This window comes from Ziziphus jujuba, chromosome 3 (assembly GCF_031755915.1).
Source record: "Ziziphus jujuba cultivar Dongzao chromosome 3, ASM3175591v1".
NCBI classification, from domain to species: Eukaryota; Viridiplantae; Streptophyta; class Magnoliopsida; order Rosales; family Rhamnaceae; genus Ziziphus; species Ziziphus jujuba.
Genome location: NC_083381.1, coordinates 1,783,369 through 1,927,547, shown reverse-complemented (window position 1 = coordinate 1,927,547; position 144,179 = coordinate 1,783,369). Strand labels below are relative to the sequence as shown.

The following is a 144,179-nucleotide window of genomic DNA, read 5'->3' as shown; positions in this document are numbered from 1 at the left end:
CTTCATTCGTCGGAAGAAATTTAATCACTTGGAGAAGGAAAAAACAGAAGATTGCAGCAAAATCCAGCGCATAAGTAGAATTTCAAGGTATGGCTCATGTTGTATGTAAGTTACTTTGGTAAAGAATATTTTGAAAGATTTGGAATTTAAGTATCGAAAGCCTATGGATTTGCATTGTGATAATAAAGCAATAATCGAAATTGCACACAATCCGGTACAACATGATAGTACTAAACATGTGCAAGTTGATCGTAACTTCATCTGGAAAATCTAGATCGGAAAATCATTCAATTTCCATTTTTAAAGTTAGAAGACCTGTTACCATATGTACTTAAAAAGGTTGTATTTGGAAAAATGTTTAATGTTTCAACTAACAAGATGGGTTTGATAGATATCTATGCTCCAACTTGAAGGGAAGTGTCAGCATAAGGCGTCAATACCTAATTAATGTAAATAATTATTCTTTTTAGATTTGATTAGTCAATTATAAATTGATTTTAGGAATAATTGTAACTAAGTATAATTGATGATGTTTTCTTATTTTGTATAAATGTGTATCTTTATATACCTTCTTATGGAGAAGAATAAAATAGCATAGAAATATTATTCGAAATTCATCTTAGTTTCTACAGCAACAATGCTGAACTATCATAACCATGGCAAGATGGCTGTGAAGAACTAGAATCAGCAGCCACAAACTCCAAAAAACAAAGTAGGTTTCAAAAACATAAACACCACAACTAAGCACAATGATTACTCCATTAGGCTCAATCTTTGATGTTTGATTTTTAGTGATTTTGGCTCATTGATTAAGCATGGAAACGCAAGTGTCTTGCAAATAGACAAGACCCCCACAATTTATTTTAATTATTGCAATAATGTTTTACTTGGTTTTTTTTTTTTTGGTCGCTAAATATGATTGTTTTTTTGGTAATAGCTTGGTATATTAAATCTTTGACAAACGTAATTTGATATGAACAATTTGTATAAACACTCTATTATATGTATTTATTTGCTTATTTTATTTTATTAAATTGACCTGTGAATGCTTCACCATTTTTCCATAGAAATAAATTTGCAAATAGAAAAAGGAAAAAAAGATATAAGATATTGAATTATTTTTAGTGTATTTTTTTCCTATCACCCCACCGGCCACAAATTTTATGAATTCAAATTTCGTATTTAGAAGGTGTCCATAAAAATAAATTTGTACATAGAAAAAGGAAACAAGATATAATGATATTGAATTAGTTTTAGTGTAATTTTAACTTAAAGATGATTCGAGTCCCCTTCCTTTGTATCCGCCAGCATCTAGAAGACAATTTGGACTATAATGGTCTATTGGGAGTTTTTAGTCCAAAGACTTAATCTGGCCTAATAATGGATTTGATACTAGGGTTTTTTTTTTAAAAATAGCCACTTCATAAATCGTTTCTTAAACAATAGCCAAAAAAAAAAAATTTATTTTTTTAAAAAACTAACCGACTTTTAAGACATTCGGACTAAAATACCCTTTATTACTACTTTTTTTTTTTAATCTTTTTTCTCTACCAAAACACTTATTTTTTTGTTTTTGGTTTTTTTCTCTACTTTCCCTTTCCCTTTCCTTTTTAAAATGCAGCAAGGGCCTTCAAACACACTAGGGCTTTCCCTTTCCATTTTGAAACATACCATTCAAACATAGCTAGGGCTTTCCCTTTCCCTTTCGAAATAGACCATTCAACCTTACTCACAGTTCCTTTCCTCTGATTCATTATTGAGATTGAAGAAGCAACCTCTGCTTTCACAAGTCCAAACTACGAAGCTGAGGACCCAGAAATCTTCCTCCTTTCTCGTTGTTCATGCTGTACAGTCCAACTTCTTCAAAGGTTAGTTTCGCTCCCTTTGTCTTTTATCCTTTCCCTTTCGAAACGAACTGTGCACAAACCATTCAACCCTACTCACAGTTCATTTCCTCCGATTCGTTATTGAGGTTGAAGAAGCAACTTCTACTTTCACAAGTCCAAACTAGGAAGCTCAGGACCCAGAAATCTTCCTCCTTTCCCATTGTTTATGCTGCACAGTCCAACTTCTTCAAAGGTTAGTTTCACTCCCTTTTTCTTTTACGTCTTTGTAATGGGTTTGACATGCCCGGTTAATGTTGTTTCTTATTTGGGTTTTTTTTTTAGTTTATTTATTTTTCCTTTTACTATGTTGATAATTATTATTTTTTATTTTAATTGAATGTGGATAATTTAGGTTGATTTGCAATGCATGAAGCAAAAGAATGCTAGTTTTCCATTTGAGTTATGACATTTTTATCATATTACACTGTCTCAATTAAGTTAACTGCTGAGGCAAAGCATAAAACTGATGGCTGTAGAAATTACTATTGAGCTTTTTTTGTTCATGAACAACCAGGCAATGGCTTTCTATGTCAAGAGCTAACATTTTGCTAGGTCCAATATTTAACTGATTCCATTAAGTAATTCTTTATTAGGTGTTTCATTTGGCTAGTTGTCATCAAGGTCTTTTACTTCTAACCTGTTCTTTCAAGAGCAAATAGTTGCAATTTAGCTATAAGTTTTGGTATTTGCTAACATTGTGAATTATGTGAAATAGTTCTTCAAACAGCATTGAGGATTGGAAGGGATGGGATTGAGGCAGGAGCCAATCTGGTCCCTACTGATTTGCATTGTTAATAGCCCTCTTAACAATTTATATTAGTTAAGTGTGAGGTAACTATGGTGTTAAGCATTATACCAATCATCAAGGAAGTAATTGTATAAGCTAGTGCCCACTTACTCTAATGCAGTCTATATTCTTCTACCTCCATATCAGATTTGAGGCCGATTTTCAATTTAAGTAACATTTTTATGTATCCATATGTACAGGTGTTGCTTTATCTCGACAGTATATAATTAGCCAACGTCAAGAAATATTTGTTTTATCCTTTGCAAGTTTTTTGATTTGTCAATTACATGGAATTTTAGAGAATTTAGTTCAAAATGAGTTGGTCTAGCATAGGTTATTGTTTACTTTTCAAGATTGACAAGCATCGAGAAATAGAAGATTGGCAGTTAGCTGATGTGAAATTAATGTATTGATAGTAATTAACACTAAGCACCTTATGTTCTCATGTTGATTTTAAATCAGGTAGATGGGTTCTATCTTACTGAAGTCCATTTCAATTATATGTCTTGAGAGTATTGATTAACTATTGTCGGGGGTCAGATTCCCAAATCCTCTAATTCTTTTAGTCGATACATTGTAATGATTTCCATTGAAGATTATTCTATGCGTGGATTGTAATTTGAAAAGTTGATGGATTATTTACTGTAGCTCTTCAAGGTTAGTGAGGAAGTAGTAATTGATGCTACCAATAAAGGGAATATGGTACGTTTGCTACCAATACTAAATTCAGAATTATCATATATTTTGTTTTTTTGTTTTTTTTTTTTTGGCAAGTTCTTTTTTAAGATTTGATGCATTAATGTTTGTGCATAAAGTATATATTTTTTTTATGAGCTGCGTGATAAACAAGGGAATGGAGATGAATATGTCTTTTGTGTTTTATTTGAGATTAGATAATATAGATCTGAATGCAAAACAGTTGCTTCAGTGTGCTTAACTTGGTTGATTACTGGATGCTCTGTTGGTGGTAGAAAATGCAATTTTTTTTCTTTTGTGGTTGGTTTGTTTCAATTATGTTTCTACCATTTGGTTGTGTAGTTGCTTGAGACCGAGATTTTGACATAAGTTATATTGATGGCTTTTGCCCTATGATAGATAATTTTTTTTCTGGAAAGTAGTAATGTGAATTTTTACATTTGGTATGCTCTATAGAATGGTTGCTAGATATACTAATAGAATAGGTGAGTTACATTATTAAGCCTAGCCATTGTACATGCATAAAATTTATTCATTTAGTTTACTAAATAAGTATATAAATATTTAAGTTCTGTTACTAATATTGATTTTTTATTTTTTTCAGCATTGGACGAGCAAGTGATGGACCGAGTCGAAAACTGAAGCAGACAATTTGAGATCGTATAGTTACAAGTGAATGTTGAAAAAATTACAAAAAACAAGGATTTAAAGCTTTCACAAACACACACACACTCAGAGAGAGAGAGAGAGAGAGAGAGAGAGAGAGAGAAGCATTAGTGGTGGTTTGTCCCCCATTAATATAAGTTGTTTATAGATGCATTTTTGTTTTTATATTAGCCTTTTAAATTTAAAGATAATGATGGCTTATGATGTTCATTTAATGAAGATAATAATGTGTTTCGATGTAAGGACAACTAATTTACCTTCTAGCAAATGTGGCATGTTTATTAGAATTCTATTGTGCACAAACTCCTTAGATCCAGCTCAATTGTAGCTTTTGGAAAATTTTCCACTTGTCGGAAAAATTTTCCTCTAAGAGGAAACATTGTCATCATGTCGGAAAACATTTCTTCCTGTCGAAAAATGTTGGAAAAATATTTACTCCTGTCGGAAATCAATTTCCAATAAATGAGTAAATTAATATTGAAGTAAAAAAAATGAGAATGGAGACAAAATACGTCATGAACCTAATGAATGGAAGTCTAATGAATTTATTACCTATAAAATGTTTTAGTCCCATACATTGGAATAAGTATTATTGACATTTCTTTAAAATAGGGTATGATATAATACATATATATATATATATATATATATATATACATATTAAATTCAATTAACCCTATATATATCTTAATGATAATTAATATATAAGATAAAAATGTATTTAACAAATAATGTATTAACTTTCAAAATCAATAACCAATTAAAAAGAAGAAAAAAATTGCTAATCATTTCCTGATTGCCTCTTTCATTTAGGAAAATTGCTAATCATTTCTAGATTGCCTCTTTCATTTAGGATTAAACTCTTATAATAAAATTGCTAGATATATACTATACAATTATCACAACATAAAAAAATATTAACAGGTGGGATAGCAAATATATCCATGATACAAAATAATTATCAAAAGATATTAAAGCATAACATTAAATTAAAATTTCCTAATTCGAAGCATAAGACAATGAATTCATACATTTCTGCTTATAATATCCGACACCACCGCATCAGCTGCATATACATCCAATAACGTCTTCACCTTGTGATGGTATGCGTTGCATCCTTGGCCTACCGGCTCGTCTACGCGTCCATCTTGGTAGAAGAATAATACGACTTGACACATCATTCGAAGCATGCCACTTTTTTCATTTTAGCTTTAACAAGTATTCCGTTTGGTCTATCTCAATAGAATTGAAAATCTTATCTTCTAACTCTGATTTTATGCATTTTTTGCTGATGAAAATCATTATATTTTTGTCGTTTTAATACTCCCAATGACCACTATCATTTTGTACCAATATTCTATCATATAAAACCACAATTACAATATCATTATCTTCCATTTTACTATAAAATTAAATGAATAATATTAAACTAAATTAATAAATACATGAAAATCTGATTAAAACTAAACAAACATATTAACTGTTTCAAAAAAATCGATTCTATTTTTTTTTTTTTGGGCCAAATATAATACTTTTCCTACTGGTAGAAAATTAGTGGAAAACTTGTGAAAATTTAGCGGAAAACTAAAAAACTGGTAGAAAATAGTGGAAGTTCATCTTTTTCACTGATTTTCTTCCGCTTTTACAGGATTTCACAATTTTTCAATTCTATATAATTTTTCCACCATTTTCACACCATATATCACTTAAGTATCTTTAAACTTAAATATAACAACTTCTAAACTAATTTATTACATACCCATGTCAAAAAAATCTTAAAAGAAAGTGAAAAAAGTATAAGAGATGCCAAGGAGAACAAATACAAGACATGCAAAGGAGAAAATACATATTCATATCTAAATTTTTACTTTATTTTAGCTTCGAATGTGAGATAATATAAGAAAAAGACAGTGAAAGCAAATGAAATGCCAAAGGAATCGGTGTCACAAGTGAAAATATTTTTTTTTTAAAAAAAAATTGATGCTTATTTGAGAAGGGAAAAAAAGAAAAGGATAAGAGAACAACATTTTATAATTTCCAATTCAATCAAGGACATTTTTATCCATAATTGACTATTTTTTTAAAATATATATATATATATATATATATTTATTATTTTTTAAATTTCCATTTGTAGGGTGGTTATTTTTCTGAAATACCCTTTGATACTAAGTGTAATGATCCACCAATCTAGACCTGACAATTTGTGTTCGTGGGTCGTGTTCGTGTCAACCCGTTTAATAAGCGTGTCAAAAATACCTAACCCGAACACGATCCATTTATTAATCGTGTCAGGTACCTAAAACACTAACCCGACCTGTTTATAAACAGGTCAACACGACACGATCCGTTTAACACGATTATTTTAACGGGTCGTGTTGACCTATTAACCCGAAAACTAACCTATTAACCCGTTAATCCGAAAATTAACCTATTAATCCGAAAAAAAATTTTATTTTTTATTTTTTTATTTTTATGTTTTTGTTTTATTAAAGATGTATTTTTTTTTTTAAAAAAATTAGTAATAGAAAATTATTTTTATAAAATTTTTAATTTATAATATTTTTTAGTTAATAAATATTATATTAGTGATAAAATATTAATTTAAAATTAAATTTAAATAGGTTGTAATAGGTGTATAATCGTGTCGGATTAAAACTGACACGTTTAATAAATGGATCGTAACGGGTCAATTTCGAGTTAAACAGGTCAACTCGAAAATGACACGATTAATATTCGTGTTAAACGGGTTGATCCGATTATGATCCGAACCCATTTATAATAAACTCAAACCCATTTATTCCGTGTCGTTTTCGAATCGTGTCGCTGTATCATGACCCAAATTACCGTCTACACCAATCTGTTGAGTCTTTTACCAAATTGTTTGGTTCTATGTCCATATATGTGTGTAATCCTAAGACGCAATAAGTGATGTAGAATATAATTACAAGTTTCGTTACTCTTCTACCTATTGCAATTTCGATTTTCGTTTTGATTTTTCATAAATTTTGTCATGTGGATTCAATTTTAAGCTATCACATGCATGTTCACTTTACAAGTCTTCCCGAAAAATTAATTGTTGTAGGAGAAGAGCTTCACATGGACTTCCTCAAATGGTTGGCGAGTCTAGACAAAGCAAATCTAGAAACCTTCTCACATGCAAAGTGTAGCAAACCGTTATTAAATTTTGAATAACTATGGAAGAATGCATATAGATAAAACCCTCATTTTATGAATTTTAAAAAATCATGCTCGAATATATATTTGCAAAATGCAAAAAGATCTTGTTAGCCTCCATATCATGTTTATTTCTAAAAAAACAAAAAAAAAAAAACCTAGTAAATATTTTTTTTTTTGCTTTTTTACAAAAAGTTATTATTTCTCCAATCCACGCACTAAAAAAACAATAGTACTGGCGCCGCCCTAGATAATTCCTGTCCCGCCTAAGAACTATAAAATTAAAAAAACCACTACCATACACAACCAACACGAAAGACCCAATAAAAACAAAAAACAAATAAATAGATTTATTTATTTTCTTTTTTACAATATTTCCTTTAAGTCCATAATTTAATTCCCATTAAGCCCCTTTCCAAGCCTGTCGCAGTCCACCAAGTAAGCGAACCCATACGCCAGATTCTTCAAAGTCCCCTCGTGAAGCTCCTTATCCGCCGTTGCCGTCGCGTCGGCCGAGAAGAAAACCCTAAACCCCTTAATAAACGCATCACGCGCCGTCGTTTCGCAGCACAGGTTCGTCATCACCCCGGTCACGATCACCTCCTCCACGCGCCTCTCCTTCAACAGCTCCTCCAGGCGCGTACCCTGAAACCCACTGTACGTGCTCTTCTCCACGACCTGATCCTCCGGCCTCCGATCGAGCTCCCGCATGAGCTCGGCCTCGACGGTGCCGTCGAAGAGGAGGTCGCCGTCGCACCACTCACCGAGCATGCCGTAGTCGGCGGGGGACTTGTGGCAGTGGCGCGTGAAGATGACGGGGATGGAAGCGCGTCGGCAGAGTTCGATGGTGGTGAGGAGGTTTTGGAGGATGGGCTTGACCATGGAGGAGAAGTAGTTCTGGACATCGATAACCAGAAGGGCTGAGCTTTTGGGGTTAGGGTTTCGCCTCCTGGTCTCGTACTTGTTGTATGAGAAGCTTTTCAGTGGGGAAGAGGAAGACATTGGAGGTTCTGGGGGATGGAGGAGTCTGTTTGGCTGGTGAGATTTTGGGTGAGAAAGTTGGTGTTTGCTCGTGGCTTCTGGGGTCTTCTTTATTTCTATTCGAAAGGAGAATTTATTTTGATCCTGATTCAGTAGACTTTTTTTTTTTTTTTTTAATAGATTAGACTTTTTTTTTTTTTAATAATTACAGTATAATTGAGAATTTGTTATTACGAAAAAACAAAAAAAAAAAAAGTATGATTGAGAATTTGTCCTTTCATCAATAAACAAAACTATATGGTAGCGTTTGGTACGAAAAATAAGATTTGGTAGGCAAGATAAGATCGGATTAGATAAGATAGATAAGGCAGAATAAAATAGTATAATATTATATTTAGCATATTTTTGGATTGAATAATAGATTAATTATTCTATATTTAATGTAAATTTGGATTAAATTGAATTATTTTATAATTTTAAGTTTAATTTTTTAAAAATAAAAAATTTTAAAATTATATTCATATTTTTAAAAAAATATTATATTTAATTAAAATTATAAATTTATAAATTTATATTTATATGCAAATTTTAATTTTTTTTAACATCCACAAATTAAATTGATATATAATTTTAGAAATAAATTAAAATAAAATTATAACATTTTACAGATCTAAGTTTCAGTTTAGAACCCAAAAAAACTAAAGCAGAAAACTTTTGTCCATATAAATGAGGTATATGATTAACGACTTTGCAATCATGAAAGCTCAAAATATAATTTATTCTTTCTGTCTTTTCACCAAGATAAATGAACATCCACCAAGCAGCCACATTACAAAATTTTCATAATTTGAAATTTTAGATTTTCCTAACACCATAAAATCAGCTACAACAAAACCAGGGATATAAAACCATTGCAAAAAATTTTTACTCCATAATTGCAACTCCCTCAGCAGCCTTTCTCTTCTCTATCATGTCATTTGCTTCTTCCTTGGTAGCTCCTTGCTTAAGCGAAACAGGTGCCTTCTCAACCAGCTCTTTAGCTTCCTTCAGTCCTAGATTGGTAAAGGTCCTTCTTTAATCACCTTGATTTTTGCATCAGTGTCAAACTTCTCCAAATTCACATCAAAAGCTGTCTTCTCTGCCTTCTTCTCTTCAGCCTTTGAACCATCAATGCAATAATCCTCATCATTTTGTGCATTAGTGAAGATATAGACTGCTAGAAATGTTGTTATTTGCCTTTAAACAAACCACTTGGGGCATGTGGCTATTATTTACTACAACTCGAACTGCATGGACTATGCACTTTGTTATTTGGAAAATTTAAAACAAATATATCAAATGTGTAATTAAAATATGTCACTTCAAAGAGGCTACAATGATTGCAAAGTGTGCCATAATATATAGAAGAATTATCTCAATCAAAAGAGAGTGATAAAACATAGATCAGAAGCATATAATTGTGACCGATGGGTCCCACATCTACCTTGCAGCTTCAATATAGCATTTGATAAATCCTAGCACAGATGCAAAACTAGTTTGAATCCAGTTATCCTCTACATCTTAATTGCCAACATCACATCCCCAAAAGAACTCATTATCAACAGCATCAGTTCTTGGTCATCAAGCTTGGCATTTTGGAATCTCGAATACAAAATGCACTAATACAGATGAAAATCTCACATGTTAAAAACATTTTGTTCCAAAATTTCTCCATTTTAAACACAGCATGGCATTGGTTTTTCAACAGAGCATTCTCACCAACAGTTTGTGAGACAATCATCGATCAACAAATTTAACTAGAAGCAAAAATAATTCCTAAGAAATGTAAACAAACAAAAAAATGAACCATGGCTATGGGAAATTTGAACGAAGATGCTCATAACTTTAGGTGGAAGGAGAATCAATAAAAAAATTAAAGGGTTAAGATTTACTTGATCAGAGATCTTAATCTTTGCACAACTAAAAAAACTAATTCACACATTATTAATATACCCATAACTCTTAATGAGTATCCATTTTATCAAATCCCATTATTCGTTTTAGAAGAAAATGATTAAAAAGAACATAGCTTAAACTAGTTTTAGTAATTTGATTATTAAAAACGTAGTGACAAAGAAATTTTTTTTATATATTTTCATACATTAACATAATCAAAATTAACTCCGACTCGAAAGATTATATTATTAACAATCCTGCTAATCACCAAAAATACTTCATCCCCAAGAAGGAAGCCTATTTAGGCGCCCATTTAACACTCTACGCAATTCATTATTGAAAATTATAAATCCCATATAAAAGAAAACATATAAAGGTGTTAAGGCCAACAGAGATGAAACTCAATTCCAAACCTATTGGCATACAAGCCAAAGTAGTGAATTTTTTTTCCTGCCCAGAAATGATATGATAAAAAATGAATTTCTATTAGGCATCTGTATTCTAATTCGAAGGTCCAATTCTACCCATCATATGCAGTTAAGAATTTCCAAGCTGACAAAGAACTAAATAATCAACCATCGTTATGGTGAGCCACAACATTGAACAATCGAGTGCAAGCCCCCTCTGACAAGATTTAACTTCAAATTCAAAACTTTGACAATTTACAATATCAAAAAAAAAAAAAAAAGCATATATATATATATATATATCGAAATTTAACAAACCCAAGTTACATTCATTGGAATCCCTTTCAAAAATGCACAACCAAATTCACAATCTTTCAATGTATTCCACCCATCACCCACCACAAAAGTAAACACATTCATACATGCGTGTTGCACAACACAGTAGAACAACAACTATCAAATATCATAGTATTTATTTTTTTCCCCACAACACAAAAATCAAAGCTAAAAAAAACCTCCTTTCTTTCTGAATCAAAATTTCTTCCCAAAAAAAAAAAAAAAAGGAGAATCATCAAATACACCAAAACAACCCAGCAATTATCAAAACCAAAAGAGAAAAAGGAAAACCCAGATTAACCCATTAAACATAAAAATCAAAGAAACCCAATAAAAGAACAAAGAGAGATTTTTAGCCTTCCTGAGAAAAATGCTTAAAAGCCTCAAGAGAGGAGAATAGGAATAACCCCAGCTTCCCACTATATGCTCCTCTCTCTCTCTCTCTCTCTCTCTCTCTCTCTCTCTCTCTATCTATCTATCTATTTCTCTCTTTTATGTTGTAATCCAAGGTACATATATAAAGAGGGTGTGAGAGTCACTGCAATTTGCGTGAGAGTGGTCTTTCGTGTTGTGTGTGTCAGTCTGTGGCAATTCAAGGACAAGGAGGACACAGATGAAGGGAAAAGAGGAGGGAATTGTGGGCATCTTCATACATGGTGCAGGTGATTGAATACAAGCCCTAATTTTGGTAAATCAAAATACAGACATTGGAGAGAACACAAAGAAGAAGAAATCATACTAATCGGCCGTGTTTCTTCCTCGGAGAGATGCAGAGGTCTGGCGAGGCCACAACCGTTCACCGTGGAAGTGCTGCTTCGATTGTTGAGACGATCTGGTGGACCTGCTTCGACGAGAGATACCAGCGAGAGACACCAGCGACAGAGAGGACAAGGGGACGATGAGTTCGGGACAAAACTGACCCAGGTGGAAAACGGGTCAGTTTGATCCTACTGAAGTGGAACTCTTTCACTGTATAGGTCAAGTTGTCCCATTGTCTAAATGTTGCTACCAAACACCAGATTGGGACACAATTCTGTCCTGACCTGCCAATCCGCTAAAACAAACACGACATATTGACATTTTGCAGTGCAACTGCGCTCCTTTTCTCGTGGAAACAATTGAAATGGGACAAAACAATTTTCATATTAAAAAAAAAAAGAACAATAATATTATTAATATTCTTAATATTAATGTTAATATCTTGGAGGTGGCCGAAAACATATACATATATATATATATATTGTCATTACATTAGTCCCCTGAGACTTCTATGAATAATTTATTATTTTTTTATTTAATTGCACTTAATTGTTTAGTTTAAATATTTGCTAATGTTAATTTTTGCTAATGGAAATTTATTAAATAACTTAACTGACTATAAAGTTAAGTGGAAAAAGAAAAAAATTAAATACCAAAACTCAACAAATTTGTTTTTAATTCAGTATTTATGTAATTTTTTTTTTTTTGCATTTTATATTTAATTGATGTGTCTGACAATATGGTTGGAATTTTGCTCGTTGTTTTTATTTCTTTTTATCTAATTGAGTTTAAATGGATTATAGTATATTATACATCTAAATTAACTATAAAACCTAGAGAAAAGATAAGCATAAACACCAAATTGAGCATACTTTTAACTTGTGTTGATTTTTTTTTTCTTTTTATTATTTCTTATAAGTCTAAAGTTGTTTAAATAATTATAGTTAACATTAACTAATATTCGAGATAAATGAATTATACATAATTATACATTAAAAAATAAATATAAAAATTAAAAACCAATAATGTTATCAAAAGATATCTTATAAATAATTTATATATATGTATATATATAAATTCTCTAATCATGAAATTCATGATTTTATTAAATTATAGATTATTATATGGCAAGTGCTAAAAGTTGCTATATTCAATTTTAGATTTTGAAAATTTAAATTTAAATTAAAAGTAACCAACTAATAAGCATTTATTTTATATACATATATATATATATATATGTAAGCATTTTTTATTTCACTAAATTATGGATTTCCTAACATGAGGCATTTTTTATTTCACTAAATTATGGATTTCCTAACATGAGGCTTAATATATATATATATATATATATATGCCATGTATGAGTTAGTTTAATTCATATAAATAATTGGCTGATTTAATAAAATATTTAAATATTCAAATTAGCAAAGAGACGCATTCCTTTTGAATTGTTATATCTTAATGAAAATTACATTTTCAAGCTTATAAAAAGTCCAACCATCTTTCCGATACCAACAAAGAATAAGCTATACATATTAGCAAAAGGCACATCAAACTAAAGGGGTCATGAAAGAAAAATTATTTATTTCTTTCTAAATAGCTTTTAATTTTCACACTTAAGTTCCCTGGAAAATTGTTATAGATTAAATATATTTTTTAATTTTTGGACTTTTAGCACCTATGCATCTTTAATTATTAAGTTTTTTAAGTTTGTTCTTTTAACTTTGCTAACATCCTTTGATGATTGCTGACCAAAGGAATCTACCAGGATCCTACTTGTATCACTTGTATCTCATCAAAAGTAGGTGCATAGGCTAGATAATATATTTCTACTTTATCAGCTGAAATATATTATCAGCTATTGTGCCTAATTTGTTACTTTTTGCTCATAGGTTGCTAGTTTTTAGAGCTCACTTTGCATATTAGAACTATCCCAAGATGAAAGAGAATCTTTTTTTTTGGGTAATTCAATCTGCATTAACGCACAAAAAAACCCTCACCATATTGGCTACACCATATAGTCCTCCTTACTTCCATAAATTCATCCACCATGTTTTCATACCTCCTCACCATATTGGCTACACAACTATCTCCTAAGAATAACATTTCAATCCTTGAAACCCAAATCATGTAAAGTAAGCAACAAAAGACTAAGGAATAGTCAATGCCATTCATGTCCAAAATAGGGGGTTTCAGGCAACAATTAACCAATTCCTCAATATTATTACAGCTAATATCCTCGAGCCGTATTCCTCATTTGCTTCCAAAAGCCAAGGCTTTCAAAACTGGGCATTCTTTGAGAAGGTCAAAGCTCATTTTCTCCTTTTCTCCACACAACGAACAAGAGACATATCACAAATCAATCTAACACCCAATGGCTTGCTTGGTGGGCAACACCTTCGCCATAACCCTCCAAAGGAATATCTTAAATTGTTCATGCAAATTGGCTTTCCAAATAGCTTGCCAAAGTCCTACTTGGGCTGAATTCAAGTCTTCTTGCAATAGGTTACTGCATCCCTTAACCGTGAATCTGCCTTTATCACTTCCTCTCCACAAAAGGCTATCCTCACAGTGTCTCCTTGGTCTTTCTAGCTGAAGAATAGCTTCGGTAGATTGTAAGTCAAATATGTCCCAAATAAGATTTTCCTTTGACATCCCTGCTCATGATCTGACAACTCCACCACCTTACAAATAACAATGCCATTAGCACCATTCCTTTACTTGGGCACCTTGCTTTCCAAGTTAGGGACGCAGGGATCCTTTTATACATCAATGCTCTATCCATTCCCAGATTTGAAGAAAAACCCTCTCACCAACAACTGCTTTGAACTAAGAATGCCCCTCCACAACATCGAATCTCCATTCTTGGTAGAACAACCAAAAAAAAAGAAAAAACTTGCATTTCAAACACTTAGCCTCCAAAAGCTTTACCCAAAAATAGTCTCGATCCTTCATAACAAATCAGCTCAGCTTCGCAATCAATGCTTTATTACTATCTTCAAACCTTTTGAAACGAAGACCCCCTACAATTTTGGGCTTACAAATAGAAGACCATAACTTTAAAGCCAAATGCCTTTTAGCTCCAGGTTTGGTGCTTCTTCCATAACCTCTTGAAATAGAATCCATCTGCTTACACACATCCTTTGGCACCATAAAAGTTGACATGCTATAAATGGGGATAGCTTCAGTCATTGACCTAATCTAGGTGGCTTTGCCAGCTCTAAAGAGCAGCTGACTTTGCCACTCGTCGTGCCTAGCTTGCAATCTTTCTTTTATCGCCATGAACGCTTTGGATCTATTTTTGCCTACCACCAAAGCATTGCCCAGATAAAAGGCACCATCTTTCAACTCTTTCAAATTCAACAGCTACTTCACTTTCCTCTTCATATCCGAGCTTATATTCTGAGAGAACAATATGTGAGATTTTTCCTAATTAATCTGCTGCCCAGACTAATTGCAATAAGTCCCAAGGCATTTAATAATCACCTCTGCATTTTCTTTATTTACTCTATAGGTAATTAAAAGATCATCCGCATAGAGTAAATGGGAAACTATTGGGGCATTCCTATAGATTTTAATGCCTTGAATCCCCCTCTCCTTATCCATCATTTTTGAAAAAAACCTCTGAACAAAAGATGAAAAGATATGGAACACAGAGGGTTCCCTTGCCTCAATGCTCTCGCTAGATGAATATTGTCAAAAATACTCCTATTAGTTAACAACTTATAACATATCATAGGCTTTCTTTAGGTCAAGCTTAACAATCATAAGTCCACATTTGCCTTTATGCTTCTTAACCTTATGACCAATCTTCTGAGCTATGATTGTGTTCTCCACAATCTACCGTCCTTCAATGAAGAGATGATTCTTGAAAGAAGAGGTTTAAGCTTACTTGTAATGATCTTTGAAGCCACCTTATAGCAAAAGTTACAAAAGCTTATAGGTCAAAAGTAGTTGAAGATAGAAGGCTATTTCACTATAAGAATCAAGACTATGAAGGTTTTGTTAATGCCCCTAGATATAGACGTGTGCCAAAGCTTTCTTAAACAGAACTAATCACTTAATGCTGCACTATCCCAATACTTACAGAAGAAAACACCAGGAAAATCATCGGGCTAGGGGCTTTTAGAGGGTGGAGAGACCAAATAATATCTTGGATTTCCTCAATAGTAGGGATCCATATCAATTCCTAATTTTCTATTTCTGTTAAAATACAATCATCTAGCTTTTCAAGCCCCACAGCGACAGAATCTTTTGGAAAATAACTGAAGACATCCTTGCTAAGATTCAGCCATTGATTGCCATCGAAAATAGAATGAATCTTATTACTTCTTCTCCACATAATGACACTAGAATGGAAAACTTTAATATTCATATCCCTTTCAGCTGACCAAAGTTTAGGGGATTTCTATCTATTAATGCATTCCAACTTCATTCTCTATTCCCTTAGAGCATCTTTAATGCTCTTCTTTCAAGCATTGACAACCCCTTTTACTGAATTTAACATATTCTAACTCACTTACTAGCTTCTTGATTTACTCATGTGCTAAGCCAAAATGCCTCATATTCCATCTTTGAAGGGTTATTGAAGTATTGTTCAACCTTCTCATGACACGATGAGCCTCCATACCATCTCGAACAGGAGCCTTCCAAGCTTGATGCATAACTACATGGCTAAAAACATCTCGGGTCCATGCTTTTAAGAATTGAAAGGGTTTTAAAGTGAAACCCTCCACCCCATGAGTATATAACAATATTGGCACATGATCAGAGGACTTAGAGGCTAAATGGACAACTCTTGCTTCATTAAAATGATCAATCCAGCTCCTACTAAAGATAAAATGGTCAAGCATTTCCCGATCTTCTACATGTAGATTCTTCTAGGTGAACTTCTTTCTTGAAAAATCCAAGTCAACCGTACCAACATTACACACAAATTTGATAGAAAGAATTTTAATCTCCAGCAATATCTGCCACCAAACTTTTCTAAACTATCCATAATTTTGTTAAAATCCCCCATAGCGAGCCACAGCAACAGTCTTCCATCAACTCTTCAAAATTAAACCAAAATTCCTCCTTTCTTAAGTATGGGGTGTGATAATACCCCGCCAGTGTCCATCTTCCTTCTGGGTCCATAACATCATAGCAAATTAAAGGATCTGTTTTTGACACACAAACCATCTACAAGTCATCATTCCACATCAGCACTAAACCTCCTGTTCTATTTTACCCTCCACCATCTCACAATTTGTAAAGCCAAGTCATTTGCTAGTGTTAGCACCTTGTCTTTTTTCGCTTTAGTTTTAACCAAAAAAAAAAAAAAACAACTTGAACAATAGGCCTTAACTAAACCCTTTACAGAGTTGATAAAATCATCATTATCGATTTCCCTTCAGTTCCACACCAACAATTTTAGTGGCCAGGGGGGCATGATTTGGCCTGCCTCTTTGACCACATAAAAATTCTGACCCGCCTTTTCCCCCACATCCTTCCTCCTGGCATTCTGCTTCCATCTCCTAAACCGACCAAGAAGCCTACTTTCCTCTAATCTTCTCCCTAATCAGAAACCTAGAGTTGGAGAAGAGGCTAGTCTTCCCTCACCCTCTGGCCCTCCACCTGCGACAGGAGCATTTAAAGCTTCAAAAGCAAGCCCCCCACCAAAAACCCACTAGTAAACTCTAACCCAATTCCATCACCACCAACATGTTTGCTTGGGCCCATCAAAAGAGGAAAAGCAACCTGTTTCGTGGATCCAATTGAGTTTATCTTTCCGCTGAAAGACTTTTTGGAGCTTTAAGCCTTAGAAATAAAAGCTTGACCTAACCCCACTTTAATAAATGAGCTAAGATCGAGCCTATTAAAACTTTCCCTTTCTTGCTCATTGTACAACACAATGTTATTGATGATGTTAATGGCCCACCTACCTAGGTATGAAAGGTTACCATTTGAGGCCCTGACATGATTCAAAACTAAGGCATGCATGTTATCCACATCATCCAAAACTAGCATTTCTAGAGTAATTAAAAGTGCATCGAGCTCCAAACAAAGTTCTCTAGCTCTCTAAAATTCTTCATCTGGCTTAGTCTGACCAAGTGACTCTTGCTCCAAGGCTTGACTGGAAGAATCATCAATTAGGAAATTGTTTCCTTGGCTTTTGACCATCAGTTCAAACTTATCTCTGTTTTCCTCATGCTGTTGATGCTTCTCTTTACTGACTGAAGCATTGATAAACAATAGACTACCAGCCACCTTAGCCCTTAACCATTTCCCATAAACCTTCGCCAAGATGTCATTGCCAATGGTAATGGTAGTCAAATCCTCAAATTGATATTTTCCGGTGGTGTGATCTAATCTTCCGTACTGATAGCAGAAATCTGCTAACCTTTCATATATAAACTGGATCCAATGATCATCTCCATCTCCTCTCCCTTACTAAAATCGTAGCGGTAATGGTTTCCAGATATTTAGATCCAATCTGACACATAGATATCTATGAGCAACCGTGCATCCTTTGTTAAGCGATTCCCAATGGACTCGCCCAACCATATTGCCAATCCTTTTATCAAAATCCTCATGCAGATACAGTGGGGGAAGTCCATGGATCTGTAAAAAGAAGGTAGTAAAGGTGAAATCTATCTCATCAATGGATTTGTCAGAAGGCCACTCTTTTAGCATCAAATGAGCACCTAAGACCACAGTGTTCCTCGAAAGACCTCCTCCTTATCCTATCTTGAACCAAAAACGAACTTGAAAACATTATCTTTCAACTTTTCTAAATAGACTCTAGATTTCACCTTCCAGATCTTTAGAATAATATCAAGTATTGTATGTTTACTAAAGTTTCTAGTAGCCAGCACCTTTCTAAATAAGACCCTTTCCTCAAAAACCCCTAACATCCCAGACTCGGGTCGCAAGGATAGGGAGCTCAAAAAACCTTGTAAACTTTTCAAACCAACCTTATTGAACTCCATTTCCAACAGAGAAGAAACCCTTATTTCTACTAGAAAAATAATAGATTTTGGATGAAACTAATTCAACGTACTACTTATATTGTCATTTGTTGAAATTAGATTTGGTAGATCCGATAAATCTACTGGAAAAATGGAAGATCTAGTTGATCTGGATGAGTCTAAATCGCTATACTGTTTGCTATTATGTTCCAAGTCGTCTAGTTTGCCAAGATGAAAGTGAACTTATTTAGATGAAAGTTGTGTCCTGTTATTCACAAGAAAAAACTACATTAGCAGTAAGGGTGGAATTTGACATAATCAAGTCTAAGAAAATTGAGGAGGCATTGGAGAAAAGGTATTGCATGAATTTTATCCTCCTTTCCTGTTACTAGTGAAGCACATTCTATATATATATATATTTTTTTTTTGGGAAAATTGTTGCATATCCATTTATATTTTATCAAATTGAGGGCTGACTTAATTTACAACAAATTGAAAAAACATAAAAGTTTAAATTACTATTTTGAAGAGTTAAATGTTTAAATTGTAAAATTTTAAAAATTGAATATATCAAATTGCAATTAACCTTTTTATTTTTTATTTTTTTAAGAAATCATAACTAATTTAGTTTATTGGTTAATAATAGTTAAAATTTGATTTCTTAATTTAGTTTATTAGTTGATAATAATTAAAATAAAAAATTTCAACTAATTTTTTAATATAATAATTTAATTTATTAAGTAAATCATAACTAATGAACTCTTAAAAAATCAAACTAAACACATTATTATTATTATTATATTTTTATTGTTATATGTATTTTTTATGTTACTATATAAAACTAGTTATACAAAATTATATATAAAAAATAAAAAATAATAATATTTAACCAAATATTTTATTTTAGAATTTTAGTACTAACAATATTTATAACATAAATTATTTTAGAACTTCAGTAAAATATTAAAAAGAATACTTCATCCATGATACAATGGAAATAATATGTGACTGATCCCTCTTACAATAAAAACAAAATTCTTAAATAATTTAGAGAAGAATCAATTTCTACAAATAAAGTTGGAAAAGAATGTAATAAAAACAATAACAGCATAATAAGCCAGCCAAAAAAAAAAAAAAAGGAAAAAAAAATCAAAGAACTAAACAATATTTCTTTAGGTCAAAAAGAGAAAGTGAGAAGCAAAATAAAAAAGTAAAAAAAGTGAAAAACTACTACTGCTTTACAAAAAATGACAAAATTGGAGTTAATAATAATAAAGCTACTTAAAGTTTTTTCCTTTTATTTATTCCTCATCTATAGAAATTTACTCTCTTAAACCTTTAATTACAACATATAATGCTAAGGTGTCAATGGATTTAATGACAGAGAAAATGACCATAGAGAACTGTCAAAAAGTTAAGCCATTAGTTGGCTAATATAGATCAGTTGGCTCTCAATCTCATACAATTTGGGTAGGGTTCGACCTATGCACATAAAAATTAAGAACCAATCACTTTCATCTTTTCACTTATATACCCTCTTCAGGGATTATAGCTCTTACTCTCTCTTACTCATTTTTCACCTGATAAAATACTTGTTTATTTAAAAAAAAAATTTGATTATTTATCTTATTTGGTTTTTTAGATATTTTGATAATTATTCTAAGGTAAATTAGTTTTTTCATATACCTTTTTTCTTATCCTAAGGTCCAACTAGGAATTGCATTGGTCAAAATAGTCAAACTTATTTTGAGTTAAAGATTTATAATAGATATACAGTCTAAGAAAGAAACAAGAATGAAAATAATAGATCAAATCTCAAAAGCATCTGAGATCACATTATACATATGATGGTTAGTTTACATTTTCATTACTTCTTTATTGATTTAATCTTTAAATTTGGAAGCTTTTTTTCAAAATATAGTATATAGTATAATCTAATTTTCTATGTAGGCCATTATTTTGTATTTTAAATGTCCATCATTATTATTATTTATTATGTTATGTAAATGATTAGTCAAAAAAGTGAGAATACAATATAGTGAAAAAAGGGAAAAAAATGCTTGGAATGTGGCTTTAGGTTTGAACACATCCCAAAATTTTTATGTTAATATTTTTATAAAGAGGAGCAAAAACTTTGTAAATTTTTTTTTTTAGGGAGCCCTTGCTATACAAGTACCAAAAAAAAAAAATTATGATGTTGTATACAATGATTTGCGATTTCGCTTTGTAACATGCTCACAATAAATATATTTGAACAACCTATAAAAATTGCACCATCTCAAACAAGAGCATAAGACGGTTGTTTTATTTCATCAAACAAATAGATTATTTGTCAAAGTTAAGATTGTTTAAACAGTTCACAAAGTTGCTCAAGAACTCCATTAAGTGATGTCACATATGGTATGATTGTTTATTTATTAAGTTAATTTATATTTTATAAAAATTCATACACATCAAATTATGTTCTAAAAGTTCCAAAATGTAAATATGTGCTATAAAAAAAATTCAATTTTGTGCTAGTTTTGTAAAGAGAAGGAAGAGGTTGCACATTTGTCAGTAATAGATCTTAAGTTACATATAGAAAAGAACTGAAGATATTAATTTGAGATAAAAATAGAGAACCAACCAATTCAATAACTAATGTGGTCTTCAAAAAAGTTTTTCAAAATTTAAATTAGTTATATTGAATTGAAAGTTTTAGTTTAGTGTTATTTTTATGATACTTGGTGTTTGATTTTACTATAATTGTTTTTCGTAACTTATTATTAAAATAATATATTATAATTATGAATGTTGTGCATCACAAGAGTGTATAACTAGTCATTTATGAATGATATATAGTTTGAGGTTCTCGAATTTTTTCTTAGTATCTTGGTGATATTCGATGCAAGTAAACAAGAATTTAATCATTGTTCTTTTTAGAGTTATTTGTTCTATGTCATAACTTTCGCCTATCCACACAATAATAGTAAAAGTAATTCAATTAATTTTTTTTCTTCATTAGTACCACACTTTTATACCAATTAATGATTCAATGACCAAAAAAATAAATTAAATTAAATAAAAAATAAAAAGCCCAGTAATTGAAAATAAATAAATAAATAAAACTAAAAATAAACAATGGTAATAGAAGTAAAGACTCAAATATCGTCAAATTGATGTATAACCTTATTCGATTTCTAATACTCCATTTGGAAACACCTCAACAATCCATCTCATTCTCCTCATGATAACAAGGTCACCAAGAGCCACTCCAACAATTAGTAAACACTTATATATCCCATATTAACTTCTTCAAAATCAAATTTAAGTGAAGAACTTATATCATTCTTCTTCAAAATTTGAAGGTGATGAGGATTGTGAATTTCTACAATTCTTTAGCAAAAGATCACCTCACAATCCAGGGTTACCCTCAAATGAATCACTCTCAAATTACTACAACAACAATAGGTCAAATACGAGGGGCTCCTTTTTATATAGTACAACAGGTTTCCAAGGCAATGTTGTAGTAACAATTTATATAATGGTGTGACCTGGGATGAAGAATTGGAAACATTTTTTATGACAATTCCCAACAAGACTTTCGTATTTAAGAACACTTTAATACGATGTTTTTAAAAGCCCGTCGTATCTTGTGGTGGATTGCCAAATGTCACCGTCTTATCAATGGTTAAATACAACAGGCTTTGCCATTGTCCATCGTACTTGGTTTGAAATTATAATATGTAGAATATTAATATAAAATAAAACCAATGTATATGAAAATCTGTCCCTCCGACCTCTCCCTCTCGTCTGATCTCACTCTTTCTCAATCTCTCATGCCATGTCACCATCACTACAAGCCACCACCACCAAGCTAAGCCACCATCTGAAAGCTTCCATATAAAATCAAAGCCACCTCTCTCATTGGAGAACCACTGTCCATATTTGATGAAATTGCATGAAGAAAAAGGAGCCCTTGCTGGAAAAAATATGTGAACATATATATGTAAATACATGTGGAAAAATTAATATAAAATAAATAAAATTACATAAAAATAATTAAAATAGATTAGAACCTATAGGTCCCTGTATTGATCTGCTTTCTGGAAGTTTGATTAAGGCCTGTGTCATACTACAGTGTTCTTAAGACGTTTTCGCCCACCAGTGCAGGAGTTTTTGTGGTGAACATCTCCTAGGATAGAATGGCTACAAAAGCTTTTAGATCTAGTACCTCCGAAGCTTTCCTCTTCAAACTATCAGCTTACCTTTACTTTACCACCGTCTCTCTGTATTTCACGTATTTCTCAAAACCCAATTTTCTTTGTTTTGTTTTTTAAAAAAATTGTAAAACTGAAAGGAACGTTGAAAAACAACATGTGTGCTTAAACCTCTCAACTCAGAGTTTTTTGTTTCCTTGAAATTCTTAACACACCTTTTTCAAAAATAATATTTATTTATTTTGTTTTAAACAAATCCCACGATATACAACTGTTAGGAAAATACATCACAGGCCCAAAACTTTTAGGGCCCAAAAATCATTCACAAATGGTTTTGGCCCAAAACTATAATAATCCCCCACATGAATGATTTGAGTACTAAAACAAAGCATGACTCTGGTGGTAAAACTTTGCAGTTGGAACCTGCATAGGATAGATAAATGTTACTATTTGAATCTTCCTTTGTAAGACTACATCTACTTTACTGACTTATGGTAGATGTAATATCTTTGAACCATTTTGTCCTTTGTGTAAATGACAACATAGCCCACACATGATTCCTTCCTGGTACACCTCAGTTCTCACCGTTGTGTTCATTTTGGCCCTGAACACCTCCTGGTTCTGCGAGTGTTGCTAAAGAATTTTGCCTTTTACAATTCTCCTTTAAAGCAACCACTCTTCTCTCTCACATAAGTGATTCCTATTCCCAATGTAATCAGCATAACTATGCATAGATTACTATACACACTTATAGAAATCATTAAAAGTATACTTTATGCTTAAACTCTTTCTATTACTGTTTATCATAGGAATGGACGGAGGATTAATCCCCTACAGTGATCCATACCAGTCTTTACAATTATGTTATCCCATTGAACCTAGATCTTAGGATCTCCAGTCAATTAAGTTGAATTTCCATCGTATCGACTTTATTCACAAGCTTCATTCTCATTCCTCTCGATGACTTCTCAACTAATTCTTTATTTAATCCTTTGATTAGCGGATCTACAATGTTATCTTTTAACTTTACATAGTCTATTGAGATAACTTCAGGTGAGATTAACTGTGTAATGGAATTTTGTCTATGACAAATATGTCTAGACTTTCCATTATACATAATATTTTATGCTTTGCCAATCGTAGATTGACTATCATAATGTAAACTTATTGCTGGCACAGGTTTAGGCAACCTTGGAATGTCCTCTAAAAATTGATGTAGTCATTCTACCTTTTTACCACATTTATCTAATGTAATGAAGTCAGATTTCATCATGGATTGAGCTATTACTGTTTTGTTTGTTTTGAGGACTTCCACGTTGCGGTTGCACCCGCTAATGTGAACACATAGCCACTAGTAGATTTTGAATCCTTTATATCTGATATCCAATTTCCATCATTGTATCCATGTAATACAGCAAAATATCTTGTATAATGCAGTCTGTATTCATGAATATATCGTAAGTACCTTAGTGCTCTAACAATTTATTTCCAATAATCATCATTTGGATTGCTCGTGTATCTACTCAGTCTACTTATAACATAGGTAGTCTAGTCTGGTACAACTCATCAAGTACATCAGACTTCCAATCACCCTTGAATATTCTACTTGAGATATACTTTCTCCTTTATTTTTGGATAAGTGTAAACTCATATATATGGGTGTTCTGGCTATACTAGTATCATCATTACTAAACTTAGCCAGTATTTTATCCACATAATGCGTTTGACTAAGAATGATTCCATTCGAAGTCCTTGTGATTATCATACTTAAAATCACATCTGCAAGCCCTACATCTTTCATGTCAAATTTGAAATTTAACATGGCTTTTGTAGTTCGGACCATATTGTCATCACTACCTACTATGAGTATGTCATCTACATACAAACATATAATGACATATCAATTTTCTGTATCTTTTACATAGATACATTTTTCACATTCATTTATCTTAAACCCATCTTTTAACATGGCATTATTAAATTTTTGATGCGACTGCTTTGAAGTTTGTTTAAGTCCGTATAAGGACTTTACCAATCTCTACAGACTTTATTTTCTTGTCCTGGAGCAGAGAAATCCTCAGGTTGCTCCATATATATCTCTTCATCTAGATTTCCATTAAGAAAGGTTATTTTTATATCCATTTGATGTACTGTAAGATCATGCAATACAGCGATCGCCAATACCATCCTTATGGAATTTATCCTTATTACTGGAGAATAAGTGTCAAAATAATCAAGGCCTTCTTTTTGCTTGTATCCTTTAATTACAAGCCTCACCTTGTATTTATCTATTGAGCTATCTGCTTTCATCCTCCTTTTAAAACTCCATTTGTAACCCAAAGGTTTACGACCTGAAGAAAGATCTACTAACTCCCAAGTGTGATTCTACAAAATGGAATCAATTTCACTTTTTACGGCCTCTTTCCATAAATTTCCTTCAAGAGAATTTATAGCTTTTTGGAAGATTTGAGATTCACTTTCCAGCATATAAGTTAGAAAATCCAGACCATAGGATTTTTCGGTTCTTACTCTTTTACTACGTCTAATCTCAACCTCAGTCTCATCTTCATTCTCTTGTTCTCGATCACTATCGTTATCATCATCACTGATAGCGTCGTATACTCATTTAGACGAACTCGGTCCTTCTTCCATTTTATACGGAAAAATATGTTCGAAAAATGATGCATTTCTTGATTCCTTTATCGTGTTCTTGTGAATATCAGAAATTTCTTACCTATACACAAGAAATCGATATGCACTACTATTCTGTGCATATCCTACGAAGATGCAATCTATAGTTTTAGGATCTATCTTCACCTTCTTAGGTGTAGGTACCACTACTTTCGCTAAACACCCCCACACTCGTAAATATTTGTAGGAAGGTTGTTTTCCCTTCCATTACTCATAGGGTGTCTTTGCCTGATATTTTCGGGGCACCTTATTTAAAAGGTTGTTTGCCGATAAAATAGCTTCCCTCCACAAGTTTTGAGGTACTCCAGAACTTATCAGTATTGCATTTATCATTTCTTTCAAAGTTCTATTTTTTCGTTCACCCACACCATTTGATTGTGGCGAATATGGTTGAGTAACTTCATATATTATGCCATATTAAGCACAATATTTTCCAAATGGAGTTACATACTCTTCACCACGATCACTTTAATATTTTGGATAAGTTGATTCTCAACTTCCGTTTTATAGCAAATAAATTTCTCTATAGCCTTATCCTTGCTCTTAAGCAAGTATACATGGCAATATTTCGTGCTATCATCAATAAAGGTGATAAAATACTTATTACCACCTCTAGTCAATGTGAATTTTAAATTACATATATCACTATGTATTAAATCCAAAGGTTCATTATTTCTATCAATTGCTTGATATGCTGACCTCGTTGATTTTGCTTCCACACAAGTTTTACACTTATGGTTAGAATCAATTTCAAATGTGAGAATATGATTTAAGTTAATTAACCTCCACAGAGAATTAAAATTAACATGTCCTAGTCTACCATGCTACAAATGAAAGACTCAAGTAAGTAAACAGAAGAACTACTAGCTTTATTCATTTTTTTTAAGCTTTAAAGTCATTACATTGAGTTTAAATAAAACATTGACTACATATTTCTTTCTCACGAACATCCCAAATTTAGATAAAATAACCTTATCTGACTCAAACACTAAGCAAAAACCATGTTTGCTCAACAGTGATCTGGATATCAGATTCTTGCGAATGTATAGAACATACCGTACATTATTCAGAATCAGCTCTTTTTCTGAGGTCATCTTCATGATTATTTTGCTTTCACCTTGGATTTCTGAGGTAGCAGAGTTACCCATGAACAACTTCTCCCATTCTTCTTTGGTTCAAAGGAAGTGAACATGCTCCTATCCGAACACACGTGGCAAGTCGCACCAGTATCTACCCACCACTCTCTAGGATTAGATCCCACCAAGTTCATCTCAGATATCACAGCACTAAGGTTAATTTCATTAACCTCTCGAGTGGTATCCTCCATCACCTGTGCCTGATTCCTCTTTCTCTTTGATAGCCTGCATTCTGTAGCTCTGTGACCCATCTTGTCACAATTAAAGCACTTGCCTTGAAACTTGGCCTTCTTGAAGATTCCTCCTTTAGGCCCCATTTTAGAAGCTTTTCCAGTTTTCTTCTTATTTCTGGAGCTCTGACCATGCTTTACAACATTAGCTTTCAACACGGCCTTCGAAGCTCTTTTACGAGGCTTATGATTGTCATCTTCAATGCAAAGCTTGCTAATAAGAGCCTCCATATCCATGTCCTTTCTTTTATGCTTCAAATAGTTCCTGAAGTCACTCTAGCTTGGAGGTAGCTTCTCAATCAGACAAGCTACTTGTAAGGCTTTATTCATGATCATCCCTTCAGCAACCATGTCTTGAATCAGCACTTGCAACTCATGTATTTGATTCATTAATGGCTTCGTATCTTCCATCATGTAGTCCAAGAATAGGCCTGTAATAAACTTTCTGGATCCAGTATTTTCAGTCTTGTACTTCTAGTTGAGTGTTTCCCATAACTCCTTAGCTAATTTCATTCCAAAGTATACACCGTACAGGCATCACACATGTCACTCAGGACATAATTTCAACATAAGTAATCAGAATTATTCCATACATCCACTGCCATGAGTGTCTACTTATCCCTCTCTTTACTACTAGGTAGCGCATCTTCAATCAAGTACCGCATAATTCCTATCATGGTTAAGTAAAACAACATCTTTTGCTACCATCTCTTGAAGTTTGCTCCATTGAACTTCTCAGGTTTCTCCGTGTGACTAGCAAAAGGAGGCATCTGAATCCTAAAAGTCTAAGTGAGTACAGTCTTATTGTCTCCACTTGCCATTTCTCTAAAATCACAAAAATAGAAATCAACTAGTTGTTATTTTCTATCTCAACAAACTAATTATGAGCAATTTCCAGCAGGAAAACATAAAAAATTTCAATTTCTAGGTTTTCTGTATATACTACAAAAATTAATGTATACACCCACAAAAATTACTGTATACATCCACAAAATTGCTTTATACACCCACCAGGACTGACATCATCAATTACACCATGATGACATCATCATTGATGTCACTACCACATGTCACTGTGCTGATGTGGCACATTACCATGTCATCACTATGCTGATGAGGCAAGATACCACATCATCGACCCCTAACTTGGCAGCATGCCACATCATCATAATGCTGATGTGGCACCATGCCACGTCATTGGCCTTTAATGTGTCTTCACCATGTGGTGCTCATCTTATGGACACGTGTCATCATCGAGTGCAACACGTGTCACCTATATCAGGTCGATACGTGGCATATCCAGAAAATGACACATGGATGTCATCATAGGATGACACATGTCACATGTAAAAGGTCAACATATGTCTCCACTCATAGCTTGACACGTAGCTTTTACATCTGGGCAACATGTGGCCTCACCATTGTGTCGACATATGTCGTCGCCACGGTGCACCACGTCGCCTTGTTACTGTACGCCACTTGTCAACATTTCGTCTCGCCATGTGGGACTCTCTCATCACGACACATGGCGAGCCCATTCTCAATCGGGTCATTTCTCTTGGGCCTGGATCCTAGGTCGAATAGTAGCATGTTCTAACCACGGGCTGAGCTTTTAAAACTAGGTCAAATCCAACAGAATTTTAAATTCAGACCCACTGATTCGGAATCCTACACAAACCTGTTTTTCCAATCCGTTAACCCCATTTTCGACCCGTCTTCAACCTCCAACTGGATTTTCTTGATCCGTTTGACTGGTAAACAGGTTTTTCCGATGCGGTTCAAATTTTTCACCTCCTTTTCACTATTTTGACAATGAAAATTACTGGAAAAATGCCAAAATGTTTAGAAAATCATGAGCAATACAATTTTTGGAAAAATTTTTTATTTCAAACAAAATTTAATAGTTACCCAAAAGTTTTTAAACCTCACCGATTTGAAGCAAAATGTGTTTTTTCTTCCTTTCTTTTCTTATTAATCGAAACAACAATTATATGTAAAGTACACACATAGAACACACATTCAAGTAAAATTCATACAACCATGGCATGAAAAAATAATTAACAAAATACATAAAACCCAACCAATTCAACATACACAGGTTCTTAAAAAAAAAAATTTTCCTTTTTTTTTTTCAAAATCGAAGCACACAGAAATGCTCATATCAAATATATATATATATATATAAACATATATATGCATTATATATACACCAACCAATTAACATAATAAATAAATCAACATCTCCACATATATATACATATATAAAAATAAGAAAATGTCTTAAGATTGTTGGAAAAAAATATATGAATATATATATGTAAATACATGTGGAAAAATTAACACAAAATAAATAAAATTACATAAAAATAATTAAAATAAATTAGAACCTGTAGGTCCTTGTATTGATCTGCTTTCTAGAAATTTGATCGAAGCCTGTGTGATACCATAGTATCTTTAATTTTCACCCACCGGTGCAGAAGTTTTATGACGAACGTCTCACAAGATACAACGACTGCAAAAGCTTTCAGATCCAACACCTCCGAAGCTTTCCTCTTCAAACCATCAGTGTACCTTTCCTTTACCACCGTCACTATTTTTCTCTTTATATTTCACGTATTTCTCAAAACCCAATTTTCTCTATATTTTCTAAAAAATTGTAAAACTGAAAGGAATGTTGAAAAACAATGTGTGTGCTTAAACCTCTCAACTCAGAGTTTTTTGTTTCCTTGAAACTCTTAACACTCCTTTTTCAAAAATAATATTTATTTATTTTATTTTAAACAAATCCCACAAATACAACTATTAGGAAAATACATCACAGGCCCAAAACTTTCAAGGCCCAAAAATCATTCACAAATGGTTTTGGCCCAAAACTATAACAACCCTAACCAGAGCCACCCAGCAATGGCCTTGCAACACCACACCTTTAGACGGCTTCCCTCTTATTAGCTTCAGATCTATTTCCAAACACCAAGCCTCAACATGCCCTCCTGATATCGTCAAATGAGCTCTATCAAACAAGCTTTTTACCTTAATGTCATCGAACGAGCAAGCCTTATTGCTCCTCACATAGCTTGCCTTAGCACACACCACTAAAGAGAAGGACAAAGAGAAAGAGATTGATAGTCATCAAGAAATGGCTGGAAAAGCTAGAGCAAATCCAACCATGTACTCTCTATCTCCAATGACCCAAAAAACCAAATCCGATAATGTCGATTGGATTAGACCCTATAGATGCGGCTTCCACCAATGTGGACCTGCTTGTAAGCATTTCTATACATCCAATTTCCATTATTTCTTTTTTTCAATTTGAATATTTTTCACTTTTTCAATTTAAACCTACAATGAGGGTATGTTTTTGTCGGTTCATTCTTATAGGATGGATTTGGGAGTCATTTTATATGTAATATTGTTTCTACACATTCCATATTTTCTACATATGGGATTTGGCTTTTTCCTTTTCTTTTTTTATATATAATTTGTTTAGTATTGGAAACTTGTTGTTGATGGCATTCTTTTTTGGGTTAAAAAAACTGTGCATTGCATTATTTATTTAGGTTCTATTTACTAAAAGGCATGCATTATATGTGACTTAAATAATGAAATTCTATTTGTTTATAACTTGAAGTTTTAAGGACTGGTGCTGTAAACTTTGCTTTCAGAATTTGCTTATGTGGAGTTTGAAAATACCAAGGTCATTATGTCCAGGTGAGTATTTATTTTAAGGAGCAATTTTTTGCCCAATATCCAATTTTCTTATACTTGGTTTTGCTTGATCACTCACTAGCACCATTTGTTTGATCACTTACGGACACCATTTTTAGCATATTGTTTTTGATAGTCGGTAGTGTTCTGTTGTTTGGTGACAATTCTCATTTGTATATATTTATTATTGAGAAATTAGCATTGTTGCTCCCTAAATTTTATCATTGTTGGTACTTTGCATCCTAAAAAAAATTTTTTAGCATTTTGTAAAGAAGTTTGTTAATTTTGTAAAATTGTTGTGTTTTTTCATCAACCGAAAATACATACTTATACAACAATAAGACGGCTTAGAAGGCAAGTATAAATTGTACAATAGGGCTGTTAAAATGTTGAAAGCTTGATTTATACATGAAAAATATCTGGCCTAGTGAAAATAAGATATTGAAGTGCCCCAGCGAGTCTATGATAAACTGAAGCTTTAATTGGTTCATGATCACTACTATTGAACTCCTCCTTAACTACCATAGGGTAGCAATTTTTGAACATGTCTCCATTCCAGCACATTAAAGTAAATTTTTATCATACTTAGATTGAGACAAAAATGCTCCTCCCTTAAAACATTTAATCAATATACCCTAAACATAATGCAAAGCTCCGAGATCCTTGGCAATGAATTCAAAGTTGAGTTTCTGTATAAGTGAGTGAACAAGACTCTCATTGATACCTGGAACATTCATATCATCAACATAGATAAAAAGCAAAATAGTAACTAAACCATGATGATGAATAAATAATGAAGAGTTGGCCTTGCTGCAAAAAAGCCAATGTGTAAGCAAGACTGTGATAATCTATCAAACCAGGCTTATAAAGACTGTTTAAGGTCATAAAGGGACTTGTAAAATACCAAACATAAAGTAGAAACTGGTTATCTATAAATCTATCAAACCAGGCTCCTTAATGTTTCCATGAAGAAATGCATTTATATAAGATTGCAAGAGAGATAATAAGCAAAATGGTTATATCCAAATTACAGAAGATTTTAATAGATTTTTAATAGAGAATTTGTGAAGTCCCACATCGATTGGAAAGGGAAACGAAGCATGCCTTATAAGGTGGTGTGGATATCTTTCCATTGCGACAGGTTTTGACAAAATTGTGTGGGCTGGGCACAAAGCGGACAATATCGCATGCAGGTGGTCTGGGCTATTACAGTTAGTATCAGAGCTTGGGAAAGGCCTTCCTGACAGGAAACATAAAACCGTGAGGGGTAGGATTGGGCTCACCACCTAGCTTCCAAAGCGGACAATATCTTGGTTGGGTCTGGGAGGCCCGAGCCAGTGGGACTGGCAAGTGAAAGGGTGGAACCCCTAACCACTGAGAGGCCTTCCTGACAGGGAACGTAAAACTATGAGGGGTAGGATTGGGCTCACCACCTAGGTTCTAAAGCGGACAATATCTCATGCGGATAGTCTGGGTTGTTACAGTTGGTATCAGAATTGGTTACCCAGGCCAATGGGACTGGCAGGTGAAAGGGTGGGACCCGTAACCTTTGCGAAGCTTTTTGACAAAACCGTGCGGGCTAGACCCAAAGCGGACAATATCACATGCGGATGGTCTGGGCTATTATAGTTGGTGTCAGAGCCAGTACCCTGATCGGTATGCCAGCAAGGATGCTGGCCCCAAGGGGGAAGGATTGTGAAGTCCCACATTTGTTGGAAAGGAGAACGAAGCATGCCTTATAAGGTGGTGTGGATACCTTTCCCTTGCGACGCGTTGTGACAAAACCATGCAGGCTGTGCCCAAAACGGACAATATCACATGCGGGGTGGTCTGGGTTGTTATAGAATTTGATAGAGCTTTCCTAAGCAGAACCACTTTAGATGTTTGGGAAGTACTCCGGGGGTGATCCCATCAACAAACGACAAACAAAAGAGTACTAAAGAAAAAATATGAACCTAACCTCAAAATCAAGACTATGTATCCAATTAACCATGTTTTGAATCATAGATTGTCTTGATTGTATGTATTTATTATTAATTGTTTATCTTTTGTGCCAATTCCTAAAAGTGTGGAGATGCATTGGCATAATTGGAATGAAAAATGTAATGAATAAAGAAATAGAAGCTCTCCAAAAGAATGCAAATTGGAAACTTGTGCCATTAACCAGAGGAAAAAAGACAATTGAATATAGAGGATGTTCACCATAATGCTTAAAGCAGATGGTAACATTGACGGATATAAAGTAAGGTTAGTTGCAAAATGATATATGCAAAAATATGGGATAGATTATCAAAAGAAATTTGCTCTAATAGCCAAGATGAATACAATCCGGATTCTTATATCTATAACAGTTAACCAAGATTGGCCATTGAAATAGATTGGTGTTAAAAATACTTTTCTTGATGGGAATTTAGAAGAGGAAGTATATATGGATATGCCATCTGGAATTAAATGTGGACCTTCAGGTGATGGTAAAATCTGTCAGTTGAAGAAGTCTTCATATAGGTTGAAATAGACACCAAAAGCTTGTCTTGGGAGATTCTAAAAAATGATGAAGACATTAGATTATATATAGAATAATATGGATCATACTTTGTTTATAAAACATAAAGCCAGAAGTAATAGTTGTTTATAAAACATAAAGCCAGAAAGGTAACAGTGTTAATTGTATATGTGGATGATATGGTTTTAATAGGTGATGATCCAGATAAAATGAATGCATTGCAAGAGTATTTGGCAACTAAATTCAAAATGAAGGATCTTGGTGAAATAAAGTACTTCTTAGGGATTAAAGTTTAAAGATCAAAACACGAAATTTCCTTGTCACAAAGAAAATATGTACTAGATCTTTTGACTGAAACTAAAATGCTGGATTGCAAGCTAGTAGAGACACCCATAAAGATGAATCATAGATTAGAGAATATCATGATCATCTTCATATGGATAAGGGTCATTATCAGCAATTAGTTGGAAGACTATTCTACTTATCAAACACAAGGTCAGATATAGCTTATGCGGTAAGCATAGTAAGCTAACTCATGCATGCAGCAAGTGAAGATTATATGAATGCTATGTTTCGAACCCTAAGGTATTGAAGAATGGTCGACGAAAAGATTTGCTATTTTCTAAGAATGACATTTTGGATATTGTAGGATACATGGACCTTGAATGGGCAGCAGATCAAACTAATAGAAGGTCCACATCATTATACTTCATTCGTCGGAATAAATTTAATCACTTGAAGAAGCAAAAAGCAGAAGATTGCAGCAAGATCCAGCGCATAAGCAGAATTTCAAGGTATGGCTCATGGTGTATGTAAGTTAATTTGGTAAAGAATATTTTAAAAGATTTGGAATTTAAGTATCAAAAGCCTATGATTTGCATTGTGATAATAAAGCAACTGTTGAAATTGCACACAATCCGGTACAACATGATAGTACTAAACATGTGGAAGTTGATCGTAACTTCTAAGAAAATCTAGATCGGAAAATCATTCAATTTCCATTTTTTAAGTCAAAAGACCAATTACCAAATGTAATTATAAAGGTTGTACTTGGCAAAATGTTTAATGTTTCAACTAACGAGATGGCTATGATAGATATCTATGCTCCAACTTGAAGGGGAGTGTCAGCATAAGGTGTCAATACCTAATTAATGTAAATAATTATTCTTTTTAGATTTGATTAGTGATTGGTGAGTCAATTATAATTGATTTTAAGAATAATTGTAATTAAGTATAATTGAGAAGAATAAAATAACATAGAAATATTATTTGAAATTCATCTTAGTTTCTACAGCAACAATGCTAAACTGTCATAACCATGGCAAGATGGCTGCGAAGAACTAGAATCAGCAACCACAAAGTCCAAAAAACAAAGTAGGTTTCAAAAAACATAAACACCACAACTAAGCACAATGATTACTCCATTAGGCTCAATCTTTGATGTTTGATTTTTACTGACCTTGGCTAACTGATTAAGCATGGAAACGCAAGTGTCTTGCAAATAGACAGGACCCCCACAATTTATTTTAATTATTGCAATAATGTTTTACTTGTTTGGCTTTTTTTTTTTCTTTTTTTTTTGTTTTTTTTGGGCTGAATATGATTGCTTTTTTGGTAATAGTAAGGTATATTAAATCTTCGACAAACGTAATTTAATATGAACAATTTGTATAAACTCTCTATTATATGTATTTATTTGCTTATTTTATTTTACTAAATTGACCTTTGAATGCTTCACCATTTGTCCATAGAAATAAATTTGCAAATAGAAAAAGGAAAAAAAGATGATGTTGAATTATTTTTAGTGTATTTTTTTCCTGTCACCCCGCCAGCCACAAATTTTATGAATTCAAAATTTTGTATTTAGAAGGTGTGCATAAAAATAAATTTGTACATAGAAAAAGGAAACAAGATATAAAGATATTGGATTAGTTTTAGTGCATATTTAACTTAAAGATGATTCGAGTCCCCTTCCCTTGTATCCGCCGGCATCTAGAAGACGATCTGGACTATAATGGTCTATTGGGAGTTTCCGGTCCAGAGACTTAATGTGGCCTAATAATGGATTTGATACTAAATGTAATGATCCACCAGTCCGTTGAGTCTTTCACAAAATTGTTTGGTTCTAAGTCCATATATGTGTATAATTCTAAGACGCAATAAGTCATGCACAACTTTATAATTACAAGTTTCGTTACTCTTCTACCTATTGCAATTTTGATTTTCGTTTTGATTTTTCATAAACTTTGGAAAGAGAATGACTTAATACCTTATTGTTCTACAGGTTTTATTATATATATATATATATATATATACATATATATTTGTGAATCTTGCATTTTGTCATGTGGATTCAATTTTAGGCTATCACATGCATGTTCACCTTACAAGTCTTCCCGAAACATTAATTGTTGTGGGAGAAGGGCTTCACATGGACTTCCTCAAATGATTGGCTAGAGTCTAGACAAAGCAAATCTAGAAACCTTCTCACATGCAAAGAGTGTAGCAAACTCCGTGATTAAATGTTGAATAACTATAGAAGAATACTGATAGATAAAACACCAACATTTTTATGAATTTTAAAGAATCATGCTTTAATATATATATATATATATATTTGCAAAATGCAAAAAGATCTTGTTAGCCTCCATCTCATATTTATTTCTTAAAAAAGAAAAAAAAAAGTCTAGTAAATATATATACATTCTTTTTGTTTTTTTTGGGTGAATTGTCTAGTAAATACCTAAATATAATAATTAGTTAGACTTTAATAATTTTCTCCAAACCACGCACTAAAACAATAATAGTAATGGCGCCCTGGAAAATTCGTGTTCCGCCACATAACCATAAAATTAAAGAACCACTAATATACACAGCCAACACGAAAGATCCAATAAAAACAAAAAACAAATAAATACATTTATTTATTTTCTTTTTTACAATATTATCTTTAAGTCCATAATTTAATTCCCATTAAGCCCGTTCCCAAGCCTCTCGCAGTCCACCAAGTAAGCGAACCCATACGCCAGATTCTTCAAAGTCGCCTCGTGAAGCTCCTTATCCGCCGTTGCCGTCGCGTCAGCCGAGAAAAAAACCCTAAACCCCTTAGTAAACGCATCACGCGCCGTCGTTTCGCAGCACAGGTTCGTCATCACCCCGGTCACGATCACCTCCTCCACGCGTCTCTCCTTCAACAGCTCCTCCAGGCGCGTACCCTGAAACCCACTGTACGTGCTCTTCTCCACGACCTGATCCTCCGGCCTCCGATCGAGCTCCGGCATGAGCTCCGCCTCGACGGTGCCGTCGTAGACGAGGTCGCCGTCCCACCACTCGCCGAGCATGCCGTAGTCGGCGGGGGACTTGTGGCGGTGGCGGGTGAAGATGACGGGGATGGAAGCGCGTCGGCAGAGTTCGATGGTGGTGAGGAGGTTTTGGAGGATGGGCTTGACCATGGAGGAGAAGTAGTTCTGGACATCGATAACCAGAAGGGCTGAGATTTTGGGGTTAGGGTTTCGCCTCCTGGTCTCGTACTTGTTGTATGAGAAGCTTTTCAGTGGGGAAGAGGAAGACATTGGAGGTTCTGGGGGATGGAGGGGTCTGTTTGGCTGGTGAGATTTTGAGTGAGAAAGTTGGTGTTTGCTCGGGGCTTCTGGGGTCTTCTTTAATTGTATTCGAAAGGAGAATTTATTTTGATTCTGATTCACTAGACCCTTTTTTTTTTAAAAAAAAAAAATAAATACTAGACTTTTTTTTTTTTAATTAGAGTATAATTGAGAATTTGTTATTATCAAAAAAAAAATATATATATATATATATATAATTGAGAATTTGTCCTTTCATCAATAAATAAAACTCTATGGACATTTTCCAGTCCAAGCGCTCTTCTCGTGGGTGGTTTAAAATATTTAATATTTTTTTTAAATTTTTATTTTAAAAAAAATGAAAATAAAATATATTTTTATTATTTTTTATAATTTTATATTAATATTTATTATTTTTATAAAAATTTATATATTTTAAATTTTTAATATTTCTGTTAATATCGATTTTTTAAATTTTAAAAATAATTTAAAAAATAAAATAATTTTCATATTAAAAAATAATAATAATATTATTAATATTTTCAATATTAATGTTACTACCTTGGAGGTGGCCGAAAGTATATACATATTTTTTGCTACGAGAAAATATATACCTATATGTATATATACATATTGCCATTCCATTGGTCCCTCGAGACTTCTATGAACAATTTATTATTTTTTTAATTAATTGCACTTAATTTGTTTAGTTTAAATATTTGCTGATGTTAATTTTTGTTAATGGAAGTTTATTAAATAACTTAACTGACTATAAAATTAAGTGGAAAAAGAAAAAAAAATCAAAACTCAACAAATTTGTTTTTAATTCAGAATTTATATATATTTTTTTATGCATTTTATATTTAATTGATGGGTCTGACAATATGATTGGAATTTTGCTCCTTGTTTTTATTTCTTTTTATCTAATTGAGTTTAAATGGATTATAGTTTATTATACATCTAAATTAACTATAAAATCTAGAAAAAAGATAAGCATAAACACCAAATTGAACATACTTTTAACTTGTGTTGATTTTTTGTTTTTTTGTTTTTGTTTTTATTATTTCTTATAAGTCTAAAGTTGTTTAAATAATTATAGTTAACATTAACTAATATTCGAGATAAATGAATTATATATAATTACACATTAAAAAATAAATATAAAAATTAAAAACCAACAATGTTATCAAAAGATATCTTATAAATAGTTTATATATATAAATTCTCTAATCATGAAATTCATGATTTTATTAAATTATAGGTTATTATATGGCAAATGCTAAAAGTTGCTATATTCAATTTTAGATTTTGTAAATTTAAATTTAAATAAAAAATAACCAACTAATAAGCATTTATTATATATATATATATATATAAGCATTTTTTATTTCAATAAATTATGGATTTCCTAACATGAGGCTTAATATATATATATATATATATATGCACCATGTATGAGTTAGTTTAATTCATATAAATAATTGGCTGATTTAATAAAATATTTAAATATTCAAATTAGTAAAGAGACGCATTCATTATGAATTGTTATATCTTAATGAAAATTACATTTCAAGCTTATAAAGAGTCCAACCATCTCTCCGAATACCAACAAAGAATAAGCTATACTATACCTAGCAATTCGAGTTGGTGGGTCGTGTTCGTGTCAACCCGTTTAATAATCGTGTCAAAAATGCCTAACCCGAACACGACCCATTTATTAATCGTGTCAGATACCTAAAACACTAACCCGACCTGTTTATAAACAGGTCAACACGACACGACCCGTTTAACACGATTATTTTAACGGGTCGTGTTGACCTATTAACCCGTTAACCTGAAATTGACCTATTAACCCGAAAACTAACCTATTAACCCGTTAACCCGAAAATTAACCTATTAACCCAAAATTATTTTTATTTTTTTTATTTTTATGTTTTTGTTTTATTAAAGATGTATTTTTTGTTTTTAAAAAATTAGTAATAGAAAATTATTTTTATAAAATTTTTAATTTATAATATTTTTTAGTTATTAAATATTATATTAGTGATAAAATATTAATTTAAAATTAAATTTAAATAGGTTGTAATAGGTATATAATCGTGTCGAGTTGAAACTGACACATTTAATAAATGGGTCGTAACGGGTCAATTTCGAGTTAAACAGGTCAACCCGAAAATGACACGATTAATAATCGTGTTAAACGGGTTGACCCGATTATGACCCGAACTCATTTATAATAAACCCAAACTCATTTATTCCATGTCGTTTTCGAATCGTGTCGCCGTGTCATGATCCAAATTGCCAGGTCTAAGCTATACACATTCGCAAAAGGCACATCAAGCTAAAGGGGTCATGAAAGAAAAATTATATATTTCTTTCTAAATAGCTTTTAATTTTCATACTTAAGCTCCCTAGAAAATTGTTATAGATTAAATATATTTTTTAATTTTAGGACTTTTAGCACCTATGCATCTTTAATCATTAAGTTTTTTAAGTTTGTTCTTTTGACTTTACTAACATGCTTTGATAATTGCTGACCAAAGGAAGATGCACCAGGATCCTACTTGTATCTCATCAAAAGTAGGTGCATAGGCTAGATAATATATTTCTACTTTATCAGCTATTTTGCCTAATTTGTTACTTTTTGCTCATAGGTTGCTAGTTTTTAGAGCTCATTTTGCATGTTAGAATTTTCGCAAGATGAAAAAGAACCTTTATTTTTTGGATAATTCAATATGCATTAACGCACAAAAAAAACCCTGCCATGAGGGCTTATGACACATAGGAGGGGAATCTTCCTTTGAAAAATAAAGTTAAAAAACCTAGGAAATTTAGGACAATGTAGGACCCTCTCATATGCCAGTAATGGAACATTTAATCCATTTCCCAATGATATCAGCAAATTGATGTTCTACTTTAGGAGAGGAGTTTAGAGACCAACTTTTAGCAGCAAAAAGCTCACTTAAAAGATAATGTCAAAACGAGACTCCCATATACAAGGTATCATCCTTTCCTATTATCTAATTCACCACACCCTGGGCATCACTCTACCAATCTATTATTTGTTATCCTCTCCCTAGCACCACCTTTATAGCCTAAGATAAAGCCTTGATTTCTACCAACTCCACAGATTCAGCATTCAAGCTCTTAGCGGTAGCTAGCAAAACACTCCCAGAAGCATCTCTCACAACCATACCAACAACACTTTTGCCCCCTTGACTGTAGCATCCACATTGACTGTCAATCTACTTGACAAAGGGCAAGTACAACGTTTGAGGCAGTCCACCTTGAAACCTTTCAACTTTATAGTCCTCCTTACTTTCATAAATTCATCCACCATGTTTTCATACCTCCTCACCATATTGGCTATACAACTATCTACTAAGAATAACTTCTCAATCCTTGAAACCCAAATCATATAAAGTAAGCAACAAAAGACTAAGAAAGAGTCAATGCCATTCTTGTCTAAAATAGGAGGTTTTAGGCAACAATTAACCAATTCCTCAATATTATTACAGCTAATATCCTCGAACCGTATTCCTCATTTGCTTCCAAAAGCCAAGGCTATCGAAACTAGGCATTCTTGGAGAAGGTCAAAGCTTGTTTCCTCCTTTTCTCCACACAACAAACAAGAGACATATCACAAATCAATCTAACACCCAATGGCTTGCTTGGTGGGCAACACCTTCGCCATAACCCTCCAAAGGAACATTTTTAACCGTTCATGCAAATTGTCTTTCCAAATAGCTTGCCAAAGTCCTACTTGGGCTGAATTCGAGTCTTCTTACAATAGCTCACTGCATCCCTTAACTGTAAATCTGCCATTATCACTTCCTATCCACAAAAGGCTATCCTCACAGTGCCTCCTTGGTCTTTCTAGCTGAAGGATAGCTTCAGTAGATTGTAAGTCAAATATGTCCCAAATAAAATTTTCTTTTGACGTCCTTGCTCCTGATCTAGCAACTCTGCCACCTTACAAACGACAACGCCATTAGCACTATCCTTTTTTCTTAGGCACCTTGCTTTCCAAGTTAGGGACGCAGGGATCCTTCTCTATATCAATGCTCAATCCATTCACAATTTTGAAGCAAAACCCTCTCACCAACAACTGCTTTGAACTAAAAATGCCCTTCCACAACATCGAATCTCCATTCTTGGCAGAAAAACCCAAAAAAAAAAAAAAACTTGCCTCTCAAATACTTGGCCTTCAAAAGCTTTACTCAAAAATAGTCTCGATCCTTTGTAACAAACTAGCTCAGCTTCGCAATCAGTGCCTTATTAATATTTTCAAACCTTTTGAAATCAAGACCCTCTACAATTTTGGACTTACAAATAGAAGACCATGACTTTAAAGCCAAGTACCTTTTAGCTCCAGGTTTGGTGCTTCTTCCAGAACCTCTTAACAATAGAATCCATCTGCTTACACACATCTTTTGGCACCATAAAAGTTAACATACTATAAATGGGGATGACTTGAGTCGTTGACCTAATCTAGGAGGCTTTGCCAGCTCTAGAGAGCAGCTAAGTTTGCCACTCGTCGTGCCTAGCTTGCAATCTTTCCTTTATCACCATGAACGCTTTGGATCTATTTTTACCTACCACCAAAACATTGCCTATATAAAAGGCACCATCTTTCAACTTTTTCAAATTCACCAGCTCCTTTACTTTCCTCTTCATATCTGAGCTCATATTCTGAGAGAACAATATATGAGATTTTTCCTAATTAATTTGTTGCCCAGACCAATTGCAATAAGTCCCAAGGCATTTAATAATCACCTTTGCATTTTCTTTATTTACTCTATAGGTAATTAAAAGAGCATCCACATAGAGTAAATGGGAAACTATTGGGGCATTCCTATATATCTTAATGCTTTGGATCCCCCTTTCCTTATCCATCATTTTTGAAAAAACCTCTTAACAGAGGAAGAAAATATAGAGAATACAAAGGGTCCTTCTGCCTCAATACTCTTGCTCGATGAATATTGTCGAAAATACTTCTCTTAGTTAATAACTTATAGCATATCAAGGCTTTCTTTAGATTAAGCTTAGCAACCATAAGTCCACGCTTGCCTTTATGCTTCCTAACCTTATGAACAATCTCCTAAACTATGATTGTGTTCTCCACAATCTATAGTCCTTCGACGAAAGCTCCCTAATTTGGAGAGATGATTCTCGAAAGAAGAGGTTTTAGCGTACTTATAATGATCTTTGAAGCCACCTTATAGCAAAAGTCACAAAGGCTTATAGGTCGAAAGTAGTTGAAGATAGAAGGTTGTTTCACTTTAAGAATCAAGACTATGAAGGTTTTGTTAATGCCCCAAGATATGGTACATGTGTCAAATCTCTCTTGAACAGAACTAATCACTTAATGCTGCACTATATTCCAATACTTACAGAATAAAACACCAGAAAAATCGTCGGTCTAGGGGCTTTTAAAGGATGGAGAGACCAAACAATATCTTGGATTTCCTCAATAGTAGGGATTCGTATCAATTCCTAATTTTTTGTTTCTGTTAAAATACAATCTTCCAGCCCTTCAAACCCCACAACGATAGAATCTCTTGGAAAATAACTGAAGACATCCTTGCTAAGATTCAACCATTGCTTACCATCGAAAATGGAATAAATCCTATTGCTTCTTCTCCACATAATGACACTAGAATGGAAAACTTTAATATTCTTATCCCCTTTAGCCGACCAAAGTTTAGGGGATTTCTATCTATTAATGCATTCCAACTTCATTCTCTATTCCCTTAGAGCATCTTTAATGCACTTTTGTCAAGCATTGACACCCTCCTTACTGAATTTAACATATTCTAACTCTTTTACTAACTTCTTGATTTACTCATGTGTTAAGACAAAATGCCTCATATTTCATCTTTGAAAGGCTATTGAAGTATTGTTCAACCTTCTCATGACACGATGAACCTCCATACCATCCTGAACAAGAACTGTCCAATGCATAACTGCATGGCTAAAAACATCTCAGGTCCATGCTTTTAAGAATCGAAAGGGTCTTAGCGTAAAACCCTTCACCTCATGAGTATATAACAATATTAGCACATGATTAGAGGTCTCAGAGGCCAAATGGACAACTCTTGCTTCATTAAAATGATCAATCCAACTCTTGCTAGAGATAAAATGGTCAAGCATTTCCCAAATATAACATGTCGATTCTTCTAGGTGAACTTCTTCTTGAAAAATCCAAGTCAACCGCACTAACATTATGCATAAAATCTGATAGAAAGAATTTCTGTCCCCAGCAATGTCTACTACCAAACTTCTCTAAACTATCCATAATTTTGTTAAAATCCCCCATATTGAGCCACATCAACAGTCTCTCATCAACTCTTCAAAATTAAACCAAAATTCCTCCTCCTTTCTTAAGTATGGGGTGTCATAACACCCCACCAATGTCCATCTCCCTTTTGAGTCCATAACATCATAGCAAATTAAACGATTTGTCTTTGACACACAAACCATCTCCAAGTCATCATTCCACATCAGTACTAAACCTCCTGCTCTATCTTACCCTCCAGCATCTCACAATTTGTAGAGCCAAGCCATTTGCTAGTGTTAGCACCTTATCTTTTTTCACTTTAGTTTTAATCAGAAATAAACAACTTGGACAACGGGCCTTGACTAAATGTTTTATAGAGTTGATAAAATCATCATTGTCGATTTCCCTTCAGTTCCACACCAAGAATTTCAGTGGCCAGAGGGACATGATTTGGCCTGCCTCCTTGACTACATGAAAATCCTGACCCGCCTCTTCCCCCACATCCCTCCTCCCGGCATCCTGCTTCCATCTCCTAGACTGACCAAGAAGCCTACCTTCCTCTAATCTTCTCCTTAATCGGAAACCTAGAGTTGGAGAAGAAGCTTGTCTTCCCTCACCCTCTGGCCTCCCATTTGCAACAACAACATTTAAAGCTGCAAAAGCAAGCCCCCCCCACCAAAAACCCACTAGTAAACTCTAATCCAAATCCATCACTAGCAACACGTTTGCTCAGGCCTGTCAAAAGAGGAAAAAAAGCCTATTTCTTGGATCCAATTGAGTTTAACCTTCTACTGAAAGACTTTTTGGAGCTTTGGGCCTTAGAAATAAAACTTAGCCCAATCCGATTTTAATAAATGAGCTAGGGTCGAGCCTATTAAAATTTTCCCTTTCTTGCTCATTATACAATGCAATGTTATTGATGATGTTAGTGGCCCACCTACCTAGGAATGAAAGGTCACCATTTGAGCCTTTGACATGATTCAAAACTAAGGCATGCATGTTATCCACATCATCCAAAGCTTGCCTTTCTAGAGTAATTAAAAGCACATCGAGCTCCAGACAAAGTTCTCTAGCTCTTTAAAATTCTTTATCCGGCTTAGTCTGACCAAGTGACTATTGCTTCAAGGCTTGACTGGAAGAACCATCAATTAGGAAATTGTTTCCTTGGCTCTTGGCCATCAGTTCAAACGTATCTCTGTTCTCCTCATGCTGCTGATGCTTCTTCTCACTAGCTGAAGCATTGATAAACAATAGACTACCAGCCACCTCAACCCTTAACCATTTCCCATAAACATTCACCAAGATTTCATTGCCAATGGTAATGGTAGTCAGATCCTCAAATTGATATTTTCTGGTGGTGTGATCTAATCGTCCGCACTGATAACAGAAATCTGCTAACCTTTCATATATAAACTGGATCCAACGATCATGTCCATCTCCTCTCCCTTGCTAAAATCCCAGCGGTAATGGTTTCCAGATATCAAGATCCAATCTGACACATAGATATCTATGAGCAACCATGCATCCTTTGTTAAGCGATTCCCAATGGACTTGCCCAACCATATTGCCAATCCTTTTAACAAAATCCTCATGCAGATACAATGGGGGAAGTCCATGGATCTATAAAAAGAAGGTAGTAAAGGTGAAATCTATCCCATCAATGGATTTGTCAGAGGGCCACTCCTTTAGCATCAGGTGAGCACATTATCTTTCAACTTTTCTAAATGGACTCTGGATTTCACCTTCCAGATCTTTAGAATAATATCAAGTATTGTATGTTTGCTAAAGTTTCTAGCAGCCAGCACCTTTCTAAACAAGATCCTTTCCGCAAAACCCCCTAACATCCCGGACTTGGGTTGCAAGGATAGGGAGCTCGGAGAACGTTGTAAACTTTTCAAACCAACCTTATTGAACTCCATTTCCAATGGAGAAGAAACCCCTGTTTCTACTAGAAAAATTATAGATTTTGGATGAAACTAATTCACCATACTGCTTACATTGTGATTTGTTGAAACTAGATTTGGTAGATCGGGTAAATCTACTGGAAACATGGTAAATCTAGTTTATCTGGATGAGTTTAGATTGCTATACTGTTTGCTATTATGTTCCAAGTCGTCTAGTCTGCCAAGATGAAAGTGAACTTATTTAGATGAAAGTTGTGTCCATGTTATTCCCAAGAAAAACCTACATTAGCAGTGAGGGTGGAATTTGACATCAATCGAGTCCAAGAAAATTGAGGAGGCATTGGGGAAAAGGTATTGCATTAATTTATCCTCCTTTCCTGGTACTAGTGAAGCACATTCTAGATTTCTTTTTTTTTTTTTTTGGGGTAAAATTGTTGCCTATCCATTTATAATTTATCAAATTGAGGGCTGACTTAATTTACAACAAATTGAAAAAAAACTAAAAGTTTAATTACTATTTTTAAGAGTTAAATGTTTAAATTGTAAATTTTTAAAAATTGAATATATCAAATTGCAATTAAGCTTCTTTTTTTTTTAAAGAAATCATAACTAATTTAGTTTATTGGTTAATAATAGTTAAAATTTGATTTCTTAATTTAGTTTATTAGTTGATAATAATTAAAATAAAAAATTTCAACTAATTTTTTAATATAATAATTTAATTTATTAAGAAAATCGTAACTAATGAACTCTTAAAAAATCAAACTAAACACATTATTATTATTATTATTATTATTATTATTATTATTATATCTATTTTTTATGTTACTATATAAAATAAGTTATGCAAAATTATATATAAAAAATAAAAAATAATAATATTTAACAAAATATTTTATTTTAGAATTTTAGTACTAACAATATTTATAACATAAATTATTTTAGAACTTCAGTAAAATATTAAAAAGAAGACCTCATCCATGATACAGTGGAAATAATATGTGATTGATCCCTGTTATAATAAAAACAAAATTCTTAAATAATTTAGAGAAGAATCAATTTCTACAAATAAAGTTGGAAAAGAATGTAATAAAAACAAATAACAGCATAATAAGTCAGCAAAAAAAAAAAAAAAAGCAAGGAAAAAAAATCAAAGAACTAAACAGTGTTTCTTTAGGTCAAAAAGAGAAAGTGAGAAGCAAAATAAAAAATGAAAGAAAAAAAAAATAAAAGTTTTTTTTTTTTTTCCCTGAAAAAAAGTGAAACTCGTGGATGACGAAAACTCACTCAAAAAATAAAAATAAATAAAAAGGGTTGGAACGAAATAGTTGTGGACCCAATTGTTGTTAAGGAAACTTTCTTGTACAGTTTAAACTCACACCTCCCTTGGATTTAAATAGAACAGGGTAGCAGGCATTAAATATGGGCCCCACGTTAATTTTTGTGCAACTCAAAATTTACCACATATTGGTTTTCATTATTTATTGCTGTGTAGAATATTTTATGCAGTTTTATACAGCGCCAAACATAGCCAAAATGATTTAAAAAATAAAATATCCCAAAATATTTACTAACTCATGTCTACCATATTTTTTTTTTCATTTGTCTACCAATTTGTATGAGAAATAATACGATAATGTTATATCATTTTATATCGATAATTTTACTTATCAATTTGTTCATTTATCAATATTTAATTTTTATTAAATTATAATCGATAAAATAAAACCATATAAGTTGATAAATAAATTTGTACATTACCCTTGTAAAAAAATAAAAATTCCATTTTTTGGCTTAGGGATTTACTGAATAATATTATTCTACACATGTCATCAAAACAAAAATATAAAATATTATTTTTTCTGCAAACACTATTTTTCTGTTTTCTCAAGTTCCTAATTAGTTTTTCTAAGAGCAATATTTTATGCATTATTTTTATATTATAACATATAATCTTTCTTTCAATTTCTGTTTTACTTAATATAAAAAAACAATTAAAATTTAAAGTGCGTGTATATTTATATATATTATTTTCTTTTTTTAATAAATTGAAAAGTAGAGATCGAGACACGTGGCTGGTGGAGGGACCTTCTTCATAGTTCAAGCATGTTCTGGAGAGTTCGATGAATGGGTTTATCCAAATATTGTTTTAGAAGGCGGTAGACTTGCAAGGCAAAGAAGAAATTTGGCAAGAAAGAAAGAAAGAGTAGAGTGGAGCAATGTCGTACTTGTTACCGCACCTCCACTCAGGTTGGGCCGTCGATCAGTCCATCCTGGCCGAGGAAGAACGCGTTGTCATCATCAGATTCGGCCATGACTGGGATGACACCTGCATGCAGGTACACCCTATCATCTCTCTCTCTCTCTCTCTCTATTCGTCGTCTTCTTCGTCTTCTTCTTCTTCTTCTGCTCTGTACCCATCTTTTTGCATCAGCTTGAATTTTATTTTTCCATTTTTTTTTTTAACGTGAAATTCTTGGATTACTGGATGACCTTTATGTATTTTAATTGACTAAATAAACAACCAATTTTGGTTAAAATATATAATGAAATGGTATTTTCCATTTGATAGACAAAAGTAACAAACTTTTGCTATATGTCTGTTTACTTCTTGTTTCTCTTCCAATAATGGAACCAAAAGAAGAAGGTTATGGGCTGATTATATATATATATATATATTAACCGCACTTTTGATTATTTAGTTGTATATAATTGCACTTTGAATCCTCGCACCTGAAAATATATATATATATATATATATATGTATATTACAATGTTAGGTTTTAAATTTCAGATTGTTACATTTCTGTCTGATTGAATACTTTAAGTTAATGGTTATTAATTTTTTTTTCATTCCACTTCAGGATATTGAAATAAAATTTAATCCAGTTTGTTGCAAACATTTTAGTTTCAAAATATTTACATTTTAATATCCTATAGTTTAGATACATGTTAACTAGCGTTTGGCAAAAGAATTTAATTAAACCAAATTCAACAATTTAAGATTAAGGATTTGAAGTACATGTTAACTAGCATTTGGCAAAAGAATTTAATTACACCAAATTCAACAATTTAAGATTAAGGATTTGAAGTACAATTACCTTAAATTAGAAGAAACTAAATTGTAATTAATCAAATAATAATAATAATAAGCAAAAGGAGTATAGATGTAATTTTGAGTAAAATATAAGGACCAATATGCAATTTACAGAGAGAGAAAAAAGATGTAGACCCAAAACCCAAACAAAGAGAATTGCCAGTGTCATACTGTGTTGAGAAGAGAGAGTTTGAAAACGATGTCGTATTTTGCAGCTACACCTGCAATGAGGACCAGCCTATCCACCTGGCTGAAGGCGTCTCGTCGTCATCCAATTTGGCCCATGACTGGGATGAGACCTGAATTCAGGTATCCCAAAATTTTCAATTCAAGCTGAAACCCTAAATTCGAATTGGGGCTTCACCCCCTCCTCCTTTTTTCTGCTACGGGTTTTGGTTGGTCCGGCCGAGGAAAATGATTACCTACTTCAAACCTTTTGGGTTTAATTCAGAAGTTTATTGTGAAATACATATACATATGTGTGTATATATATATATATATGTTATATTTTTTGGTTAATATATATTTTCTAATTCTTAAATAGAAAGCTTTTGCAGAAATATTCTTGTTTTCATGCATTTAAATTATATGAATTTTGATTTTGGGGGGGCTTTGTGGAGTTTTTCATGTTTTATATTCACTTTAAGCTTCACCAACATTGAATACCCATATTGTCCTTTTTTAGTGAATTGAACCTTGTATGCTGTTTTCAGATAAATTTCTGTTTTCCAGTGTATTTCCCATTTCTTGCAAAGCTTTAATTGGATACAAAAACTACCTTTTTTACTGCAAATACCAGTTATTGGTATTTGAAAGTGCAATTTTTTATGGTATTGATTTTCACCATGATTTGGAAGATGGATTTTTTCTGGATTATTATCTGATGAATTGAAGTTGTTGCTTTGTTTTAGATTTTAGATGAATAGATTAATTGAAGATTTTATTAGGAAAATACTTCCAATTCTCATGTAAGGGCTTCTGCATAAAAATTTCTCTTTTCTTCCATTTAGATGGTCAATTTATAGGTTGATTGTGTTTAATAGAGTTGCTTTTGTTCTGATTGTATCCTTCTATATTCAACACAGAGCACAAAACAGTTCCCTTTTTTTTTTTTCTTTTTTTCTTTTTTTTAATATGTTTTAATCAATGTGTGTGTGTGTATTTTTTTATTGGTACCATTTTTTTATGTGGATATCTTTTTTTATTACATGGACCACTGTATTTTTTTCCACAGCAAACCTATCATGGGTGCTTGGATGTGCAACGCTTTTACTCATTGAGTTTGCACATGATTTTCAGTGTTTCTGGATTCTTTCTAATGATTTGAAATTTGTGCTCTGTTTTTGGACTGTAGATGGATGAAGTGCTGGCCTCAGTTGCTGAGACAATTAAGAACTTTGCTGTAATATACCTGGTTGACATAACAGAGGTCCCTGATTTTAACACAATGTATGAGTTGTATGATCCATCAACCGTCATGTTTTTCTTCAGAAACAAACATATCATGATTGATCTTGGCACTGGTAACAACAATAAGATCAACTGGGCTCTCACGGACAAGCAGGAGTTCATCGACATTGTTGAGACGGTCTACCGTGGGGCAAGGAAGGGTCGTGGTCTGGTCATAGCCCCCAAGGATTACTCGACCAAGTACCGCTACTGAGTCATTTTGAATCCTTTTAAGATAAAACCCCAAAACTAATTGTATGAAGATTAAATTCTTTGGAAGTCTATTTCTTGAAATTCGTTGAGCTTCCTTGGACCGTACTTATAGTTGTCTAAAACATATTATATAAAAGGGAGGAACACACTGTACAACGTGGATGTTAGTTTAAAGCAGAATGGGGCAGCATTAGAACCCCAAAAAATTTCCGTTGTTTGAGACAACATTAGGAAAATTATAAACAACGTTAAAAGATAGCACAAAGAAATGCTACTGGGTAGTATTGAAAGAAAATTGAGGTGTATTTGGTTTGTGGCAGCATTTCCATGGATTTGATTTTATATAGATTTTTTTATGAAAAATGATGAAACAATAGCATATTGTCTTGTCTAACCAATTTTCATTAACATATGATTACATTTCAATACTTAATTTGCATTTACGTTATAGTTTGTTTACTCTGTCAAAGCACAATTGGGTTTTTCACCGAGTTACGAGCTTAAACAAACTAGATATAAGATTAAAAATCATAATAATAATAATAATAATAATAATAATAATATTAATGACAACGGAAACACTGAATGGATTGGAATGATTAGAATGATAACGAAAAGCATTTTCATTTTTGTCCTTATAAATAATTACCTTATTTATTATTCGTACATAATCAATCTCTTATAAAATAACAATTAAGAAAAAGGAAAACGGAAAACTAGAAAGCCAATGGCATAAATGTTACCAAATGAGCTTTTAGCAAGTCGTACATTTTATTTTTCTGTTAGATAGTGTTGATCTCCGCCTTGCCCTCTCAAACAATCTTATTCTGTTGATTTTGATGGTTGCTATGGCTCTCTAATTGTTATCTTTATGTCTTTATCCTCTTCAAAAATACAAAGTTAATTTTAATTTCCCATTAATAGATTTATTAATTATGAAATGTTTAATATTAGTAGAAGGGAAGGACTTGGTAAAGCTACGATTACCAAGTCAAAAAGAACTTCGCCCCGTAGGTGTAGTTGGGATGGCAAATGCGGTTCCCATTTAGTGCCTTAACCCAGGTTCGATGCTGGCTGTGGGCATGCTTATAAAAAATGGAAGAAACTTTGGGGTTTTTCCTCTAATTTTAGATGCTGCTTCACCATTTTCTTCAGTAATTTTCTCGTTATCCGTATTCTTCTCTAACCTTTGCAATCTTCTTGTCCAAACGACGAGGCCTCGACTTGGGCAGTTCTCCGCTTTTGGCATGTTCAAGATAATGAGAATTTGGAAGTCAAGTCAATATTTCGATTGAAATGATTAGGTGATTATAGCTTGAGTTATTTCATACATATGTATGTTTATAGACAATTAAGCTCGCATCATATTGACCCAACTTATCATGTCATAAATATGTACATGTGTGTGTAGGATTTTGATCTATCCTTACCAACATTGCTGTGGCACAATATTAAACAGGCGCAAAAGAGGAAATGCAGGAAAAATAAAATCTTTTATCCCATTTTTTGATTGACTCACTGATTTGCCTATTCAATCCTTATGTTGCTCATAATAAACTAGCACTGCTCAGTAGATCATTTTTATGTGTATATATGTATGTTGACTATATATGCAAGGGACAAAGAACTAATAATTAATCTTTAATGTATGAAGAGGTTGGACAAAGAATATGAACATACCTGGGAGAGCACAAACTAACATGAGCATTGAAACTTGAAATTACATTATTCACAACCATAAGCGCCCAAATTAGCATCGTTTCTCTCTTCACAAATATTTCAGAAATAATCATCCGAAGGATCTTTTTTGGTTGAACCCAAAAGTTTGAGGTTGGGATGGAAATGGTCATAATAATAAGCAATGCTTTGTAACATAACAGACATTGAGAATGAACATGATAGTTGCAGGTGAAATACCGAGATATGTCACCAGAGCAGAGAGTATCACAACCTGTGCGAAAAACATCATTGAATATTTTCTCGAAACGTGCAAGAAGGTTCTTGTGGAAATCGTTGTTTCTCGCGGGCTTAACGACAGCACATACAAGGTCAAAGTTGAAGTTGTGACACTCTTTACATTGAGGACAAATGCATTGTTGATCCTTTTGCCACATGCAATGTGTCACGGTCCTACATTTTATGCAGCGGAAATAGACCGTGCGACGCCAAGACTATCTAGTCACGGCTAGCCTTCTCACTATCCGAGTTCATATATCGACCCATCTGATACCAATTGTACGCCCCTGAGGTTCACCGACGAGAACTACTCTCGCGAGTCTCACGTATAGGCGACTATGATTGCTTCCTGGCATCACGGCTAATAGCCTAGATGCTCCCCCCATCTATTGGTTCTCATAATTATCATGGCTCATTCCGCCCAGCAAGTTAGTCTGATGGTCTCATGCCCACTCGGTAGCTTGTTACTCAATCTTGTGCCAAGATCTAGCCAGCAACCTAGCTCTCCACTTTGGCATTGGTCCATGCACATCCCGAATAGCACCCGACCTTGGAGCATGCACACCAGCATCGTACCAACATGCCACCCAAGGTAGCAACACAAGAACGGAAGCCCATATACGAATGTCTTCCAATGGCATGGTGTTGTCCCGTCCGTACCTATTTAGCTTCCGACCCTTTTGAGCGAGGCAGAATCCGAGCCCTCGCTCACTGGTATATTTGCCACAACCTTGTAACAAAGGCCTACGTGTGTTCTTGGCATAGCCGATAGAAAACGGCATAGCGAATGCTACACTCAGCCTCTAGCATAGGAGTGATGCGCAATACCAGCTCGAAGCGCCTATCGGTACTGTCCTCAGGACTCCCTGTCCCTCGAAGACATAAGCCCACCTCCGTGGCACTTTATGTCTGCCCCATGGCTTGCCGTCACCCATGGGAGGCTCGCTTAGCCCAAGCTCAAAGCCGAAGCCGGGGGCCGTGGAGAGCCAGACACAGACCACCCCCCTAAAGAGCTTATTGAGTCATTTCCTTTCTGGCAGCAACAGATATCACATTGTGCGAGGAATCATAATGGGATTTTCTCTAGCAAACCTTCAAATCTTGGCCTGCCATTCGACATGCACCATCCTAGTGACATTCTTAAAGATTCCCACGGCCTGGGATGGAAGATCCCGACCTTCAAATATTTATAAAAATGCCACTAGGCCATTCCAAAGGTGCAGACCGTCACATCCTCCCCCACTTCATTATGTCGATGTCTCCATTCAACGTGCCTACTGGCTATCCTCAAGACTCCTACACTCCGCACAACACCTTTCATCCACATAAGCTCTTCAGGCTCAAACTCGAGATCCTGCATACTTCTTCCCTCTACCTCTGTAGAATCACCTCTATGACGACCTTCGTGCGCCCACTCTTGGACTTGGCCAAGGACGTCTTGCCTACGTTCATCCAAACTCAAGCTTTCCTCAAAACGTGCACCTCCTTGTGCATAAATTAGTGTTTCGCCCCGCACTTTCAGCTCTGTAAGCAGATAGTGTTCCCCTCGAACGAATTCTGCCTCTTGTATATCTTGATGGCACCCTAGCCAGACTCATGTCCCCCTTGGACAAATGCTCTCTTCACTTGTTGGCATCACTCTATCCAACTTCATGTCCCTTCTTGGATGATGTTCTCTTTCGTCGTTGGCACACAAGCCAACGCTTATTGTCCCTCTTAGATGAATGCTCTCTTCACTTGTTGGCATCACTCTAGCCAACTTTGTGTCCCTTCTTGGATGATGTTCTCTTTAGACGGTCTTTGGCATCCAAGCCAACGCTTATTGTCCCTCTTGGACGAATAGATTCCCGAGCTCCAAAGTAAGGCACCCTCTTGCCTTCAAGGTCCTCGCATGGACCGAACTCTGTCAAATAATCCGATGGTGACCTTGACCCTCTCATCAAGCACACTGTCTCCTCTCAGGTGTTGCCCCTACGTCAATTGTCCCAAAGGTACCCAAACTCGAGAGTTCTTCATGTGGTAGTTCTTCTCTCCTTTGAACTCCACTTCATGCTTCCTCAGCACTCTGTTGCCGTGACGAGCTAAGTTTCCCTTCTCAGCTCTTGTTCCCACGCTCAAATTTCCATCCCCACGATGGTGATGTGCTAGGAAATCTCAAGCTAGCTTGCCTTCTCCAATAGCAAATTGATGCACAACATCCCTTAAGTGTGCATTTATTCTTGTGGCTTCCAACGCCAATCCCCTACGCAAGTGGCATCGTCTACTCGACGAGTTACCACATCTTGAATGGAGGTCCTCTCTTCTAAGACCCCCTTATTTCGACTGTTGACACCTAGAGTCACCTTGAACTAAGTCCCTTCCTTAGTTCTTTGCCTCAATCTTGCTCACTTTTGTATCTCGGCTCCTCCTTTGAGCTAGTTTTGCCCTCTGGCAAAATTGCAATGCTCCACGCATCCAAGGTTCCTTGTTGAACCCAAATCTTGCCCTCCGGCAATATACCACACTCTAATTTGACCCTCTTGGTCATATAAGGACATTTTGTTGGTCTTCGCTGCGACTTTCCTTCATAGTCCTTTCCCTTTCCATGCTTAGATACGTCTTTTAGCACTTCGCTTTTGTGAGGTTCTGGGTTTCCCTGGACTCATCGTTGTCTGGCTTTATCCCTCCACAAATGGCTTTCAAACTCCACAAGGCTACTTGATCATGGGCCTACTTTGGTTCCATCCAACTCTAGCCAAAAGATTTAAGGATAAGGTATCGTCCCTTATGAACTTTTTCAACCAGACTTCTGCTTCAATGCACGCTACCTAACTCAGATTTAGGCTTCCAAAACCCCCACTTCTTTATGCCCAAGGTGTAGGGTGTCAACGCAATGAACACTCCCCCACTTATGCCTTCGACACCTAACTCCAGTGCTCGTCCGAATTCCACCCAAGCAAACGTTTACTCTCTCACCGAACCGGCTCACTTATGGCTTCCTTATGGACTCGCACCAGAGTCTCATGCCCTCATGGCACTAACCACCATGCCCTCAAGGCTGTTGCTTCTATTGAAGTCCTTTGCCTCCACATCCGACATTTTGTGCCCATGTGCACCAATACTTCTGAGGCTACCCAAGCTCTGTGGTCTAGTTGTGCTTCCTCTGAAGCTTGTGCCTCCACGACATCTCAACAATCGGTCTTCATGCCTTGTTGTCATCGTCGCTTGCTCTCTGCCTTTTCTTTGGTAGTCCCTTGGCCCTCTCGGCCTTGTCTACTATGTTGTTCGCATTGGTGCCTCTGTGGCAACTATAATGTTAACCCTGCTGGCCTGATCTCTTGAGTTCTCGCCCACCATCATGCCTTCATGGCATGCACGATTCTTGGCCCTGTTGGTCTAATCTCCAATTCTTGCATGTACTTGTGCCTTAATGGCATCTAAACTTTGGCCCTGATGGCCTCATTATTCAATGATGCTTAACGGGAGTTTTCCTTAGAACATACACTCTTGCGCCCACTCGTCTTGACTTCTCATTCGCTTCGACAAGGTTGTCCTTTCTCTTGGACAAACGTGGCCTCTGCCACCCAGCTGCATTGGCTTGTTCTTTCTTCCCCAGTCTTTGTGGCCGTCAAGAATCTTGGTCAAAATGGATCTATTTTTGGTATTTTCTGTAATTCTTGAGACCAATACTCCAAAAGAAACACACAGCTAACAAGCCCTCGACTACCTAAGAGAACTGCACTACTCACGGCTTGTACTCCTATAAGAGCATTGTGGCTGGCAATCTCTTGTGGCTCCTCATTTAACAATTCATGAATTCCTTTCTGAGCACCAATCACTTATTCCAAATGCTTGTCCCATTCAAGAACTTCGCATTTGCCTCACTGCTCGAACATCCCAGTTAAAGTGTATTTGTATCGCATACTGATACTCGTTCGGTGAACATCCCCACATCATATTCAAGTTGAGCATGCCGCCACAACTACCCACACACCATGCAAGAATGCCCCCTTCACAGTAGCATCAGGGTTCTACTGATCCAAGCATCACCAACCAATATCATCCGTTCCTCGGTTCGCCTATTGCAGGACAAACTGAGCTCTGATACCAACTGTCACGATCCTACATTTATGCAGAGGAAATAGACCATGCTGTGCCAAGACTCTCTAGTCATGGCTAGCCTTCTCACTATCCGAGTTCATATATCAACCCATCTGATACCAATTGTACGCCCCTAAGGTTCACTGACGAAAAATACTCTCGCGAGTCTCGCGTATAGGCGACTATGATTGCTTCCCGGTATCACGGCTAATAGCCTAGATGCTTCCCCCATCTATTGGTTCTCATAATCATCATGGTTCATTCCGCCCACCAAGCTAGCCCGATGGCCTCACGCCCACTCGGTAGCTTGTTACTCAATCTTGTGCCAAGATTTGGCCAGCAACCTAGCTCTCCATTCGAGCCTTGGTCCATGCACATCCCGAATAGCACCCGACCCTGGAGCATGCACGCCAGCATCGTGCCAACATGCCACCCAAGGTAGCAACACAAGAACGGAAGCCCATATATGAATGTCACCCAATGGCACGGTGTCGCCCCGTCCGTGCCTATTTAGCTTCCGACCCTTTTGAGCGAGGCAAAACCCAAGCCCCCGCTCACTGGTACATTTTCCACAACCTTGTAACAAAGGCCTACGTGTGTTCTTGGCATAGCCGATAGGAAACGGCATAGCGAATGCTACACTCAGCCTCTAGCACAGGAGTGACGCTCAATACCAGCTCGAAGCGCCTACCGGTACTGTTCTCGGGACTTCCTGTCCCTCAGAGACATAAGCCCACCTTTATGGCACTTTATGTCTGCCCCATGGCTTGCCATCGCCCATGGGAAGCTCGCTTGGCCCAAGCTCGAAGCCAGAGCCAGGGGCCGTGGAGAGCCAGACACGGATCACCCCCCTAAAGAGCTTATTGAACCATTTCCTTTCTGGCAGCAACAGATATCACATTGTGCGAGGAATCATAATGGGATTTTCTCTAGCAAACCTTCAAATCTTGGCCTGCCATTCGACATGCACCATACATTCTTAAAAGATTCCCACGGCCCGCGATTGAAGATCCTGACCTTCAAATATTTACGAAAATGCCACTAGGCCATTTCAAAGGTGCGGACTATCACACAATGCATCGGATATCTTCATTGTCATTTAGTGGCGGTTTCTTAAGAAGGTGTTTTGGATCTTGAAAGGGAAGATGCATAAGTTTTGGGAGTTGAGAATGTTGCACATGGAAAGAACATTTTCTGCATTTGAAGATCAGCATTTCCCACATCCATTATAGATATATGGTTGATCGAACGATGAATTAAACACCTTTTTTCTCACCATAGAAGGACTCAAGTAATGATATTCATCATCATCATGAAGGAAATGCCGAAATATCTAGTTTCTTTTATTGCTCAAGAAAAGATCAATAAATATTAAGGAAGAAGTCGTTTTCTCTATCTGCAGCATGTGAAGTCGCTGCCAATATTATCTGGAAGTTTAAAGAAGACGGCAAAAGGATGTGCTTGGTGGAAAGGATGATGAATATTCGACACATCTTTCAATTTTACACATCATATGTCAAGTTGATATTTGCATCTAATTTCTGGCCATAGAAGCAATCCTTAACACCTCGCTATGTAGTGCAAGCATCCACTACATTCACAGTTGGCGAACCGCCCATCAACTATTGTCAATAACAATGGATGGTCATAATCTGGATGTACTATATTTTTCTCCTTCATTTCTCCACTTAGAGATCCATATTGCCAATTAACCAAGCTCCTCTCAGTAGGTGAAGGTACATTTTTAGCAGATTCTGTCACACAAGTTAATATATATATAATCACGCTAAGGACCTGATGGTACATCAAGATTTTGTTAATTTACTTTGGTCAAATATAGTTTTATTATTTCATTAAGTCCATATTAGACCATTAATGCATTTTTAAAGCAAATCCAAAAACTCCATAAAAATGAGGAATGTAGTCATCTTTATGCTTATCATATCACTCTTTTTTTTTTTCTTTTTTCTTTTTTTCCTTTTTTTGTTTGTTGTTGTTGTTGTTGTTGTTGTTGTTTATTGTTATCTGTGTGTGAAAAGCACCATGTTTCTTATTGCTAGTTGAGACATAATTATTGAATCTGATCTGATTTGAAAGGCAAATTTCGGTGCTGTTGTAAAGCTCTAACACCAGATAGAAATTAGTTTAGATTTTATTTCTTTACTTTCTGCAACACCTTTTGTTGTTGAATTTGGATGTGATTTGAAATTTCCTAGATTCTTGTCTAGTTTGTCATAGTCCCCTTTTTTTGGTTCTGGATGGATGAAGTTCTGGCCTCAGTTGCTAAGAAAATTTTTTAAGAACTTCAACACAATGTGTGAGTTGTATGACCCGTCAACTTTCATATTTTCCTTGAGAAAAAAGCACCATAAACAACAGCAAGATCAACTGGGCTCTCAAGAACGAATAGGACTTCATGGGGCGAGGAAGGTTCGTGGTCTGGTGATAGTCCCCAAGGATTTGTATCTCGGTTTTTAGTCCTTGTAAGATAATGCTCCCAAAATTTGTCCAATGAAAGATAATCTCTGGAAGGTTTTTCCTTGAAAATCTTTTAATTTTTATTTAGCTTCCTTAAACACTCTCTAGTTGTCTGGTAACCTGTTATAAAAAGAGAGAAAACATTGTCCTACTTGGCTGTCACTTTCAAGCAGAATGCCACCGAATATTTGTCCATGGACCATCACATGCACAGTGCAATAAAGAAATGCTACTGGCATATTTGGTTCTGTGGTAGCATTTTGATGGAATTAATTTTTTATATAAATTTTGATGGAAAAAAAACAAAACGAAGCTATAACACATTGTATTGTACAACAAACTTTCATATATATATGATTACATTTCAGTATTATCTGTCTGTCTTCCCAATCTTTCCAACTTGGAATGGCTTTTGCAAATATTACCGTTGTCAATACGATGATACATAATTCCAAGATAATTGGTATTCAAGAATTGTTGACCATCTGCAATGCAAAAGAAACCCACTTTAACCAACAGCTGTTCTTTCTATTTGCAATGGACTATTAACTGCAGCAGTAACCATTGCCATTAGCAATAGGATCCACCCTATGTGGTTTCCTTCATGGTTTTCACTACTTGATTTTTGCAATTAGTATTCTTCACTTCTTTTTTTTTTTTTCATAGGCATGGATTCTGAGACAAGTATGAGTTTTTATTGGTTGAGGAAGGAAGAAAATGAGTAAAATGGAATACAATACAGGGGTGCTTGTGAGATATGTAATGTTCTGATGTTGTTACATGGATGAGTCTTGGACTCTCTTTTGCTTGTTTCCTAAAAGCAGCAGTGTTTTAAATTTTCTAATGTAACCAGTTTAGGATTGATCTGATTACTAGACTTGCTGGTAGTCTTGATTCTCTGTTTACATCTATCTGCTGGAAGAACCTTAATGGTTAGGTTTAGTTACACATTGGAAAATTAGTAGTTCCAGGAATATAATAGACCCTGCATGAAACTAAAATTATATGCAGACCTAAAATGTTCAAGAACACAGGAACCGGCTGCATTCCCCTGCCCACTCATAGATCACCACATGGTTACTGCAACATTAGAAATTCCAAAGCTGCTATGTGGAATCTCTCAACTACCTTATATTTAGTTCAGCCAATGAGAGTTGAAACTGAAGGGAGAGTAGTTAAATAAAAGTAAAAAAGTGCATTAAATTGCTACTTGTAATATTTTGCTGCATATTTTCTAAGATTCTGGCATTGCAACAGATATCCTACTCATCTTCTGCTTTTAACTTACTTTGTTATTTCCTTTGTCTTGGCATGTTTAACTCTCTTTTTTGTCATTGAATTTCTCCATGATTTTCAGTTTTCTAGATTCTTGTCTAATAAGTTAAAATTGTGCTCTGTTTTTTTATTGTAAATGGACCAAGTTTTGGCCCCGGCTGCTAAAATTATTAAGAACTTGCTATGATATATATGGTGGACAGTTTCTGATTTCAATACAATGCATATATTTTCTTCAGAAAAAAAAAAAAAAAAAAAAAAAAAAAAAACATATCATGATTGATCTTGGCACGGGAAACAACAACAGGATCAACTGGGGTCTCAAGGACAAGCAAAAAAAGCGTCGGGGTCTAGTTAATATCTCCCAAAGCAAAGATTAGTCCACCAAGTACTCCGACTGAATCACTGTGCCAAATCAATGTAGCTCATTTTGAGTCATTTGCAAGATGGAATCTCAAAAATACATTCGACAAAGGTTAAATTATTTGGAAGTCTTTCTTGAAAGTCTTTGTTTTCATTTAACTTTCTTAAACACTCTTGACGTTGTTACATAAAAGGAGGGGAACAAAGAAACTCTGCACCATAATATTGCAAGAGAATCAAGGCCTATTTGGTTTGAAGCAGAATTTTGATTGAGTCAATTTTCTATAGAAATTTAGATGAAAAATGATAAATACAATAGCATATCGTAATGTATATAATGTATAACAAATTTTCATTTACATATATGATTAAAATTTCACTGCTTAATTTGTATCTACTTAATAATTAGATTTCTGATGTGTTTAGTCTTCCTAATCTTCCCTGTTGGTAATGGCTTCTGCCAATCTTACTGACATCATACCAATGACACACCAAGTAATCCCAGCCAATACAACTGGTATCCAAGAACTGTTTACTATCTGCAATGCTAAAGACCCACCCATATGTTCTTTTACCCCACCTTCTGCTCCTTGTATTTGCAAATGAACTATAAATGCAGCAGCCATTGCCATTCCCATTGGGATCCAATTTCCTATGGGGTTTTTTTCATTGTTCTCCCTCAGTGTTTGAAGTTCGTCATCATGATTACGCTTCCATGTTTTTGTAGGCGACGGTTCTGACATGGTTGTTGATGAGTTGGAGTTTTCATGAGTACTTGAGGGTGGAAGAAAATGAGTAGATGGGACCCAGTAGTCCTCATGAGGCATCAAATTTTTCGATTGGGTTCGATGGATTGGTTTTGAGCTTTCTCTTGCTTGTTTCCTTGAAGCAGCAGCATCTCGGAGTTTTTCCACGCTTGGGTCATAGCATTTACCTGTAATCTGCTTTAGATTTTGAACAGTTACTGCTGTTGTGGATCCATCTACTTTGGGTGCTTTCCAATATAACCAGTTTGAGATTGATCTGATTGCTTGAAATGCTGATAGTCTTGATGCTCTTTGTAGGTCTGTTTCCTGGAAAGAACAACCTTATATGGTTATTAGTTTTTATGTTGACATATTGGAAAATTAGTGGGTTCCAAAACAACAGAATAGACTCTGCAGCAGAACTAACACTGGAATTTTGTGTAGAATTTTTCTTCACTGCATCCTGGAATCTGATCTGGAATTTCTTCACATCTGTGAAAATGTTCGAGACACGTGCACCGGCTGCATTCCCCACCCCAACTCTTACGTTGCCACGAGGCTGCTTTGACATTAAAAATTCGAGAGCTGCTAGGTTGGACCTCTCAACAACCCTGTGTGTGGTTCAGCCAAATAGAGTTTAGAGCATAAGATAGAGTAGATAAAATGAAAGTCTAAGATCCTGTTTGTGATATTATGCTTCTTCTTCTATGAAGCTACACTTACACTAGCTTTACTTTTAAGCTCCAAATTTTTACATTATTTTTTAGCCTCTTCCAAACTGAGCCTAAGTGTATTATTTTCCTGTTTGTAAAAATTTGCTGAATCATTTTCTAAGTTTCTAGGATTACAACAGGAATTCTACTGTATCTACTGCTGTCTAACTTCCTTTGTGTTGATGATGAGCTTTTGAAATAAGTCATTTTGTAAAATATAAAAACCCCACCAAAATCAGCGGATTTAGTACACAAAAAGATAAGTGTATAGGTTTCAATTTTTGTTTCATTTTTTTTTTTTTTTTTTTTTGGGTGCTTCCCAAGTGAAAATCCAAATTCCAAATTTTATAATAAGGGGGGGGAAAAAAAAAAAACCGCTTAATTTTGTTGGAAATTTTGGTTGTGAAAAAGAAATTATACCCAAAAAAAAATAAAATCCAAAAGGGTAAGAGAGAGAAAGAAAACTGACGAGATGCAATCAACAGGGCAAGCTTCAATGGCTTCATTGATTTTGTGTTCCGGGTCTGCCCACTGAGCAACAACTCTGGCTCTTCCATAAACAGATTCAATAGCAAATGTGTTCCCAGCAAACAGAGCACATTTCAAGCAACCAACACATTTTACTTCATCAACAAAAACCGCTCGTTCTTCGCTTTCTGATCCCATCCATACTGAGTATATAGGTTTCCCTGTGTACCCTCTAAGCCCTGCAATTTTTGCTTGCTCCTGCATTTATTTTATCATCATCTTCTTCATGCAGTATTTGTATCATCAATATCTAAGTTAAATTTTATTGATTGAGAATTCCTCATAATCATGCATTGTATTAATTCTGGACACATTATATACGTCACTCAATGAAATTATGCTCTCTATGTTCATATAAATTGTTGTTTAGAGACAATTAGGTGGTGAAATCTATCATCTTCCATATAAAAAGACTATCTTATTCATAAATTGAAAAAAAAAATAAAAAATTTGCCATATAATCTGTCTCAATTTGAACTTTTATTTATTTTATTTTTATTTTTTCCAAATTGGACTTATAATATAAATTTAGGGTACTTTCATCAAAGAATGACAACGGAACAAGGGGCATTTTTCTTCTATTTAATTTTAACATTTTTTTTTAAATCTATATTTTTATTTTTGTATTCAATAAACATATCACTATAAAAATTTAGATTTTAATTCTAATATTAAAAATATTAATAAAATATACTTTTATATATAAATAATTGTAAAATCAAATATAAATTTATCATTATATTCTCAGGAAATTAAATTAACCTCGCAGTGAAATTTTCCTTCCAATTAATTTAAAACAACTCTATGTTTAGGAGCTAATAATTAATACATGTAAATTCAATTAAAAAAGATGGCTTATAAAAACCTTATCATAAGCAATACGTGAAGAAGGGTCAGAGAGAACAGCATAAGCTTCATTAAGAATGATAGCCATGTCATGTCCTGCAGGACCAGCAATATCAGGATGACACCGCTTCTGCAAAGATCTGTAAGCTGTTTTGATTTGGGAGTAATCCGAAGAGCTTTCAATCCCCAGAAGATCGTAAAGATCGAACTCTATCATCGAAGAAGATGATGATGATGTTCCTGATGAAGAAGCCCTGCATGACATATTGGAGTAGTGTTTGCCATGGCTTCTTCTCCTTCTACTTCTTGTTCTGGCTGGGTTGGAGGATTTGCTGAATCCTAATGAAGACTTTGAGGTGGTTGTTGATGATGATGACGATGATGAGGTTTTCGCTGTGAATATCAAAGCTGTGGGTGTGTAAAGGGGAAGCCCTGCAGTGCTTGGCATTTTTGGTTAGGAAGAGAGTATGAGAGAGAAAAACAGAAGAAAAAGTGGGAGGATATTATGTTGTGTTTTTGTAGTAGAACAAAAATAACATGGCTAGATATTTTTGCATGAAAAATATCTTTTGGTGGCCTTTTTATTGGTGAGTTTGGATAAGCGGGTCGGAGCAGATTTATCCGGGTTCATGAAGACCCGCCTTGTCTCACCTCCATTCCATCCCCATCAAAGTTTTCAATATCTATATTCGATCCATATGTATTACCCAAATCCAAAATCAGATCCGACGATCCAACCCAACCCCTTTTTTTTTTTTCCTTTTTAAATTCTTCACACATTATGAATAGTGCACTAAAGGGACCCAAAAAAAAAAAAAAAAAAAATTATATCGTAAATTACATTTTTTTCTAGATTTTCTATCCATCGTGATTATTAAAAGTAAAATGTCCATTTATTTTCCTGTTTTTAATATTATACAAAAGTTTTTCAATGATACTTTTGCATAAATGAAGGAACAATTCCCAAAGAGAAACATCGGTACAACAATTCATTCTATATCTTAACCCAAAGCTCATACTATACTTGATAAACTCTGTTGCAGAACCTGCGGACCAGAAATAATCATTTATTGATTATGAATATATACATATATATATGATTATTAATATTGCATAATGAAATTTCAACTTCTCACCATTTTATGTACTTCAAGCTGTATATGAAACAAAGGCAGGGTACAACCACAGCTCAGCCCTTCCCCAAAAAAAAAAATAAATAAATAAGCAAAGAAAATGGCAGATGTTGCACTAAGACTCGTCAAGCATAAAACCTGCAAGCCATATCTTCTAAATTGCCCATCCGAGGATATATTAGCTGACTTTGGGGAGAAAAAAACTAAAAAACAAAAAAAACAAAATTGTACCTATTTTTTGGAACTAAAGTTCCACAGAAGGGCTCCTGATTAGAAACCAACAAAAAACGAAAAACCTGGATGTCTACAGAGTCTTCAGTTGCTTCACTAATTCAATATACCCCATGTCTGTCATTTCGAAGCTGTCAGTGCATTAATGTTTCCCACCCTGGTCAGACAAACCGACAACTTTATTTGGTGTATTTTACAGGGAAAAACAATTCCATGGAACCAAACAACGTGCCATTTTATTTGAGCAGCACATCAGAAAGAAGTTCAACACAAGTTGAATAGAGTTTCCCGCAAGAAAGAATTGCAGAAATTGAAAGTTCTGGGCCCTGTAGAGGTTAAAACATGCAATAAGTAAGCATTGACAATTGCACCATTACCAGCAAAACTGAATGCAGAAACTAATGCATTCAAATTAAGTATTGCAAGTCAAAAACATGTGAAAAAAAATTCACTGCAATATCAGAAGCATAACAAAAGAACTGATAGGCTAATAATCCAGAAACAGCACCTCCATGTCTCAAAGTCGTGCATTTATGCCAGTATGGGTTGATGGGTCTATAGTCTGAGCGTAAGCAACATTCTCCTCACTTTTCTGCTTCCGGGATGTCACACCTTGAAAACAAAGGTAAGATAATGACTGTACCCATGAAACTAATGTTGGTTTTCGTGTAACATCATCAGATTCTGCCACTTGTGAATACAACTCATTTAGAACCATATTCTGGCCATCTTGTGGTAGCTCGACAACCAGTTGTGCAAACAACTTCATCAAGTCCGGTAATACCTACAAATAAATCAGTGAACAGCGCTGAGTCAGTTTAAAACCAACGTCAACAGATAAAAATGCATAATGGTTAGACGTTTCCTAATCCTCAATGTAATATGGTAATTTGCAAATATCTACAATGAAAATATTATGAATGTAAGTGCAAACAAAACAAGGAAATCAGGCAAGTTTTCACATGGATAACCAAAAAGAAGAGGATATGCAGCTAAAAAGGTTTCCAGAAACCCATTCACATGGAAGTCAAATAAAACACCTTCAACTTGCCTGTATATCAACTATAGAAATAAGCCGTAAAAGCAAATCTAAAATTTTCTTGCAAGGCTCTGACTCTCCTTGCCAGTTCTTCCACATATCAGCCTGCTGAGTGAGGTCTTTTTTGACAAGCCTATTAGCTTTTGCGGCAAGGGAGTGGATGCAATAAAATATGGCTGGGCTTCCAGCAGGAAGATGTCGCACCAAAGCTGAAACACCAGAAGCCATACCCTCAAAAGGAGTGATGCCAGGGTATCCCTGATTTACATTAAAAAAATAAATAAATAAAATAAAATAAAAAATCAGAAAAGATTAACACACACACACACACACACACATATATATATGTATGGATGATACAGCTCAAGTTTGAAAATTTCAGTATACCAATAATGATCTTTCCATATAGTAGAACACAAGCTGCCCCTTTAAGGACACTTGCTCATCCTCATTAGCATCCTTCCCTGAAGATATGAACGATACAAACATAGAATGTGACGCCCGAGCTACCTTTCCATTTGGATGTCCGAGATATCTAATTGCATTATTATAAGGAAGCAAAAAATACACAAATGACACATATATATAGTTTTCGCAAAACCTAGTTGTTTATATAGGATACAAGAACATAGTTGGAGCCACCACCTTCCTGAATACAGGGGTAGGTAAACGTTCAATGCAAGTTGGAATGACTCGTAAATAAAATAGAATTCGAGCAGTTTGAACCTCATCTTTCGACCATATGTATTCCATTTTCCGCAAGAAAGCAAAGTCTGCAAGACCACATTAGTATCCCATTAAAAATACAATGTCATAATAAAAAAATAAAAAAATGAAAAGAGGGGCCATAACATGGATTAAAACAAGATGAAGTCCACAATTAAAATGGAAAACACACCTGGTCCATTTGTCAAATCAATATAAGCAGGCATGGATTCTACAAAAGAAACACAGGCAGAATTATTATCCTGAACCCTTGCAACAACCCCACGAATTGTATCCATATATTCTGGCAGTCGAATACGCCGGAAATACTCCAAACAAGAAAACGAAACTAGTATTCGAACTGATACATCTACTTGAGTTTCTTGGTTGAATTTCGAGTTCAACTTGTGTTTTGTGACTGCCAATGCAAAAACTACCACCATAAGGAAAGCAGATTCAGCAATTTTCTCCATATCTACGAGTAACTCTTCTTCTTTACCTCGAAGCACTAAAGCCACCTGTCGGTGCTCCAAGTAGATATAATTACAGTAATCCCATATAAGATTCTCCACCACAACTTGACTCTCTTCATCAACTGAAACATACTGACTGCAGAAAACAGCAGTTATAGCACCTGCTTCCTTGAAAAGAACACCATCCAGATGTTCTTTGACCTCACTAAGCCTCAGTCCAGCAGAACCACCATGCAAGGGTTCAATTAGCTTTGCATATAAAGCTCTTAAAGGAAAATTTCCAGTCAACAATGCAAAAGCAAGACACATAAAGAAAGGGGCACGAGAAGACACTGGACCACTTCTAGCCAATGCTAATGCAACGCATTCTAGGCAAAGATTGTCTGTGAGATTATTTCCTGATTCTGTAAAGCCTCTTTGTATGGAAATCAAATCTCTTGCCACAAACTCGATTCTATCCTCTAAAGAGATCCTTAGTCTGGAAACAATATCCAACCCAGCGCCATTGACTGCGGATTTATTCAAGGTCCTCAGTACTCCAGCTGCAGCCATGACAACAGCAAATGGAACAGAGCTTGCCTTCAAGGTCTCTAAAGTATCATGAGAAAAAACATTAAGTTTCTCCACAGAACGGGAATTGATTGAACTTGAAGTTACCCATTCCATTAAATGCAAAATCATGAGCCCATGAGAAAGGCTACCTGGAGGCCCACCTTCCTTGCCCCAAATCCCCAACAATGAATTCAAAATTCTAGAATAATGAACACTCACTGAAGAAGATAAAGCATACCCAATTCCGGCAAGCACATTTGGAATAATGTCTTGAAATGAACCAATTAGACGGTATCTTTTTTCCAATAACCTAGAAATCAACCCTAAGGAGACTGTTTTGGAGCTTTCAGATGATAAAGGTGCAGAAGAAAGGAAACCCAGAAGCAGTAAACCTTCAGAAAAGAGGATAGGGCTCTTGCTATGATCAAATTGGGTCAAGAAAAAGTGAGCGATAACCTCCACAGCTGAATCAATCAGAACTGAAGAGGGTCTGGTGGATTTCTTCACCCATATGTACAGAAGCCTGAGAAATAGAGGATATGATTCATGAGGAAGAGAGAGTTTTGGTGAGGATAAGATTGAAAGGACAAGTTTTGCTTGCGGGTCTGCAACATGTAGAGAAGTTTGAGAGTTAATGAGTGTTTTCAGCGACTGGAGATGTTGGGAATGGAAAGACTGGTGCTGGAGGGAGTCCCTAAGCTCAGCCCATGCTTGAATAATGGCTCTTGCTGATGAGGGAGAAGAATTTGCAGAATTGAAGGCACTACTACAGCCACTGATACTCTTCAACCAATCTTCAAGGAAAAGGGTTGTCACTTGTTTTGCCATCTTACAATGCCCAGCTATAAAACAAGTGAAAAGGCATGTTATGAATCCTCCACAACTTCCAGTTTATAAGTCTGAAATCCAAATTGCATGGAAGCCATTAATAAGAAAGTCCCATGCCAGAACTTTCATAATCTAACCATCAATCAGCAAATTGAGCAAATCGACACATAAAATCGTCCCTTAAATTGGAGCTCACCTGAAATGGAGAGCATAAGATCTATGAAATATAACAAATATAGCACAATAAAATAAAAGACAGAAGTAAAACAACAATTCACATTCATTAAAAAATTGCCTAAAAATTCATCTTCGTTTCATTTGTCATTTCAATAACAAAAGGTCCATCCTAAGAATTCACAATAAGTAGGTAAAAGAAATCGCAGACAAATAATAATAAAATAAAAGTCACACAAAAAGTAGGATAAGGCAACTAATAGGGCAACTAACGATTGAAGCATTTATTTGATAAAACACCCTGTGATTTTATTGGAATTCGTGCAGAAGAACTACTTCCAGCCTTTGGAATATGTGGATAGCTTAAGTTGCCTTCTCAATCTAGCATAACTGAGTAAAAATTAGATTGTACTAAATTTGTGGTATGATTATAATAACATCAAAGAAAAAACTCCATTGAATCTCTCACCCTTCAGTGTGAAGACTCTATAATCAAATAAAAAGGCAACAAAATTAACTTAATTGAAATTCATAGGAACCAGAATTTCCCAGCTCAGAAATGGTTAATTTCCTAGACAGACTTCTTCTATTGTCTTTCCAGTCTTGGATCAATCAACACTAAACCAAATGTACTTAATCTCTGACTTCACAAAGGACAACTTGCTGTCCTCTAAAACCTAGTTCATAAGGATATTAGAAAGTAAAAGTTCCCAACAAATCATTTGATCTCCAGTATATATATGAGGGTAAACTTTAATATTTGCCATAAGGACCAAGAAATAACTTTAAACCCATCTACCAAATATAGCTAGAACAATAATAGAAGCAAAAGAAACAAACGGCTGCTAACAATTAAAAGATGCATTAAGAAGTTTACATAAAAAATCAAATACCAGTGATAAACCTAGAAGAAAACATAAGTTTTCACACGAAGTGATTCGAGCATCTTGCATATAAAGGAAATCAGCTTGTCCATCATGGACCCTCCAGAAGTCACCTATTATACAATAAGCTAAATTTGCCTCAACATAAGACTTTCCTAAAACTTAGATTTAAGTCAAGCAAAGTTTCAGCAACAAAATAAACAGGAGGCATATTAACACAATATAAGGGCTCCTTTGCCGCTATAGTTCTCCCAAATGAAACTCTATCCATTCATCTTGATTAAATTTGTTAGGCATAAAGTAATCAGATATCAGAAAATAATCCAAACTATGGACTAAGAAACATCTTGATTTCTCTTTTTCCATAAACCATACAACTGGTTGAGACCTCTTCCAACTGAAATACATCTAAAGTTCTTTACGATGGGAAAACTACGTAGATGTCATATTATATGCTACAAACAGGTATTAAAAGCATCTTCTTTAAGGTTAAGCCAGTATAAGTAAACAATTTGACATAACAATTACTAAATAGGATGCCAAAAATGGCAACAATAACCAACAAATTAACAGAGAAAAAACAATACGAACGAATAAAATGAATAAAGATTTGATAATAAGAAATAAAATACAGTTCTCGAAATTATAACCTCTATTTAAGTCACATCTAATATCTAGCAGAGTAGAATATTTTTTGTTTCCTTTTCCTTTTCAGGCTGTTGTCACATGTTGTTATCCATTCAAAGATGAACTTCTATTACTCTACAATTGCACTTACAAAATTTTCATATGGCAGAAACAACTATTTGCTTGTTTGAATTTATATTTTTCCAGAAACAACCATTGCCAATTTTTGGGTTCTATTCAATTCTATCCAATTCGACCATACCCATTTAAAACATACAGACCAAATTCCCACAATCATAAGTTTTCATCAATTTGGGTGGATGCCTTCCCCTTTCTCTCTATGGAAACACATCAAAAAGAAATCACAAAATGTTAAATGGGTACAAAAATACCTGAAATTCTCTGCCCAAATTTCCCACCACAAACAACCTGCAAAGAAAAAAAAAAAAAAAATGTGTCTAGGTGTAAAATAGAAGAGAGAAAGTGACCAAGAAAGCAGACAAGTAATTGATTAGGGAAAGAGAGCAGCTAGCTAGAAAAAGCAAAAAGGGGGTTAAAGTGAAAACCTCTTCAGTGGTCTGCTGCTGCTGAAGTTGAAGCCATGGCCATGGAACTTGCTGAGTTTCAAACAGAGATGATAACTTTATTTATTATTATTTTTTTCTTATTATAATAAATGAAATCATTCAATAAAATTTTTTTCTGCAGCCAATCAAAGATATAAAAAAAGCAGACAAAGAAGAAGGGGAGAGGAGGACCAACAAATAAAACATTTATTATGAACAATTCGCGCCAGGTAGGGGTCGAACCTACGACTTTCTGCTTAGGAAACAGACGCTCTATCCACTGAGCTACAGGCGCGTGAGAATATTTTTAGAGTTAAAAGAAATTATTTGTTAGATTTTTTTTATTTTAGTTATGTATTTTCAATCATCTTTTTAGTTTTCTTAATTTTATATTTTTATTTTATGACATGGGATGAATATGGGCATTAGATTGGTTTCATTTTTCATTAATTTTTTCTTAATTAATTTTCTATAATTATGAAGTTGTATTTTTATAAGATTTATTTATTTTCAATCATTTTTTACGTAATGAATTACACGTTGCTATTTATAAATGGATGTAAATTTTGATATTTGCACCATTAGATCAACAAATCATGTTTGAGTTTGAAAATTTTGTTAGAAGACAATACGACATCAACATGTACCCATTTTGACGCAACCCATTACCAAGTCTTATTTTCTTGGGCGTTATTTTATATCACTAATTACATGCTAGCTCTCTAGGTATTCACCTGGACCATTATCTAATTGTTCATCGAAGATATAACATTTGTTTCATCTTCAATTTTCTCAAAATGATTGTTATCACGAGGAGGATATTTATTCAATAGGTCTTAATATTTACTGGGGATATTCACAAACACATAGGCTCCATATATATGGTTCTCAATAATATTTTTATCATATGTTTGTGGAGCATAGGCTGATCTATATATGCCCAAGTAGTAAGTATCCCTTTCAATTTTCACCCAAAAAAAAAAAAAAAAAAAGAGTATCCCCTTCAATTTTTTTAATAATATTTATTTTATGATATGGTACAGCAAATGGGCCCTTTCATTTTTTTTATTTAAGACTTTAATGTTAATTTTTCTTTTTATTTATCTAATTTTCAAATAAAAAAGTTTGTTTGTTTCTTATATATAAGGTTATACAAATGCTTTCCACATAGAACAGTATTTTGTATGTATCTTGCTAAACCTGCAAAGTTGTTATTTTTTAGGAAGAAAAAAGAAATATTAAAAATACTTTACAACTCTGAAACTAGTTCTTTTTTTTTTTTTTTTTTTCATCAAAGAAAAAAAAAACTCTGAAACATAGAAACTAGTTTTTAGTCTGAATTAAAATTATAGTTAACAGTCTTAGATAAAAAATCGTTTGAAACATAATTTTTTTTTTTTTTAGTTTGATGAGTTGGCTTTCAAACACTATAAACTAGGTCAACCATGTCCACAGGTTGTCAATTCCTCTTTCTATGTTCAAGCACAGCCCCTCCACGTGTCAAACCCTTTGAAACTCCAGCCATGCCATGCCCTATCTCCTCCCTTCTCTGTCTGATCTCTCAAAAAGACAAAAGAAATAAATAAATAAACAAATTGGCTCCCAATTACAATCCTTTCTGCGGAGGGCTTTTACGACCATGTCCCTCTCCATCCTCTTCTTATGGGTAGTTAGCTGCATCCCTCTCCTTGTCAACTCTATTTCTGACCCTAGAGGTATTACACGAATTACAAATTTAATTCCCTTTTTCTAGGGAAAAAAAATAATAATAAATTCAAATTCTGCCTTCTTCTTCCAACGTTAACTTCAAATCTCTCCATCTTTCAAAGGTTCTTATATGTTCATAGCTAAGAATTAGTGCATATATATTTACATATCGCATATATATATGAATTATACATTGACATTGACATTTCTTCATTCACCACTTTTCATATATAACTGAATAGAACAATTCAAATTTCCATTTTCTTCTTTTATTCTATTTTGTTTCACTATTTTCTTTTTTGGGCATATATTGTTTTAATTAATCCTCCAAATCTCATATTTTTAAAAGATTCATGTATCCTCATATATATGATTGCAAAGAAATGCATTTTATTTTTTATTTTTTTGATAATATGACAAAGAAATGCATACTAATATGCATCACTTAAGTGCTAATGAATATATTCTACCAGGTGACATCTCAATTACATATAATTCATGTAAAAGTTATTAATTTTTTTACAATGAGTCTTTAGCAATATACCCAACATAAGAAGTTTATATATATGCTGCATATATGCAGGTTACCTCTTAGACTGTGGAGCCGGAAAAAAAGACGGTGCAATCGTAGACAACCTGAAATACATAACAGATGAGGGTTTCATATCCGTGGGAAACATAACAACTTTGAAGACACCAAATCTAGTTCCCATATTATCCACATTGCGGTATTTTCCGGACACTTCTGCTTGTAAATATTGCTACGTGGTTCCGGTTGTGAAAGGAGGTAAATACTTGGTGAGGACGACGTATTACTATGGAGGTTTCGACGGAGGAAAAGAGCCGCCGGTTTTCGACCAGATCGTGGAAGGGACTAAATGGAGTGTGGTTAATACCACGGAGGATTATGCCAATGGACTTAGCTCGTATTATGAGATTATGGTGATGGCTACGGGGAAAATGCTAAGCTTTTGCCTTGCTAGGAATGAAGATACAAAGTCTAGCCCTTTCATTTCAGCTCTAGAGTTGGAGTACATGGATGATTCTTTGTATAACACCACGGATTTTAAAAAGTTTGCACTTGCTACCGTGGCCAGAAGTAGTTTTGGAAGTGCTGGTGACTCCATTAGGTATGTCATACTTCATTTCTTACCATGTTCATTAGTTTCTTTCATTTTCTTGATGAAATATTTTTTGTTTTTTTTTGTTTTTTTTTTGCTTTTTTTGGTTGTACTAAATTAATTTACAACATGGGTTTTGAAGAAAATGTTGAAAACAAATATTTTGTCCTTTTCTTTTTTAGGACGTAGATACAAAAAAATAAATAAGTAAATGCTTTTTATAAGTTTCGAACCTTATTGGAAGACTTCATCTTTCTTCTTTTTCTTTTTTCTTTTTTTTTTCTTTTTCTTTTTTATAATTCTTATGGTATGGATTTAAGTGATTTCCAAATTAGAAAGGAAAAATTACATTAATACTCCCCTGTTTTGCTCTTGTACTTTTTCTTTCACATTTCATTTTGTTGTAATGTTATTCCTTTTTTTACATAATTATTTTTAAACTTTTCATATTTGAAGTTAATTTAAAATCTGCTAATTAAAAGTTAATTGATTGTAGTCATATGGAAAATGTACAATTTAGAAAAAAATCAGAAAATTGTGTATACAGAAGCAAGACATTTCAATAAATGATAAAATATAAGTGGAAATGCCCTAAAGTCATAAAACATAGGTGATATTGTAATTTCCCTCAAATAGAAGTTGAGAGAAATCTAATGTGACATATATATATATATATACACAAATGTTTACTCATGTTGAATTATCATTAGTTGCAAAGTTTTAAGTTTTTACTTTTTAGAAGTCCAACCATTTTTTGAGCTCATTTAAATCTTTACAAGTATTTTTTTATATATCTTTTTTAACTCACTTAGATCATTATATGTGTTTTTGAGAAGTTGTCAAATTTTGAAAACGAAATCTTTAGCTTTTATACTAAATTGAACTGCTATTTCCCAAAAGCTACTATCATGATGCTTATATCATATCTAATAGTGCACATATGAATTTAGCTTTCCAGATGACGAGTTCAACCGGTTATGGCAACCATTCAAGGACATGAATCCTATTGTTGAAAGCCATGTCAACATAACTCCTTCAGATTTTTGGAACATGCCACCAGAAAAGGCATTCTACAATGCAATCACAACAAGCAGAGGAAAAACACTTCAAATCAATTGGCCACAAAATCCTCTCTCAAATGCAAAGTACTATATTTCACTATACTTTCAAGACAACAGGACTCCAAGCCCATATAGCTGGAGAGTGTTTAATGTTTCCATAAACGGAAAGAATTTCTTCTCAGATCTCAATGTCACTACAGATGGAGTTACAGTTTATTCAACACAATGGCCTTTATCTGGCCAAACTCAAATTGTATTGACTCCTAGAAATGGGAGCCCTGTTGGGCCTGTGATTAATGCTGGTGAGATCATGCAAATTCTGCCTCTTGGTGGAAAGACCCTCACTAGAGATGGTATATACATGCTTCTTATCCAATTTTCACAATCATTTTAGAAAATTTACCCAAAAAAAGCCCTAATACTTTCAATTTTATTTAAGTTTCAATTTTCCCCCAACCCTTTTTCTTCAAAGCAATTTTCCCACTTTTCAGGGATTTTTGATTTTTTTTTTTTTTTTTTTTTTTGGTTAGGGTTCTAGCAGAATAAATTAGGCATTCAAATAAATAACTTACAATATGTTTTATTTCATATATTTGCAATCAATATTGGTAAAAGGAAAATAAGTCAAAAACATATAAGTATCATACCGTTTGAAAATTAATTGATTGATTTCATTATTGGACACCACCATAAAGTCTAGAAGAGGGACCAATTTACCATTAAGTTAGGCCGAAAAAATTCTTTTTTAAAAACGATGAATATGGGGGAAAGATTACTTGGGTTAAAATCCCAGGGTTTTTCTTTGTAAGTTCTCTGGAAATTTTCTTCTCTTGCATGTATGATATAATTAAACCGCTTATCTGCTTTTTAATGTGGTGTTTAATTTATATATATATATATATATATATATAGTGGTTGCAATGGAAGAGTTGGCAAGAATGTTCAACAAGCCACCTTCTGATTGGAGTGGTGATCCTTGCTTGCCTAAAGAGAATTCATGGACTGGAGTTACATGTTCTCATGAGAAACATGTTAGAGTTGTTGCTCTGTAAGTTCACTTTATAATTATTATTACATTTCTAACATCACCAAATTCTCTGTGTCTATACTAATGCATTTCGAGCTTTTGTATAATATTATTTTTACTTAAATTTTTTTTTTTTTTTAAAGAAATTTGACTGGCATGGAGATGTCTGGCACATTGCCTTCAAAGGTAGCGAAGTTGAGTGCACTCAACCATCTGTAAGTAATTATATGCCACATTAATGTTGATTAGTTCCTCAAAGTATTGCTTATTTTTTGCTAAATTATATTATATTAATTGAAATTTATAATGCTTACAGTTGGCTTGGAGGAAACAATCTCTCTGGCAAAATTCCAGAAATGGGATCAATGAAGGAGCTAAAGACCTTGTATGTCCAAATTTTTTCTATCATTTTCACTATTAATTACATGCTTATTATTAACTTTTATTTTCATAAATCAATATATAACACTTATAAAAACCTTTATTTCTTGGTCATTTTGATGAAGGCATTTGGAAAACAACAAGTTTGAAGGAAAAGTTCCAAAATCATTAGGCCAACTTCCAAAACTAAAAGAGATGTGAGTTTAATTTAATTAATTAACATTTTAGAAATTAATTATTTTTTTAAAAGTAGCTAATTAATTTGACTTCCTGTCAGATTCCTCCAAAACAACAAGCTTAGTGGTGAAATTCCTAGCTCATTGCAAAAGAAAAAAGGCATCAAAATTAGGTGAGAACATCCACCTTACTAATCTAGATTTTTTTCCCCCCTCTCTAGATAAATTTTATACAAAAAAAATAAAAATGGTGGATTTGATGTATCTAACCTAAAAGGTTCTAAAAGGTTAAAACTTACGACTGACGATTTTATTATATATTTTAGGATGTGAAATCAGCTTAATGGTAATGAAGAATGAGAGATGAGCAAATATGAATGTCTCTTCCAACTAGGGTGTAATTGGGAAGTGTAATTAGTTTGGTTTCAGAATATGCAAACCAGTACGGCTTCATATTGTTTGTGCCTATTCTCGTATGGTGTCTTTTCGTGGTAAGTTCCATGATGCAAACCAAACAGTTTAGAGCAGCATATAAAATTGAGGAAATTCATCTCCCAAGTGACTCTCTCTCTCTCACTCTCTCTCTCTCTCTCTCGTTCATTCATTTTGATCCAATCAAATTTCTTGGCAAAAGGTGGTTAATGTGGAATGAAACCTAAATTAGAATGTGTTAAAATGTAAATCTTTGAAATTTAAAAGTTTAAATTGCAACAAATTAAAATTAAAAAGTTTAAACTGCAACAAATTCAATCAAATTGTATTTTAATATTGGTAAAGTGAGACGAAACCGTAAACAATTAGATAAAAAGTCCAATAAAATCAAATCATAACAAATTCAAATTTAAAAATTTAAATTCAACATTTTAAGTTGAAGGTTTAAAATGCAATTTTCCAATTCATAGGATACTAAGGTGTAGTTAATTAACCCTATATATACATTAACTATATGCGGTTAAAAATAGGCAAATTTCATTACACCTTTTCATTGTGCTATAATTACATTTAAACCTCGTGCTTTTTAGATAGTCATCATTACTCTTTTTTTAATTTTCTATATTTATCAAAATGTCAATTTTTGTAATTGTTGGTTTTAACCATTAAAAGCTAAATAGAGGTTCAAAATTAATATTTTATGATTGAATAATAGATAAAAATATAATTTTGATTTTTAACAGTTAAAATATAACAGATGAATTTTTTTAATAGATGTAGAAAGCTAAAATAAGGTAAATTATGATTTTCCAAAAACGTGAGTACAATTAAAACAACATTGGGGGTCTAAATGAATTTTTCCTTAAAAATACTTATACAAGTACGAAAATATATAAATCTACCAACGGAATTTTGAAGTTCATTTGCATAAGATTTTCAACGTTTGAAAAATCACCAATATTAACCTTCGCAAATTTTAAAAATTATCACTTAACACCATGGAAGATGATTTTTATCTAAATTTGAAATGTCTATTTTACCCTTTTACATAAAAATAAATATAATAAAATATTATTTATCTTTTACTTTTATAGTAATTTATATTAAAAAATATCAATTACTAGACATGTCATTTATTCGATGTCCAAAAATATAAATTGAAAGATTAAGAAATGACATTTTTTTAAAAGTATCTATTGTTATTATAATTAAAGGATAAAATAAAGGTTTATACTTAATTTGATAACTAAGGATAAAATAGACTTTTTAAAAATAAATTTACTTAAAATCCAGCCTAATTTTATGCACGCTTAAAAAACTATTAGGCACATTATATTCTATAAACACTCACACTAAATTTTAATTTTGCTTTATCTATTGAAAAATATGTTAATTTTACTTTTGAAAGCATGTACATAAATTGGATAATATAGGTTTGTCTAGCACATGTGTTCTGGACAACATACATTCTTCTAGTTTATATAATTCGGGTTTAAGTTTTTATCTATTATTAAAAACACAGTATACACAGTCTTGATAATATTGGTGCACTTTGTATATGCATATCGAATTGCATATATTCCTTTGATTTATTTAATTTAGGTTTATGTTTTTATTTGTTGTTAAGAGCGTGTTATAAATAACCTAAGCGATCCTGGTACATCAGGTATACGTAATATTGATTTAAATGCTTAAGAATATTTTTAATCTTTTCTCAGTGAACAATTTTGAAATATAAAAAAATATTAAAAATAGAGTGTGCCTTGTAAATTTTACGGCGTAAATAGAATTACCTAAAGTCAATTCAAAAGTGATTAACTTTTCAATTTTGCCAGGGCCTACGAGTATTGTCTTCCAAAACAGTAATATTGTCTTAAAAAAGCATAACTTTTCAAAAAGGGTAATATTTTTAAAGCCTGTGAGCTACGAGTATATTGCCTTCAGATTTTAAGGAAGCAAATGAAATTTATTCAAAATAGTTTATGGATAGTTTTTGCATGCAGGGGATGCTAGTAATCAATATTTCTTTCTTTCTTAATTTCATTATTTTTTTTCCCCAAAGAAATCAAATATTTTGGGTTGATTAGTTTTACTTCTTGCACATATATGTATATATGTATTGGAATTTCTAGGTAATGCCATCTATTTTGTATTCATATCTACTGTTTTATGTTAAAAAAAAAAAAAGATTGGGACAAATCAAATTAAAACGTTAAAACTAACTAAGAAATTTCAACAAAATTCAACAGTATATTGCAAATGACATTTTTACAAAATTGTTTTGAGTTATTAGCTACATGTTATAACTGTTTGAATAAATGTTGCTCATCATGCACATAATTAAAATGCTTGAATGGTTTGCTTCCTTTGTGCTTGATTGGACTCTCGAAATCGTTCTCTCCATATGCATGATTGAATGCTTGTGTTCATGCTCGCAATGTATATGACCAAATGCTTGTTTTGTGATTTAGCAAACAAGAAAGAGAGAGAGAGAGAGAGAGAGAGAGAGAGAGAGAGAGAGAGAGAGAGAGAGGAAATAAAAAATAAAAAAATAAAAAAATAAAAAGAAAAAAGAAGAAGAAGGAGGAGGAGGAGGAGAAGAAGAATGCTTGTTTTGTGTGCTCACATGTTTCCATCATCAAATCCTTTTCAATTTTAAAATTGATTGTTTAACACATTGTAATTTAAAAATATTATAGGTTTTTCGTTTCGGAAGTAAGGAAAAAAAATAATTTTGTAATAAAAACGAAAATTTAGTGACACAAGGTTTCAAAATTATTTAAAAAAACAAATAGATTTATTTATTTTTTAATACATTTAAGAAAAGAAAGATGTTAAAAAAATTCAGTATATTGTTTAATTTGTTTTCCTTTTTATGTTTTTCTATGAAAAATCATATATATATATATATATATGACAAGAAAAATAATGGGTTACTAATGCAAATGCCCCTTGAACTTTTAACTTAGGTCCTTCATTTTTTTCTTTGGGCATTTAGCCCCCGAACTTGATTAGTGTGTTTCACCATAAGGATCTTCACTATTTTCCATTAATTCTCTAACGTCAAATGCACGTACAAGGTGTCACGGTCCCATTCTTTGGAGTATGCAAAATGGATCGTGCGATGTTTACTAGCCCTTTGTTGGTGGTAAGCTAACCGTTAGTATTCCTCATAAGCAAATAATCCACATGATATTAGTATTATGCAAACATTAAATAAGAAATAAAACAAATAATAATAATTGACAATAGAAAAACAAGCACACAAGGCAACAACAAAAATGAATAAAATGCACTCGTTTTATTGGATCTCGATGGAGACAAATACGCTATTAGAAGTTTTTATCTATACTGATGATCTAGTCCAACACCTCGCTGACTAACTACCCCTTCTAAAAAACTTATTTAACCATTTTCATCTTGATCGGAATATACATCAAAATACACGGGGAATCATAATGATACTATTTCTTACAATGCAAAATATAAATTTAAGTAAGTGATCATGGACTTGAGATTACGACTAAGATGCAAAGGGTACATATGACCCTCACACAAGACATATGGAGTATTGGTGGTCATTTTATCATGAAAGCTCATTGAGAGGGATAAAATTGCAAATTTTATATAATTTAGGTGGCAATCATGCTAAAAATTTAAAAATTTTATATCTAAAATTGACAAATATATATATATACAAATTAGAAATATTAAGTGCTGGTGCTTAAAAAACTTTCAAAAATACTTTTTTTTAAATATATTTACTAGAAAAATTTTATTCAAAACAAAGTAATAAGAAAATAAAAACAAATATTGAATAGAATCAAATTGGCATTGAAAGATATATAGAAAAGTTGATTTTTTTTAAATTATATTAATTTGTTTATAAAAGCTATGCAAATATTCAAGAAATATGTAACGTACACTTGCTCTAAAAGTTAAAAAATAATAATAATAATAATAATAATATTTGTAACTAAATAAAATTATATAGGTGCTCCGGTAACTCAGAGATAAAAACACATGGGAAGAAGTCAAAAACAAAATAAAACTCAAAGATAAAAAAAATATACTCGCCAAAAGTCATGACTCTTTCTCTTCCAAAGTATTGAATAGCCTTTGCAAAAAGCAATATTCTAAAATTGTATTTTTTTGGGGGGGGAAGAAGTCAAAAACAAAATAAAACTCAGAGATAAAAAAACATGGGAAGAAGTCAAAAACAAAATAAAACTCAAAGATAAAAAAATATACTCGCCAAAAGTCATGACTCTTTCTCTTCCAAAGTATTGAATAGCCTTTGCAAAAAGCAATATTCTAAAATTGTATTTTGGGATAGTTGGCAAAAGTTGTTGGTATATGCTTTTCTGTATAAATAATGCTTCTAATTCCTTTTTCACTCTCATCTTGAATAATTTAACTTGGAAAAGAAGTTTATATATAATGCAATTGGGTTGTTTTTTTTTTTTTTGTTTCTTGTTCGTTATAGGAAATTAAAAACAAAATAAAACTCAGAGATAAAAAAACATACTTGCCAAAAGTCGTGACTCTTCCTCTTCCAAAGTATTGAATAGCCTTTGCAAAAAGCAATGTTCTGAAATTGTATTTCGGGATAGTTGGTAAAAGTTGTTGGTATGTGCCTTTCTGTATAAATAATGCTTCTAGTTCCTTTTCATTCTCATCTTGAATAATTTAACTTGGGAAAGAAGTCTATATATAATGCAATTGCTTTTTTTTTTTTTTGTTCGTTATAGTTCTATTATTATCAAATGCCCTTTCTTTTTTGACTTAATAAAATGATATTGCATGGAAACATGAATGATTTTACCATATTTGGTATCGTTAAAAGATTCATAATTTTATTTATTCAGAAGTGGTCTAGAAGCCATATCTTCATGGTTAATGTAAACAAGTTTGGATGTTCTGTTTTCCTAATGTTATTTTTTATTTATGGATTTATTTTTTTACATTGAAATAAAATAAGAAAAAAATAAACATATAAAAACCTTGGTTGAGTCTTCTTATTAAGGTTAAATTGGAAAACTATTATATCCGGCTAATATTTCTCACCCAAATAGAACAGTGACATGAGGCTAAATGATGTATGTTGATATGTATGTGATCTTGCACTAGAAAACCACAAGAAACCGCTATTTGTATTTCTTGCTGATTTATTAACAACGCATATCGTTGAATTTTTTAAATTAACTAAATGATTTTTAGTTCTTATGAATGTATTTTGATAAGTGGTTAACTAATATACCTATGAAGTTATATTGAAGTATCTAAAATGCTTTCACTAGCTTTTAAAAACTTAAAATTGTAAATATTAATTACTTCAACAGATAGGCATGCAAGCATGAACATATATATTAAGCCTTAAAAGTAAATAAGAAAATCCTTAGTAGAATCAAGCTTTCCATTCAAAAAAAATGCAAGAAATTAGATGTTTCCATCAAAGGCTTGAGAGCTCCAATTGATATTAGGGAGTCTTGCTTTCCATAAGTGTGAATCAGAATGTTTAATGTATTAGTTTTTAATTGTATAGTAAAAAGTTAGATTTCCTTTAATGCTTATTATTATTATTTTTTTATTAACAGGAACATTGGTAGTGCCTACCTCAAAAATTAATTGGAGGGTATATGGCATGCCGTGATGAATCATAATTCAGTAAGTTTATTCTTTCAATCACTTCTTATTAGGTTATCAATAATTTATATTAGCATAATTAAATTTTTTTTAGTGCTTTTATTCTATAAAGGTGCTAATTAAAGTTTTGATTAATTATATAGATCTTAATAGAGTTAATCCACCTAAGTTATTCTGAAATAGATGAAATAAGTATTTGTCTTTTACAAATCAAGCTGTTAAAATCTAGTTCTAATTTTCTTATATTTATCTTTGTAGGCGATAAGCAATATGATAACTCATGTTGTTCATCAAAAAGTGAGCTGAATTCATTTAAGGATATAGGTGATGATGATGTTATTCTAATATCATCTAACTCAAAGGAAAAATTATCAAAAATTCGAATGGTGTTGCCAAATGAGGATGAAGCATACGTTTTACAACAAATATGCAAAAGACGTTGGTTTTAGTGTGCGTAAAGATAAATATCAAACATTGGCAAATGGAACTATAACAAAAAGATCTTTTGTACGTTCAAAAAACGGTTTCCGAAAATCTACTAATCCTTCCTTTGTAAGGAAGGTTAATAGGTTAGAAACAAAAACATGTTGTTTGACAATGATAGAATTTATAGTTGAAAATGGCAATTGGATTGTTTCTTATTTTTTTGTCTGATTAGAACCATGAACATGTGAAGAAAAATCAACAAGAAATGCTTAAATCCCAAATGCATGTGAATGAAACTCGAGCAATTGCATTTGAGACAATGGAAAATTCTAGTATAAAGGCAAGTAATATATTTTTCTATATAGTTGAGCAAGCTGGTGGTATTCAAAATGTAGGATTCTTAAAGGCTGATTATGATAACTTTTTATGAGACAAAAGGAAAATTATTCTTGAAACTGGAGATGCACAAAATGTGATAAATCATTTAAAAAAAAATGCAGGCAGCTGATCCATCAGTCTTCTACACTATGCAAGTGAATTTTCAAAACCACATAACTAATGTTTTTGGAGAGATTGTAGATCTAAACTAGATTATGCTCACTTTGGAGATGTGGTTATTTTTATACTATTTATCGCACAAACAAGTACAATATGATTTGTGCACCATTTATCAAAGTAAACCATCATAGGTAGAATATTTTATTTGATTGTGCTTTGTTGTTGGATGTAACTACTCTATCTTTTTTTTGTTGTTGTTTGAATCAATTTTACAAGCAATGGATAATAAGCAACCAAAAACAATTTTTATAGATCAATTCTAAGCAATGGTTAATGCAATTGGAAAAGTGTTTCCGAATACATAGCATCGACTTTGTTCTTGGCATATTGGTCAAAATACTTCTAAACATTTTGCTTTTTATTTGAGGAAATGTGAATTCATAACTTTATTTAATAGATATGTTTACCATTGTGAGACAAAAGTTTGAAGAAGTATGCAAACAATTAGTAACAATTTATCCAAAAGTTCATGGTTAAAAGTTTGACAAACAAAATAGATACATCTAAATGTGCTCAAGTTCATATACATTTTGACTATAAATAGACGAAGATTAAAAATACCAGATCTTCTATCATTCCTCTGCTGCTTAGGACCCCCTTCTAAATTTTATCCTATTTATTATTTAAAATGTGTTATTGGAAATATATTAAAGTTGTACAACTTAAAGAAATAACAACTAATATACAAATATTATTTACCCCCAAAAAAAAAAAACCTAATGTATAAAATATCATACTTGAATTAGTGGATACAAATTTTCATTTGGATATCCGCAAACCAAATTTGTCCAAGAATTATGAACGTAAATACATGAAATTGAAGAAATAATTAATCTCCCTTAATCAAATATTAAAAAAAATTACATCCAAGGAGGGGGGAAAAAGAACCAACTACATAAATTGGAGATTTCCATAAATTGGAGCATTTTCTTTGACATTTTGTAATATCTTTCAAGCTATGATCGGTAAAAAAAATCATTTAAAAGTTTCTGGTGTTTAAACAAGAAGACATAAAGGTGAGAAATTACTAATTTTGTATATTGGTGGCAATCTATTTTTGTAATACAAGATAATATATATAAATATAGGAAAAAGAAAACCAAATAAGAATTTCTTGGCATTTGATTATTATCAACTACTGCATAATTGGATTCTACATAACTTTGAGCTATATTGGCGTGACTAACAGTCATATTTAGAAATGATGTCTAAAAAAGGTACCAAATATTAATACACTTAAAAAGACAATGATATAGACATTTAAAAAGAAAAACACGGGCACACACACACACACACATTGATATGCTTATACAACTCTAATATGAAATAGAACCTAATTGAAATGAGGCATAAACATGTAATTGGTGACAAAGGGAATGCTTGAAAAGCTATTTTCCTACTTTAGCAATTCAAAAATGTTAATCCAAATGTAAATATATAAATATATATATATATATATATATATTCATAGTAAGCTAAACAATAAACAAATAAATAAATAATCTAACCAACTTGTGTTCTAAAACTTGTATTTGTAGTGTGACAAAAAACTTGAATTTGAAGGGTATGAATAATTAAAATCTTGAACATTTGATGACTTATTGACAACCTTAGTCTCCATAAATGATTTTTTTACCTAAATAATGACAAATAAAAACCTTAGCCACAAAATAAAAAATATAGAATATAATCTATAATGATTAAATAAAGTATACAGCATCAATTTACCTTGAGTAGTGCATTTTCGTGTTGATTCTTGGCCTTCTCAATATTACCAAATTCACATTGAGGTTGCAACTTTTTCTTACGCTTCTTCTCCTTAAGTTGGCCTTTTAATTTAGCATTTACTATCCCTTTTGTCCTAACATGTGAGGATCCAACACAAGCAATGAATTTGATTCCCCAACTTTATCCTTGATTTTTTCTTTATCACCCTTACTATCAATTTGAATTGCTTTACTAGTATTGGCTTCCTCTACCTTTTTTTTCTTTTTCTTTTTTTCTCTCTCTCTCTCTCTCTAAGCACACTTTCAATTATGTTCAAGCCATTCTCCAATATATCTTCAGCCATTTTTGTAGTTTCAGCTGTTAGAGCACCTTGATTAGCAAAATGAATGACTTTGCACATTATTTGGCTCATTTGCCAAATTTTTGGTTATGCCAACAAGTGAATTGCTATTTTTTAATATATATTGACGAGTAACAACAAAAATATTATGAAAATTAAGAATTTTCAAATAATGAAGACATAAAAAGACAACAGGTTCAAACTTTTGCAAGCAAAATCAACCATGAAATTAGATGTTCTAAAGTTTACTATGTGTTCTTTTTCATTGCCATTGTTAACCAACTTATAGATGTAGAAATTCTCCTAATTACTAACCTATTTGATTGCTAGGATAAAGATTCACATAACTCTTCTTGGCATTCTTTAAACATTGTGTGAGTGTATACTGCTATTGCTCATTTGGCCATACTCCTAATTTTATTTGCCCACAAAAGCATCCTTGATTACATTGAAAATCTTCTATCAGTTTTGAATGACATCTATGTTCCAATATCTTCTCATAGTAAAGAAAAAATCGTGTAAGAGACATTGTCATATACTTGTCATATCATGAAAAACATTGTTCATATATTCACTTTTTTGCGTAGACAATATTTCAGTAGAAAAATAATGCTTGCTAAAAGCCGGACACTATTTTAGTTATAACCCATAAAGTGTTTTCAATCATGAGCTCTTAGATAAATTAAATGTTATTACTAATTGTTCTCATACTTCTCCAAACTCTTGCTCTGTCTCACAATTGTAGAGACATCTATTAAATAAAGTTTTGAATTCACGCTTCCTATAATAAAAAGGAAGATGTTTAGAAGCATTTTGACAAATATGTCACAACAAAGTTGATGATATGTATTTGAAACACTTTTTCAATTGCATTAGCCATTGCTTGACATTGACCTGTGAAGATTGTTTTTTGTTGCTTGTGTTGCTTGTCACCCATAGCTTGCAAAAAATGATTCAAACAACCAAACAAATGATTGAGCAATATCATCCAACAACAAAGCACAAGCAAATAAAATGTTTTACCTACGATGGTTTACTCCAATAAAAGGTGCATAAATCATATTGTACTTGTTTGTGTGATAAGTTGTATAAAAAATAACCATATCTCCAATATGAGCATAATCTATTTTAAATCTACCATTTTTCTAAAAAAATGTTAGTCATGCAATTTTGAGAATCTACTCCTGTAGTATAGAAGAATGATGGATCAACCGCCTACATTATTTTGAAATGATTTATCACATTTTATGTATCTCCAACTTCAAGAATAACTTTTCTTTTGTCCCATAAAAAGCTATCATAATCAGATTTTAAAAATCCTACTTTTTGAGCACCACCACCTTGCTTACTATGTAGGAAAATATAGTTACTTGCCCTTATACTAGCATTTTTTATTGTCTCGATTACATTTGCTCGAGATTCATCCATATGCCTTTGGGATCTAAGCATGTCTTGTTGATTTTTTTTCACAAGTTCATGGTTATGATAAGAAAAAAATTGAGAAGCAACCCAATTGCCATTTTCAATTGTAAACTCTATCATTGCTGAACAATATGTTCTTGTTTTCTAACCTATTAACCTTCCTTACAAAGGAAGGATCAATAGATTTTCGAAAACCATTTTTGAACATACAAAAGATCTTTTTCTTACAATTCCGTTTGCCAATCTTCGATATTTATCTTTATGCACGAACCAAACTCTTTTGCATACTTGTTGTAAAACTTGTATGCTTCATCCTCATTTGGCAGCACCATTCTATTTTTTGGTAACTTCTCCCTTGAGTTAGACAATATTAAAATAACATTATCCTCCTCACCTTCATCACCATCTATATCCTCATATGAGTTTAGTTCACTTTTTATGAGCAACATGTGTTATCATATTGCTTATCACCTATAAATATATTGATAAGAAAATTACAACTAGATTTGAATAACTTGATTTGTAAAAGACAAAGACTTATTTCATCTCTTTTAAATAACTTAGGTAAATTAACTCTATTAAGATTTACATAATTAATCAAAACTTTAATTAGCAACTTTATACAATAAAAACACTAAAAAAATGTAATGATGCCAAAAAGAATTATTGATAACCTAATGTTAGAAGTGATTGAAAGAACAAACTTATTGAATTTTAATTCTTCATGGCTTGCCATATACCTTCCAATTAATTTTTGAGGTAGACACTACCAATATTCCTATTAATTAAAAAAAAATTCAGCGTTGAAGGAAATCTAACTTTTTACTTTATAATTAAAAACTAACACATTAAACATTCTGATTCATGCTTATAAAAGCAAGACATCCTAATATCAACCAGAGCTCTCAAGTCTTTGATGGGAACATCTAGTTTCTTGCATTTTCTTTGAATGAAAAGCTTGATTCTACCAATGGTTTTCTTGTTTATTTCTAAGGCTTAATATATATGTTCATGCTTACATACTTATCTGTTATACCAATTAATATTCCCAGTTTTAAGTTTTTAAAAGCTAGTGAAAGCATTTTAGATACTTCAGTATGACTTCATAGGTATTAGTTAACCACCTATCAAAATACATTCATAAGAACTAAAAATTATTTAGTTAATTTAATAAATTCAATTATATGCACTGCTAATAAATTAGCAAAAAAATTCAGATAGTAGTTTCATGCGGTTTTCTAATGCAAGATTACATACATATCAACACATATCATTTAGCCCCATTCATTATTCTATTTGGATGAGAAATTTTAGCTGCATATGATAGTTTTCTAGCTTAACCTTAATTAGATGACTCAACCGAGATTTTTAGATGTTTGTTTTTTTCCTATTTTATTTCAATGTGAAAAAAAATAATAAATCCATAAATAAAAAATAGGAAAATAGGAAAACAAAGCATCCTACTTCTTTATGTTAACCATGAAAATATGGCTTCTCGACCACTTCAGAACAAATAAAATTATAAATCTTTTAATGATACCTAATATGATAAAATCATTCATGCTTCTAAGCAGTATCATTTTATTAGTTAAAAAGAAAGGGCATTTGAATAATAATAGAGCTATAAAAAACCAAAAAACTCAATTGCATTACATATAGATTTCTTTTCCAAGTTAAATTATTTAAGATGGGAGTGAAGAGGAATCAAAAGCATTATTTATGTAGAAAGGCAAGTACCACCAATTTTTGCCAACTATCTCAAAAGACAATTTGAGAATATTGCTTTTTGCTAAGGTTGTTCAATACTCTAGAAGAGGAAAAATCTTGACTTTTGACGGGTATATTTTTTCATCTCTCACTTTTATTTGTTTTTGGTTTTTTTTAATTTCTCTAAAAAAAAAAAGCGTAACCTAAAAGAAAGCTTATAGAGTGAACTTTTTGCCGTTTGCAACATTTTCTTACATGGAAAAATTGGACAAGTTTCATAATTATAAAGGAAGGAGTTTTGATCTCTTCCTATTCCGAAATTATTAGAAATTTTTCTGATCCTCTGCTATTTAAAATTGTTAAATATTTATACACATGAGTATACAGAAAAAGGAAAAAGTTTTCATTTTTATTTTTATTTTTTAGGTGGTCATACAACAAAGATGGGAAAGATTATTTATTTGATTTTTATACAAATTATTGTCTAAAAATTATTTTTAATATTTTTTATTATTGATTCAAAATTTTTTTTTCATTCTTTATGAAGAAATCATTATATATTTATGTGTAAATATTATTTTTTTTTAATTTTTTTTCTCCCAGATACTTTTGTTGTCTTTTTTAATACCAATAGTCAAATAACTACCAATGCCCTTTCAAGTTCCTTGCACATCCGTTTTTCATTTGGGAATTGATGGAAAAAAAGTTAAATGCCAAAACATGCGAAAACAATAGTTCAAAGGCCAAAATGCAAAAAAGGGTTCAAAGTTTTGAGGATATTAGAGGATATTTTTGCCAATCACCCAAAAATATTATATATTTTAATTTTTTTTAGGATTTTTAATATTTACTGCAATTGGCATCTATAAACCATATCAAAGTTGCATCTTGTGCACTCATATTAATAGGCTTTTGGACAAAAATTAGCTATGAACTAACCATGAAACAAAAATTGAGTTTGGACAGCAAAATGCCAAAAAAAAAAAAAAAATTGGGGATCCAAAAATGTGGAATGTGGTTTAGTTTATGAACCACGAGTCCCATAACCCTAGAATAAATTGACAATTTAGTTTGTGAAAATAAAGTTGATATTGGCATATTTATCCCCCCAAAAAAAAAAAAAATCTAAACTTTATATTATAAATCAAATTCAATACGTATTCTTCAAGAGTGTTGGGGAAAAAAGCATAAATAAAAGAGAAACTGAAACAGTAATTGAATTATAGTTTAAATTAGTAAAATTATATAAATAAATATAGATATAGTGGGTGATAATTAATCTCAAAAAATTACTGATAATTAAAGTTGCGTTATAAATAGAAAAATAATTGACCGTAAAGGGTCCATAAAGTATTGAAGACATTAGTAATTTAGTGCACCAAAAAAGTAAATTATGCAACGTTGCTGGTTATAGAAAAATGAGATATTAACAACGGAGACAAAAAAAGGAGCCCACTAGTTCTCCATCCGGTAAAAATACCTCTCCGTTGTTAAGTTGTTTGGTATTGTAATTGATTTTTAGTTTTTGTTTTTTGTTTAATTATATTTAATTTTCTCATATCAAACATTTATCATTAATTACTGATAGTTAAATTTGTAAATCATTAAATTAACTATTAACTATAACAATTATTATATAACATTTGGCATTAGCACATTATGCGCAATTAAATAAAAAAATTTGAAACAGATATTAAACACTAATCATGAACGAAATGGCACCTGCAATACAATCTAATAATATCACTCTTTTATTAGTTTAATAAAATAAATCATCACCTTATTTCTTTTTTTTTTTCTTGTTCATCTTTGTACTAAGATACTATGGTATTAAAAAATAGTAATAATAAATAAAATAAACTAAATAAAAAAACCCTAACTTTTAAAGATAATTTGTGATTTTATGATTTATCCGTAATGAATATAGAAAAAATAGTAGAATATAATATTTCTATCGTGTAAAAATATCTCTGTATTTTTTAAAATTACAAAAACATTGTTTTTGCTTTACGTGTTCACAATATATCAATCTCTTAAAACATATGTGGCATTTTTAAAATATTCACTCTTGTAGGATACTATATTTTCATCCGAAACACAGTTTGATTAAATTGTGAAAGACATTTATATATTTTTCTGAACTAAATTTTACATGTAATTTTTTTTTTTAATTTTGTACAAAAGAGCTGCCATTCCCAAAAAAAAAAAAAAAGAAAAAAGAAAAAAAAAGACATATGGTATTTTTATAATTTTTTAAAAAATAGTACATCTGTAAAATTGGTACAAAAAGAAAAAAAGAAAAAAGAGAAAAGGTTATCAATGTAATTTTAAAAAAATAAAAGAAGATTAAAATAACAAAAAAATTAGGAGCAATAAAACAAAATAAAATGATAAAAGAAACAAAAAAAAAAAGAAAAAAGAAAAGAAAAGCCCTAGAAATATGAAATTGCGGCACAAAGGGGTTAAGGGATATTGACAATCAAATATTCTGAATTTTATTAAGATTGGCATATTGCATCCTAAATTTTTTTAGTATTTTGTATCCCAAATTTTTTTTTTACTTGCATCATTGATTCTTCTATTAAAAATATATAATGAAATAATCAGGTACCTCGGACGTGATCATCAAACGATAATAGACCATGTAATTTCACTGTTCTCAAATTAGAAATTAAGGTTTCATTTGAGAAATTTCTTTCATCGAAACCTCTTCTCCTTCTTTTTCATCTTCCTTCAATGTTCATGTCTGTTCTCTTTCATTCCTCACATTTTTCACTTTTGACATGCTTTTTCAAATCCAAAACCCATTCTTTTTCTTTTTCTTCTTCTTCTTCTTCCAAACCACCACTCTTAGTAACACCAACAATTTTACAGCTGCAAGAGAATGAAGTTCACTCTCTCTTCTTTCTCGGTATCTATCCTCTTTTTTTTCTTTTTTGGTGTACTCTCTTTGTCTCTTTCTCTCTCTTCTTTTTTTTTGGTGCTCTCTCTCTTTCTTCGTAACTCTCTATATCTCTCTTTATCTCATCTTTTTCTCTGTTCTCTTTTTTTTTTTTACGTACTCTCTCTTTCTTTGTAAATCTCTATGTCTATCTGTCTTTGTTCTTTTTTTTTTCTTTTTTTTTTTTTGTGTGTACTCTCTCTATCTGTCTCCTTTCTCTAACTGATATTTTAGAAAAGCAAAACTCTATTTTAGCAATAGATCGAAACTTTTTTTTTCTCCTTTTTTTTCCTTTAATATTTTTCCTCCACATTTTTTGAATACCAAACAAAGCCTAAAAAGTTTAAAATTACGTGATCTACACTCGTTTAAAGAGCACGTATGAAGTACCTGATCATTCTGTTATACATTTTTAATAGAAAAACTAATGGTGCAAGTAAAAAAAAAATTTGGGATGTAAAATGCCAGAAAAAAATTTAGAATGCAATGTGTCAATCTTAATAAAGTTTGGGATGCTTGGCTATCAATATTCTAAGGGTTAATTACATTGCACACCCTTAAGGTTTTTTTTAATTACAATCGGATATCTTCATATTTATATAATTATATCCGCATCCCTGATAAAACTTTATCCATAATAATGTACTCTCTCTTATGTGGCAGTTAAAATTACTTAAATATCCCTTGTATATATTAATTGAACATGTATTTTGATTTACTTAAAAATATTTAAGTAATTTTAACTGCCACATAAAAAAAAGAATACATTATTATGAATAAAATTTTATTAAAAAAAAATATAAATATAAAAATATTCAATTGTAATTCAAATAAATCTAAAACATATGCAGTATAATTAATCCGTCATTAAAAGTAAAAGAAATTTTTCCAAATTGCCGCCAGTTTTTCAAAATCCACAAAACCCACTGTTTTGTTTTTACGCTACAAATGGTTTGCCAAAACCACCCTTTTGAGTTTTCCCAAACCACTAAAACTCTCTCTCCATTTATCTATATCTATATATATATATGTATATAAACCGAACTCTCTCTTTGTCTCTCTATTTCCCACTCAAAACACTATTTCTGTGTTTCTTCTGGGGCAAGCTAATGCTTCTCCACTCATGGCTAAGAGGGGTAGAAAGCGGCAGCGAAAAGCAGCCACAATGTGCGATGCTACTGGAGACAAAGACAAAGCTCCAGAAACCGATCAGATATGTCTAGATGGTTTCCCAGAAAATTTTCCTTCCGAGGAGAATGATGGGGTTTCTGCGCAGAAAGTGCGAGAATTTGTTGGAATAGAAGAGGAAGTTTTAGAAACTGGCCAGAAAGCTCCTGAAAATAGCGAGGGTTTCCGAGAAAATTTTCTACCGGTGAAGGGTAATGGGGCTTCACCGCAGAAAGAGAGAGAATTTGAAGGAAAAGAAGGTGGGGAAGTTGAAGGGGTTGCTGCGGAGAAGAAGAGAGAGGAAAATGGGAAAGTTGAGGAAGACGATGCCGAGCGAGTTCCTCCAGCTAAGAAGCGCGGACGAAAGCCTCGGAACAAGGAGGCTATCTCGGAAAGTTTGGCTAAAGGTCGAGAAAGCAGGATGGTTCTTGATTTGAACAGTCGGCTGAGGACTCCTGTGAGGAAGGTGGTGTACGATGATGATTTGGGGTCTGAGGAAGATGGAGAAGATTTGGGGAAAAGTAGGCGAAAAGGCAGAGTTAAAAGGAAAACCCTAGAAAATCAGGAGCTAGACGCTGAAAAAGGCCGAGAAAATTGTGAGGATAACGTGGGAGATGAAGAAATGCCTGCTAGTAAAAATAGGGAAGCAATAGAAGGCAAAGGAGGTTGGGTTTTGAAAAGTGCTGAAGGGGTTAAAGTTTATGAGCGGGTTGGAAGGGGCAGGAAAAGAGTGAGATTTAATGAAGTTGATGATTTGGAAGTGAATGGAGGTCTTGGAAGTGGTGGTTGTTTGGATGGAGAAGATGGAAATAATGTCCGCACAAAGGGACCGAAGAAGGGTGTGAAGAGGGGTGGTAGTAGAAAGGGAAATGTGAATGCGCTGCGAAACTTGGAAAATAATGAAAATGGAAGGGACAATTTTGGAGGTTATTCGCTGAGACATGTAAAAGTTTATAGGGAAGAGAAACGAAAGTTAAATAGGAATCCAGAAGTAAGTAGTTTCTCATTCTGTACATTATTCATCATTATTGTCACTGGTTTTCATATTTTATCTTTTTATTATATTCATATATATACACATATATTTTATGCTTAATGAAGTTTTGCATTGTTTCTGATCGTTGATTTTCCTGGATGAAGGAGGCTTTAATGTGTCATCAATGTCAGAGGAATGATAAGGGCCGGGTTATTCGTTGTAAAACCTGTAATAGAAGGCGGTTTTGTGTCCCTTGCATACAAAACTGGTATGTGTTTGTTTTTAATGTTTTTCTCTTATAAATCTTTACTTGTAAAGATGTTTTCGGCATTAAAATGTGGGCCAAATTTGGAGTTGAGTTTGCCGTGGTATAGTTTTATAAGAATCTTGGATTTGTTTCGAGAAGAGTTACATCATCATCATATATTCAGGCATTTTATACATATGGTTATTGGTTCAAAGGTATAATGGATGCAATGCAGTACAATAGATAAATAAAGGATGCAGAAAACAACCTTTTCATAATATTTTCCATTAAGTAAAGTGCTGTTGGAATTTTATGCCTGATTTAGCAGGAAATCTGTATGGGTTGAAATAGTTGATTGTAAATGGTTTCTTTCAGTTTTGATATAAGTTAGCAAACTGGATGAGTTTTTCCTCCATCATGTAGATGTTCTAAGCTTTTACAGGTTTGATTGTTGTGTTTTGTAGGTATCCTGGGTTACCGGAGGAATACTTTGCTGAGAGTTGCGCTGTATGTCGGGGAAATTGCAATTGCAAATCATGCTTGCGGCTGGATGTACCAGTTGTCAGTTTCTTATTTTCTATATATCTCATGAGTATTGCTATTTCTATTTTATATTTATAAAAATGAAATTTTCATAAAATTTTTGTGGTTTATTGTAGGTTGTAAAAAACCTGAAACTAAATATTGAAAATGATGATGAAATTGAGTACTCTAAATATTTGCTTCAAGTGCTTCTTCCATTTTTGAAAAGACTGAATGAAGAACAAGCCTTTGAAAGAGAGATAGAGGCCCGCAGACAAGGTATATTCTGTCTCTGTGAGTTAGGTTTTGGAACTAATTTAAGATTAATTTCTTGTTTCTTTTACAATCATGTGCAAGTGAAAGTTGTTGTTGTAGAAGCCAAATATCATTAAAATGGGCAACAGAGCTTATGGCCAGTTGATTGAGAGGAAAGTAAAATAATAGTGTTTTTTGGGTTTGGTTGTTGGGAGAATATGAGGCCCACCAACTGTTTTCATGCATGAAATACTTCTCTTTATATAACATGCTGCATGTTAGAAGGAAAATGTACTATTTAAAGTTTAAATCATTATTGTATATAAGCTTTTGTTGAAAACCAAACAAATACAAGAAAATCAACTTCTCATTCATTTCCTTTCCTTTACTTTTGTTGAATAATTTCCTGGAAAACTTGCTTGATGGATAAACATTAGCTAAAACTGATTGGAAAAAAATGGTTTTTTATGCAGAACATAGTTTTAAGTTTGCTTTCAGTGAGAGATTTGTTTTTGCTTTGGGTTTTGGGAGTGGGAAGAAGAGATTTTGTGGACAAGGAGTGGCAATAGTTTTATAATTAGAGGACCAATTCATACTGAATAAAAAGTTGTTGTTGTTGTTGTTGTTTTTTTTTTTTTTTTTTTTTTTAAAAAAAAGAAACATTTGGGCTTTATACACACACACACACACACACACACACATATATATATATATATATATATGTATATATGGAAGCTGGTACTGCATTCTATCTTATCTTGTTTAATTTGCTAACTGGATGTCATGTTGGCAGGGTTATCTCCTCCAGAGCTAAAGATACAAAAATCAGATTGTCCTTTTGATGAACGTGTGTATTGGTATGGCCTTCATGGAAAATCTTATATTTAATGGTTATTTAGTAGTCCAATCAATTTTCTTACATATTCTCCTTTGCAGTAACAACTGCAAAACTTCTATCTTTGATTATCACAGAAGCTGTCTGAGTTGCGGTGAATATGACCTTTGTCTTGCATGTTGTCGGGAGATTAGAGATGGAAACTTGCAGGGAGGTGGTGAGGACATTATCATGGAGTATATTAGCCGAGGCCTAGACTATTTGCATGGTGGAAAAGCAATAAGAACTGACATTCCTAGTAGCACTAGCTCTGACAATCAAGTGAACTCTGACAATCAAGTGAAGTCAAAATATGAGTTGAAAGTGAATGAGGATGGAAGCTTTCCTTGCCCTCGAAAGGACACAAATGAATGTGCTGGTGGTCTTCTAGAATTAAGAAGCATCATTTCAGAAAATAAGGTCTCAGAGTTGGTAAAGAAAGCTGAAGAAATATGCAAACTTATGGATGTCTGTGGAACATCTGTACAGCAGTGTTCGTGTTTTAATCCTGCAGGTGTTGTTGATTTAAGCAGTGATCAGTTGAGGAAAGCAGCTTCTCGAGAAGATTCTGGTGACAACTATTTGTACTGTCCTAGGGCCAAAGACATCCAACATCAGGATTTGAAGCATTTCCAGTGGCATTGGATGAGAGGTCAGCCTGTGGTTGTGAGTGATGTGCTTCAAACGGCATCTGGTTTAAGTTGGGAACCATTGGTCATGTGGCGTGCATGTCGTCAAATGCAACACACCAAGCATGGTAAACACTTGGATGTGAAGGCTATTGACTGCTTAGATTGGTGTGAGGTGTGTTTATTATATCTATTCTTCTTTTTCTAAAATTATTGTTCTCTGACATTTTGTTTGCTTATTGTTGAATTGAGTACCTTACTATCGCTTGTGTTGATGTTTCATACTTGTTTGTTTTTCCCTAGAGGCCTATGGAAAATGTTGAAGGGACGTGTTTTTGATAGATTTTCTTGGTAATGTCATATGCATTCTTCTGTCTGATAAAGGCAGAGACATTATATTTGCCATTGCCATTGCTCTAACTTTCCAGGTCAACTGTCATAAAAGTGTTCTGCTTTGGTTATGGATTGAATGCCTTCAAATTTCAGTTATCAATTATAAATTTTTTTTTATAGATGGTTTGAAATTATAAGCACCACTCTGCAATACATGGAAGCTTCTTTCCTTGTTTCCAATCTTGTGGCAATGTGAAACAAGCATTTTGAAAACGAACTAATTCAATTACCGAAATGGAATACTTTATTGTTTGAATGGAATTTTAGGTCTCCTTTATTGCAGTCATGTCTTAATTTATTTGTGTCCTTTTTATTTTTTTTTATTTTTTAATCTTCTATCAAATGTAGCATAGTTGCTTTAAATTTTTGCTTATTAATGAATTTGTAGGCTCTGTGTTTCATTTCTTGTCTTTTTTTCTCTTCAAGTGTTCTTATGACTTTCATTTTTCCCCCCAGTGTAAAATGGTTTCTGCTAGTGTGATTGCAATTTTGTGATATGAATCTTCTAACGAAATGCAGGGAGATATTAATATTCATCAGTTCTTTGTTGGATATACAAAGGGCCGGTATGATAATAAAAATTGGCCTCAGATACTGAAATTAAAGGATTGGCCCCCATCTACTTTATTTGAGGAGCGTTTGCCTCGTCATGGTGCTGAGTTTATCTCTTGCTTGCCATTTAAAGCATATACACATCCTCGTAATGGTCAACTTAACCTTTCTGTCCACTTGCCCAAAGAATGTCTAAAGCCAGACATGGGGCCAAAGACATATATTGCTTATGGTATTGCTCAGGAGCTTGGACGTGGGGATTCTGTGACCAAGCTTCATTGCGACATGTCTGATGCGGTATGTTAGGTTTTGTCGCACATCTCTTACTTGATTATAAACTTTTTTGATTATGAGGGTGCTGTTTGTAAACGTCTCTCCTATCTCTTTCAAAAATTGCAAATTTAACAAGCAGTAGGGTATAAACCTTGGAATTCTTATTAGTTCCAATGCTCAGGCCAGGCCTATTGTGTTTGAGAAAAGAATCATGTTTGGCTGGGCCCAAATTGAAAGCTCTAGGTCAGGTGCCCAAGGCTGTGAGCACCACGGTTGAGCATTGTATCTCAGTCTGGTCACTTGACATCATTTGATGAATTTTAAAGCCTAAAATAAATGAAACTTAACAAAAAATAATATAAAATTTCAGATGGATGGATATATATATAAATTTTTGGCTTTTCTGGGTAATTGATGCAATTTGATAATTTGAAGTACATATGAAAATAAATATATGAATATAAATATTTCATAGTGGGCCTAAGGGTTGGTTTTAGTTCAAGCCTTTTGTTAAGCCCACTGGGCTGAACCATTAATAAAAATTATAGGAACAAGCTTGATCTAACATATTTGGGTGTGCCTTTTTCTTGGTATTTTAGGGTTTGGGTGGAGCTTGGGTGGAGTTTAAAATGAGGAGTCAATTGGGATTTGGGCTAACAGGTCAAAATTTACTCTTAGGAACTTAAATGAATCTGGTAAATGGTGGGAAATGGTGAATGCTGGTGTAGGATATATGACACCACTGCCCAGAGGACATATCTTATGGGTTTGACTTACCCGAAATTTTAATAAGTCTTGTATCTTTTGATGAAAATGCTATATGGAATTGTGAAAATAGGCATAAACATAGGTATTAAACGTTTAATAGACTTTATTTTATGCTCTATTTATTTGAATAACTTTCTCTTGAAGCTTTTGATATTTATTTTTACTATTACTTTTGATGATTGCTTATGATTTTGTTATTTTTCCTATTGTTTTTCTTGACTCTCTAATACAAGTAGGTTTAGTTTATACCTATTTAGATAGACTGCCAATTTTTTAGTCATAGATTATATAATTTCACCTGTGATTATTCTTTCTATCTGATCTCCTTTCTCTATTTTCTTTCCTGTCCTCTCTCTCTTTCTCTTTCTTTCGTTCTATGTCACTTCTACTTGGTCATAACTTCGAACAAAAATATGCAGTATAACCATAAAATAACTGTGAAGTTGGCTTTCGGTCTGCATTTCTCTAGTTTATATATTTGTTTCTAATACATGTAATCTATTGCTCTATTGGTTTAATTGTCATCGGAATGAAATCTTTTGATCTCGAGTAACAGCTGGGGTTTTGATAATATATTTTCACATTTAAAATCAATATAAATGTTTTGCTAATCTTTTCTCTGATGGTTGGGTATGTGATTTATGATTCATAACTTTAGAGGCAAGAGTAAATTGAATCTGGTATATATTGATTATAATTTACTTGGTTTTGAATAGGTTTAATGTCAAACTTTTTTTAATCTTAAGCTTTTAGCTGCATCATATCAGATTTGGGAAATGTGTAGTATGCCATCTTAAAACTTTTAGGGCTAAGGACCAGCAATCTATGCATCTTAAGGGGTACTTATTCTTTTTATACTTTGTCTTTTAAATGTTAAAGTTCCTTATTTTAAATAATTTGTATCTGTTTCAGGTGAATGTTCTGACACACACTGCTGAGGTCACCCTAACACCTCAAGACCTTGCTAATATAGAAAAGCTGAAGAAAAAGCACTTTGAGCAAGACCAAAGAGAAATTTATGGAAATGGTCAAACTGTGGATGAAGGATGCAAAGAGAATCGTTATGATGAACCTTGTAGTCTGGCTACAAACAATCAAAAGCACTATAGCTGTGAATTTGGTGATCCGAACAATATTGCAGCTGCTGAAGAACTGGCTGGTCCAACTATTCAACAGGATGGAGATGCTAGTGATTCTAGTTTTGATGATAGACAAATTTTGAAGGGACTCGAGCCTGTAGTGAATCAAGAGAAAAGTGGTAATAATTGTGAGATATCAATCAACTTTGAAAATGGGCAGGAACGGTTGCAAGCAGCTGAAGGAGGTGCTCTTTGGGACATTTTTCGACGAGAGGATATTCCAAAGCTGCAGAAGTATCTTATGAAGCACTTTAGGGAATTCAGGCATACTCATTGTCGTCCATTGGAACAGGTAGTTGCTTAGTAACTAGTAATTACAGCTTACAATTTCCATTTTAGCTATGAGAACTAAATGGTCATGGGTTAGCTTTTTATGATGGTTATATATGTAACATCAATTTTTAATTTTGGTGTTCTTAATTATTTCAGTGTCCAATATTTTTGTGACATGATATGTGCACTTATTATATCAGGTGTTGTTTGTTATGCTTCTAATTGTTCAAGTATTTATAATCTCTTTTGAAGTTTATTCATTGTGGAAATTTCTTTGATTAGCTTTGAAATGGTCATCTTAGAAAAATTGCATGTGTCTTAGTGCTTCAGAAAAGAATCATAAACTGTTTCAACTTTTAAGTTCTTGTATATTAACTTTACCAAGGCTGAAAAAGGTAAAAGTACGTGAAAATCAGCAATTGTTTAAAATTTTTAGTTCTTTTTGTTGACCCAAGTCTGAATGACGTAAAACTAATTTGAATATCAGTTTTTGTAAACTCACTGAATCTAAATGATGTAAAGACAGTTTGACTATGGCTCACTAGAATGTTATTGGGAATTTTTTTTCAATTGTTTTTGACCACTTGTTTACTTATATGCCATCTGATTATATGACTTTGCAGAACATGTTCAGATTTTCTTCTTTTGTCTGCATGCTCTCTCTCTCTCTCTCTCTCTCTCTCTCTCTCTCTCTCTCTGCCCATTGGTTAATTGTTTCTTTTTGTGGTATAGGTTGTTGACCCCATACATGATCAGACCTTTTATCTGACTCTAGAGCACAAAAGGAAGCTAAAGGAGGAATATGGTTGGTTTCGTGATTGCACATTTTGTTTTTTATTGGCATTGGCAAACATTCTTAATCATTTAATACTTGTATTCTATCTAATAGGAATTGAACCATGGACTTTCATCCAAAATCTGGGAGATGCAGTCCTTATACCTGCAGGCTGTCCTCATCAAGTCAGAAACTTGAAGGTAAATTTTAACCATCAAACGCACCTCTCCCTCCTGTTTGTTGTTGAACAGTGGGTTATAGATTTGTATTTACTTTCTCATATATGTTTAGCTGTGGTAGGGTTTTCATCTATGATTATTATTATTTTCATCTATGATTATTATTATTTTTTCTGTATTTAAGATGTTAATGCTTTCACAGTTAAGACTAAATGCAGGTGCTCTACATTTTTTTTTCTTCTTTTTTCTCATAAATTCTAAAGTTTTGATTTTAAGTCAATTATTTACCTGTCATGGTCTTGCTTTTGGGCTTTTGCTATATGTTTTTCCTTTGTTGCATATATTATCTTTGGCTTGATATTTTATTCAGTATGTGATTGAATTTAGTAAATGGTCACTTATTAGCTAGCTTGCAAAAGCAATTGGTATGAGTAGCATGCAAGTGGAAGAAGCATAAATACCTCATTGGTGTCTATCATGACAATTAGAAGATTACTATGTTTTGATCGATAATAAAATCATATTCAATCATATGATTGATAAGTTTTTCAGTGACCACACCATGCATTTTCTAGTTTACTAATCTTAAAACAAAATCAAGTTATCTTCATGAAGATGAGAGGCTTCTAATGGGAAAAAAAATTGTGTGGGGGAGAGTGAGTGGAAATGTTAGGTTAGGAGAGTTATGGGGTTTTATTTATTTATTTATTTATTTTTTGCAAAACTTGGGATAATGTGTACAATCAAGGGGCATTAAAGGTGAAAATGATCCTTTTTTCCCAAAAGGTCAATTTTCAATTATGCCCCTGAATTTCGGTTATCCCATGAAATTTCCCCTTTCCTACTCAAAAAGCCTTGATGCAACACCTTAATCTCGCCTTCATTGTTGGGTCACCGCAAGCCTCCATTACCTTCGGAAGTTGCCGTAGGCTCTATGCTAGTCCCTCTGTATCAGAAGCTGTTGCGGCCCTGTGCAGTCTAATCTTTGCTTTTTCTTTTGACCCTTAATTGTTTGTTTGGGCCTATATTTGGTTGCTGTCTGGAGGCTTGCTTTTGGACTTGTAATTTTCCTTGTTGAGCCCTAATGATTCGTTGGAGCCTTGATTGCCTGTTTCTTCTGTTGGACTTTTTGGCCTGCTTCTTCTTTATGGGTCTTCATTGTCAGTATGTTGTATTCTTTAGGTGTTATATGAGTTCAGATCTGCTGGCTGACTCCATCTTTTCTTGTGTGTCCCATAACTATTTTCATGACTATTGATAAAATAACTATTTCAATATGTATATATAATTATAATTTTTTTATAAAACTATCTTAGTATGCATGTGTAAGGGTTTGTTTGGAATAGCTTTTGCTTGTTCTGCTTCTCCAGAAGAGCTTTTGGAGAAGCTATTTTTTACTGGCTTTGGTTAAAAGCTCTTTTGGAGGCCTAGAACCCTTATAAAAGATTGTTCAAACACTTTTAAAAGCAGCTTTTAAGCTTTAAAAGCCGAAGCGGTTTCTGAGAAGCTATGTCAAACAGGGTCTAAGTTGAAGATTGATGAGATAGATAAGGAGACAACATATCTCAATTCACCTTATCTATAAATATAAACTTTTTCCAGCTTGCTTCTTTTTTCTTTTTCCAACAAGGTTGTTGGTTTGTATCCCAATTACTTTATCATGCATGACATTAATGAAGAAAGTACTCCCTTTTCCCAACCATATTAACAAGTTTCTCAAATCAGGTGAGTACCATACTCTTCAAGCCACCTTATGAATTGGAAGCGATTGCTTTGCATGGTCACACATAGTCGAGACCTACGTCAAAGGAAAGAGAAGTTGTTCCTTTCATAGACATGAACCTAATAAAAAGACTTGATATATGTGTTTGGAAAGGAGTACTTTACCTCCTTGAAAGATGTATTCTTGATTCTAAGGAGGAGCGAGTGCTGAAGGAATATGATGACAGAACACCGTCTGCGAGAAGGTTTAGCATTGATTACTTCTAAACTAGGCAATAATGGAGCTATTGTAGATTTGAGAGGAACTTCACTTTATGAACTAGCCAACAAAGGTGGTCTTGGTGCAATCGTTGTAAAACATTGAGGCATATGAAGGATCCATGCTAGAAATCTCTGGGAAATCATAATTGCCTAGAAAAGGGAAATGGTGCAAAAATGATGATTTTAGCACCAGGCCCTGAAGCTAGGACTTGTGGATGAACCTAGGACTCGGGGTTTATTGCCAATGGTCATTGCCAACTGGGTTATCCTAAAGGAATTTGATTGAAATCGATGTTTGCCAACTATTAAAAAGGGTCATCATGATGTCTTTTCCACTAATGCGCAAAAAATGGAGGATTCATGAAGGAAGAGATATCTAGCTACAACATTTGTTTGCCTCATTAGAGTAATTAATATGGTGCCTCTTGCTTAATTGGTTGCCTAGTCTCAACTTGGACAATTTGCAACAATAATACCACAAGCACCAACTTGTTTATCAAATTTTCAAGTCTAATCACATGGGAAACTTCATTTTGCTAACAGAAAAATAGGTCATCATGATATCATTTCTGTACCATTTTTATCATGGGTCATCCTGATATCATTTTCGAGTCCAACCACGTGGGAAACTTCATTTAGCTAATGGAAAAATGGGTCATCATGATATCATTTATGTGCCAAAACAATGGGAGGATTCAACAAGGAAGAGATAGAGAAGCTACAATGTTTGTTTGCCTCATTAGAGTACCATGGTGCTTCTAGCTCACTAGGTTGGCTATTTTCATCGTGGACAATTTGCAGCTATAATATTGTAGGCACCGACTTGTTTACCAAATTTTTATATGCCAAGTAATGTGACATTGCCTTATAGGTTTATAATGGTTTCATTAATCAATGCTTGTAGAGCCCATTAATTTTCACATATGATCGTCCTATTACCTTATATGGCATGCAAAAACTTTGGTAAACAATGTGGTGTCTATAGCATTACTTAATTTGCTGATATATATATATATATGTATGTGTGTGTATATGTATGTATGTATATGTATATATTTTTTCATGTTGCAATAATTTCTATTCTAAAAGACATGGGGCATGACTCCAACTCACAACCTCATGCTGTGGATGTGAGTGGCATATGACTGGCCAACCATACTTGACAATTTGCTGATATATTGAATATATTTGATGAAGGGTTTCATTTCAAACAATCACAAGTAAGTTGGAAATGGTAAATATTTATTCACCATTTGGAGGGAAAACAAATAAATCCAGTTTATTTGGGGTTTTTTTTGGGGGGGAAAAAGTATTAATCCATAAATATTTCATTTCTTGATTATCTTACTCTATTTAGATAATTTCTTAATATTCTTTCTATGTCTTTTCAGTGTTCATGAAATGGTCTATGGGCTAATTTGGTATTATTGCAATTCTATAAAAATGATTTGTTAACTGTGTCAGGAAATATAACTTTGAGTCATTAATGTATTGAGTGTGCTTGGAATTAGAGATTATGCTTATCCTCTTTCATTTCTGTTAAGTAATATTTATCTTAGTTTGGAGTTATTATAATATTAAGAGTAATATTCTTTTTTCAATCTGTCGATAGTGTAAAAAATGGACTTCGATGATTTGGGAATCAAAAATCAAGAGATTTTGGAGTATGTTTATTTGTCACTATTGTTGATTATAACATGTCCAATCTAGAGCTGGCATACTGATTATGGATTTCTCTTACCTTTGTAAAGCTAAAAACCTAGATGAGAAATGTGAACTAAGGATTTTGCCAATTAATAATTGACATGACAGCTGTTGAAATACAGTATTTTTCCAAGATAATTAAGGTCATGCTGTTTTTCAAGCATAATTAAATAGTATTAATTAATGATCATAAAGAGTAACTGCAGTTTTTAGGTTCGAGTTGTTGCTAGTTAAATCTTTTTAATGAATGAGTCTATTAGCATAAGAAATGGACTTCAGTTTGATTAAAAATTTTCTCCAACAAGTGAAACTTAAGAATGACTCAGCATACTAAATAAGGGAGATATGAATACTATGATACTCTTTTTTGGTTCCATAAATAATGAAAGCAGAAGGCATCCCAGAATGGGAAGGTTTTTTGGTCGATGTAAACTCTACTTGCTTTATTTATGTCATGTAATTGCTGATTGCTTTGTTTCTGTATGAATAAAGATGTACAAATGATATCTTTTAATGTTTTCTTCCAGTCATGCATTAAGGTTGCTCTTGACTTCGTCTCACCTGAAAATGTTGGTGATTGCATTCATTTGACGGAAGAATTCCGAAAGCTTCCTCCAAATCATAGGTCTAACGAGGACAAATTGGAGGTATGCTGTCTCATTTATTTTTCTTCTATGCTAATTTGGATGGTCATTTCTGCATATTTCTTGTAACAGTTCATATCAATGGATATGATTTATGCATTTAATTTGAAATTATCGTCTTCTGAATTTGACCTCACTATGCAAACAATCTCTCATTTTACATATAGAAGTTGTTTTTGGCATTTCTTTTGTGCAGGGTGGACAAAGTGTTTGTACTTTGTGTGGTATAACATACTTCAAAATAGGTTATCTAATAAGTAATTTGAAAGATCACTTGAAATTCTGCTCCTCTTGAAACAGGTGAAGAAAATGACTTATTTTGCAATGCGGGATGCTGTTGACACTTTGGAAAAAAATGCAAGGTTAGTTTTTTTTTTTTTTTTTTTTTTTTTTTTTTTTTTTTTAATAATTTGCAAGTGAGGTCATACATAATAAATTATAAGTTTTCTTTTCAAAGGTTATAGCTTGGTTTTCCTGAGAAGTATCTTATTTTGAAAATTAATTGTGAAAAGGACCTGCCTTTGCCTCACCTTATGTTCATTCTGCTTTCCAACCATGCTTTATAATAATTTGTTATTATTATTATTATTATTTATTTATTTACTTATTTATTTATTTATTTTTCCTTTTTTCATTCTTTGGTTTGATTAGTGTTTCTATACAACTGATGTTTTGTGCCTATCTTATGGGTTTTTTTGGCTTGTTTTTGGAATCAAAATTTTTTTTGGTCAAATTGTTGATGGAATTGATGGTTAGGTATAATTTGACGCAAGGGAAGGCTTCTAACTTTTGTTGATTTAATTTCTTGTTTATTATTATTATTATTATATTTGTTGTTGTTTTAAATTTCTAGATCACTTATTTATTAATTTTCATTTAGTTTTTTATCAATGCGGTCCTAACCTCAATCGGACTTTTGGTCTTAAGCATATAGTGGAGAAAAAAAACATGAAATGCCATTATTTGAGCTAGATGCTGCTATGTATTTATAGACTCTTTTAACGGTGTTTAGGGCAATGAAAAGTTATTGGTGAAGTAATTTGCTTTCTGTTTATTTTCCTTGTTTTTCTTGTACTTATGTAATGTCATCTTCTGAGATAACTTCTACCATTTCAACTTTGATTTACAGGTCAAAGAAAACTGCCGATTCTGTCTCAGAAAACTGAGTCCTAACTCCTAACCATGTTCCACTAATTATCGAAGATATATCTAACTGAGATATATATTTGTTTTGTGAGCTGTATATATTTGCAGCTGGATCATCCATAGCAGTCTGCTTTTATAACAACTATTACATACGATACGGTACATTATAGGACATGATTTACCATCTTGAGGCTATAATCCGTTCTTGATGTCCCAGCAGTTGTTTTATGTTTTTGCATCAGCAGCTTTGGCAATTTTGTTTAGTTACCATCTCTATAATGAACTAGAAATGTTAATAGGATGATAGTTTAACAGTACTTTGGTTGATATATGACTCTCCTTTAATAGATAATGTTTTGTAGGAATGGCCATTAATATGGAAGGTCTTTTTCTTATTCTTATTTTATAGCAGTATAGGACCTTTGCTTGAGAATTAGGGGGTGGAATTTTTATTCTTATTACTATTATTACTTGTGGCGAATATTTGGAAGGGATCCACTTTTTATGTATCTTTAGATTGTGGTAAGGTTGGTCCACAAATATGAATCAAATTGTTTACAAAATTAAAACGTTCAAATTATATTTGTATTGTGAAAAGTTATTATATTTTCTTTTCGTATGTCTTAGGGAAAAAAATGATGCTTGTATGTTTGTATAACCGTATTTGGTTCAATTAAATTTGGAAAACAGCTAAGGGAAATTTTTCTTGATGCTTAGAATGGATAAGTACGCCAATCTGAAGTAAAATCCCAGGCTAAAGACACACAATGGAACGCTATCCGATGAATAACTCCAGTTTGAACCCTAAAACTGATTTACTTAGTTGTCTTGGATTATGAAACTTGTTAATATGTAAAAATTGACCCAACGGAGTGTTAAGAATGCATATCTACAATGGGCCACATGGCCAACGAACAAGTTCTTTATCATGCAATAAAGTTTCAAAAATACCTTCGAGACAATATCTCGTTATAGTATTTTTTTTTTTATTTTTTATTTATATAAAATTTATATATATATTATTAATTTTACAAAAGGAAAAATTATTATATTAATGAAGTGAAAGATAAGCAAATATCATTTTGGATGGTACTTAGATGCCATATGGGCCCCACCTCCATCTAAATTTTCATAACTTTCTAAATAGATTGCATAAGGAGCTAACCCATGAACCACTATATTTGCGTTTCTTTGAGAGAAAACACACGTAAAGGGTCATGATGCATCGATCTAACATCATGTACCGGGAAACATTATGGTGTTACATTACTAGAATATGTGGAAACAAGTCCCTCCATATTTTCTTTGATAGTTAAAGTTCCTCCATATTTTCTTTGATAGTTAAAGCTCAATATGTGGAACATTGTGGTCAATCTTCTTCGTCAAAGATTTTGCCATTTGCACCTAGCACCTTTCCAAAACTATTAAGTATTGTGGTCTATATTTTATCCCTCATTAAATATCTGAATAAATAAGGAAGGCATACCCAAGATGCTCCATTACAATCACAAAACAATTGAAATTCTATGGTCCAATTTATTTACACTGTTAAAATTTTGACAAATGGATTGGGATACTAATTAAAATATTTTATATCGTTAGATAATATTTTTATTTATTTATTTTATTTCCTATTGAACCCGAATTTAACCGTATATAAGAAAGGGCTTAAACTTCTATACAAAGTACGAAGAAATAATATTCTACACGCATGAATTTCTCTCTCCCTCTGTTTTTCATAGGAGGACATTGGAGAGGTTCAGGCGCTCTCCACACTACGGCTTCACTATCAAACATCTCTCAATTCCAAAAGGGAGGAGAATTCTTTTTACGGCTACAAATTGATCTAACGAACAAAGCTTTTCCATCACCTGGCAGCTACATTGAGAGAGAGAGATAGATTGATACCTGATTCCATTCTAGCACTATGAAGTGATTGATCAACTTTGATCAGACCATGTTCCCTAGCAACAAGCCGACTTTACCAACATAAGAAGTCCTTCGACTTACAGTGCAAATAATTTCTTTGGAGCTATGACCTATGGCATCCAATCAGCAGCTAATAACAGACCAACATATGAAACCGCTCATTTAAAAAATAAATAAATAAATAAAATAAAAGAAAAATAAAAAAAGAAGGAGGTTAACGGATTTTGAAGGTTTGGGACGAAAGTTTGCCAATGACTGGATATAAATAAAGCTAAATTTAATTTATTCTTCTCATGCAATATTCAAAATTAAGATTAAGTTTTATAAATATATATTCAATGGCCATTTTCGGTTCTTTCCCATGTCCAATATACATCTATATATTTGTCATAAATAAGGCGCATGTTTAGAATTATTTACTTTCATGTAGCTTTCAGTTGTGCGTGACATGATTAGATGATCCATGGGTCAAGGGCTGTTAGATCATATTAATTCATTAGGGATCTTAGGCTTTTATACAAGAGTTTTCTATGCTAACATCCAGATCTATATATAAATATTATTAATATATATAAGTTTATGATAATTTGAATTAATTTTAACAGGAGGAACAAGGCAGAAAAGTTTCTTGAAATCTTATATGCAGATTGAAATATGGCCGACAGTATATATATATATATAAATATATATAAGTAGGTGATCAATTGCAATTCCGAGGATAGTTATTGACAAGATTTCATCACAATGATATGCGGCTAATGCGAAAATTGATTTTTGAACTCATAATGTGAAAATTCGAAGTAATTATGAGATATGTCAATACAGCTGCAGACCTTGCAGATAGGCAAAAGTTCAAGAGATGTAAGAGATTTTGGGCACCCAACCTCATCTTCATAACTGCACGCGGACCGTTGGGGGATTAATTACAAGCTAAAGTGCAAATTTCGCCATTGTGAGACAACAAACATGGAAAAGAGCTAATTATATGCCATTTTCACATATGCAAATATGTTTGTTTTGTGTTCGTGTAGCTCACGGCATATCAAACCATTCCTAAGCAGCTATTTCAATTAAATAGCCATTTGAATTTCCTTAATCACCTTCTTTCAAGTAAAGGCACATCTGTACTGCATCTTTTTCAGTTGACCAATATTGCATAAAATATATATATATATATATATATATATTTATATCTATACGAATTTCTATAAGTAAGGATTAATGCCATGAAAGAGCTGGATTTAGTTTATCTGTACAGTCTTCTTGCAAAATATGTATATGCATGTGTGTATATGTGTGCTTTGTTTGCTCCCCATGAATTGATGCTGAAACATGTTCTTCTCTATATTTTTATAATTTGCCATTCAATGCGTAAAGCTGATAAGTCCTAGTACAATTTATATGTCTTTCTTTTGCCGCATCCTATTGAATCTGTTTTAATGAAATAATATTATATTATGCGCATAGAAATTTTCCAAAGCTTTTTTCACGTTCTGTGTTTTTCAATGCACCAATATGTGTTTATTTACAAAAGCATCTAATGTACACGTTGTAAACAACAAAACAAATAGAAAGAAGCACTAGAAGACAATGCCCACGTAAAATAATCAATTTTGATTAGAAAGCTCGCCATCATCGCTGAACAAAAGTTTCGCAACCGGAGAGTCCGTTTAAAAAAAAAAAAGAAAAAAGAAAAAAAGAAAAAGGAGGGTCTTCTCCAAATTATTGAGGGAATTTACAATCTTGTCAATTCCTAAAGCTAACAGTATAATATTTGTTACTTAGACAGTGGTGATATTATGAACAAATATATATTTGTGCATATTGATAGAGATAAGCTCAAGTCTGTTATTGATAAGAAGGCTAAGGATTGTTAGTCTTGTTTATCATGTTGTCTTATCAGACTGTATTGGTGCTGTTATTATCTTATTATGCTTATCAACAGCTGTAGATGTCTATCTTGTACTTCATACGTGTATATAAATTCACCTTTGTAACTCACATATTCAGCCAATATATAACATCAATTATTATTTCATTTGTTATCTTGACTTGGTTTGACGCCCTAAAACAATCAACGTTTCTCCAACAATTTTTTTTTTTTTTTTGTTTTTTCAAGAATTCATCATGTCAGAAATCTCTGATTCTGTAAATTCATCTACTGCTCGTTCTCAATAGCTTGCTGTCACTCCTTCCACATCCATTCCAACACCTAGTATCAAATTTTATCTGAATTTTTTATATTTTGACCAAATTTGACCGGTATTGATCGAGATCGACAAAGCGAGTTCTATCATTGACGTTTTGGTACAACTAGAATTTCATTTGACCAGTGTACCATTGTGAAATACGCGTAATCTCGAGTTCATAAACTAATAGTATATACTAGATTCAAAAATAGGATAAAAAAGTTATTCTGTGAACTACGTGTAATCTCGAGTTCATAAACTAATAGTATATGCTAGATTCAAAATTAGGATAAAAAAGTTATGGTCAGAATAAGTTGTGGTCTAGATTGACTAAGTGAGCCCTGAGATTAACTTTTTATTTGTACAAGTTATAGCTTTGACTTGTATACCATCATGTATATTCGTTGATATGAGTTTTTATACTAGTAGTATGCTTAATTTAAAACAATGATTAAAAAATTGGGATATTGGCAGCTATGCACCCCGAACTTTATCGGGGTTGACCCATTGCACCTTAAACTTTTTTTCCTAGCATTATGTACCCCAAACTTCTTTTTCCCTTGCATCGTTGGTTCTTCTGTCAAAAATGCTTAACGGAATCATCAAGTGAGGATAGATCAGGTCATTTTGCTGTTCTCAGGTTCCTTCAAAACCCCTTTCCCAATGGAAAATTTAACCTCTCTCATACAAATCAAAAAGAAAATTTATAAAAAATAAAGAATCAGAAAAAAAAAAAGAACAAAAAAGTTTCTTAGAGTTTTGTCCAACTTTTTTTCCAAGAAAGTCCTAATTTCTTCATTTTCTTGTCTCCCAGACACCACCCTTATCGCTTTTTTTCTCTCTTATTCAAATGAAGATGATTTTTCTTTTTGCAGAGAAGACTTTTTGAAAATCTATCCAATAAATCTTTTTTTTTTTAATTGAAAATTATGGTTCTGATGGTTTGTGGAATGGAAAGGGAAGCTCTGTTCATGTGAAAGACATGGCAGGGACCGTTCTCTTTTCAACCCGGTGATCGTGCTTCACGGATCGTTGTCGGATGGAGCTAACGCGATGGTGGTTCAGAGGGATGTGGGTTAAAGCTCTATTACGACGACAATGCTGGATCGGGTTTGAGACCTTTGCCGCCGAGCATGTTGGAGGTTTGATTGGGGTCTGGATTCGATCGGCTTTCAGAGCAGCTTTCTCATATTGAAATCAATGGTATCGGATGGTGCGAGCAGCCACCGGCATCCAAAATTGAGATCTAGTCAATGCCGACGATGGAGATCGACGATTCTCACATCTCGAATGAACTGCACTATGCCATGTGCAAAGAAGCTTTCGAATTGGGAACCAATTGTATCCTTCCATGGCTGTTTCTTCATAATTCCTACTCTTTTTTTTAGGGTAGAGAAAAATGGAGGCATTTCAAAATGCAATATCTCTTTCAAAATTGGGGCTAAAACTCCATTTTTTAAGCCTTAATTTTTAATCTGAGAACAACAAAATGACCTGATTTACCTTTATTTGATGATCACATGCGCAACACATGATGATTCTGTTAAGCATTTTTGATAGAAGAACCAACAGTGTAAGGGAAAAAGAAGTTTAGGGTGCATAATGCCAGGAAAAAAAATTCAGGGTGCATAGCTGTCAATATCCTTAAAAAATTATAGATTTGTGAAGTTATAATTATTTTTGTAGGATTAATTTTATCAGATATTTTGAAAAAAGTGCAAAATGGGGGATTAAAATATCAGCTGAGACATGCCATGCATTAGTATCTGAGTGGCTCACATGGGTGCACAGTGGCAAGATGGTGATTTTTTACTAGTCCACTCGGACCAATTGGAGGGGAATGAAGGGGGAGAGAGAGAGAGAGAGAGAGAAGAAGAGACAGAGGCCCAACGGGTTCATTGGAAAAAAAACCCTATTGCCGACCAACCACCACTCTCAGCACCACCATTACCTTAAAGCCTACCCCAAACCTGGCTGGCCAACCAAAATCCATGACAAGATCCCAAGCGATGCGCGGGGATCGAGTAAATTTTAGAGGCGGCAATTGCAATGTTTTTTGACCAAATTGACTTGCTTTCTACCACCGTTTTGCCTCACCACCATTATCATCACCTTACCCTCTCAAAGACCCATCAAGTACCCAAATTTAATGGCCAGATTGCCTACGTAGCCTTAGGATCTGGCTAATTGCCAATGATAGTGGTGGCCTATCGTTTTTCACTTTTTTGATGCGTTTTTGCTCAAATAACCACCAATTTCTACCATTTTTGACTCTTCTAAGCTCGAATCCAAGGCTTTTTTGCTTAGTTTGAGTTAGATTGAGAGAACCAAGAGCTTGAAGTTGGTTAAATCTTTCCGGTGAAGTTCTAGCCACCAACAACTAAATTTTTGATAGCGAAGACCGGATTCATGATCCTTATGCTTTAAGCTTCATTTTGGTATATAAGTTACTAATTTTGGTTAAGATTTATTTTTAAACCCTCGGGCAAGTTGTATATAAAAGATCCAATAAAAATTAATATTTTAATATAAGTTGTATTTTTTATAATATTTTAGGCCCCCATGTGAATAGTAGAATGAATCCCACTGAGAATTTAGAGTGATTCCTGTTTTCAGGTGAGTGGTATTTTTTTTAAAAATATATTTTTGGGGTTAATTAAATAAAATGCTGCTAGAATTTTGATTTAAAAAGGAATTATTATTTCACTTATGTTTTATGAATATATTTTTATGTATATTTTTGTAAAATTTTTGGTTAAGGTTTATTATGGTTAGTTTAATCAATAAAATATTTTATATAGGTTTGACATGTTATGATATTCTGATAAAATTTATAAAATAGATTTATGGAAAAAGCTTGTGCATTTATGTTATTTTTAGATGCACCATATAGTAATAATATTCTATATTGTTATTATCATTTATTAGCATGCAAATATTATTCAGCCATTCTATGAAAGCTTAGGTGAGATAGGCTAGACATATATTATATGATGTGAGCATTAACTTCTCTCCCTTTAGCTGTAGAATAGCAGGTTATTAGCAACGGTGCTTTGGGACTCCAAAGTATCCAAGTGCAGGTATCTCTTTTCCTCTCTATGTTTTAGGTGGTGTTTGGGATACTGAGTGACATCTGGCAACACTTAGTATACAATATGGTGCATTAGATATACACATGATATTTTATGTACTTTTAAATATTTTTAATGCGTACATGCATTTAAATTATAATTTTAATTTGTTTACCTAACCATTTGATAATTTACTTAGTTGTTTTTATTAAAATAATTATTATATTACTTTCATTTTAATTTTACGTATTTGTTTTAAAAGAATATTTTTGGGGTAATTATTCAAATAAAATTTTTAATAAAATTCTTGCGTCATCCTATTTTATTTTATCTAATTTTATTTGATTTCCTATAATGATGTTTTTGTATTTGGGAAATACAAAATTTTGGATTTTTTGAAAAATATTTTAAATGAGGGAACTTTTCAAATTAAGTGGATTACAAAAGGTTTTGAGAGAAAAGTTATTTTCCCCAATGTTTAATTTATTTTTGTTAAATTATCACTATTATTATATATATTACCAAAATTATTATTATTAATAATTCTTTTGCTTTAATCAATTATTATTATTATATTTATTATTAATATTAATGTTAATATTATATAGATACCACTCACCAGAATGATTAGCATCTCATTATTATTATTATTATTATTTTTTTGGGTTTTCCAAATCCATTCCCCTAGATCCAGATAGATAGTAGATCGACTGTATGTGCTGCGCAAACTGCTTGTATGTTCTTCTTTCCGAGCTGCATTGTTTATTTTTCCATTTTCTTCTCCCCATTGTTTTTTATTTGTTGTTAATATCTATCTCATGTGTTTGTAATATTTATATTTCGAATAATCTTAGAATGCCATGATACTAATTATGGACCTAGTGTATTTGTTTCTTTTTGTTAATTTCTTATTGTGTTGTTGTTTATTCTATATTTTGGAGTGTTGCAACTTTGTGAAAAAATGTAGTAAGGGGGAGGAACAAGGAGGATATAGATTTTGACTATATTTTCTGTGCAGGAAAAGTTTAAGAAAGTCTAATCTAGATAAAGAATTCTGGAAGAGTCCTGACATCCACAATGACTACTCAGCTCATTGGCATGTTTACTCATCCCTTAAACACAATATTGAATGCCTCCAACTCTCTGCAGTGACATCAATTGATGAGGGCTACTAACATAGTTCTGTATCATTTATCAGTGACATTAGCAGAATGCTTGCAGACATTTTTGAATGGTGAAGCCAAGAAAGCAAATCAAGTCAATGATGCAATTGTACAGTGGCAACAAATTGATCAAATCTTGATGCATGGCTCCTTGAGTGAACAAGTTTTGATGTTCAAACCCAAATGGTGGGATGCAACACTTCCTATGAGATATGGCAAACTGTTAAATGAATTTTTTACTTTAAATCCAAGGCATGCACCATGCAATACAAAATGCAACTACAAACTATGAAAAAGGGAGGTTTATCTATGGTTCAATATTTAGTTGAAAAATCGAAACCACTATTGATGCTTTTGCTTTTACAAGACACCTCATTTCTGAAGAAGATCAAGTCCTCCATATTTTAGTTGCTCTAATTTCTAAGTATGATGCATTTGCTGTGTCAGGACCCGTCTAAAATTCCTCACCGAAATCCTAGATAAGTCCTGATCCCAGGAAAACTCTACCGGACCTTCCAATGGAAAATCCGGCAGAACCTCCCCTAAGGGTTGGATTTACCACAAATTTCCTGCACTGAAAACACACTTCTATATACACCACCTTATTCCTCCCACATTACTATAATTTAATTCCACAAATTTGTAGCACTTCAAAATAATAACAGAGAATTAATGCAATATTTAATAAAATGTGTCCAATACAGTATACAGAGCATTATACAAATAATTATGAAATTAATACAATGTCAGATAAAGAAGCAATACAAGATAAAGAGGAAAAAGGGAGGAAATGCTTCTTGGACTTTCGGCAATGAACTGAGACGTTGGGCTCGCCCCGGACGATCAATGTCTCCTAATCCTTGTACCTAGGGGAACGGAATTTAGAAATATGAGATGCTAATCATCTCAGTGAGTGACCTTATCTACTGTATAATTATAATAGTAATGAAAATTATAACACATTTGATTAATTAAGAATAAATAAATAATAATTAATTGAAAATAATATTTTCTCTCAAAACCCTCACCATTCACTCCGTTAGAAAGGTTTCCCTTTTAAAACATTTTCGCAAAACTCAATCTTTTATGCCCCAAAAATAAAGTAATAATTAATCCAATAAATAATTAAATAATCCAAATACGAATAAAATATAATGAAATATAATAAAATAAATTCAGGATACTTGCATTAAAGAAATATAACATAAAAGTGAAATTCAATATATAATTCATAAAATTGATTTTATAAATCAAAATAAACATTATCAAAAATATAATTTAAATAATTACACACAATCCTGTAAAATAAGTAATAAAATATTATAATATTCATTTTGAAATATTCAACCAATCTATATAATATTTTTATAGCAAGATGCATTTTAAAAACATTAATTTAAAATAAATGACATAAAATATGAATAAATGCATTTTAGAAAATACTAATTGTAAATAACTGATAAAACAAGTTAAATACATTTAATCCAAATACGGCTTTAAAACTTTAAGATTTGAAATTTATATCTGAGAAATAATACTTGACGCACCACACTATATGCCAGTGATGCCCTATGATATCCAGCGTCCCGAGCACCATCTGGCAGGAGATTAAAGAGAGAAATTTGCATACGGTCGCTTCGGCGTTCCGACAGCGCCGCTGCTTAAACCGTCATCCTGGCCATGGAGGGGGGCGGCTTATGGCCAATATCAAACTTGCATGCCCTCAGTTCAATGGCAACTCACAGGAGACATTATAACTTGCGCGCTCATCCACATATATAGTACAGAACACCAGAACTGTATGAGTGCGTCAAAAACAAATAACCACATTTATTATTAAAATACCCAGTTTTTTCCAAAATTCACCGTGGGAATTATACCATTTTTCAAATTCACCATCCCACATTTTTCTTTAATAACACCAGCATAAATCCATCAATAATATATAATTTTTCTCATATCATAAAATCAACTAGGTAATATTTCAAGTGGATAAATATATATTTTGAGAGCACCATAACTTAAATCAATATTTTCCTTTAAATATTTAAAATCAAATCATACCAAAAATAATATTAAAACTACATGAATTTCATATATAATTTAATTCCACAAATCCTCAATACCATAAAATAATTTCCACAATGCATAAATTTATATAAATGTATTTTTTATTAATCAAAATAAATTCACAAATAAATTCCGTAATAAATCAAATAATATTACTTTTACAATTCCTTTAAATATCAAATTTCCATAAAATCTAAATTTCCATAATTTGTCAAAAATCATATATGATTTAATGCACATATACATTTCAATTTATTCAAATTGTTCCATCAAAATTTCAAATATAATTTTGCTAAATATTTAACACATAAATATTAAATCCAAACATTTAATTGTCACAAAATAAATATAATTTAACACCCGAAATTAAGTTTGAAGGTGGATCACTCACCTCGAGCACGCAATCCAACCAAGATCCTCTATGGGATTAATTCTACGACGCACACATACTCTTAGAACAACAATATTACACAACTTAAATAAATTAATATTTATTCGGATAAATAATACCCAGTACCCGGGGGGACTAACACAAACGTTAACCAAAATTTACGAGTAATATACCGAAACGAAGCTTGTGGAACGAGGATCACATTACCGGACTCCATTGACCCCAATTTCGCCGGTGGTGGTCGAAATTTACCCGGGAAGTACCGGCCGAACTTCACCTCCTCATAACTGGCGAACCACTTTGAATTTAAACAATTGGAGACCATATTTGAACTCAGAGGACCCAAAATAAGGGAAAAAGGGTGGAAAATCAGACTGGGTTGGCCGAAAACGGCGAGAATTGCCGGAAAAACAAAATGAGCCGCCGCCGGCTTCAACCGACGATCTGGGCACGTCGCCGATGGCTGGGCTTCACCGGTGGCTGGCACGTGTGGCCGTCCGGTGGCCGGAATTTAAGAAACGGCAAGGACCCGAGAGGAAGAAAAGGAAAGGAAAGGAAGAAGAAGAAGGAAGAAGAAGAAGAAAGAATTCGGGGGGGGGGGGGGGTGGGCTGTTTTTTCCCATGTGGGGGAAGAAGAAAAAAAAAGAAAAAAGAAAAAAGAAAAATAAATAAAAAGAAAAGAAAAGAAAATAATTAAATAATATTAAAATAATATTATTGTATAGAATAATAATAAAATAATATGGTATTTAACCATAGTTGACATGTGGCATCTCACCATAGTGACACATGGCACCTTTGATTAAGTCACACGTGGCACACTGTTCACATATTTAAAAATAATATTAAAATAATACTGTATTTGAAAAACTCTACAGGTCCATAACTTTCAAACCATATGTCCAAATCGGACGTACTGCTAGTCTATGAACTCGTATCGACGAGTAATTCACAACCATGCATGAATCAAAGCTCAACTTGTATGAACAAAAAGTCAACTCCGGCACCCCTTGGACAGTTTGGATCTCAACTTGTTTCACTCATAACTTTCAAACCGTAACTCCGTTTTTGACGTGCTACTAGTCTATGAACTCGTGACAACGTGTACTTTTTAATGATAACTCAGTCAATGTGAAATTCCATTAGGAACAAAAAATCAACATTTGACCCCTTCTTGGTCAACGACGGTCAAACCCGGTCAACCTTGGTCAAATTTTAGAAATTTTCGATATACTTCGGGACGGGGTGTTACATGCTGTTTCTATCACAACACGTATTGAACCATTGCATCTTCAAGAAACTCAATGCTTCTTGCTCATGAAAGTTGCTTACAGCAAGCAGCCTCCACTACTATTAAGTCTATGACGATTAATATCTTTCATGACAAAGATGCTACTCCCAAACAGTATTCATCAATGTAATAAAAAATCCTCAACATTCCATAAACAATTATGGTGCTTGTGGTACTTTCAACATGGCAGGAGATGTGGAACAAAGAGAAGGTGGTTGTGGACAATGATTTGTCATATTTATGGTAGAGGTGGACATATAGCACCAAACTATTTTTTGTTGAAACAAAATTCAAACAACTACACTGATTCTAGTGGCTCTTATTCTCCAGTGAATGCTATGTCAGGTTTACCTGATACATTGCTGTCAGGATCCGTCCAAAATTCCTCACCAGAATCCTAGACAAGCCCTGATCCCAGGGAAACCCTACCGAACCTTCCAATAGAAAATCCGGCAGAACCTCCCCTAAGGGTTGGACTTACCACAAATTTCCTGCACTGAAAACACACTTCTATAAACACCACCTTATTCCTCCCATCTTACTACAATTTAATTCCACAAATTTGCAGCACTCCAAATGAATAACAGGAAATCAGTGCATAATTAATAACTAAATGTCCAATACAGTATACAGAGCATTATACAAATAAATGTGGAAATAATACAATGTCAGATAAAGAAGCAATACAAGATGGAGAGGAAAAAGGAAAGAAATGCATCTTGGACTTTCGGCAATGAACTGAGATGTCGGGCTTGCCCCGGACGATCAACGTCTCCCAACCTGGATCAAGGGGACCGGAATTTAGAAATATGAGATGCTAATCATCTCAGTGAGTGACCCTATCTATTGTACAATTATAAAGCAACAATAATTATAGCACATTTGATTAATTAAGGATAAATAAGTAAGTAAATAATAATTAATTGAAAATAATATTTTCTCTCAAAACCCTCACCATTCACTCCGTTGGAAAAGTTTCCCTTTTAAAACATTTTCGCAAAACCCGTTATTTGTACTCCCCGAAAACCAAGGAAACAATTATTTAACTAAATTTCAAATAAAATACAAGAATTTAAGGATCCAAATTTATAATGGAAATATAGAGTAAGACATCATTGGATACAATAAATAAAATCATAAATAATACTTATATTAAAGAAATTTGGCGTAAGAACAAAAATAAATCCAATATATAAATTATAAAATTTATTGTTTAAATCAAGGAAATAACCAAAGGAATATTTTAAATCAATTTAAACATCTATATAAAATAAATGATAAAAATATAATAGAATTTATTTTAAAATACCAATCGATTTAAATGATAAAATCAAGACAAATAACTTTTAAACACTAATGAGAATAGGTAATAAAATCACGATAACAATTTCATAAAATTTGTGTAAAGCTTTAAATTTAAATAAATAATAAAAACAACATTAAATATATTGTTAATTTAAATACAATTTCAATTATTTATTTTGAAATCCATGTTCTAAAAATCACTTGATGCACCCACTATATACCAGTGGCGCCAACAGTATCCAGCGTCCTGAGGTACCGCCAGACAGGAGGTTAAAGAGAGAAACCGGCATATGGTCACGTGGCGTCCCACCGCGCCGCTGTAAACAGGCGTCCCGACCATGGAAGGGCAGCCTACCCTCATCCAATGGCAACCATAGGACAACCTCATAATCACCTGTGTGCTACTCATACCTACCTGCGCACTCATCACATCCACCTGCACGCTAATCATACCCATGCATAAGGAACACCAGTACATGTATAGTGCATCTAAAACTCTAAATCATAAATCAATATTTTTCAAAATCTAAAAATTTCCATGAATATCATCGGGTTTATTTCGTCCAATTAAACCCGTAAATTTTCCACAATTCCTTTATAAATCATCGTCATAAATTCATCAAGTTCAAATCCATCAATTTGAATATCCAAATTTTCCAATGGCATAAGATCAAGCCATTAATATTTCCAGCATAAATATTTTTAAAACATAATAATTTAAATCCATATTTTTCTCAAATTTTCAAAAATCAATTTAAATCAGTACTATGAAAACCATATAAATTCCATCAATATATAATAAATTTAAAATAAATAATTTCCTTCAAATCCATACAATCAATCCATACCCAAGTAAATATTAAATCACATAAATTCATAAGGTATTAAAATCATATAATTATGCACAATAAATCTAATGATAAAACATAACCATAATTTAAAGGAATTAAAACCACAATTCCTTTAAATTCACAAATATATTTTTGGCACCAAAACACACATTAAAATTATCATAAATTAACAATATAAACTTAGGGAGTAATTTTATTAAATCACCAACACATAAAACATATTTTCTAAATAATCAATTAACACAAAATATATAATTAATCACCCAAAATAATTTTGAAGGTGGGTCACTCACCTCGAGCACGCAATTAATCCAAGATCCTCCATGGGATCAATTCCACGACGTACACGTGCTCCTAGAACAACAATATTACACAACTCAAATAAATTAATATTTTATTCGGGTAAATAATACCTAGTACCGGGGGGGGGGGGGTTAAACACAAATGTTAACCAAAATTGATGAGTAATATACCGAATCGAAGCTTGTGGAACGAGGATCGCATTACCGGCCTCCATTGACCCCAATTCTGCCGGTGGTGGTCAGAATTTGCCCGGGAAGTACCGGCCGAACTTCACCTCCTCATAACTCACGAACCACTTCGAATTTAAACAATTGGAGACCATATTTGAACTCAGAAGATCCAAAATAGGGGGAAAGCGGTGGCAATTCGGATTGCGCTGGCCGGAAACGGCGAGAATCGCCGGAAAAACAAAATGAACCGTCGCCGGCTTCAAACGCCGATCTGGGAGTGTCGTCGATCGGCTGGCCGCCAAACTTGGCGCCTAAGCTCGCCGACGGCTGGGCTTCACCGGTGGCCGATGCGTGTGGCCGAAAAATGTGCAGCAGGGACAGAGATATATCGGTGGGAAGGAGAAAATGAAGAAAGAAGGTGAAGAAGGAAGAAGAAGAAGAAAGAAGAAGGGGCCCGTGGGCCTTTTTTCGCATGTGGGGGAAAGGAAAAAAAAGAAAAAGGAAAAAGAAATAAAAAGAAAAGAAAATAAAATAATTAAATAATAAAAAAATAATATTATTGTATAAAATAATAATAAAATGATATGGTATTTAATCATGGTTGATATGTGGCATCTCACCGTTGTGACACATGGCACCTTTTATTAAGTCACACGTGGCACACTGTTTACATATTTAAAAATAATATTAAAATAATACTGTATTTGAAAAACTCTACAGGTCTATAACTTTCAAACCACATGTCCAAATCGGACGTGCCGCTAGTGTACTGACTCGTATCGATGAGTACTTCACAACCATGCATGAGTCAAAGCTCAACTTTACATGAACAAAAAGTCAACTCCGGCACCCTTTGGACAGTTTGGACCTCAACTTGCTCATAACTTTCAAACCGTAGCTCCTTTTTCAATGTGCTACTAGTCCATGAACTCGTGACAACGTGTACTTTTTAACGGTATGTTGGTCAATGTGAGATTCCATCAGGAGCAAAAAGTCAATATTTGACTCCTTCTTGGTCAACGACGGTCAAACCCGGTCAACCTTGGTCAAATTTGAGAAATTTTCGGTGTACTTTGGGACGGGGTGTTACATTGCTTGATCCCAACTAATATCCAAATTCAAAAGCTACAAACCACAACACCTCTAACCAACCATTTCTTCAAATAAGTAGGAATTCAATGGTCCATAAAAGATTTACATGGTCAATGGAGAGGGTTTTAATATCCTTTATACTGGCAACTCCTCTTTTTATTCTATGTTATCTAATAAAACCTTATATCTGAATAATATTTTACATGTGCCCAAAATCCAAATTTACTCATGATAATAATACATTTTTTGAATTTCATCCAACTATCTGTTTTGTTAAGGATTAGGCAACAAGTGAAACACTCTTGGAAGGCAAACTTAGAGCTGGTTTATATTGTCTTGAAGCTAATAAAATTTGGTTTGTTATCCAACACACATCATGGAGACTTTCACCACGTGAACTCCTAGGATCCATAATTGTACTCTTTACATTACAACAAATTTTATTTTCTTTAGTATTTTCTTTGTTAATAAAATGTTCAAAAGTGATTTAGTTTCATTATGGCATAAGAGATTAGGCCATCCTTTTTTACCTATTGCTCAGTTTTTCATGAGAGAATGTAATTTTGGTACATCAATTATCAATATTTTTTTTTTCATCATGTCCAATGGGTAAAGCAAAAAGCTCCCTTTTTCTTTATCAATTACTTTCTACACTACACAATTACAGCTAGTTAATATTGACTTATCAGGTCCTTTCCCTTATCTTTCCTCTAAAAGCTTTAAATACTACATTAGCTTTGTGGATCCTTTTTCATGGTACACATGGATTGTTGTATTAAAAGCAAAATTTGAAGCTTTCTAAAGCCTTTCTATTATTCAAAAATCAAGTTAAGTTGCAATTCGAATGGCTTATCAAAACAGTGCAAATGGAAAACAGTGGTGAGTTTAAACCATGTATTTCCTAATTAACATATCTTGGTATTTGTACAAGATATTCTTATCCTTATACTCATTAATTGAATGGAATAGTGAGCACAAGCACTGTCGCATTGTTGAGATGGGAATTACTTTACTTGCCAAAGCTTCTATTCCATTAAAATACTAGGACAAAGCATTGTAACATATTTCATTTATTACTTAACTCATATATATTTGTGTAAGATTTATATGCAAATTCTAGTACAAAATTCTCAATCTTTGACAACAATGAAGCTACTCTTAACTGGAAGAGCAAATAAAAAAGCTACTACCAAATGCCTCAAAAGCTATTATAAAGCTCATTCATAGTCGCCTAAATGCTCTTCTAAAGCTTCAAAGACTCATACTGCGACTTCTTAGTTAGTTGAATAAACAAATGATGAAATAATTAAATGAAGCTAAGGGAGAAAGGGAGACAACAGCTATCTGACTATTTCAATATTAGTGACTTGCGGACTAATATTATGAATGTTCATGAGGTTTTAACTAAATAGTTTCAAGTCGGGGTCTCATTCCCTAGGAGGATAAAACTCGGATCAAGAGGACCCTTGTCAAGTCAGCAAAATTCCTTATACTTAGTAACTTTTGAATGTGAAGACCTTTCATATCGGCTCCTTTTAATGTATAAGCATTCATTAGGTGTCAGTCTCATAGTCATTCATGACATTTGCATTTTGTATGTACATTCCTAACACCAAGCTTTCATGAAAAAACGACTTAGTAGGACACTATCTAATTCAACTAAATCTGTGATAGCTATAAGTCGTTGTAATATTGTAAAGCTACAAACTAGTCTCGGACTAGAAAAGCTATGGGCTAGGATAATTTGTATAAGCCATTCCAATTAAGGAAAGCTACAAACTAGTCTCAGATTAATGAAAACAACAAATCGTACAAAGTTTATAGGTGCATCTATGTCTGATTGGCTTTTGACCTATATAGGTGCTAGTTGAAATGGACAAATGGTGGATAAGAAGAGAAAAAAACCAACTAGTTGTGGATTAGAGTTGAAATGGGAATTCTACAAACAAATATGCCTAAGTATTTCTCTCGAAATCATTAATTATTCAATTATTATGAAAATGTGTTTGAATTAGAACTCAGAATTCTCTTAAAAGCCTTTCAAGACATATTTTAAATATAAACATCATCTTATCTACTCTTTATTATGTCTCCCAAATTATCAACACCTTCCATCAAACATGTCCAATAAGTATTATGATTTGACTTTTAATCAAATTAGTTCTCTCAGACTAGGTATGGAAAAATTGACAAATATGGAATTGGCATGAAAGTGTTCGTTAACTTAAACAAATCCTCAAATTGGAAGTCTACACTAATTACTCCACTGGGTGAATTCTTCACTCAGAGGGTGAGGGACTAGCTATGGAGGTATATTTTGTCCCTCCCCAAATATTGAGTATGGAAAAATCTCACACGATACTAACCTACACGATATTTTACAAATTTGGGTTGACAATATCGTATTGAGTTCGTATTAGTGTCACCTAATAAAATCCAATAAATTATTAGGTGTTTAAGTGTGAAACACGATAATAAACGATAAATCGATAAAACCTATTACAGAGAGTATTTTTGTAATTATACAAATTTGATAATATTAAAATTATTTAATTTATTGTTAAACATGTATTAATTTGTTCTTTTTTAACTTAATTTTAAAAAAATCTAAAAACAAGGAAGTCTTTTTACAAGATTTTTTGGGAAAAAATATTATTTTATTATTTGAAAGCTAAGTCAAATATAAATTTTGAAATTTGTATATATTCTTAATAGGTTAACAGATCATGTGATGAATTATATGATATTTTAATGAATGAGTTCGGATTTATCTATTTTCATATGAAAACTTAATGACTCATGTTTCGGTTAACTACATTTCACATGAACATGACACGACATAATACGAACATGATTTAACACAACATGTCGCCACGTCTACTAAATATTCAAATAAGCAAGGAAGGTACGTCTAAACTGCTACAGTAACAAAATAATTGGCATTCTATAGTCCAATCTATTTGGATTATCTAAATCTAAATAGATTGAGGATTCTAATTATAATATTTTCTATCCTTAAATAATATTTTTATTTGTTTATTTTATTTCCTATTGAACCTAAATTTAAGCCTATATAAAGGGCCTAAGCCATCATACCAGGTACGAAGAAATAATATTTTACACGCATGAATTTTCTCCCTTTCCCTCTGCTTTTCATAGAAAATTTAAAGGTTTTTCTGACTTGAACGTTGGAGGGTCTTGAGTCGGCGCCCCAATGGCCTTCTAACATAGTTTTTTCTATTTTGCAGGTTCACATGTTAATAAATGGTAAAGGAGAATGCATAGCTGTAATTGTTGATTTTTCGCATCAACACTATCACCCGTCCCAAACCCAGTTTTGGTCAAACAATACCTTGGAACTTGGCTTCATCTACGTTTATTTTGAAATATACTTACAAACGTGCTTTTCACTTCTCAACCTTAGTAGTTACTTGTTTTTACTGCTCGTTTCAAAGCTTCTTTGTACTCCACATGTAGTCTGGCCACAGCATCCAAATAGTTATTTCATTTATTTTAGTATCACCATCGTGCACACAAAAATTCCTTCTGTTCCATAACGCCCCAAAGATAACAAAAATCCTTCCATGTAAAATTTTGAGAGATGATGATGTGCCCAAAAAATATAAATTTGCAAATGATCTAGTGCATTTTGGTTTAAGCTAGACATAAAATTCAACCTTCTTCCAAATCTTTTTAGCTCTAGATCATGATCAGATTGCATGCATTATATCCATATTTATTATATATGTGGTCTTTAAACCATATAAAAGTTTAACTTTGATCCCCCGTGATACAAAATTTGGGATGAAAAATTAATTAGAGACTAAGGATATTATAAATTAGCAAATTTAGTGACTAATTTGTTAAAAGAAAAAAATTGAAGAACTTAAGTGCCATTAGTAAAACAATTTAGGGACCTTTGGTAACAATATCCCTTGAGGATTTAAAACTTGGCTCGCTCAACCCATTTCCACCCCTCCAATTATTATTTATGACTTTTTTGGTTATTTGCTCAGCTATTGATCCTTAATCTATGTCCACAATTGCACTTTGGTCTTGTCAGCGTTGAAAATATCAGTATCGATGAAAATATCGAAGGTATGATTTTGTGGAAATATCGATGAAAATATCGATATTGACAAAAATGTCGGTATAATTAAATAATATAAAAAATACAATAATTAGAATACAATAATAATAAAACAGTTTATAAATATTAAAAATTATTGTAAAAAAAAAAATACAGTATTTGTTAGACATCTAATAAAAAAATACATCCCAATCTCAGCTTTGATTTTGGCATGCTATTAGTTTATGAACTTGAATTGATGCATACTTCACCATGATGCTTCGGTCAAAGCAAATTTCCTCTCGTAGCAAAAAGTCAACTATGGGACCAATTGGTCAATCTCAAGATTTAAATTCGGAGTGTTTTCTCAATTCAGGTTGTTATAACTATCCTAAGACCAACACTAGTAAAAAAATTATAAAAACTTTACAGGGCCATATTAATAGTCTGCTAACTCATATTAACCAGCACTATGCAGTAGTATGCTAGTCAACATCGAACCTTGATCAAATAAAAAGTTAACCTTAGGCTCCATTTAGTCAGTCCAAATCAAACCTTCTTCTAATTGTAACTCATCGATCATAACTCATCATTTGGAAGGACCCTAGTTTATGGACTTGTGGTGACGTACTTTTCATAATAATGCCTTGATCAAAATGAAGCTCTAGATGAGCCAAAAAGACAATTTTGGGACGTGCTCAATCAGCCCCAATCAATTCCAATGAAACTTGATCACAAATGAAATTTCGAAGTGTTCTATTGAGTTGGTGTGTTATAGCAGACCTATGACGAATGGTGTATGGCAGATGGGAAATTAAGGAAGAACAACAAATGGCAGACACAAAAGCAAGGGTGGGAAGAAATCGTATTTTTGGAAGCTTTCAAAGGAAATGGTGAGGATTGAGTAATTGTATTTTTGGTAATTTTTTTTTTTGGTGAATGTATTTTTGGTATTTGTTTCCCTATCATAGATTTTTATATTTATTTATGTTCTCTTTGAATAATACCCTAACATAGATTAGATCTGATTCTATTGTATGTTATGTGTGATCTACAATAAAGTGGGGAACCCACCAACATAGAATGCCATATAATTATATTAATATGGTGATATGTATTATAACTGTATTGATTCAGTTCCGTTTCGATCAAAATTTTAATGCTAAAAAATCAAACCCAACCGAAATAAATCGATTTTTCAAAAATTTCAACTGAATCAATCTAAATAAAAGTCTATTAACCAATCCAATTAAATTGAATTGGACTAATTTGGTTGGTTTGATTGGTTTTTTTTAACACCACTCGGGGTCATGTAAGCCAAGGAGTTGAGTGTAATAATGGTAAATTCTCAATTTTTAATGAGAAAGGTAAAAATTGACCTTATAAATAAACATAATTTCTGTCCAAAAGGACAAATCAATTTCCCAAGACCAAAAATTAAATAAAAACAAATTTTCACTTTTGCTAAAAACAAAATACAATTAATCATGCACCAAGTTTTAATAAATTCTCAAAAATTGTTTAATAAAAGGTAACTTAGTTAACTAGAAAAATAATTTCGTACCAAAATTAAAAATTTTACCCAAGAAAAATTAATGCAACAAATATTTCTCAAACAAAAATAGGAAATGAAAATCCAAACTTGTAGATTTTTTTTTTTTCAAAAGAAATGAAAATTCAAGAAGTTTACCCACCCTTTTTACAAAGAGACTAGTAAAAATTTCAAAATTACACATATGAACACCAAAATTTTTCTTGGAATTTAAGAAATAGAAAATTTAAAACTTTTGGAATGCTACGGAAATTAAATAAAATATTATTAGCAAGAGCACTCCAATTTTCTCAGCATAACATAAAAATATTTTAATAATTAATCAAAATGAAGAACTAATAATTTTTTTTTAACAAAACGATTCGGTTCTAGGTTTTTTTTTAAAGATTGTAAACAATATTACATAGTTTACATAGTTGTTTTTGACTATGCAAAATTTGTGAAATGCGATCAAATCAAAGATATGCAATGAGTTTGAACTGTGCAATGTCTTTTTTTTTTTTTTTTTGGTTGTCTTCAACGTGCTTTTTGTTCCGTCTAAGGTTAACTAGTTAACCTTAAGTTTATATGATGATATGGCTTAATTTTATTAGTGGAGCAAAGACTAAGATAGGATTTTGGGATACAAGATATACGTCTATCCAAAGTATAAATGCCACTTTATAGAGGATTTATAAAGTTTCCACAAAATTGTTTGATAAAATATAACAATTTTTAGTTGATTTATTTTTTTTAATTCACTTATCAAGGTTCACTTTTTTATATTTTGGTTATGAATATGTTAATTAATAATATTTTAACACATGTTATTTGAGAGAAATTTTTTTTATACACATTATGTTCCAACTGACTTGGTATACATAGCCACTCATGTAATTCCACATGTAATATTAAGGTCAGATTATTTTGTTTTAAAAGCAATTGTAGATCAGATTAGAAGACTAATGACATTCAGTTCAAGTTTTGCATCCGTTCTTTAATTTCCTTCTATCCAATGGCTATTGTGCACACTGCGGCATCCATCTATCCGCTATATGCTCCAGCAAGTTCTTTTCAATCTTGTGCTTTTCTTATATATATATATATATATATTTTTTTTTTTAATTATGCAATAGAAAAGAACAAAAAAGAATAATCAAATTAATTTAGTTGAGAGAGCAAACTGATGTTTCTGTTTATATTTTAAGGGCATAGATAAAAAGAGAAGAGTCAAAGGGAAGAAATAGGAAATAAAATAAAATGGGCATCACCGAGGCATCCATTATATAAGATGCAGTGAACACAAAAGGTTTTCAATCAAAGTTATGCATAAACGAATAGGTGTAAATCCAAATCGGCAGAGAAAATGAACAAATGGGAGTTATCCAAATTGTTCTATCCTACACATATGAGCGTCTAGGGATCTAGATGGATCTATCACAGATGAGATATACGATGCAAACCTTAACAAGAAGAAACAGAAGGATCTAGACAAAGAAAAAATAAAATAAGGTGGAAGGCGTTAAAAGTGTGAAAATGTCTTTTGGATGATTTGGTAATTTTTAATATAATATATAATTAACGATACGCATGGCATTTTATAACTTAATCATGTGTACAAGATAAAATTTCAAATGTATTAAAAAAAATTATAAATAAATTTAAAGAACATTTTGGTATTTATAAAATTGTTGTTACTAAATAATGTAGCATTATCTTATTGGTTCATATTGGTTAACATTTATTATCCTTTTAAAAACTTATTCATCCAAATCTAATATGTAACACCCCGTCCCGAAGTATATTGGAAATTTTTCAAATTTGACCAGGGTTGACTGGGTTTAACCGTCGTTGACCGAGAAAGGGTCAAATGTTGACTTTTTACTCCTGATGGAATCTCACATTGACCGAGGTACCATTAAAAAGTACACGTTGTCACAAGTTCATAGACTAGTAGCACGTCGAAAACGGAGCTATGGCTTGAAAGTTATGAGCAAAACAAGTTGAGGTCCAAATTGTCCAAGGGGTGCTGGAGTTGACTTTTTGTTCATGCAAAGTTGAGCTTTAACTCATGCATGGTTGTGAAGTACTCGTCGATACGAGTTTATAGACTAGTAGTACATCCAATTTGGACATGTGGTTTGAAAGTTATGGATCTGTAGAGTTTTTCAAATATAGTATTATTTTAATATTATTTTTAAATATGCGAACAGTGTGCCACGTGTGACTTAATAAAAGATGCCATGTGTCACAATGAGGAGATGCCACATGTCAACTATGGTTAAATACCATATTATTTTATACAATAATATTATTTAATTATTTAATTATTTCTTTTATTTTCTTTTTCTTTCTTTTTCTTTTTTTTTTTTCCTTCCCCCATGTGGGAAAAACACCCAGCCACCCCGAGCCTTTCTTCTCCTTCTTCTTTCTTCTTCTTTCTTTTTCTTTCCGTTTCCTCCTCTCGGGCCCTTGCCATTTCTCATATTCCAGCCACAGGACGGCCACACGCGCCGGCCAGGGAGGGAGCCCAGTCCCCGGCGATGCCACCCTGCAAATTTCTCGGCCAAAAGCCACTGGACGCGCCCAGATCAGGCCGATGAACTCAGCAGCACGGGTTGAGTTTTTCCGGTGATTCTCGCCTTTTCCAGCCAGTCCAGTCCAAATTGCCACCCTTTTCCCCCTATTTTGGGTCCTCTGAGTTCAAATATGGTCTCCAATTGTTTAAATCCGAAGTGGTTTGTGAGTTATGAGGAGGTGAAATTCAGCCGATACTTCCCGGGAAAATTCCGGCCACCACCGGCGGAATTGGGGTCAATGGAGGCCAGTAATGCGATCCTCGTTCCACAAGCTTCGATTCGGTATATTATTCATCAATTTTGGTTAACGTTTGTGTTAAACCCTCCGGGTACCGGGTATTATTTATCGGAATAAAATATTAATTTATTTGAGATATGTAATATTGTTGTTCTAGGAGCACATGTGTGTCGTGGAATTGATCCCATGGAGGATCTTGGATTAATTGCGTGCTCCAGGTGAGTGACCCACCTTTAAAATTATTTTCGGGTGTTAATTTATATTTATTTTGTGACAATTAAATATTTGGATTTAATATTTATGTGTTGAATATTTAGCAAAATTATATTTGAAGTTTTGATGGCACAATTTGAATAAATTGAAATGTATATGTGCATTAAATCATATATGATTTTTGACAAATTATGGAAATTTAGATTTGATGGAAGTTTGATATTTAAAGGAATTGTGATTTTAATATTAATTGATTTATTGTGGAATTTATTTGTGCGTTTATTTTGATTAATAAAAAAAAAATGCATTTATATAAATTTATGCATTGTGGAAATTATTTTATGGTATTGACGATTTGTGGAATTAAATTATATATGAATTTCATGTGGTTTCAATATTATTTTTGAGCATGATTGGATTTTAAAGATTTCAAGAAAAATATTGGTTAAGTTTGGTGGTTTCAAATTGTATAATTATGCCTTGGAATATTATTTGGTTGATTGTATGATTTGGAGAAAAATTATTTGTATATTATTATCGGTGGATTTATGCTGGAAATATTAAGGAAAAATGTGGGAATGTGAGTTTGAAAAATGGTATAATTCCCACGGTGAATTTTGAAAAATTTGGTATTTTAATAATAATTTATTTATTTGTTTTAGACACACTCATACAATACTGGTGTTCTGTGCTGCATATGTGGATGAGCGCGCAAGTTATAATGTCTCCCGTGAGTTACCATTGGACCGAGGGTAGGCAAGTTTGATATTGGCCATAAGCCGCCCCCCTCTGTGGCCGGGATGACAGTTTAAGCAGCGGTGCTGTCGGGACACCGAAGCAACCGTATGCAAGTTTCTTTCTTTAACCTCCCGTTACACGGTGCTCGGGACGTTGAGTATCGTGGGACATCACTGGTATATAGTGTGGTGCGTCAAGTAATTATTTTTCTGCTATAAATTTAAATTCCTAAAGTTTTAAAGCAGTATTTAAATTAAAATGTATTTAATGTTGTTTTTAATATTTATTTAACTTTAAAGCTTTATACAAATTTTATGAAATTGATATCATGATTTTATTATCTATTCTCATTAATGTTTAAAAGTTATTTGCCTTGATTTTATCATTTAAATTGATTGGTATTTTAAAATAAATTCTGTTATATTTTTATCATTTGTTTTATATCGATGTTTAAATTGATTTACAATGTTTCTTAGATTATTTCATTGATTTAATTAATAAATTTTATAATTTATATATTGGGTCTATTCTTGTTCTTATGCCAAATTTCTTTAATACAAGTTTAATTATGATTTTAATTATTGTATCTAATAATGTCTTATTCTATATTTCCCTTATAAACTTGGATCCTTAAATTTTTGTATTTTATTTGAAAGTTATTTGATTAATTATTCCTTGATTTTCAGGACATAAAAGATTGGGTTTTGCGAAAATATTTTAAAAGGGGAACTTTTCCAACCAAGTGAATCGTGAGGGTTTTGAGAGAAAATATTATTTTCAATTAATTATTATTTATTTATTTATTTATTCTTAATTAATCAAATATACTATAATTACCGTTGCTTTATAACTATACAGTAGATAGGGTCACTCACTGAGATGATTAGCATCTCATATTTTTAAATTCCGTTCCCCTAGGTCCAGGTTGGGAGACGTTGATCGTCCGGGGCAAACTCGATGTCTCAGTTCATTGCCGAAAGTCCAAGAAGCATTTCTTTCCTATTTCCTCTTCATCTTGTATTGCTTCATCTGTCCTTGAATAAATTTCATATTTATTTGTATAATGCTCTGTATACTGATTGGACACATTTTATTAAATATTGCACTAATTCCCTGTTATTATTTGGAGTGCTACAAATTTATGGAATTATATTGTAGTAATGTGGGAGGAATAAGGGGATGTATATAGAAGTGTGTTTTCAGTGCAGGAAATTTATGGTAAGTCCAACCCTTAGGGGAGGTTTTGCCAGATTTTCCATTAGAAGGTCCGGTAGGGTTTCCTTGTGATCAGGGCTTGTTTAGGGTTCCAATGAAGAATTTTAGATGGATCCTGACAAATATATTATATTATTAATATTAATAAATAAATTATATTTGGCTTTCCGTCAAATAAAATAATAATATATTATTAATATTATTATTATTTTTAGAGTATTATCTACTATTAGAGATTAATTACCCAATCAATGGGTCAGTTTAAAAAGCAATCACGTGCTCATGCCATGGGTCAATGACAGGATCAATATTAATGGGATTGTGCATCTACATAGAATGAATAGGTTTGTACGTAGGCGATATATAGTGTTTTATCAATTTTATAAATGTATAATGAATGAAATTATCCTGGATTTGTTCAATTCTTAGATTTTTTTTTCTTTTCGTTTTATTTTTTTATTTTATTTTTGGTTATAAACTTGGAAATCAATTAGTGAAAGTGAATAAAATGTTATTAAAAAGCACTCCACTTTTATGGACATAACATAAACAAATTAAATTAATTAGAAGGTAGAAATTATATTTTAACAAATCATTTTTCGTTAGTACTATTTTTTTTTTTATAGATTTTTTCTTAGAAAAAAAAAAAGGTTGTGAACATTAATATATATGTATTTTTGAAGTTTGTTGAATTTGTGAAATATTGTAGTTGAACAGTTACAAGGTTGAATTAAGATTGAAATTATAAATGTTATTAAATTATACATTTCATTTGGTCTGAGCTACGTAAGTGTGGTTGCCAGAAATATTCATGTTGGTGCAGTGCTTAAGGCTTACTCGTTCTGTGAGCAAGTAGAGCTGCCTGATGTTGCTGAGCTTATTGCAGTTCTAAGAGCTCTGGAGGTCGATAGAGAAGCTGGTTGGAAGGAGATGTGCTGTGAAAGTGATGTGAAGTTAGTGGTTCAAAGCTTGAAGACTGGTTTGAGGGGTGGGCTTCATTGGTTTGCTGATATATATATCTATATATATATATTTTTTCGATTCGAATTAAGAGTTTGGCTCCTTTGTTTGTCATTTGCCTAGGCCTGTTAACACCCTTGCTCATGATTTATGCAAGGGGATTTTCATGTAAATTTTGTGGGATCTGATCCCCCGCTTTTATTTTATAAATTTTGTAAACTGTGGCTTACCAGAAGGAGCAATTCCACATGAAATCGGCTCCTTAACTTTAGTGCAGGTATTTGATCTAGGCAGAAACAAGTTTTTTAGCTCACCTATAAGCATTAGCTAAAATTTCTTGGATTGGCACACTGTAATCTTCTTCAATCAGCACCAGAGCTTCCTTCCGGTATTGAATATGTAGAGGCAAGAGATTGCTGTTCACTGCTGACCTTTTCAAATTCATTCAAGTAAAGAACTTGCATGGATTTGGTACTCATTTCGTTAACTGCTAGAAGCTGAAACTGAATCAAGACCGCAAAAGTATAATGATGATTCGGTTGAAAGCCTACCTCCAGTCAATGTTGAAAATCCATAATCAGGTCTCTATATCTTTATTTTGTTAGAGAATCATGGCAATTGTTAGCCATGAATCACCTAAACCCGAGACCAACCAAGGTGCCTTGGCCGAGGAGTCACTTTCATAGTTTGTTTTTATTTTTTGTTTTGTATTTGTTAAAGCCAATTTTGTGTAATCAAGGCTTGTTAAATTGGTACACAAAGACACAAAAATGTGTTAATTAAAGTGTATTAGCCAAATCAGGATTTTAGGAAGTTTAAGCACCTTGATTACATGAAAAGCACTTTGGTGACAAGGATGGTGACATGGAAGCTACTTGGTGACATGGAGCTCAACCATTCGGCCTTTCTCTCATCCAATGCATGTAAGGACATGTGTCATCATGCATGAGGACTACTTCAACATAAAGTACTCAATGAGGTAGCAGCACTTTTCAACAAACAAAGAAACATGTGATGAAGTTATTTTACACATGTGTTTTGCTTCACCATGAAGTACTTGTAAGCTATTGGTCTTTATGACCGGCCATGATGTGCTTTCACACGTCTTTTGTATGCTATAAATATGTATGACATTTTAATGAATATGTGTGTTGGTTTTTTGGAGAAAAATACCTTAGTTTCCATTTGAAACAAAGAGAAAAAACAAACCGACTTTGCTGGAAAATTTTCCAGCAGCTTAATCAAAAGAAGCAGAGTACAACACCACCAAAAATCAATTTCCAGCAACTTATAAATTTTGTTCTCTTTAGTTTAACCTTGCCCTAAGCTTTCATGTTTTTCTGTATTTATCTTAATTTCTCTGTTTGTTTCTCTCTCTCATCAAACATCATGGCTTTGATGGTGCAGGAAGTCTCACATCTAAGTGGCTGTTCTGATACTGTGATTCCTGAAACTAGAGTCCTAGAGTGGTAAAGGAATCAAAGCACATGGGACCTTTAGTCAGAATTAAATTGCCTAAAAAAATGTAGTGGTAGTACTTGGATTGGGTTCGTTTGTCGTGTTGTTTTCAGTGTCCATGAGAACGTTCTTGATGACCAAGATGGCCATCTGGAATCAGAAAACTCTCAAGAGATCTCTTGTCAATTGTACACCAATGAAGGTCCTATAAGCACTGGTTTTGGCTTTAACATCTCAAGAGGCACTCTTGTTGAGTCAAGTCACCTTCGGGTACATTATATATCAAATGGAAGCTTTAGAGAGAGAATGGCTTTCTGGAAGAGAACTAGTAACATTGAAACTTCATTTGGAACAGAAAGCCAATTCTTGGAAGTTAAAAAGTGTGGGTTTCGTTTTATATACAACCAAGAATCGGAAGCAAGGAAAAGTAACTTCCAGTACGTTTACCCTCCAACTAAAGATTTAGGTTTGGCCTTCTTCTCATTCGATACATGAGTTGATCAGTTTTTGTTCTTTGTGGAGTTGATCACTTAGATGTTGATGAGCTCCTCGGACAGTGGGGCTGTGTAGCAGCTTTGGTGGTCAACGAGCTGTGTACCAAATATTTGAGGCTGGATAGGTTTCTTTCTTTGACTGATATTGTAACAGCCCAGACCACCCGCATGAGATATTGTCCGCTTTAGGTCCAGCCCGCACGGTTTTGTCAAAACGCGTTTCAAGAGAAAGGTATCCACACCCACTTATATGGCATGCTTCGTTCCCCTTTCCAACTTATGTGGGATCTTACAATCCACCCCCCTTGGGGTCCAGCGTCCTCGCTGGCACACCGATCCTGGTCCGGCTCTGATACCATCTGTAACAGCCCAGTCCACCCTCATGCAATATTGTCCGCTTTAGGCCCAGCCCGTACGGTTTTGTCAAAAAGCGTTGCAAGGGAAAGGTATCCACACCCACTTATATGGCATGTTTCGTTCCTCTTTCCAACCGATGTGGGATCTCACAGATATGCCTCTCTCTTAAATGAGACTTATAGTTTACTCAACTAATTCTTTGTTACTTGATGACTTTTGTATCTATGTATATCAACTTCCTTATTTTTTTGTGACATCACTTTATTTCTACATTCTTAGGTCGTTTGGTCTAGGCTACAATATCAAATTGTACATGGTAGAGTGCATGTCAAGGTCTTTATGACTGTACAGTGGAGTTAGAAGTTTAAGAGAAGGTAGGTAGAATCTCAAACCAAAAAAAAAAAAAATAAAAAAAAAATAAAAAAAAAATAAAAAAATGGAGGTTTTGATATTAATTGGAGAATTGAATATCCTTTCAACGAATATGAAACTTTCACATGAACTTTAATGTCAGAGGGCTTGCCCTGGATCCTGGCACCTTGTACATAATCTTTGGTCATATTGCTTAGGTAAAGTCTTCAATGGAGATTGTCTGATAAACCAGCTAAGTTCCTTACTCTGTATTGAATATTGGTCATTCTAAGGCCAAGGACTTGGTTGATTTCATACAACTATAGTGTGTGTTTATTATTAATATATGTGAGTTTTTTTTTTTTTTTTTTTTACTTGGATTATTAAGTTGGAATTTCTACAATGCGATAAAGTTTGTGCTTGTTCTTTTAGCTGGTAATCAGTTTACTCAGCCCACTATTCAGATTACCAACCTAGATGTATTTTTAACTGTCTTTTTAAGACACTATATGTTGTTAAAAGGAAAGAAGCATGTTTTGTGATGAAGAAAATGCATTAATAGCACAAAAAGCCCCTGCAAGGTAAATTACATCTTACTTGTATTGAGTTCATCAATTTTAACAAAATCAACCAAAGCAGGGAGCATACCCCAAGAAGAAAATTCACCAAAGCATAAACCAACTTGCTTTTGCAATGAAAATTTAAGAGGCGAAATCTACTACAGCATTGACCTTCTTGTTTCATCAACATTAATCGTAATCCTTTGTTGAGATGTAGCTTGCCCGACCACATTCCTTGTCATCTTGGCACTACTCTCCACCACTTTGAAATCCACAATTGTAAGCTCAAGTTGAGCAATTGCCTTTCTAATTGATAACCTTCTTTCAAAAATCTCTTTGTTCCTCAAGTTCCATGTAATGGATTATAATATGCACCTATTCTTATGTCTATCTTATCTGGTTGTATCAGCAGTGTATAAAGCAGATAGGTGTATTGTTACTAGGCCTTATCTGTTGTAATCGGTTTTCTTTATGTATTTATATGATGAATCCCACATCAATATTATAAAACTTTTACCATATTGCTCTTATTTCTATACCATGTTGTCTAGAGCAAGCAGACGAGAAAGGTAAAAACAGTCTCTTCAATTGAGGATTTGGACAAACTCTTATGAGGGGGAGGATTTCCTTAACTCTTGATGGAAAAGCAAACTCTTGCTTTACACTTGAATGGCCACCAGCTAGCTTTAAGAAACACCAGTGAAGTTCTTCACATAATAGCTTCGACTTTCAGAAGAAGATAACTTCCTCTCTTCAATCAAGCACGCGCTGCTGTCTGCTGAAATTGAGTGGAGTCAACAAATCAACTAGGATGCTTATTGTTTACTTCATAAATCGTCAATATGTACTGAAAGTAACAGTATGGTGGAATGGTCGCCGATTAATACACATATGGAGACAAAGTAATTAAAAAAACCAAAAAAAGCAAGGTAAAAATTTCACTTTGTTTTTTATTTTATTTTATTTTTCCATTCTACTCATTTTTTTGGGTATTTCTTTTTTTTCCCCATTCTACACGTTTTTTTTTTTTTTTTGGTCTCCTTATTAGTCTTTTCTTTGTAAAAATTTCACTTTGTTTTTTATTTTATTTTATTTTTTCCATTCTACCCCTTTTTTTGGTATTTTATTTCATTTTATTTTTTTTTCCCATCCTACACGTGTTTTTTGGTCTCTTTATTAGTCTCTTCTTTGTAACATTTTCAAAAAGCCCTACTACAGTAATGATCAATAATATTTTTTATCTTTTTAAAAGCTTATTCATCTAAATTTAAGGTTAAATGTAATTCTGAAGCAATAAAATAATATATTATTTTATTATTTTCCCCTTCTTTAGAGTGTTATTTACTCTTAGAGATCCAATTACCCTATCAATGGGTTAGAAAAGCGATCCAATTACCTAATCAATGGGTTAATTGGAAAAGCAATCACATACTCATTACATGGGTCAGTGGCAGGAGCAATATTAATGGGATTGTATATTTTAACAGAATTAATAGAACTCTACGAAGGCCATATATAGTGTTTTACTAGTTGTAAAAAAGTATAACGGATGAAATTATCTTGGGTTTCTTCAATTCTTACATCTATATATATATATATATATTAAAGTTATAAACTTGGATATCAATTGCTAAAATTAAATAAAATGTTATTAACAAGCAATCCACTTTTATGGACAACACATAAACAAATAGAAATTAATTTTTAACACATCATTTTTCACTGCAATTTTTTTTTTTTAAATGTTGTGAACATTGATATATATATATATATATATATGTATATTTGAAGTTTGCTGAATTTGTCAAATATTGTCCTGGAACAGTTGTAAGTGTTGAATTAAGATTAAAATTATATATGTTATTAAATTATACATTTTATTTGAGACAAAAAAACATTTGGTGGCACATGGAAAGAATTATTTAGATAAACTTAGTCCAAAGTCTATTCAGGAGATAGACGACAATTTCACACTGCTTTACTTGACTTGACATATTAGATCGATAATCCCGCACCAAATTAAGTACTTGAGGACACAGGATCGACTTAGACTTGATCAAATAGTAAACTGCACAGAAGCTATAGCCTACAGTTAGCTAACAACATTTTAATCGCTATTTAAAAAGAAGATGCCTCTCCTTGGTTGCACTTCCAAATTAAAGCAGAAACTTATTACAAAAAAAAGAAAAAAGAAAAAAAGAAAAATCGAAGAGCTGCGCTAGCATATATATATATATATATATATGTAATGAGGAGTATATCTTTGAGCTTAGCAGTGTTGCTGCATTTATTTGTGAAACTTTGTTTGTTGTGTGAGATTGTAGTCTCTGATAACTACTCTTTTGCTTCTTCTTATAAGCAGCCATCTTGCCACGACGATGAGAAGTCCGCATTGTTGCAGTTCAAGAAGAGCTTTATCATTGACAAATATTCTTCTTCTGATGAAGGTGCTTACCCCAAGGTTTTGCAGTGGAATAAAAATGCCAGCAACTGCTGCATGTGGGATGGAGTCCGATGCGATAAGGAAACAAGTCATGTGATTGAGCTTGATGTTAGCAGTAGCTGTCTTTTTGGTTCTATCAACTTCAACAGCACGCTTTTTAACCTCCTCCATCTTCGGAGGTTGAACCTTGCCGACAACGATTTCAATTACTCTCAAATTCCTTCTGCTCTCAAAAAGTTTCCAAGTCTAAATTATCTCAATCTCTCTCAATCTCGTTTCTTTGGTCAAGTTCCCATAGAAATTTCATACCTGTCAAATTTAGCAGCTCTTGACTTGTCTCTCAATTTCTATGGAGATAGTGAAGTAAGGTTTTTGAAACTAAGAAATCCCGTTTTATCTAACCTAACCAATTTGGAATTTCTTCATCTTGGTTCGGTTGATATGTCATCTGCAGTACCTATTTTCCTAAAAAATTTCTCTTCGTTGGTTTCATTAGATTTAGAAAATTGTGACTTGTATGGTGAATTTCCTGCAGAAATTTTTCAGCTGCCAAATTTACAAGCTCTTATTGTAAGTGCCAATGAAAATCTCACTGGATATTTGCCTGAATTCCACCAAAATAATCCTCTTAAACATTTGCAACTTGAGGATACAAGGTTTTCTGGTAGTCTACCTTCTTCAATCGAAAATCTCCACTCGCTGGAGTATTTCAGTGTTCAGAGGTGCCATTTTTCAGGACCTATTCCATCTTCGCTGGGTAAGCTCACCAAGCTGACCATACTAGATCTTAGACGAAATAGTTTAATTGGTCATATTCCGTCTTCTCTTCAAAATCTTACCCGTCTTATATATTTGGCACTTGACAATCAGAAAAGCGATCCAATTCTATCTTGGATCGGAAATCTTACCCAGCTAGTTGTGCTTTCTCTACATCAAAATGAATTTCATGGCACGATTCCTCAATCCTTATCCAAACTCACGAATCTTAAATTACTTTCATTAGCTGCAGATAATTTAGGACATGGGATGGTAAAATTTGACGTGTTTTTGAAAATGAAAAGTCTAAGTGCGCTTATATTATTGAATATTAACTTGTCGTTTCAATTTGAGAAAGGAAACATGAACGCATCATTGCCAAAGTTCAAGGCTCTAATCATGTCTTCTTGCAACTTAATTGAGTTCCCCAATTTCCTTGGGAATCGAAGTAAACTAAAGGCATTGTCACTGGCGGGAAACATGCTACGAGGGCCACTTCCAATTCCTCCACCATCGATCAAAGAATTCGATGCCTCAGACAACATGCTCAGTGGAGAAATTCCGCCGCATTATTGCAATCTGACTTCTCTTAATTACCTTCGTTTGTGTGGGAACAACTTGAGCGGTGAAATTCCAGCATGTTTAGTAAATCCTTCACATTCCATGTCGGTAATTCGTTTGGGAAGAAACTCTTTTCACGGCATTATCCCTGAAATGTGCAAAAATGGAGGAAATTTGGAAATGCTTGATCTCAGTGATAATAAGCTGCAAGGACTGTTACCACGCTCATTATCCAATTGTAAGAAATTTCAAGGTCTTATTGTCTCAAAGAATCAATTGATTGATGTTTTTCCATCTTGGTTGGGTGCCCTTCCATATTTAAGATTTCTGGTATTGAGCCATAATGGGTTCTACGGTGCAATTGGGAAGGTTGAAAAGGATTTGGAGTTTACAAAGTTGCAAGTGATGGATCTATCTTTCAACAATTTCGTAGGTGAGTTGCCATCTGAATACATCTCCAGTTTGAATTCCATGAAACATATTGACATGGTCAGTAAATTTGCTCCATACATGAATTTTGAGGTGACTTTTCATGTGACTAAAGATTTTAGAGTCTCCTTCACTATTGTGTATGAGGTTAAAGTAACATTCAAAGGGAGAGAAACATATAGAGTCATCCAAAATAACTTTGCTCTTATCGATCTCTCAAGCAACAAATTTGAAGGAGAGATTCCTGAATTGGTTGGGAACCTAACCTCTCTTTGTTCACTCAACCTTTCCAACAACATGCTCACAGGAAACATCCCAACATCTTTGGGAAACTTAAAAGAGCTTGAATCCTTAGACCTTTCTAATAACAATCTCTCAGGGAAGATTCCTCAACAGATGAACGAACTTACATTCCTTGCATACCTCAATGTCTCTCACAACAATCTCATCGGGCCTATTCCGCAAGGAACCCAATTTAGTACCTTTGGAAGTAATTCATTTGAAGGAAATCTAGGATTGTGTGGCAAGCCTTTACTTAACAAATGTGGAAATTTGCCAGCCTTGCCACCATCACATGCCCAAGAATTAGAGTCCCCAATTGAATTAGATCGAAAATTTGTGTGGGTGGGAATTTTAAGTGGACTGGTTGTTGGAGGCATTCTTGGTGACACAGTGACAAGAAGGAATCGAGCATGGACAAGGTTGGTGGAGAAATTTAGATGGATGCTACAAGAAAGGTTCTAGCTTGAAGAGATGACAGAGATTTTGGATTTCGCTTGCTTATGCTTCTTACTGGTTTCGTCCTACTTTTTTTTTTTTTTTTTTTTTTGTGTCTTATTTTTGTTGTATGGTTTGGTTTTAGTGTCTTTGTATCTTGCTCTAGCTTTTAATATGCTCTAACTAAATATGTGAATGTCTTTTATATAGACATGATGAGTGTGCTTTCATGTTAAAATAATAGATTTAAAATTTCCGTATGAATTATTGTATCAAATAAGACTTCCAAACTAAATGATATAGTAGTTAGTATATTTAATATTTAAGTAATTTATTAAATTGGACAAATTGTATCTATGTTGCATGTGTAACTCAGTAAATATAAAGTTCTCAATAACTATTTGAATGAAAAAAGAAAATAAAAAAACCAAAAACAAAAAGGTACTTAGGTAAGGAGTTGATCCAAGTAGTTTGTGAAGATTTAGTCTTCAAAATTTAAATTTTACACAGATAAAAGTAAAAATAATAATAATATTTGTTATTATTAATGATCTATCACTTAATGCAATGAATCTACTTTTTTCATATATGTTTTTTGTTGTGGAAATCAGAAAGGACGAGGAATATAAAAACAATAAAATGCAAACACGATTTAACGAGGTTCGGCCAAAGAATTGCCTATGTCCTCGTACTCAGGTTCTGAGCTTCTGCTATTATTGATAAATGAGGAAAAACAAGAGCTTAACAGGTTCTATAATGGCGAATCACTCAAAAAACACCCAACCCAATTCGTAAGCCCATATATAGCCTCACTCAACTCAACTCTAAACAATTTCACAAAGAAATTGTTCCTACACCTATAGAACACTTTGATGAATTTGTACAAACAAAAAAGCCTTAACTTTCTCTCTCAATCTCTGAAGAACAAACTCAACCTTTGCTCTGTAACTCTGCAAATTCCAGAAGTGAACAAGAAGAAGACGATGACCGTTATACATACATCGTTGCTATTGCTGATGTGGCATTTTAAATGACATGGACCAATGGCAATTAATCCTTCACATAACCACCATAACCAACTCACATGGCTTGCACGTGATTCAGTTAACCTGAAAAACCCACCGTCATGCCAATATGACACCGTCCCACTTAAACCATTAAAACCAAGTTAAAACATTGTCGTTCTTCTCAATACTGTATAAACATATTACACCAAAACGGTGCTGTTTCTTACTTCCTTTATTCACAAGCCTGAGTATTCGATGCACATCAGTTCTTAACTCCTCAGCTCTTGAGGATTACTTCTTTACATTTTTGGTTTTAGTCTTTGGACCTTGAGTTTTAATTTGTTGGCTTTAAGGATTATTGTTTTGGAGATGTATGGCTTGATTTTTTGATTGAGTTTCAATGAAGTTATGATTTTATTCTAGATGAAACACCCGAAATACATTGGCGAGGCAGATCATTTTTGGATTAGTTTTTAGAAGGCTAAGCCTTTGAGTGGGACTATTTTTCCTAAAAATTATTATTTCTTATCATACGTCACGCATAGAATGCATTGGAGCATATTTTGATTCTTTGATTTATTGGAATTTATTTCATTGAACTTGGATTTGTGAATGGAAATTTTTATTAGGATTATTGCATTTTTATATATTGAAGCATCTTATTTCAAAATCTTTACTTGTGCAAGTTGTATTTTTATTGGGAAATGAAGCATGTTATTTCAAAATCTTTACTTGTGCAAGTTGTATTTTTATTGGGAAATATAGTTTTGGGGAGTGAATTAATTTAAATTTCTTTTAAAGTTGAGTCGTACTATTTTCCTAAAACTCTATTATCTATATTTTTATTTTTATATATAAATATTGGTGATGCATTAAGTATTTTTGGAGCTACAATATTTTATGGAAGTATTATTGGACTTGGGAAAATATGAATGGGTTTATCTTGCATCACATTTGCATTTGGCATATTTTCCATATAATGATTTTGATACTTGAAGTATTGGAAAAGGACTTTTTTTTTGCAAAGCTATGGTTTTGGGAGTGTTATTTAAAAAGTACTTGGTTTCTACATATCGATATTTTTGGTTTTGGAAATGTGGACTTTGGGAACTCTTTCAAAAATGTATTGTTTTACTTAAACATTTTGGCATTGTTACCCATTTTTAATTGATACAGGAATTGATTTATGATATTATGGATTTGATTTTTTGAGAATTCTGATTTTGATATGGATTTGGTTTAGATGTGGAGCTTACTCGGTCTAGTATTTGGATTATGGTGTAGGCCTTGGAGGTTACTCGGTCTCATTTATAGATATGGATTATGGATATTAATTATTTGGTCATTAATGATATGGATACAATTGGGTTGATCTGGAGCATGCTCAGTCAATTGTTGTAAGATCCACCATTTTTGTAGGTCCTAAAATATGAAGTACAAGTTATTATTGAATTTATTTAGCACAATTTACTTTGGAATGGTTTGTGTATGCTATTGTTTGTGAACATGTAAAAAATGATTTTGACCTCACCTATTAATACATAATAGGGTATGATGGTCTTTCACTCTTATTTATTTATGTATGGCTAGAAATTAAATTTGTTGAGGTGGAAAAGAGTGTAAAAGTGGCTCTTTATGATAGGTGTTTTAATGACTTCAAAACCAAGTAAAGCTTAAGAGCAGTTTTGGGTCAAATCTATACAGATAGGTCAACTTCCTGAATTTCTCTAGAAGGCTATAGGAGGAATTATGGAATCCCTAAGTTATGGACATTAGCCCTAGAAGTAAGTTTTCCATGGAATTTTATGGATTGATTTTTTGAGTTTTTTAAAGAAAGTTATTATGGTTTAAGTGATTGTATGTTCGAGCTGACAGGTTTATCCCATTTTTGTTAGGTTTTGAATTTAGATGACCCATGGATATATGGCTATTAGAGTTAGGCGAATTTTGGGTGGGAAAAAGGTTTTCTAGCTTTATATTTTTATGGTATCAGATAATAAAAAATAAATATTTATTATTTTCTTTTATTTATCTTTTTTTTAATCTAAATGAAAAACTGTTTTCTGTCTCATTCATACAAAATCTATTTCGACCACTTTTTCCACCTCTAAACTTAATGATGTTTCAAAACTGGATTGATTCTAGAAACTATGAAAATCAACGAACATTCTGCACTTTGAGTCACCTACCAACAATTTTTTTTTTTTAGATTTAGTTTTGATTTTTCAAATTTTATCCTTTTGCATTTTTTGCTATCTGAGCCAGAATTAGAAACTTTAGAGTTTGTCTTTATATACTTGATTATTGACATGTGTTTATATTATTTTTGAAAAGCAGACTCTTATACATTTTCTTTTAAGTTTGGATTCATTACTTTTGGGATTATGTTGATTTAAAATTTTAATTTTTGGAACTTGAATACTGAATTACTAATACAAAAGTGAAAGAAGCTATTTTTACTTGAATAATTTGTATTGAATGATCTATTTGACATATTTATAAACTTTTGAAATAATATTATGTAAAATAATTATTTTTAGTTAATCAATAAATACTGTTAATAAATACAATTATATGTGATAATACCCCGATCCAAGAAATGCTCCAATTTAAATTTTGATTTTCGACTAAGTTTGATCGAAGTTGATTGGGGCTGTCCAAGTGGTTCCCACAATTATTTTTTGCCACGAGAAAAATTTCTCTTTGACCGAGGCATCATAGCAAAGTATGTGTTGATCCTA

General features: G+C 33.0%; 8 protein-coding genes and 1 non-coding gene across 19 annotated transcripts; 4 read left to right on the top strand and 5 right to left on the bottom strand.

Annotated features, from left to right (window-relative positions):
* Window positions 1–7,536: 7,536 nt before the first annotated feature.
* LOC107421864 (nicotinamidase 3) lies at window positions 7,537–8,371 on the bottom strand. The gene has a single exon (XM_016031206.4). The coding sequence runs from the start codon at window positions 8,212–8,214 to the stop codon at window positions 7,606–7,608; it is 609 nt and encodes a 202-aa protein (XP_015886692.2). The 5' UTR covers window positions 8,215–8,371; the 3' UTR covers window positions 7,537–7,605.
* A 27,567-nt stretch (window positions 8,372–35,938) lies between these two features.
* On the bottom strand, window positions 35,939–36,761 carry LOC132803248 (nicotinamidase 2). The gene has a single exon (XM_060815783.1). The coding sequence runs from the start codon at window positions 36,614–36,616 to the stop codon at window positions 36,008–36,010; it is 609 nt and encodes a 202-aa protein (XP_060671766.1). The 5' UTR covers window positions 36,617–36,761; the 3' UTR covers window positions 35,939–36,007.
* Window positions 36,762–46,952: 10,191 nt separating this feature from the next.
* On the top strand, window positions 46,953–49,947 carry LOC107421866 (thioredoxin-like protein YLS8). Of its 2 annotated transcripts, XM_025076082.3 has the most exons (3): window positions 46,990–47,148; window positions 48,122–48,215; window positions 49,261–49,947. In XM_025076082.3, exon 3 carries the CDS (start codon window positions 49,261–49,263, stop codon window positions 49,567–49,569), a length of 309 nt encoding a protein of 102 aa, XP_024931850.1. In that variant the 5' UTR covers window positions 46,990–47,148; window positions 48,122–48,215; the 3' UTR covers window positions 49,570–49,947. The 2 variants fall into 2 exon arrangements, with proteins under 2 accessions (XP_015886695.2, XP_024931850.1); XM_016031209.4 differs by lacking the exon at window positions 48,122–48,215 and having other exon boundaries at window positions 46,953–47,148.
* A 10,070-nt stretch (window positions 49,948–60,017) lies between these two features.
* On the bottom strand, window positions 60,018–63,287 carry LOC107421871 (chaperone protein dnaJ C76, chloroplastic). Its single transcript, XM_016031217.4, has 4 exons — window positions 62,573–63,287; window positions 61,649–61,905; window positions 60,894–61,077; window positions 60,018–60,793 (listed from the first exon to the last, which is right to left on the bottom strand). The coding sequence occupies exons 1-4, from the start codon at window positions 62,999–63,001 to the stop codon at window positions 60,152–60,154; spliced, it is 1,512 nt and encodes a 503-aa protein (XP_015886703.2). The 5' UTR covers window positions 63,002–63,287; the 3' UTR covers window positions 60,018–60,151.
* A 137-nt stretch (window positions 63,288–63,424) lies between these two features.
* Window positions 63,425–69,961, bottom strand: LOC107421869 (uncharacterized). 6 transcript variants are annotated; one of them, XR_003056738.3, is made up of 10 exons: window positions 69,766–69,960; window positions 69,592–69,628; window positions 65,855–67,710; window positions 65,579–65,729; window positions 65,344–65,491; window positions 64,969–65,214; window positions 64,426–64,701; window positions 63,918–64,243; window positions 63,690–63,748; window positions 63,425–63,599 (listed from the first exon to the last, which is right to left on the bottom strand). XR_003056738.3 is itself a non-coding variant. In XM_060816052.1 (10 exons), the coding sequence occupies exons 5-9, from the start codon at window positions 67,512–67,514 to the stop codon at window positions 64,435–64,437; spliced, it is 2,472 nt and encodes an 823-aa protein (XP_060672035.1). In that variant the 5' UTR covers window positions 67,515–67,528; window positions 67,652–67,713; window positions 67,993–68,078; window positions 69,592–69,628; window positions 69,766–69,960; the 3' UTR covers window positions 63,605–64,243; window positions 64,426–64,434. The 6 variants fall into 6 exon arrangements, 4 of the variants coding, with proteins under 4 accessions (XP_060672035.1, XP_015886700.2, XP_015886702.2 ...); XM_060816052.1 differs by lacking the exon at window positions 63,425–63,599 and adding an exon at window positions 67,993–68,078 and having other exon boundaries at window positions 63,605–64,243; window positions 65,855–67,528; window positions 67,652–67,713; XR_009638492.1 differs by having other exon boundaries at window positions 63,690–64,243.
* A 26-nt stretch (window positions 69,962–69,987) lies between these two features.
* On the bottom strand, window positions 69,988–70,060 carry TRNAR-CCU (transfer RNA arginine (anticodon CCU)). Its single transcript has one exon. It is a non-coding gene; the product is annotated as a tRNA-Arg (tRNA).
* Window positions 70,061–71,374: 1,314 nt separating this feature from the next.
* On the top strand, window positions 71,375–75,743 carry LOC107421867 (probable LRR receptor-like serine/threonine-protein kinase At1g67720). Of its 2 annotated transcripts, XM_060816028.1 has the most exons (9): window positions 71,375–71,480; window positions 72,056–72,602; window positions 73,544–74,007; window positions 74,567–74,702; window positions 74,825–74,896; window positions 74,998–75,066; window positions 75,188–75,259; window positions 75,340–75,411; window positions 75,565–75,743. In XM_060816028.1, the coding sequence occupies exons 1-9, from the start codon at window positions 71,405–71,407 to the stop codon at window positions 75,569–75,571; spliced, it is 1,515 nt and encodes a 504-aa protein (XP_060672011.1). In that variant the 5' UTR covers window positions 71,375–71,404; the 3' UTR covers window positions 75,572–75,743. The 2 variants fall into 2 exon arrangements, with proteins under 2 accessions (XP_060672011.1, XP_015886697.2); XM_016031211.4 differs by lacking the exon at window positions 75,565–75,743 and having other exon boundaries at window positions 75,340–75,415.
* A 15,734-nt stretch (window positions 75,744–91,477) lies between these two features.
* On the top strand, window positions 91,478–105,519 carry LOC107421868 (lysine-specific demethylase JMJ25). Of its 4 annotated transcripts, XM_016031212.4 has the most exons (13): window positions 91,479–92,596; window positions 92,746–92,849; window positions 93,293–93,389; window positions 93,488–93,629; window positions 94,399–94,462; window positions 94,542–95,283; window positions 96,021–96,350; window positions 98,007–98,525; window positions 99,239–99,311; window positions 99,396–99,481; window positions 103,675–103,794; window positions 104,092–104,153; window positions 104,921–105,519. In XM_016031212.4, the coding sequence occupies exons 1-13, from the start codon at window positions 91,562–91,564 to the stop codon at window positions 104,955–104,957; spliced, it is 3,411 nt and encodes a 1,136-aa protein (XP_015886698.1). In that variant the 5' UTR covers window positions 91,479–91,561; the 3' UTR covers window positions 104,958–105,519. The 4 variants fall into 4 exon arrangements, 2 of the variants coding, with proteins under 2 accessions (XP_024931454.1, XP_015886698.1); XM_025075686.3 differs by lacking the exon at window positions 96,021–96,350 and having other exon boundaries at window positions 91,478–92,596; XR_007241945.2 differs by lacking the exons at window positions 104,092–104,153; window positions 104,921–105,519 and adding an exon at window positions 101,186–102,213.
* A 32,254-nt stretch (window positions 105,520–137,773) lies between these two features.
* On the top strand, window positions 137,774–140,458 carry LOC107435260 (receptor-like protein 9DC3). Its single transcript, XM_048477701.2, has one exon. The coding sequence runs from the start codon at window positions 137,774–137,776 to the stop codon at window positions 140,456–140,458; it is 2,685 nt and encodes an 894-aa protein (XP_048333658.2).
* Window positions 140,459–144,179: the final 3,721 nt, after the last annotated feature.

Bases quoted from the DNA above. Each gene is read 5' to 3' on its own strand.
- LOC107421871 (XM_016031217.4), bottom strand. From the start codon at position 63,001: ATGCCAAGCACTGCAGGGCTTCCCCTTTACACACCCACAGCTTTGATA. The intron at 61,078-61,648 runs GTCAGTTTTCTT...AACCACACACAG, and splicing joins TGCCCTGTTGATTGCATCTC to GGTTGTTGAGAGGTCCAACC. The intron at 60,794-60,893 runs GTTAGTTCTGCT...TGTTCTTTCCAG, and splicing joins ATTCTACACAAAATTCCAGT to GAAACAGACCTACAAAGAGC.
- LOC107421866 (XM_016031209.4), top strand. From the start codon at position 47,029: ATGTCGTACTTGTTACCGCACCTCCACTCAGGTTGGGCCGTCGATCAG. The intron at 47,149-49,260 runs GTACACCCTATC...TTTGGACTGTAG, and splicing joins GGGATGACACCTGCATGCAG to ATGGATGAAGTGCTGGCCTC.
- LOC107435260 (XM_048477701.2), top strand. From the start codon at position 137,774: ATGAGGAGTATATCTTTGAGCTTAGCAGTGTTGCTGCATTTATTTGTG.
- LOC107421868 (XM_016031212.4), top strand. From the start codon at position 91,562: ATGGCTAAGAGGGGTAGAAAGCGGCAGCGAAAAGCAGCCACAATGTGC. The intron at 92,850-93,292 runs GTATGTGTTTGT...TGTGTTTTGTAG, and splicing joins GTCCCTTGCATACAAAACTG to GTATCCTGGGTTACCGGAGG. The intron at 99,482-103,674 runs GTAAATTTTAAC...GTTTTCTTCCAG, and splicing joins ATCAAGTCAGAAACTTGAAG to TCATGCATTAAGGTTGCTCT.
- LOC132803248 (XM_060815783.1), bottom strand. From the start codon at position 36,616: ATGTCTTCCTCTTCCCCACTGAAAAGCTTCTCATACAACAAGTACGAG.
- LOC107421869 (XM_016031216.4), bottom strand. From the start codon at position 67,514: ATGGCAAAACAAGTGACAACCCTTTTCCTTGAAGATTGGTTGAAGAGT. The intron at 65,492-65,578 runs GTATCCTATATA...TAATGCAATTAG, and splicing joins GTGGCTCCAACTATGTTCTT to ATATCTCGGACATCCAAATG. The intron at 65,215-65,343 runs GTATACTGAAAT...AATGTAAATCAG, and splicing joins ATATGGAAAGATCATTATTG to GGATACCCTGGCATCACTCC.
- LOC107421867 (XM_060816028.1), top strand. From the start codon at position 71,405: ATGTCCCTCTCCATCCTCTTCTTATGGGTAGTTAGCTGCATCCCTCTC. The intron at 72,603-73,543 runs GTATGTCATACT...ATATGAATTTAG, and splicing joins AGTGCTGGTGACTCCATTAG to CTTTCCAGATGACGAGTTCA. The intron at 75,067-75,187 runs GTATGTCCAAAT...ATTTTGATGAAG, and splicing joins ATGAAGGAGCTAAAGACCTT to GCATTTGGAAAACAACAAGT.
- LOC107421864 (XM_016031206.4), bottom strand. From the start codon at position 8,214: ATGTCTTCCTCTTCCCCACTGAAAAGCTTCTCATACAACAAGTACGAG.